This window comes from Gymnoscopelus braueri (assembly GCF_963280865.1).
Source record: "Gymnoscopelus braueri genome assembly, chromosome: 19".
NCBI lineage: Eukaryota > Metazoa > Chordata > Actinopteri > Myctophiformes > Myctophidae > Gymnoscopelus > Gymnoscopelus braueri.
Genome location: NC_137621.1, coordinates 28766182 through 28904862, shown reverse-complemented (window position 1 = coordinate 28904862; position 138681 = coordinate 28766182). Strand labels below are relative to the sequence as shown.

At 43.7% G+C, this 138681-nt stretch overlaps 1 protein-coding gene across 3 annotated transcripts; it reads right to left on the bottom strand.

Moving 5' to 3' along the window:
* Nucleotides 1–41126: 41126 nt before the first annotated feature.
* ppp2r3a (protein phosphatase 2, regulatory subunit B'', alpha) lies at nucleotides 41127–138306 on the bottom strand. 3 transcript variants are annotated; one of them, XM_080415073.1, is made up of 15 exons: nucleotides 138143–138306; nucleotides 116629–116683; nucleotides 85395–89113; nucleotides 84449–84573; nucleotides 57825–58103; nucleotides 55454–55557; nucleotides 55262–55364; nucleotides 54874–54948; nucleotides 48260–48503; nucleotides 47724–47772; nucleotides 47266–47355; nucleotides 46858–47033; nucleotides 44548–44666; nucleotides 43986–44092; nucleotides 41127–43537 (listed from the first exon to the last, which is right to left on the bottom strand). In XM_080415073.1, the coding sequence occupies exons 3-15, from the start codon at nucleotides 88186–88188 to the stop codon at nucleotides 43441–43443; spliced, it is 4362 nt and encodes a 1453-aa protein (XP_080271199.1). In that variant the 5' UTR covers nucleotides 88189–89113; nucleotides 116629–116683; nucleotides 138143–138306; the 3' UTR covers nucleotides 41127–43440. The 3 variants fall into 3 exon arrangements, with proteins under 3 accessions (XP_080271199.1, XP_080271200.1, XP_080271201.1); XM_080415074.1 differs by having other exon boundaries at nucleotides 84458–84573; XM_080415075.1 differs by lacking the exons at nucleotides 84449–84573; nucleotides 85395–89113; nucleotides 116629–116683; nucleotides 138143–138306 and adding an exon at nucleotides 62929–63705.
* Nucleotides 138307–138681: the final 375 nt, after the last annotated feature.

Sequence of the window (138681 nt, the reverse complement as noted above, 5' to 3'; positions counted from 1 at the left end):
CCCAGGGATAAAAATCTAATGGGGGTCCGTGGTCTAATGCATATCAAACTGGGGGTCCTTGAAATTAAACGGTTTGAGAACCACTGTGACAGGGGATACTGTGTGTTCATATTTGAGACAGTTATTTATGCAAATATTCCACATTCACTTTTCACTTCATTAATGTTTTTACAAGCTTGTAGATTGGCTATTTTCAAATAGCTGATGTATATAGGGTATATAGTAGCTTGCTGATTTTGATGCTATAGATATTAACACATTTTTCTGGGGACCCCAGTACAGTTCATCAGTACAGTTATTTAACATGACAGTGTGGTGCTAAAGCTGCAGTCGAAATCCAGCTCTTAGAGAACATGTGATATCCCCTGGTGTGTGTTCATATTATTTTAGATATTAAATGATGTGCAGGCCTATTGGCTTTGGACTGACAGAGACAGGCAGAAAGCTGTTCAATACATGTTCATCCTGTGTGCTGTTGCAGTGGTTCTCAAACCTTTTCATGTCAAGGACTCAAAATGAATATATCTTTGGCCATTTTATGATTTTTTGAAAATAGCCAATCTACAAGCTTGTAGATCGGCTATTTTCAACCAGGTGATGAAAGGTTTAAAGTGGCTAAAATGTGTAACATGGATTATAGGCCAAATGCTACAGCAGAGGAAATGGTGAGAAATCAAATGAGTGATTGACTGTTTTAGACAATATGCATTGCAGATATGTTGATTCTAACCAAATTACTGTATCTGAGATATTTATTTATGTCTAGGCTCCTATGCTCTTGTATAGTGTACATGATAGGGCAGTGGTTCTCAAACAGAGGGTGTACAAATGGAACCAAATGGACCCTCACAGGTCCATTTGGTTCCATTTATACACTCTTAGAGTAAATGTATACAATTTAAAATTATTTTAAAGTATAGATTGCTGTCCCAGAGGTAGAAAATGCTCAAATAGGGGTCCTTGAAATGAAAAGGTTTGAGAACCACTGTGATAGGGGATACTATGCGTTCATATTATTGTCTCTGCCAGGCCGAAAGGCATGGCGAGAGAGTATGTTTTGCACCCTGTCTGACCAGCTAATCTCCAGGACCGTTGGCATGATCGCAGCGAAACTATGCACACACACTCCCTGGATGCCAATTCAGAACCTCTGCCCCAAATCTTTCACATGGGCCTGTTATAGCGCCACCAGGAGACCGCTTTTTGCAAAACCCATTTTTGACAGTACTCCTACAGATTCTGTCCAAACGTCACGTAAATCGGTACACAGTGGCCCTCATTTATCAACGGAGCGTATAAACCGGCTTATATTTTTCCATATATTCGGCCGTACACCAACGTCGAAGTCACATTTATCAAAGAATCCTACACAGCCAATCCTAGCGTACATTGGGTCGGAGCCTTGATAAATGTCACGGCTGAAACCGAGCGCCATTTAAATAACACGCCCTTAAATATTCTCGAAACGCCCTGATTTTACGACATGGAGAACCAGAATACGACCAAATAAAGCATGGGAAGCCAAAAGAGTTTCGCCGGCTCGCCTCGCCTCGCTGCCTGTCAAGTCACACACGCACACGCACACACACGCCTCTCTCTGTCTCACACACACATACACACACACGCCCAACTGTGTCTTTCATGTAATCCGTAACGGTACTATCTTTGTCACGTAGGCTTGTAGCCTACATGAATTACATAATGATACCAATCACATCGCCATGAATGGGGTTTGTATATTAATTTATTTAACCCATACCGAGCAGTGCTCAAGCAGTCATGTAGGATATTCCCCGTGAGACTCGGACGGGCGGCAGTGATCCCGTGCTGCCACGTTAATAAGAGATTCGATCGTCGGGTTGATATCCATAACCCAACCAGGTTGTGTAGCCTACATAACTCTCTATGACATAACTCCATAACATAGGACAAGCTACAGTAAGTTTGTAGACCTCACTGTCCATGAAAAGATGGTCGGGGCTCCAGAAAATGTTCTCGCAGAAGCGTTCGTATATTTTGAAAATAGCAGATCTACAAGCTCACAACGCATCGGGATGGGACCTGTTGTGAGCTTGTAGATCTGCTATTTTCAAATAGCCAATGCAGCCAGATCTGCAAGCTTAACCGAATGACTGTTAAAGCAGTTTGTTTAAATTACTTTATAAAATGTTATATTTTCACAGGGATTATTTGTTAGTGTAGATATACATTTAGGAGTGGATTATGTGTCCAGATGCCTGTCAGACAGTCAGACAATGCTTCTCCGCAGGTCTAGAATGGAATAAACGGGCGCAGCCAACGGCAACAACTGCTATCGACCAGACGTGAGATCTCAGCGTACGGTAGGATGAAGCCATCGTCAGGTTATATTGATAAATGCCGAAAGTTGCGGTGATCTCGCCGTACGCCCATTATTTGGTCTGCGCCACGTTGATAAATGAGGGCCAGTATCTCTATAGTCATTAAACAAAACGGGTCTTTCAGATTTAACTTTTTCACTATCATCAGTGTTTCCTTAATTCATGTTTTTTTGTTTACACATGATTTTTTTCTATTGATATATTGCATTCATGTTCATGGGTATTTTCAGACATTTAACCACCTGTGAGGGGTTGTGAGCTTGTAGATCGTCTATTTTCAAATAGATGATGTATATAGGGTTTATAGTGGCTAGCTGATTTTTATACTATATCAAATCTGAGAATCACTGTGCTATTGTATAGTGTGATTACAGGTCAATCAGTAAACACTAAAGGAAAGCTGTGTTGGTAAAGCCAGGTTAATCATATCTTTTCATACATTTTCATGCAAGTAAGGGCATGGTGTGAACATGGCAAAAAAGCACTGGTAGTAGGTAGGCTACTCCTGGTTTCTGCTGGGAACAGGGTTCGAGTCCCTGCAGCGCTGTGCTTACTGTTTCACCTTTGTCCTGTTGTTGTAAAGTTAGCACTCAATTCATAGATTCATAATACCTGAATGCACTTTTAATTATAGTACATCAAGCAGATAGCCCTGTGATTACATCTTTATAGCACATGGTTGCATTACAGTGCAACCACAATGTGATTAAGTTCTTATTCACTATGCAAAGTTTGTGTACTCCTATGTTATGGTGTATTAGTCAGCACAGTGGATTAATATTTCTATCGATCTGGGATGTTAAGGTTGTGCAAAACTGTGGTCAATGAATTGCCTCTTCAGCTAGATTAAACGGCAGTCACTTATAACTGTTGAGAGCCCTAGAACATTAAGACGTGTTGACATGGATAGCTTTGTGTCTAATAACATCTCTGTGTTAATGAATGGGGTATGAGCATTATGTCATACAGTGTAGATTGTAGATCGGACCATGTCGTACAGTACATGGTCTACAGACCATGTACTGTAGACCATGTCGGTCTACAGTACAACAAACTATTAAGATGTTTGTAATTACAACATGTACTGCTTGGTGTAATGTTTAAAGCAAATAGGCCTTGCACAAGCCCGGGATCGAACCCAGGACCTTTTGACCATGTCATGTGTAAATGACATGCAAATGGTCCAAACAGGGACACACCCTAATGCTAATCTGATCCCTCCCACATTGACTGGAGAAACCTCAGCCAATCGCTGGCCTCACAGAATGCACTACGGTACGGCTCATCCCCCCACCCTAGGAGACACGGGGAGAACATGCAAACTCCACACAGAGTAGGCCCTTTCGCCAACCCCACCTAGGGTATGGGCGCTGATGACGTGGAGGAGAAGACGCGCCCCCAGCGTCCCCGGCGGGAATCGAACCCAGGACCTTCTAGCTGTGAGGCGACAGCACTACCGACTGCGCCAAAGTGCCCCCTTAAAAAAAAAAAAAAAAGTATATTATAGTACCGTTTCCAAGATCTGCAGCACAAAGTTAACCTCACTCCGTCAAATGGAAGAAGCTTGCGACACACATTTTGTTTCACAGCGTACTTGCATCTGAGACTTCGGGCGCAGAATCGATGACAGACGGAGTTTCATTTTTTCAAGCTACTAGGCAGGTGATTGGATGATCCCGCCCCTAGCAGCCGCTGATTGGTTCGTATGCGCAGCGGTTCGGGCAGCTTTACTCTGTGAGCAATCCCAGACCCTCCTTCCTGAAACCAAATGCAATGCAATGCATGAGATTTCCGGAGGGAGGGGGTGTTTACCAGGCTAGCACAAAGTGAGACCCAGAGGTAATTTTCTTATTACTGTACATTAGACTGTTAAGCACTATACATTATGACTTCATGAGACCCAGGTGTGATGGCAGTAGTGATATGACATAAAGGCTTTTGAAACTTAAGATAGTGAAGATGAGGACCATGACAGCAATGTGGAAGAGACCTACCAAATCATTTTTTTTTACAAAGCTACATTGAGAAGAATATCAATCAATCAACGTTATTTGTGTAGACTGGGGGCCCATTAAAAACAACATAAAAACACATGTTAACACATTTGGCATTTCTTAAATAAACAGTTTCAAACAGTTCAATTCATAAATTACCGTTGCTCAGTGATCACAATTTGTGCAATGTCCTGGTACATGTTGCAATGCAAACCTTTGTAAATATGCTATTTATGCTATTCTGTGATGCTTTTGGGGGCTTTAGGGAAAGGTCCAGTATAGCTGTTCAAAAGATTAACTTTACTTTAGTTTCAGGATGTATGCACTTAGTGTTGCCAATTGCCACGCTATGTCATTGCCCATGAAGAATTGTGGACGGGAGTAAAGTTAAATCTGAAATTTCATGATTTGTTCAAAGCACTATAAAATATTCCAAGTTTCTTAAACATTGTTACCAAGAGTTTCTTAAATGAGGGGTGTGTAAAAAATTAACAGGGTTGTGTAAAAAATTAACATTGTGCTGGCTGCATTTTTTATGATGTCACTTTTATAAATGCACCTCTTGATCCTGCACTCATGTCAGTGTTTTAACCACAAGTACCTGGTGTCTGTATTTTGGGGCAAACATTCAGCTAAAAAACCTAATCTACAAGCATGAGCTATTTTCGGCAGAAATAGAAAGGAGAATGTCTAGTTTGACTCCAGAAGACACTAGTCAACTAAGCTAACACATGTTTGCACAACTTGATCCCCTTGATTTGATTTCCTCAAATCCTACATCCATACCATTGCTGTCCGGTAGAAATCTTTTTTTTTTCTTAGTTTAATCTTAGTTTTTTCATAAACTAATGCTCCACATCAGGGGTCTTCAGTGTTTTTTCAGGCCACGGGCCCCTTGGCTGAGAGAGATGAAACAGGGACATAGTATAAAATTGTGTTGCAAACTAAACTTAACTCTTTGACTGCCCTTGACGCGATAACGCGTCAATTGCTACTTTGTCCAGTTGGCCGTCGACGCGTTGGACGCGTTTTGGGGTTTCAGCGGTTTTACAATAGAGGGGACTTTTCCGCATCTGTTGGTGTCCTTGACTTGTCTGGATCACATAGGGTTAACCAGAAATCACGTGACCAAACCAAAACAAAGAAATAGCTCCAAGCAACACAGCTCAGATCGTTGGGAGTAGGTACGAGTTGAGCAGAGACAGAGACGAGAGACAGAGAGAGAGATAGACAGAGAGACAGAGAGCGATAGTGTTAGTGTTTTAGAGTTTGTAGGGAAGGGAGATTTAGTTAGATTTAGTTTATTGGCATTTATAGGGAAGGGAGTTGACTGACAGAGAGAGAGGAGTGAGGGAAAGAGCAGATTTAGTTTATTGTTGTTTTAGAGTTGCTAGGGAAGGGAGATTTAGTTAGATTTAGTTTATTGGCATTTATAGGGAAGGGAGTTGACAGAGAGAGAGGAGTAAGGGAAAGAGCAGATTTAGTTTATTGTATTTGTTTGTGTGTAAAAAAAAAAAAACGTTAGTGTAATTGTATTGTATGTTTGTAGTGAGTTGAGAGAAGGGCGTTGAGAGTGAGGAGTGAGGTGAGTGAGTTTATTTAGTTTGTAGTTTATTTCAGTGTTAGTTTTATACAGCCATGCCAAGAAAGTCTAGGCTCAAACGGCCTCTCCCCGCGGCTGCTACACCGAGCACCGCAGGCTCTTTACGGCACAAACCCTGGAGGAGTCGATGCAGTATTGGGTCCAAAAAAAGGCCCTGCCGCAGACCGATTCCGAGCTTTCTGGTGAAGATGAACCTCGTGTCGAGGCTGGACCGGAGAGTGTCGGAACCGACACACCTCCACCACGTCGCAGTGCCCGAGTCACGACGGATCGGGACTTTCGAGAGCGTCGTGAGGTCGTGGAGTCTCCATTCAAATCTCCATTCAGCTCCACAGTCTCATTCTCAGACGACGTGGATTCCGCGGATGTGTGGGAACCCATGAGAGAGGATCTTCCTGTCCTTGACAGTGGTAAGAAGAACTATTCATTCATACTATTCTTTCATCTGCTTTATATATTGTTCATCGCTCAAACCCAACACGAACGGTGCGCGTCAAAGGCCCGCTGCGCAACTCGCAGCCTAGCCTTCAGATAAAATGACTGTGTGTGTGTATGGCCTGATAAAACATATAAAATGTATAAAAATCCTTTTGTCAAAGGCCCGCTGCGCAACTCGCAGCCTAGCCTTCAGATAAAATGACTGTGTGTGTGTATGGCCTGATAAAACATATAAAATGTATAAAAATCCTTTTGTCAAAGGCCCGCTGCGCAATTTGCAGCCTAGCCTCCAGATAAAATTACTGTGTGTGTGTGTATGGCCTGATAAAACATATAAAATGTATACAAATCATTTGAAAATGGCAGATCTACAAGCTCACAACGCGTTGCTATAAAAATCATTTGAAAATGGCAGATCTACAAGCTCACAATGCATCGCTTGCGACGTTGTGAGCTTGTAGATATGCTATATTTTTTATTACACCTCAAAGTTGGAGCACTCGGTGTGCGATCTGCTTTATTTGTGTTCATCGCCAGCTCAAATTCGTGTTATGGATGTGCATGTCGTACTGTATAAAAATCCTTCGAAAATATAGTACATTGGATGTCTTATGCTAAAGCAAGAACTATAACATAAGACATCCAATATATATATATATATATATATATATATATATATATATATATATATATATAGCATGGCAATATATATATATATATATATGGTGGTAATGATGACATCTAGTGGTTATTATAAATCATAGGGAATATCATGTCATTGAAATACTATTTAGCACGGGTGAAGGAGGCCAGGTGCAAACAGCCCCCCTCCCTGCATGTGCTTGAACTGTCTTAGATCAAAGCCCTGAACTGAAAACAAAGGTCATGTCATGTAAACAGCAATGTTTACATCTTCATGAGGTTCTGTCAACAAGCATGTTCACTTACCTTTGATGTCATTTCACATCAAAGGGTGGTAAAACTTATTGGTAACCTATGTAGGCTACTGTATCTTTTGATGTGTGGCTTATTGTAAGTAGCTCTGGATAAGAGGAGCGTTGATTTGATTTTGTGTAAATCAGACATTTACCAAACTTCCAAAATCTCACTGTTTTCAGACAACGAGGGGTTGCCTGGTGCCAGTGGGGCTGGGGGCGCTACAGGTGGCTGTGCTGATGTGGGCAGCAGTAGTAGTGATGGTAAGAATCATTTTACCTTACCTTACATCATAAAATCATGGACCAGCCTGAAGACATGCTGGGAGTGTAAATAATTATATATATATTTCCTAAACTATTTTCTATTTTACTACTGTGATTTTAGAAGAGGAGGGGGAGGAGGAGTTGGAGAAGGAGGAGTCTACCTTACCACCTGTTGGCAGATCCAAGAGAGGAGGTAAGAAAAAAGTTCTTGTGCTGAATAGTTCAAACTGTGACTGTGACAGACAATAGTATCTTTTTATATATATTTATTGTGGAAGCAAGCTAAAAGGATGCTCCCTGGAGCAGAAATCTCTGTAGCCTTTTATTTTTCTCCTCAATGGTATCAGATATGTGAACCATAGTTGTTATCAAACTAATTATCCATCACTTACAGTACCACACAAATGAAAAAATATGTATTTTATAGTAATTATGTATTCTATAATTTACAGGTCGGCAACGGAGCAGAGGTGGAGCTTGTGGCAGGCCGGGGCGTAGCAGAGGTGCAGGACGTGGTAAAGGACGTGGGTGTGAGCTACTGCCGACTGAGTCACATGTAACTGTGTCAATTTACTGGTGGGATAAATGACACCCTTTAATATATTCACAATTGGTTTTGGCAACAATAAAATATCAGATACACAATAAAGTGCGGGGTGCGTAAATGTTGCTTATGCCAATGGAATAATTGATTAACCTTGCAGACTACGCCACTTAGGTTTGGATTAAAGGAGCCTAAGAACTCCTTGATTAACTCTCTTTCTTTCAACAGGCTTTTTACAGGTTCGAGATAACTAGGTAAGTATTTAACTTTAGGAGAACAACACAACTTAAAACCCAGGAGGAAACTGAAGTCGACACAATGGATAAAAAGGGTGAACATACATTTATTTGAATTATCCCTGTTACAAGAGGCCTCTGTGCCTTTAAAACCAGCATACAAAATAAACAACAATCCTAAAATATAACCCTAACCTCCTATGGCGCCACTAAACTAACTAAAATGCAAAACAATGGGCGAAACAACAATAATAGCAAGAGCGCAAATAAACAGCATAATAGGCAACAGTACTTTTACAAAAGTAAAGTGTGGTGCTATATAAAGTGCGTTCAGTACTATGTGGACTTTAGGCCATTCAAATGCAACACCGGGGGTTCTCTTCGGCCAAATATGCAGAGTGTGCAAAATAGCAAATGTGCAAATTAATAGCAAGATGTGCATCAAATACTTAGGGATAAGTAAAGTGCAGGTGCTATTAAAATACAATAAAAGATGCTATAAATAATTAAGACAAGTGTGTGCAAATACTGGGGGAAAACAGGTGGAGGGAAGCCAAGCCAGGACTCTTCAATTGTTCGTCTGTTTCTTTATCACCGCCTGGAAGTACAGAAACAATAGGCCAGTTCAACTGTTTACAGGTAAGGTACTGTGGGCTGCTGGCGGTGGTGGCTATCACAAATCGAGTGTTGCGTGGATAGAAACTTACTCCGAAGGCAGCTTTCGCTGCCTATTGATGGAGTTGCGCGTCGCAACACTTTAGCCTCTCTTTCGTCCGCTCCTCTCCAGGTCCTGCTTCACTCTTTGTATGGTCTGGTCGTCGCTGCTTTCGTCCTCTCCTTCCCCTCTGCACACACAGTCTTTCTCGGGTCTTTCTATAATGGAGCCGTCTGCCAAATGTTTGCTCGTTGCTTTCGGTGGCTGGCAGCACGCACTCTCCCGTCTCTCACACCCTTTACCTCGGCTACGCTCTGGGACTTTCTGTGTCGCACCGGTCCTTTCACACACACTCTCCTGCTCTCTGTCCTTCTCGCTCCTCTTCCTTTTTGAACTGAGCGGTTTATTCTCATTGCACAGAGACACCGCGCCCTTCTCCGTCGTGGTTGGCTGTCGATGACGTGACCTGCTGTGGGATTGGGCCGTGGGGACCGCGCCCAAGCGTCAGTCAATCTCACAGCTGTTTGCTGTCATTGTCAATTTGGGGCATACCAAGTGGCTCGGGGACCGGGGGGAAAACATGTTCATTCATAAATAATACAGTGCAGTCATCACAATAAAGGTTAAAAGGGTGTTAAGATGATGAAACAGTGCATCAATATAAATAACAAAAAATAATAATAATGTCCCGTTTTCCACCCTGTCACATGGGGGACCCAGTCCAGCTGCAGATGAGTGGAAGGAAACTGGGGACTGGTATCCTAGACACATCCCCTTCACTGCAGACCCTGGACCTTGCGGTGCTGCTGCTGCTCTCCAGTCTGAGAACGCAGTGGACTTCCTGCAGCTTTTCATGTCTGACGAGCTCCTCGAACAGATTGTCCTTCAGACAAATTTGTATGCTGACCAGTGCATAGCAGCCATCAAGGAAATGCAGCCTCATGCTCGGGCTCGGGATTGGCTCCCTGTTGACGTCCCAGTACTAAAAACCTTCCTAGGGCTGCATTTTCTGACTGGCATCATTCGAAAGGCAGAGCTTTCGATGTACTGGTCGACTGAAGACCTCTACTCTACCCCCTACTTCAACAAAACAATGAGTCGCAACAGGTTTCAAATTATCCAGCGTTTCCTTCATTTCACTGACAATGCTACACCTGTACCTGGCAAGGACAGGATGTTCAAAATCCGCCCAGTTTTGGATTATATTCGTCTCCAAATTTCGTGACATGTACCAACCAAACAAAAACATTTGTATAGATGAAGGTACATTGCTGTTTCGTGGGAGGCTAAGTTTCAAGGTGTACAATCCCATGAAACCTGTCAAATATGGCATAAAATCCTACATCCTGTGCGACTCTGAGACAGGATATTGTTTCAACATGAGGCCATACTGCGGTCGTGGAGAAGAACAGATTCCCCTGGTTGACACAGTGGTCGGTCTTCTGGATGGTTTAGCCGGTAATGGCCACAGATTATACATGGACAATTTCTACAACTCGGTAGGCATGTGTGACTTACTGCTAAACCTCCAGACCCATGTCTGCGGCACACTGCGGCGGAACCGAGGCGAACCACCACTCATTCGAGAGCTCACTACTGCTGACCTGAAAGTTGGAGAGATCATTACAAGGCACAACAACAAGGTGATGGTCTTGGGGTGGCGGGACAAGAACATTGTGAGAATGATCTCCACTTTCCATGAAAACGAGACCGAGAACGTCACAGTATGGCAGAAAGGCAAGAAGGATGAGCCGAGTCGGATAGTGGATAAATCGAAGCCCTCTTGTGTTGTCGCATACAACAAGTCCATGAACGGGGTGGATAGATTGGACCAGAGCATTGCGTACTACCCGTTTGTCAGAAAGTCCAATAAGTGGACAAACACATTTGTAACCTATCTCTTTGAAATTTGTATGTACAATGCATTTATCATTTACAGGAACAAGCATCCACAGGGCGAATGCAAATGTCTTCTAGAGTTCATGAAATGTGTGATAAAGTCCTGGACCAGCCCAGCCCAGCCCACCCAGAGAGCTGCTGGGGGTGAGCTAGAAGGGAGAAATGCCCCTCCACCTGTAGTGGCGCCTAGGCCAGAAAGGGCACCCTTCCACGACCCTCAGTCTAGGCTGGAGCCCGACTTGAAAGGCAATGTACTGGCAAAGTTGCCTCCCACCACCGGATGCGCGGGACCACGCAGGCGATGCAGGGTTTGCTCTATACCACCCAATCGGAACGAGACGAGGTGGTACTGTAAAAAATGCAATGTGGCCTTGCACCCGGAGGAGTGCTATAAGAAGTACCACTCAGAGCCACAGTACATGCCAACTGCTACAAGATCAAGGCGACGCGTTGTGAGCTTGTAGATCGGCTAAGTGAATAGCCAAGTGTATAGGGTTACTAAAGTTTTCAAATAATTTGTGGAGTAAAAGTGCAATGTTTGTCTCTGAGATGTAGTGGAGTAGAAGTATTGAAAATTGAAAACGGTGAAGTAAAAAAGTTTTACGTTTCTGTACACAAGATGTAACAATAACCTGTCCTGTACACAAATACAATAAAGTACAACCTTGAACATCGAATAGTATTGTTTTTTATATGTATACTGGAAGCAAGCTAATTATCCCTTTTCTAACTAAATGGTGATGCATAGTTTTTTACCTTTACCTTTGTGGACACTATTTTGTAGACCAAGGAGTATGATTTATTCACAACAGGTGAAGGCTTGCATCTTCCAGGCTAGAGAAGACCCCAGTGCTGTCAGCTGGTCCATAGGGAGCATGCGGTTCAGACCCTAGCGTCCCTTTTATGTGGCAAACAGTCGGTGCAAATAGACGATCTACAAGCTCACAGCACATTGCATTCTGAACTGAAGGGTTATGAGCTTGTAGATAAGATATATGTTCTGCAAATAATTGGCCCCATAATTGTGAATCAGAATTTATGGCATACCACTTTAAAAGGTCAGCTTTAAAGCGGCCAATAAAAAACATGTAATATAATAAGTCTCGTCTCCCTTTTGTAATATAACTTTTTTTTTTAACATTATGGAAATGGCGTTTTCAAACAAGGATTCCATCATGGTAACCTTTCAGGTCAAAACACATCTCATTAACTCAAAATCAGCAAATTAAATAGTGAGGCATTACAGTCAGAATATAATAGAACATTTTAATATTAATGCCCTATAAAACAATATGGTGCAGTATAGAATGGATGTAACGAATCATGTTTTGTTCATGTCATTAGTTATGTCTGTCTTTCACAAACAAATTATTTCTGATGTAAACGACTGCTCAGCAAATACAAATAAAAGCCTTTTAGTTTTAGTTTTAGTCCATGTCAAATTTCAACAAAGTTGAACTCCACCCCTTCGCCCACACATTGTTTCCATATGTACAGTCTCAAGAGTTAAATGAACACTGAGGATTTTATTATGTAATTGGTAGAATATGATTCTCTCGTTCCTGCAATCACACCATGATCATACAGCCATGGAATCATGTCAGTCAGGTGTGGGTGCCTTTGGCCTTGAGGAGAGACAGGGCAGCAGAGTGTACGTATGAAGGGAGGAAGTCTGCATACAGGGAAACGAGTCCAACTTCACAACAAGGTAGCGGCTGCAGTGTGATCGGATCTACAGCTGTTCTCCTTCAGACATCCAGTTGAGATGATCAACAGTGGGTCAGTGATGTCGAATGGTGGTCAGAGCAGAGGTCCCTGTATGCAAAAAGGCAATGTGCATAAAGAAATCACACATAACGAATGCTGCATTCTTTTAGGTACAATGTCTTGCACATAGAAGTACATTTGACTTGGTGAGGTTGGTGTATTCATTGTAATAACCAGACCAGACTAACAATGTTGACACAAGAAGGAACCTACTGCGACCTTTGGCTCATAAGATGGTCAACGCAAGAAGAATAGCTTGATTTGCAAGTATATTTATCCTCAGTGCAAACTTAACTAGCATACAAATGGAACCCAATGGACCAGTTCGGGTCCATGTGTATGGCACGACAGAAATGAGATAACAAGATGTGATATGATAATGATACAATAATACAAAACAACAAAATAAACCTTACAGCACATACCTTTATCTGCTACTGGTGTCTGAACATGGTATCAATGCAGGCTGTCTGGTTGTCAGGACTCCCCTCCGGACAGAAACAGGAGGTTATTAATATTTTAATTAAAAAATGGCAGTTCTACAAGATCACAACACGATGTGACTGGTTGTGAGCTTGTAGATAATCCATTTTCACCATATATAGGCCTTAAAACTATGCAATATAATAATAATCATTTACAGTGTGCGTGTACAGATAAAACAAATACATTGATCTAATGTAAGTGTGTACACATATCATTTTACATCCTAGATCATCCATACACTTTAAATGTGTGTCTAGTAACACCGTTGTGTTTCTTAAGAACACAGAAAGCATGCAGACTCCATATGCAGGTAAACAACAGTATGCAGCTAACATAATTAACGGGGACATGTCTCATATCAAGCTCTGATATGCATAAACAAATGAGAATATAAGCCAGGGGTCTTCAACGTTTTCAGCTTAAGGACCCCCTAGCTGAAAGAGAGATGAAGCAGGGACCCCCACTACAAACTGTATAAATTGTATTTTCATAGATTTCATAGACCAACACCAAACGTCTTTGCCAAAAATAGCCTCATAGATTTGTACCATTCACTAGGAAAACCATCTATCCCGGGGACCTGTCAGAATTCTGGCCAGAGTTAGCATCATCTTTTCTTCTTGTGTTATTGGGGAGATTAGCTTTTTGTTCATTTCTGTGCCAATTGTGGGAAGGTCTAATGATTCCAAAAGATCAGCAATTGTGTGTTTATCTGCCCGATCCGGTTGGGAGTATAATGTTTTAAAATATGTTTCAACTGCTTTCTGTATACGATCCATATTGCCAGTGGTCTTATTTGTAATTGGGTCTCTAATCTTATATATACTGTAGTGTTTTCAGCTTGTTGCTTTTTGAGCCTCCAGGCTAGCAGTCTTGCTGCTTTGGGACCAGCCTCATAATACCTTTGTTTCATAAACCTTAAATGTTTTCCCACTTCTTCACTAAGTATTTTGTCTATTTCTTGTTTAACATTTCTGATTTGGTGAACTATAGATGGTTCCTTGTTTTTAACATGTGTTTGTTCCAACTCCCTCAGTTTTTCCTGTAGGTTTGACAATTTTTGGGCTTTGATCTTTTTTATCCTGGCTGTTTGGGCAATAATCTTTCCCCGGGGAACCGCTTTAGCTGCATCCCATAAAATACCTGGATGTACATCTCCTCTATCATTGTCCTGCAAATATATAGTTAAATCTGACTCCATTGTTTCTTTAAAGGCAGTGTCATTCAAAAGGCAGTGTCATTCTCCAAAGTGTTTTTCTCCTTCTACCATCCAAATGAAAAGTCAAATACACCCCTGAGTGATCAGAGAGATCTCTCTGGCCCACTTTACACTCCCTTACTCTGTGCAGGTCTCCATTATATATAAATATGTAATCCAGTCTAGTGTGTACAGAGTGCCTTGCACTGAAGGTGGTGTATCCTGGGGTCGACCCGTGCACAGCTCGCCATACATCGATCAACCCCAGGTGCCTTATTTATATGTTTTTCTATAGAAGTCCTCTTTCTTTTCTTATTTGTTGAGTCTGAGCTATGAAGAGTAGCATTTATATCACCCGCAAAAATGAGACTACCATATGACTCTGATGCAATCAGATTAAATACTTTCCTGAAGAAGGACATAGTACTACCAGGGGGGGCATAAACATTAGACAGTGTGACCTCTTTTTGGTATATTTCCCCTTTAGTCCAACATATCTACCCTCCTTATCAATTATTTCGGATATGAATTCAAACCGGATCGAGCAACCCCTCCTTTTTTACCATTTTTGTATGAGAAGGTATTCCTAAAGCCCTTTTTTTTTTTTTTTTCGTGTTCTGCACAAGGTATGCGTGTTTTCTGCCAAAAGGCAATATCAATCTTCTCCTTTTTTATTTTTGCTCTCATATTACTCCTCTTAATCGGGCTATTTAACCCATTTACATTTAAAGATAGTAGATTATAATGTTGAAAGTGCATACGTTTTTCGTTTCAAACCCTGTGTGCATAATGTATCCCAAACAAAAAAAGGAGAAAATACCATAAGCCTCACACCTGTAACTTCCCAGATCACAACAACATCCCGCACTTTAAAGAACATACACTGTACCTGTAACATCCCAGATCTAACAAAAAAACTGAAACAAAAATACACGACATAAAAAAAAAGATAACTACAAATTAAGGAATTTCCTAACAGGCGTCATAAAGCCTTCGATAGATGAGGGGGGCTGGCCACAAGGTGGGGCCCCTCGGTAGCAATTCTTTTTAACGTGCGGTGTAACGCCATCGTAAACTTCCCTTGTTGGTATATTTTAACCCCAAAAATGGAACAATTTAACAAAAAAACATTTCGTTTTCATAGAAACCCTATTTTCTAACATAGTCCCCATATGAGTTGGTGTTATTTAAAAAAAGAATCATTAAATCAGAACCAGTTAATTAGGAGGGGGTGTTTCTCCTAAAAACTAAAAAAACGTCAATGTTATTGCTCTTTCTTCTTATATTGTCCCTTCCCTCGTAATTTTCCTATTTCCCCCTATTTTTCCCCTCCCTCCCTCATATCAACTCGGTGTTATCTCTTTTCTTTAAGGAGAATATATTCACTTTTTTCTCGAGAATCTCCGCAGCTGTTCCTTCGCTCAAATCTTCGCTCCTCTCCTCCGCTCCACTCGCTTCCATTCCGGGACGCCATGGTTCTCTCCCTTGTGCCCATCTCCCTCCGCTGCTGGAACTGCCTCTGACTCCACGGGTCTCCCTTCAGCGATTCAGCGTCTCGTTCACTGCTCGGATCTCCCTCCATGTAGCCCCTCTCCTTCATGGCTCGGGTGACTTCCTCCGCACTTTTGTAGATCTTCATCCCATCAAGCCAGTGGACCCTCATCTTTGTGAAAGGGGTATGGAAATGAATTCCTTTTTCTTTTAGGATTTTTTTAGCTGGGAGGTACTCTTTCCTCATGCGGACAACCTCAGGTGGATAGTCATGATCGAAGCCTAGGCGCTTGTCTTCCACTAGAATCTTCGTTTCCCAGGCCTTTTTAAGCACCATCTCTTTCGTCTCGAATTGAAGAAAGTTCATCACAATGGACCGAGGTTTAGCAACGGGTGGTTCGGTTTCTGAGTGAGAGCCCTGCGTCCCCTTTGTATTTGAAGTTGGGTCCCTTCAGGCAAATCAAGCTCTGTTTGAAACAGTTGCTCCATATATTTCACTACTGAAGCCCCTTCGGTCCCCTCCACGAGTCCAAAGACGCGTATGTTGTTGCGTCTTCCCCTCGTCTCAGCGTCCAGATGCCTTGCCTGTAATTGCTCCAAATGTTCCACCAGCACCATCATCGCCTCGTCCGCTCCCACTCGCCAGTCCTCTATCTCCGATAAGCACATTTGGGTTTCGTTTGTACCCGCCTTCAGCGTCGCTAACTCTTCATCGTGTCTTTGCAGCTGGCGGTCCATCTCAATGAGAAAACTTGTGATTTCCTCCTTCATTTCTTTTTCATTTCTTCTTTAAACGACGACAGCTCCTGCCGTATTTCCTGCTTGAAAGATTGTAGTTCTTTAGTTATATTGTCGAGTCCAGCACACAGTATTTCAGCTAAGCCATCATAATCCATTTTCTCCTCCGAATCTTCCCCACCATCTATCTGTCATCGTCAATGTTTGATCGCCATAAACAAATGTATTTTGCCGCACAAATTGAAGAACCATTTCTTTCAGTTTCGGTTTTTCCATTTTTTTCAGTTTTGCCAGTTCCCTCCTGATGTGGTGTGGGAGATCTGACTGCTCCAGATTGTACTGAATAACTGTTAGCTTGCATAATGTCTCCAGACTAGGCCTCAAATCTAACATGAACAGTTTATCAGTGCGAACAGGCGCTACAGTGAAGCTGATCATCTTTGGAGGAACCAAACGATGCTTCGACCCATACGAAACGTATGGGTCGAAGCATCGTTTGGTTCCTCCAAAGATGATCATACGATCTCCCACCATGCAACAAAACATACTATACATTGAAAACGGGCCTTTTCCTTTGGGCTCCACTTTCTTCCAGGAGAAGGTCTCTGGATTGAATTTCCACAGATCCTTCAAGTCCTTGTCATCCTGTTGGCCACCAAATATGTACAGCTCTCCATTGTAGGCAAAGGCTGAATGATCCATGCGTCCTTCTGGAAGAAGCTGTGCAGAAGGAGTCCTCAGCCAGCAGTTGGTCTCTGTGTCAAACACACTAATGTTGTTGTTAAACCATTTGTGTCTGCCCCCAAATACAAACATCTTTGTCCCAATGATGGTGGCAGAGTAACCCGAGGATGCAGTTGCTGGAGTGCCTCTGGTGTTAATTAAAGACCAGACCATTGTGGAGATATCCAACTTGTAGATGACATTAGTGTGTTGAGCCCCCATAAAAGATATGGTGTATCGAACCCGCCTCATTGCATATATGGCCTTCCCCAAGGCACAGGCTGGGTAGTATTGGTTGTTATCTGGAACATTCCCACAAACGCTGGGCTTGAACCATCTGTGGGTGTCGACATCAAATGCATAAAAATATCTGATCCCCAAAATGTAGATGGAATGTTCGATCAGCATAGCTGACACCTCCATGCAGTGTATGGAGGGAACCTCAAGGTGACATTCTCCTTTTCCAGCTGTCACAGGGGGTAAAATCATCCAGCACAGAGACACTGTGTTGAAGACATGCACTTCAGTCTGATCATTCATCCAGTTTCCTTCAAAGCAGTAGACCTCGTGTCCAACTACCACAGCATGTTGGAAGTCATTATTTTCTCTTCCATTCAAATGTACCACCCAGTGAAACATTTCACTCACCAACACAAATCAGTGCTGATAACTAATTTACAAAAGGAAGTTGTAAGAATGCTGGTTGATTTCTTGGTAAATCACGTTTGTACCTAGGACAAGTCATTTTAAAGGACAGTTACATGGTTGTGATGAAGTCATTGCGTGATGACGTCATCAAAATAAGTAAATAATGCATTAGTACACAAACCAGTGATTCTTAAATTAGCAGCTGACATTTTATTCCAATATCACACACACACACAAAATGATGGGCTCCAGTAGTTAAATTACATTGAGAGTAGAGTCACTTTAGAATTCAGCAGGTGGTCACAGAGAACGTTCTCGGCGACAGAGATACTGGGACCATGAAGAGTTAGTGAGGTGAAGGTTGGCATATATTTCTATGGCAGGACATTACAATTACCGTCATTTAGCAGACGCTTTTATCCAAAGCGACTTACAATAAGTGCATTCAACATAGGTAGGCAAAGAAACTACTAATCACCAGAAGTCTTAAGTGCATTCTCTTCTAAAACAAGCGACTAAGAGTATACCTAGCGCTAAGGTAAAAAGTGCAATATATCAGCTACCTACTTTCTTAAAACAGATGAGACAAATAGGAAAATCAAATGAGAAAGAGCTAAATAAAGATCCAATAAAACAAGAGCTCGTACAACTAATTGACAACAAGTAGGCAAGGCTAAGAGGAAGAGTCAGGGTAGTGTTTCCTGAAGAGGTCGGTTTTCAGCCTGCGGCGAAAGATGGGCAGTGACTCTGCTGTCCTGACATCAGTGGGGAGTTCATTCCACCACTGTGGGGCCAGAACAGAGAAAAGCTGTGACCGTGTAGATCGGCCAGAAGGACCACTGAGTGACGAGGCAACCAGTCGCCCCGAGGCGGCAGTCCGAAGTGGTCGGGCAGGGGTGTAAGCCTCAACCATAGCCTGGAGGTAAGAAGGAGCTGTTCCTTTCACTGCCCTATATGAATGATGACAGGGAACCCAGGAAACTAAACAAACACATTAACATATGTGTGTGTGAACTAGTACTCTACTAGTGAGGGCCAAATGTCCCCACAAGTATAGTAGAATTTGAGAAGTAGGCCTAGACATTGTTTGGACAATGGTCCTCACAAGGACTCAAATATTTTATGCCTGATTTATACTTAATTGCACACCAGTGTCACGCACAAAAAATAGGCGATCTACAAGCATACAACGCATCACACAGTGTAGATCACTTGTAGATCTGCTATTTTTGCTGTGTGACACCAACACCAGCGCGCATTTGAACTATAACTCAGACTTCCAGGTTCGGGTTAAAAATGAAAAAGAAAGGTAACTAGGAAAAGTGCTCCTCGGAGCACTGCCAGACCCCTAGTGGTTGAAATCTGATTGGCCGGACTTCGCATGACGTGTGTGCAGAGGAAAAGAGGGACAGACCGACCGACCGACAAAGCCTCCTGTAGGCCGACCTTCGTGCTCCTCAGAAGATGGCCCCTACTTATTTTGGTGACGTCATAGCCTTTCCTCTAGCGCCATGGGCGGATCACCATGAAACCTGCGTGCATTTGTGCTCACAGGAGGAACCCATGCATGGCCTGTGTAACACCACCCTTAGACCAAAATCTCCACACGGACCCAAAACATTTTAAAATCGAAGGAACGGATCGCCATGAAACATCCTGAGTAGGGTTGGGATCCTTTAGGATTTCTACGATTCCGGTTCCTTAACGATTCCCTCTTAACGGTCCGATTCCTTAACGGTTCCCTTTAAAGATTCCGATAGGGGGTTCCAAATGGACCCTAACAGGTCTGTAACTCTGAGAGTGTACAATTGGAACCAAATGGACCAGTAAGGTTCCATTGAACACTCTCAGAGTTATGGTGGTCCTTGAAATTAAACTAGGAAAAGTGCTCCTCGGAGTGGTTGAAATCTGAATGGCCGGACTTTGCATGACGTGTGTGCAGAGGAAAAGAGGGACAGACCGACCGACAAAGCCTCCTGTAGGCCGACCCCCTGGGTCTGGCAAAAATGCCATTTAGAAAATTGCCATCCTAATTTAGATATTCTCCCAAATATAGTAATAAAACGTGTGTGTGTGTGTGTGTGTCCTGGGCATGACGTTAAACTGCCCCGTTGTAACTACCATCGTCAAGTGCAGTGGATGCAATTTGCAATTTCTGTGGACTATGTAGCTTGCACACAAGAAGGCACTTCTCACCAGTGGATTCTACCAACAGCCGACGCTACCTGGTCCCTCCTTCCCGTGAACAGCTACCGAGAAGAGAGGCAATAGACCCGGCGGCCTTCCAGCGGTATGGCCGTCCGCTGTCGAAATAGCAACGGGTGGACCTCCAGGCCCATGAGAACAACTACAGAGAGCGCTTTAACACCAAGCAGGCAATGGCACAGTATATTTTGTATGAGTCACATGACTTGTTGTTGTTTTGATGTTTTGTACAGGATGAGCATGGAATATGCCAGTGAGGTTCCCTGGTAGAAGCTAAATACTTTACTATTGAACACCCTCCCTATCAAAAGAAAGACTTGCTAGTTTTAACATTTCCCTCTTTTTTTCTACTGAACACGTGACATTGCTGAAAATAAATACAGACACAGCGCAAAACGTTATTTACTGGCTACTACCATCTACTAAATGAATTGCTCACAATTACTAGTGTTCACCATGAAGCCCGATTTACACTTCCGTCATACGACGGAGCCAGAAATGGCCAAAGATCGGCTAATTCCGGAGAGGTTACCCTACGAGGCACAAGGGGAATGGTTCCAGCTCGCAGCGGAGGCAGAGTATAAGGACGCGAGGGTCACATTCAGTGATCTGGCCAGCTTCATGTCGAAATACGCCATACGGCTGGCGCTCGCGTCCACCTACGGAAGACCACCAGTAGCCGAACCCCGGGCACCACACCGTGACTCCCCCAGCTTCCATAGGGACACCCGGCCCCTAGGATCAACAGAGGGAATCACAGATCCTATGATAGTCCCCGCGACCGTGGGGGATCCTCCCAGGGCAACTGGCGCTCCACCACGGACAGACGTGGAGCACAACCACCCCGGTCCACGGCGTCCGACTACGTAGCCACCGGTGGCGTCACAGCACCTCGACAACCCAAGGTGTCCACCACCTTCCGTGAGCCCCTTCAACAACGTCCCACCGACCCCACCGATGTGGAACAGAGCTTTCTCAGACCTGATGCGGGCATCGATGCCATGTCTGAGCGGGTGGCCCAGCAAGCTAGCAAGTCGCACGGCTAACCGCCATGATGACCCAGTTCACCGCCATGACGGGGAGCACGGGACCTACCAAGGCTGAAGATAACACCCAGAAAGGCGATGCTCCTCTCAGATCGTGTCTCCAAGTGCCGCCCCCACCAGTCATCAAGCTGCAGAGCCCGAGAGCGAACCCATTGGACTTGCAGCCGAGGGTAAGACGAAGGCGATCACCCCTTGGATCCATGATTCCACCTCTGTAGATGCCGGGACGACTGAGCTCGATCAGGGCCCCGCCGCTGACGTACGCACTCATCGACTACTTACAAGCAGTCGGCAGCCATCAGTCAACGGCAACTGCCCAGCTGATGAGCCCACGGAGCCACTAAAGGATCATACCGAGGAGAGTACCGAACCTGCACTACGCACAGCTATACCAGCTAGCGCAGAGCCGAGCCTGGACCCCACCCCTACCACAGAGCCGCTGCAGTTTGCGCTCCGCTCACAAGAGACGGAACAGCAGCAGCCTATAGCTGAGCCCACGGTCATGCCCATGCCACATAACCTAGGAGACGTCCCTCCCCACTCTAACATCGAAGTGCCAGAGACGCCTGTCCCTCCAGGGGGGAGCAGACGAGAGGACGGAAACGGTCCTCCACTCCCAGACGATGCCGGGAACCTTACTAACGAACCCCTTACAGTTACTGCACCATCTGCTACACAGACGGTTCAGGGGGGAGCAGGCCCACCAGTAGGAGACCCCCCTCCAACAAATGACATCGACCTACAGTCCGTCCTTGGACACGAAGATTCCCTGAAGTTACCACAAGAGGAGTGCATGCAATTAGTCCCCTACACAGGACCAACTGCCTGGCTGTCAAGCCAAGCTGGGCGAGGCCCGTTCCGACATCAACGCCAGACTTTGCAGCAGTGCCTCCTCATCCTCCCTGACGCCAGGGGGGAGAGAGGCCCACGAGCCGAGAGAAGGCCCCCCAAACTACCGCGATCAACGACGCAGAGGGCCCTTATAGATTCCACCGGCGCAGTAGGCATGCCACCCACCGTGGCCTCCTTCGAGGTGGAACGAGGCACGGGACCAGGCGAATGGTGACAGTATCCTGCCACCGGGGGAGTGTTGCCAAGACGACGATGACGATAGGATAATCGTCCCGATTAAGGACGTAACGCCAGTGTGACATCGCCCTAAGATCATACGACACCATGTCCCACCTTTAAGTACAGCGGAACGCGTGAGCGGACGCAGACCAGCTGTAGGATATAACCTGAAGAGTACCTGGAGACTTGAGATAGAGCCATACCTAGGAGAGCTATACTCAGATAGAGTACCTGGAAGAGTTATTCCCAGAGGAGCTATAACTAGAAAGAGTCCGTCCGTCCGTCCGACCGACCGACCGACCGACCGACCGTCCGTCCGTCCGTCCGACCGACCGACCGACCGTCCGTCCGTCCGTCCGTCCGTCCGTCCGTCCGTCCGTCCGTCCGTCCGTCAGTCCGTCCATCCAACCGACCCTATACTTATCTCTCATAATATCTCATAGTCGGCTGAGCCGCTCGTCTCAGCCCCAGCCAGCCATACTGCCAGCCATACTGCCAGCCAGCCATACTGCGACAGTCACAGGAGCCAACAGCACCTAAAGATACAGTCCTTAATACCCCATTGGAGACGTAACAGACCCTCTGTTACAATAATATTATATATTGTTGATGTCCGGCAGGAACCAGCTAACTCCATTTTTCCGCTTTTTAATTTTTTTTCCATAAATCATCGTTTTTGTCTATATATATATATATATATATATATATATATATATATATATATATATATATATATATATTATAATATATATTTTTTATTTACTTATAATATATTTACTCATAATATGAATATGCGTACATTATAACTATGAACCTGATTATCTGCAATGTAGTACAGCCTATTGACACCTAATACATTTACATTTTCTCCCACAGGTTTGCAACTCACGCTCACCTGATGGCCTTTTGGAGGCAGATAGAGCCAGCAACACACAGGATGCTCACCTGTACAAAAGCTCAGCCTGCAGCTAAGACTACTCATTTACAGTCTCAACAACCCATTGATGAGTTTTTTCTGTTCATGAACTATCTGTCGTTGGGTCTGATGCAGAAAGATCTGGCCCATAGATTCAAAATCCACCAGTCAACAGTGAGCCGCATCATCAAAACATGGGTTATCTTTCTTTACACTGTACTTGGAGCTGTAGGTATTTGGATGTCTGAGGAAGCCGTAAAGGCTCACCTGCCAGATGTTTTCCACAACTATTCTGATACACAGGTGGTGTTGGACTGCACTGAACTGCGTTGCCAAACACCAAACTCTCTTCTCCTTCAGAGTGAGGTGTTCTCTAACTACAAATCACATTGCACCTTTAAAGGGTTAATTGGAATTGCCCCTCATGGTGCAATAACCTTCGTGTCAGCTCTTTATGCAGGCTCCATCAGCGATAAAGAGATCCTGAAGCAGAGTGGCATCGTGCCTCTCCTCAAACCAACAATGGCCATCATGGTAGACAAGGGTTTCCTTGTGGAGGACTGTGTTCCCTGTAAGGTGCACATACCTGCCTTCCTGTCCAAGAGAGCACAACTGTCTGCACTAGAGGTTAGGCAGACACTAATCTGAGTTCCCAGAAGTTTTCGCCAGCTCTCGCATACAAACGGGACAGACACAGTCTATTGCAAGACTGAGAATCCATGTAGCACAAAATATTTAATACAGTAATCCCTCTTTCACTCACAGGTAGCATCAATCAACTTTACACAGTAGCCTGCCTCGTTAATTATCAAAATGGGCCCTTAGTCAAAGGCTGGGTAAAAGAGATGTGATCTCAAAACCACAATATAACCATGGAACTGTTTGGCAAGAAGTTCATAAACTTAAAACAAGTGATGACAAGCCAATGTTGTTTGTTCACTATTTGTGCCATGTGTACATTTAAAAACATTGTTTAAAGATAGCTGATAAACACCATTTTAGTATCATTCCTCATGTTGACATGTTTGTGACTCATTATATCATATGAACTTGAATGTACCATTTGTTTTTGTAACTATGAAATGCAATGATAAACACATGTATTGCATAGACTTAAAGCTTCTTAAAATTGGTTATATTCTTTGTCATGTTATAAACATAGCACTGTGCAGTTCATGTTATCCATATAGATCCCACCAGGTCAGTGACCAAATTCCATACAAAAAGCCCAAGCTTAAATGTAATAGCACCAATGAAATGACATGTCAGCAAACCATTATTAAAAAACAAACCCAGAACTTTTACTGAAATTCTGCCATTGGGAGACAACGGAGCGCTATAATTGCACTCAGTGTTTTAAGCTGAAATAAGAAAACAATGTTGGATCGAGAAACTCTTGATTAACTTGAATTTTGTAATGCATATATTTTTCAATTTCTACAGTAGGGTCCACAGGACCCCATTTTATGTGGGAAATTCTTTGGCGACCCCACACTTGATTTACAGTGCAATTTCAAAGTTTAAATAAAGCATATTTAAAAAGAAAGCATGCATTGGTAGCCTTGAATAGTAATTATTAGAAAATACATTTACAAAGCTGTGATTCCTGCTGATTCTGTGACACCATGTAGTTTAAAAGCTACGGAAAAGATTTGCTGTACACATTTTGTAAATTGAAGCATACAGTATATACTGTCTGTAGCCTATCTGTTGCCAGAACCTTAATAAATAAAACTAACAAAAGGAAATGCATTTACAGGCTATGCTTTTCAAATCAAACAAAACAGACTTGATGGGGAGGATACTATTTATTTTCCAGTTGTCAATGTGTGTCCCCGACCAATAGTTTGAGAACCTCTGCTCTAGCCAATATTTCAAGTCAACAGCCAGTTTCATTGGATGGGACATTATGAACCATTTATTAAATAGATAGATAGATAGCTGGTTTTAACCTATGTCATCCCCACATGTGCATTTTCAGTCATTGAAACTGGTATGGGATCTTCATTGTGGATGTGCAATTTATTCAGTCATTTTTATATCCTCCCACCAGTATCTTAAATATCACATAGTATCAATAGAAGAATCAAATGAGAATCCTATGAAAAGCCATGGGGAAAAAATGTATCCTTGATTGTACTTAAGCTGAACTGCATCTGGGCACGCTAATAAAAGCTGGAAAGAAGCAACTGGTGGTAATACTGAAATTGGATTTAGCCCAGAAAGAAGTGAATCCATCAGAGTTAGTCTTATTCTCTATTTACTGGGAGCATCTTTATTTCACTTGTGTCAAATGTCCTGGTTTATGCCAAGAACTTCTTAGAAAACCTTGAGTGCATCACATGTTTGTGTCTCTTCAGTTACTGGTGCATATAGAGGTATTTTGCCAGATAAGTATAAAAGAAAAACAAGTCACACAAACTCTGTTTTAGTTTGTCCAACACAGTCGTGTCTCTGTGAATACGCTGTAAAAACATGTCATCAAGGGCACAGACAACAAAATCACACCATTCCATACCCGTAATCAGCAATTGCCCCTGCACTTGCCAATAATATGCATGGCTCTCTTTCAATTTGTGTGTGCCATGGTCAACTCTGAGGTACTTGCATTCAATATAGCTTTGTGCATTTGGGCATTTAATTTCAACTAACCCAAATGATGGTCTCTCAAATGGGTCATAGACCAGCCCATCAGGTGAGGCCCCAAGCCACGGTGCATCAGGGTGAACCACCAGTCCACATCTCCTTAAGTTAATGTTTTTCTGGGTTGCATAGTCCTTTAATGCACCCGTCTCCGGATCCAAGCCTCTCTTCATGAGTGTGGTTTGACGTGTTCCTCGGATGATCCTCTCAGCCAGGTTTTCTGCTGAACTCTGCCCTCTAACGTGGCTTACCTCTCTAAATGTTGAAGCCGTCACCCTCTCTTTCCTGTGTGACTGAGACAAGGTCACAGACAGAGATCTCAGGTGCAACTGTTCTTGTTTAGTTGGCACAAATGTACAGTCAGTTTGATCTACTGTAGCTGGTATCCCTCTAAAGGTATTTTGGGGGATGGGGGGGCATCCTCATGGTTGATGACACAATCCTCTGATGTAGGAGGTGGCTGCTGATATGAAAGGATGCTACCAGCCTGTACTTTACCAAAGATGGAGTCTACAAGTGGTTTATCTGATGATATGGCCATAGTGCAGATTAGTGGAGTGGAGCCTGGTTTGAAGCCAGCATAGGCAGGAGTAGGGTCAAGGGATGACGGGTCTGGAAGCACACCACTGTAGGCTTTGTATAGAGTAGACCTGGAATAACAAATGAGTGATCAATAGCCATTTTTGTAACACAGTGTAGTGCAGTGTGCCCGTTTACACCAATCCAATCCACTTTATTTATAAAGCACATTTAAAACAACAGCCTTGAACCAGGGTGCTGTACACTAGGACTAGGTAACAAAACAATATGCTAAGAGCAAAACAATACACAATAAACCTCTCAGGATCCCAGATCCAGAGAGGAGGTGTCACCTGCTGTGCTGGGTCTGAACACCATGACCTCTGTTTTACTTTCATTCAAATTTAGAAAGTTTAAGGCCATCCTTTTGCAATGCTTACCTGATTCCACTTGCTGAAGTAGCACCTGGTTTGGGCTTCACGACCACCATGGCATCAACTGGTCCTGGCTTTACTCCCTATTTATTAAGAGGCTATTAATAAACAGGTTATAGCAATTAAACATTATGACAGATCTTTAAATAATACAAACCATTGTTCGAGGCTTATGCCATTTTTGTAAAGTCTCGGTGCATGAAAGCCAAGGACAGGAGGGACAACAGACATGCCACACTCTGAGTGATGGGCTGTCTGGTATAGCAAGGCTACCAAGTGGTTGCACAACCCAGTGCCAGCCACACACGAACAGAAGCTATTAACCAGCACAACTGGATCTGAATCCCGTAAGGTCATCTGAAACACACACACAACGAATCAACTTATAAAGACTATCTCAAGTACATCTGTTGCAAAGCAATACATCTGGAAAAGTTAAAGATGACAGGACAGTTTTGAGGTGGCACAACATAAGCAGTTTAAAAGATAGCTGAGTGAATGAAAGGGCACTGTTTCTCCATTTCATGCCATAACATTTTGTGGGAAACTTTACACATCTTGTTTATTTTACAACCAAGATACTACCTACAGTACATTCCTTTGTTTACAGCAGGGGTCTTCAACCTTTTCAGGCCAAGGACCCCATAGCTGAGACAGAGATGAAGCAGGGACCCCCTCTATATTGTATAAAATGGTGTTTCAGAATTAAACTTTTTTTTTGTTTACTTGATCTGCTCCTCAGAAAAAGGGATGCTAGAGTTCAAGTGGTTAAGGTAAAAAAAAGAAATCATATCACACAAAGATTTGGCGGACCCCCTGTAGTAACTCTGAGGACCCCCCGTTGAAGACCCCTGGTTTACAGTGTTGTGAACAGACCAGAAACCATCACACTCAGCTACCATCTAACTGCATTGCCACTGTTTCAGCTGCAATTTAGTTTTTTTCTTTTCTTAAAGCTGATATTCATGCAGTGATCATGAATATCACTGACTGCATTATGTTTTATTCACTAATCTGATCAACAATACTACGTCAACAAACTCTGGCCAAGCTGAAACATGGTAGAATACAGAACAGTAAAAAAGAACGCGCATGCTTCGAACTGAACTTTGGTTTAACAGCAGTGGAAGAAGTACTCAGATATTTTCCTCAAGTAAAAGTAGCAGTACCACAATATAAAAAATACTCTGTTACAAGTAAAATGCCTGTGTTCAAAAAGTATTGGGATCAAAATATACTTTAAAGTACCAAAAGTAAAAGTACTAAAATGTTGGAAAATAGCAGATTTACAAGCTCACAATGCATCGCGATGCAACCCGTTGTGAGCTTGTAGATTGGCTATTTTCAAATAGCCTATGTATAAAATTAAAAAGTACAGTACTTGAGTAAATGTACTTAATTACTTTCCACCACTGTTTAACGGTAAAAAAAAAAAAAACAGGGACCAGGTGGTACCACTCTGCCCTTGCCGGGTCCAGACACAGGCTGCGGCCGCCCCGGTAAGGGTAAGGGTAGCCAGTAGCGTGGGAGACGTATCCGTGAGTGACCACTCCGAGGTAGGAGTAATAGCACAGAGGCCCTGTCAACACTGCTGCCATGGCGACAGCAAACATCAGCGGTGACATCATAGTGCACAGGATGGAGAAGATGTAAGCCATCTCCCACTGAGGAAGAGAGAAACATAATTATACGCACTTTCACACAAAAAACAACTTGCATAGAGACGCACGCACGCACGCACGCACGCACGCACGCGCGCACGCACACGCACACGCACACGCACACACGGGTTATATAAATTATATTATACACACACACACACACACACACACACACGCACACACGTGAAGTAAGAAGTAATTGTGTCCATGGCATTGGCAGAGAAGCTGAAGAGAAACTGAAAAAGAATATTTGGTGGAGTTGCCAATATCACCCATGTGGGAGCGCCATTGAGGTGCAACAGAAAGCAGGGTAGTGGGAGAGTTACACAAATGAGTTGTACTACACACTGTACAAACACACATGCACATGGATCTGATTCAACAGACCAGTTTTATATAGTGTCTAATGTCTATGATATGGTTAACAGCAGTCAACACCTAGGTTATAACACATTTGTAGACACATAATCAAACACACAACTATCACATACTATACAAATACATACAAAATTGAACTGCCATGTTTACAATGGTTCATTTAGTTGTCTCTCATTTATGAATGGTATGTGCATGTGTGCATGTTTGCGCGTGTGCGTGCGTGTCTATAGTACTGTCAACAGCAAGGTAAAGTCCAAAGACAATGTGGTCATTGGCCAGTGTGGCATCATTGGCTGGGAATCATCACTGGGAATCTCCCAGGTACTTTTCCACAAATTAAACTCTCGACACCGCACCACACTCACCAGAAACTTCCTGTTTTGGTCCTGTTTGCCATGACAATGCTGACGTTAGCCGCAGTGGCCTAGGATGCATGACACAACGACAGTCAGCAGTTTCTGATTCATGGCGCACAGCATTGATTGCCTACGTCAGACATACCAGTCATACTAAATTAGAGTGAATGTAGATACTTACAGCACAAGGAGAATAGGAATTATGCTATAATATCTGAGATGTATATAGCCAAAATACATGTGAGTCTACATATTTTAAAATATAATAGGACTTCGAGTGAATGCTTGTGAATATGCCTCTCCACAAACAGATATATTTCTGTATTAACATTACAAATGCTCCTTGAGTTGAGACAAATATAATGGAACAATTCTGAACATAAATAAACTTTTTATCTGAAAGACTGGGTGAGAGTCAACTGATAAGAGAACCAAACTGTCAGTTCTTAACCACTTAACCCTATAGTAAACTTGACCGGGGATGGTTCCGTACTTGGTCGGCACAGCAACTCTCTTTGCTGAAAATAACCGATCTACAAGCTATCAACTTGTTAAGCTTGTAGTTTTTGATTGATTGATTGATTATTTTATTGGGCAAAAAATGTAAACAGCACAATTACATTTATAATACTTTGTCTAAAATGTCCGTCCAAAAAAGTCCTTGCGGTCTTGTTTCTATTGGGGTCCTTGGTATTCAATTCATAGACATATATAGTAGCAACCAAACAGTTCAAATATCAACACAAAAATACAGAAAAAAATAACACTATATGTACAAACAAAAAAAATGCTGTAACATTATGTACAAAAAATGGGGGGGGGGGGGTCGTCTGTCTAACGGGAAAATGGTACTACCTCCTCTTTTGGCCTCCAGAAAGGTGAGTTTTTATGGCTGTTTTAAATGAGCCCAGCAAACTGCATTATTTGAGGAATGGGGCTAGACTATTCCAAACCTGGGTGGCAGTGCTGTAAAAGGAGAATTTGCCCATGTTTGTTTTATGGGTGGGTGGTACCAGATTGTTGTTAACGCTCCCTCTAGTATTGTGACTGTGGGTGTCACTAACCTTTTGGAGGTATTTAGACAGATATGCGGGTATAGGGGGCATTTCGTGCAAGCATAGTCAAAAGGGGGATGAATCAGGGCCCCTGAGAGAGTCCTGAGGGCAATCTTGTTGACAAAAGAGGAAACTCTGCCCATAAATCTGGTTCTCTGGTTTACTCTTTTGACCACCTTTGTTGCCATACTTTCACCTGTCAGGTATTTGTCAAGAATACCAAATAGGTAATCTCTTCTTTGCTAGAGATGATTGTGTCATCGACTTTGACCTTGAAATCATTTACACATTCATTTCTCTGAGGAAATGTTTTCAGTTTTCCCAAGGTGTAGTGACAGTTTGTTATCGGTAAGCCAGGTACGGATTTTGGAGAGTTCGGAGCTATTGTAAGTGAATGATACCCCCAGAATAGTGGTGCTACTGGTTGGTTTTTCCAACAAAAGTCTCTCCAGGTCAGGGAGTTAGTGGTTGTTGATTGTGTTTCCCATGATTTCGACCACACTTATGTCAATGTCCAGTTATTTTTCCCATCGTTGTTTCACATATATTGTAGAGTCCTTATTTAATGACATAATTCCATTATATAGATTACTTATAAGACCTCTGTTACTTCCTGAGTTATAAGCATCAACAAATACAGTAATTATAGTTGGTGTGATCCCCGGATTAGACCTTTTTTTAATTTTTTTCCCGAAAAAATCCCTTAACTGCAGATATCTAAAAAAAAGTCCTGCCTAGCCAACCCATATGTCTGACTCAAGTTTTCAAAACTGTCAATATCCCCATTTTTAATCATTGTACATATGGAGGTGACACCAAGACGAACCCATTGTCTATATCTGCTGTCCAGTAATGCTGGTATGAAGGCAAGATCATATGCTGGCCAGCTTAAAAGCTTAGCCTCCCTCTGGAGTTGGAACCGTTTAAACACTTCTAACCAGATTTAAATGAAAAATGTACCCATTGGCTCAAGGTCTGAAACATTCCTTTCTCTCCATCATGATCAGTGCAACCTAGTAATGACTGTATTGGTTTATCCATTAAGGATAACTCTATGCTTTTCCATTTCGCAATATAGGACGGGTCACACCAATATAGAAGGGGTCTCAGCTGTGCTGATAAATAATAATTCCTTAAAGAAGGGAGGGACACACATGCTCTCTCTCTCTCTCTCTCTCTCCCCCTGTGGAAATGCCCTTCAAATTGCATCTCCTGTCTTATTGCTTGAGCTAGCGGTTTGATAAAAAAATTGAAGAGGAAGGGGCTTGTTATGTCTCACTGACTGCTCACTGACTGCTGCTCTGTTTGATTGTGCTGCACTTGTTTAGCCTTGCCTGTTGTTGTGAGTGTGGGGATTGTCGGGGATCAATTACTTAAGTCTCACATTGTTGTGATGTTGTTGCTGTATGCTGTTCTCCTGAGAGCTAAGAAAGTAAAGTGAAGTTCTCTGGCAAACTGTGTCATGGCCTGATCATTGACAAACACAACAGGGCTACTCGGACAACCTTGCCTTTGCATCTGAATTCCTGGAAATCCTGACACTATTCAACTTTACTCAGCACATTGACTTCCCCACCCATGCTAAAGGCCACACCCTAGACCTAATCTGCTCCACCGGCACCAACATCAGCCATATATCTAGCACCAACTTCGCCGTCTCCACCTCTGACCATCTGGCCATCTCATTCCACATTGACACTCCCACCCCTCATGAGAAGTTAAAACGCATCATTAATTTCCGCAACCTCAAGGCCACCAACCCCTCTTCTCTCTCTGCATCCCTCTCTGATGCCATAAGGATAAGGATAATTCCTTTTAACAGGACGTTCATGAAAGTCCTTGCGGTCTTGTTTCCAATGAGGGCCTGTGAGCAATTAGGGGTTAAGAGTCTTGCTCAGGGACAGATTTCATTTCATCGACACATATGCTGACCTGGCCTGGAATCGTACCTGGGGCAACCAGGACCTCTGGCTCCCTAGGCGGGCTCACTAACCACTCAGCTATGGCCGCCTCTTCCATCTCTGTCTCCTCCTTCACACAGACTGATTCTCCCACCAAACTGGTTAACATTTTCAACACCTCACTCTCCTCCTGCCTGGACCAGCTCGCACCCACCCAAACCCGATCTGTCACCTTCACACACACTGCCCCCTGGTACACGGATGAACTTCGCCACCTCAAATCCAAAGGCCGACACCTGGAAAGGCTCACTAGGAAGACCGGGCTCACCATACATGCAGAAATGTACAAACAGCACATGCAGCTTTATACTGACACTATCAACTCCACCCGCACCTCACACCTGTCTGGAATCATTCAGTCTGGCAGTGGCAACCCTAGAGTACTTTTCTCCACCATCAATAAACTCCTCAAACCCATGGACACCATCTCCCACACCTTCACTGTTGAAAAATGCAATACCTTCCTAACCTTCCAGCCCCCCAAACTCCTGAAATGCATCTATGAAATCTAACTAAAAAAATCCATGACATTTATATTAATTACATTGAATTATTATATATTAATTATATTATTTATGTATTTATTAACTGTTAATCCATTATGAAGAATTCCGTTTTCCAGATGAGCATAACAACATAAGAGTTATTCTTTAAATGGGCACACTATGTAATTATATTGATTAATAAAAATACATTTTTATATATATGCACTTATAAAAATGACTGGGGAAAAAAAGTGGGTTGGCCCAGGCCTACCTATGCCCACCCGTGGCTACGCCCCTGACACCATCTGAGCTAGCATCAATAGTTGCAGGTATGAAATCCTCAACCTGCTCCCTGGACCCCCTCCCCACCACCCACTTTAAGGACTGCCTCCCCACTCTCTCCCCACTCATCACAAAGACAATAAACTCTTCCCTTTCCTCTGGATTTGTACCGCCTCCCCTAAAGCTTGCCTCCATCACACCTGTTTTGAAAAAACCTGGTCTTGACCCTGACTCCCCCAATAACTACCGTCCCATCTCAAACCTCCCATTTCTGTCAAAAATTCTGGAAAAAGTTGTTGCAAATCAAATCACCACATACCTGGACACACACAACCTGTATGAGACATTTCAATCTGGTTTCCGTACCAGACACAGTACAGAGACTGCCCTCATCAGAGTAACAAATGACCTTCTGCTATCCTCCGACACCGACTCACTCAACATCCTCATTCTCCTCGACCTCAGTGCTGCTTTCGATACCATACATCACTCTACACTCATCTCACGCCTCAAAACCACCATTGGCATTACTGACACCGCCCTCTCCTGGTTCAAAACATACCTCACTGACAGACACCATTTCATATCCATCAACAACTGCCAATCACACACAACTAATTCCGCCGCCCGCCTGCTCACTAGGACCCGATCCAGAGACCACATCACTCCTGTCCTCCGTGACCTTCACTGGCTCCCAGTCAAACATCGAATTGACTTCAAGATACTCATCACTACCTACAAAGCCCTCAACAACCAGGCCCCCAACTACATCTCTGTACTCATCAAACGCTGTGCCCCCTCCCGCTCCCTCAGGTCGGGTGATGCCAACATCCTGGACACCCTCTGGACAAATAAACGAACCTGGGGTGACAGGGCCTTCTCTGCGGCTGCCCCCAAACTGTGGAACTCACTCCCAGCTCACATCAGAGCTGCCCCCACCCTCACCATGTTTAAAACCACACTCAAAACCCACCTTTTCAGAATCACATTCCCTACATAAAACCCCAACCCCTGCCCCTCCTTTTTGTTTTGTTTACTTTTCCTTTATAGTTTTAATCAAACAAAAGTTTTGATTCTACCATCCAAATGAAAAGTCAAATACACCCCTGAGTGATCAGAGAGATCTCTCTGGCCCACTTTACACTTCCTTACTCTGTGCAGGTCTCCATTATATATAAATATGTAATCCAGTCTAGTGTGTACAGAGTGCCTTGCACTGAAGGTGGTGTATCCTGGGGTCGACCCGTGCACAGCTCGCCATACATCGATCAACCCCAGGTGCCTTATTTACTGTATATGTTTTTCTATAGAAGTCCTCTTTCTTTTCTTATTTGTTGATTCTGAGCTATGAAGAGTAGCATTTATATCACCCGCAAAAATGAGACTACCATATGACTCTGACGCAATCAGATTAAATACTTTCCTGAAGAAGTACTACCTAGTAGTACATAGTACTACCAGGGAGGGCATAAACATTAAACAGTGTGACCTCTTTTTGGTCTATTTCCCCTTTAGTAGAACATATCTACCCTCCTTATCAATTATTTCGGATATGAATTCAAACTGGATCGAGCAACCCCTCCTTTTTACCATTTTTGTATGAGAAGGTATTCCTAAAGCCCTTTTTTTTTTGCCAGACCCAGGGGTCGGCCTACAGGAGGCTTTGTCGGTCGGTCGGTCTGTCTGTCCCTCTTTTCCTACCCAGCCATTCAGATTTCAACCACTAGGTGTCTGGCATAACCAGGTCTCTGGTCTTGTTTTTCGTGTTCTGCACAAGGTATGTGTTTCCTGCCAAAAGGCAATATTAATCTTCTCCTTTTTTATTTTTGCTATCATATTACTCCTCTTAATCGGGCTATTTAACCCATTTACATTTAAAGATAGTAGATTATAATGTTGAAAGTGCATACGTTTTTCGTTTCAAACCCTGTGTGCATAATGTATCCCAAACAAAACAAGACCAGGAGACCTGGTTCTGCCAGACCCAGAATAAATTACTAGTACTTTATAAGATCAGAGCACTACGTCACGCCGGACTTCGCATGACGTGTCAGCCTGTGACACTTTTATGCCCATGTATGGAGAAGAAAGGGACAGACAAAGCCTCATGGCTGTCTGTCCCTTTTATGCCCATGTATGGACGAAAGGGGGACAGACGGTCTTTTTTGCCCATGTATGGACGAAAGGGGGCAAAGCCTCATGTAGGCCGACCCTCTGGGTCTGGCAACAAAAAGGAGAAAATACCATAAGCCTCAGACCTGTAACTTCCCAGATCACAACAACATCCCGCACTTTAAAGAACATACACTGTACCTGTAACATCCAAGATCTCACAAAAAAACTGAAACAAAAATACAAGACATTTAAAAAAATAGATAACTACAATATAAGGAATTTCCTAACACAGATGAAGGCGTCATAAAGCCTTCGATAGATCAGGGGGGCTGGCCACAAGGTGGGGATTCAGCGTCTCGTTCCCTGCTCGGATCTCCCTCCATGTAGCCCCTCTCCTTCATGGCTCGGGTGACTTCCTCTGCACTTTTGTAGATCTACATCCCAACAAGCCAGTGGACCCTCATCTTCGTGAAAGGTGTATGGAAATGAATTCCTTTTTCTTTTAGGATTTTACTCTTTCCTCATGCGGACAACCTCAGGTGTATAGTCATGATCGAAGCCTAGGCGCTTTTCTCCCACTAGAATCTTCGTTTCCCAGGCCTTTTTAAGCACCATCTCTTTCGTCTCGAATTGAAGAAAGTTCGTCACAAAGGACCGGGGTGTAGCAAACGGGTGGTTCGGTTTCTGAGTGAGAGCCCTGCGTCCCCTTTGTATTTGAAGTTGGGTCCCTTCAGGCAAAACAAGCTCCGTTTGAAACAGTTGCTCCATATATTTCACTACTGAAGCCCCTTCGGTCCCCTCCACGAGTACAAACACGCGTATGTTGCGTCTTCCCCTCGTCTCAGCGTCCAGTTGCCTTGCCTGTAATTGCTCCAAATGTTCCACCATCACCATCATCGCCTCGTCCGCTCCCACTTGCCAGTCCTCTATCTCCGATAAGCGCATTTGGGTTTCGTCTGTACCCACCTTCAGCGTCGCTAACTCTTCATCGTGTCTTTGCAGCTGGCGGTCCACCTCAATGCGAAAACTTGTGATTTCCTCCTTCATTTCTTTTTTCATTTCTTCTTTAAACGACGACAGCTCCTGCCGTATTTCCTGCTTGAAAGATTGTAGTTCTTTAATTACACAGCACGCAGTGTTTTCTCTTTTTCCGAGTCTTGCACCATACAACGAGTAGAGAATTCACATATTCGAAATAAAGACATTTATTTTGCCGCACAAATCGAAAAACCATTTCTTTCAGTTTCGTTTTTTCCATTTTTTCCATTTTTTTCAGTTCCCACCTGATGTTTTGTGGGAGTTCTGACTGCTCCAGATTGTACTGAATAACTGCTAGCTTGCATAATGTCTTCAGACTTGGCCTCAAATCTATCATGAACAGTTTATCAGTGCGAACAGGCACATAGTACTGACCGTGACCTTCGAAGTAGTATCGTTTGCGTCCTCCAAAGATGATGACACGATCTCCCACCATGCAACAAAACATACTATACATTGAAAACGGGCCTTTTCCTTTGGGTTCCAGCTTCTTCCAGGAGAAGGTCTCTGGATTGAATTTCCACAGATCCTTCAAGTCCTTGTTATCGCATTGGCCACCAAATATGTACAGCTCTCCATTGTAGGCAAAGGCTGAATGATCCCTGCGTCCTTCTGGAAGCCACTGAAAGAGGGCAGGAGTGCTCAGCCAGCAGTTGGTCTCTGTGTCAAACACACTCATTTTGTTGTTAAGCCGTAGGTGTATGCCCCCAAATACAAACATCTTTGTCCCGATGATGGTGGCAGAGAAACCCGAGGAAGAAGTTGGTGGAGTGCCTCTAGTGTTAATTAAAGACCAGACCATTGTAGTGATGTCCAACTTGTAGATGACATTAGGGTATCCATTCATTGCATATATGGCATTCCCCAAGACACAGGCTGAGTTGTGCTTGAACCATGGAACAATCCCACAAACCTTGGGCTTGACCCATCTGTGGGTGTCGACATCAAATGCATAAAGAAATCCAACGCCCAAAATGTAGATGGAATGTTCGATCAGCATAGCTGATCGAACATCAGCATAGAACATCTCGTTCCAGGAGTCAACCTCAAGGTGACGTTCTCCTCTTCCAGCTGTCACAGGGGGTAAAATCATCCAGCACAGAGACACTGTGTTGAAGACATGCACTTCAGTCTTATACTTATGTACTTCAAAGCAGTAGACCTCATGTCCAACTACCACAGCATGTGGGAAGAAATTATTTTCTCTTCCATTCAGATGTACCACCCAGTGAAACATTTCACTCACCAACACGTATCAGTGTTGATAACTAATTTACAAAAGGAAGTTGTAAGAATGCTGGCTGATTTCTTGGTAAATCACATTTGTACCTAGGACAAGTCATTTTAAAGGACAGTTACATGGTCTATATATACAAACCCCCCTGGACAGGAAGTGAGGTCAGACAACACACTCCATATTTGGGCATAGCTCCATTGGGAACATCTCCTATTATGGCTTTATATATTATAGAGACCAACAAACACAAAGCACCGCGCAGCGGATAGGGTTAGTTAGTTAGTACACAAACCAGTGATTCTTAAATTAGCAGCTGATGACATTTTATTCCAATATCACACACACACACAAACTTATGGGCTCCAGTAGTTAAATTACATTAAGAGTAGAGTCACTTTAGAATTCAGCAGGTGGTCACTGGTCACAGAGATACTGGGACCATGAAGAGTTAGTGAGGTGAAGGTTGACATATATTTCTATGGCAGGACATTACATTACCGTCATTTAGCAGACGCTTTTATCCAAAGCGACTTACAATAAGTGCATTCAACATAGGTAGGCAAAGAAACTACTAATCACCAGAAGTCTTAAAGGGATATTTCACTTTAAAAAAAACTTTGTCATTTTATCGTCTACTCAGGCTTTTGTGAGCCCCCCAGACTGTTTTTAAGTTGCTTGATTTAGTATTTAGATATTTGATAATCATTTTATCAGACACGCCCCCTTCCTATACAAACCCATTATAACTTCAAACTCCATTTTTAACCTGTTAGATTAATCAAAAACACCCGTCCTTGGTTCTGCTGACTCACCCTGCCCTCCTAATACGTGAGAGGGCCGTGTTTTTTCGATTACTTTTTTTATTTATTTTTATTGTATTTAATTTTTTTCATTTTCCAAAAATATTAAAAATAAATGAAATAAAAAAAACACGGCCCCTCACGTATTAGGAGGGCAGGGTGAGTCACCAGAACCAAGGACGGGTGTTTTTGATGAATCTAACATGTTAAAAATGGAGGTTGAAGTTATAATGGGTTTGTATAGGAAGGGGGCGTGTCTGATAAAATGAATATCAAATATCTAAATACTAAATCAAGCAACTTAAAAACGGTCTGGGGGGCTCACAAAAGCCTGAGTAGACGATAAAATGACCAAAAGTTTTTTTGAAAGTGAAATATCCCTTTAAGTGCATTCTCTTCTAAAACAAGCGACTAAGAGCATACCTAGCGCTAAGGTAAAAAGTGCAATATATCAGCTACCTACTTTCTTAAAACAGATGAGACAAATAGGAAAATCAAATGAGCAAGAGCTAAAACAAATGAGTGTATCAAATAAACAAGATCCAATAAAACAAGAGCTCGTACAACTAATTGACAACAAGTAGGCAAGGCTAAGAGGAAGAGTCAGGGTAGTGTTTCCTGAAGAGGTCGGTTTTCAGCCTGCGGCGAAAGATGGGCAGTGACTCTGCTGTCCTGACATCAGTGGGGAGTTCATTCCACCACTGTGGGGCCAGAACAGAGAAAAGCTGTGACCGTGTAGATCGGCCAGAAGGACCACTGAGTGACGAGGCAACCAGTCGCCCAGAGGCGGCAGACCGAAGTGGTCGGGCAGGGGTGTAAGCCTCAACCATAGCCTGGAGGTAAGAAGGAGCCGTTCCTTTCACTGCCCTATAGGCTACCACCAGGGTCTTAAACTGGATGCGAGCCGCTACGGGGAGCCAGTGTAGAGAACAGAGGACAGTATGTAATGATGACAGGGAACCCAGGCAACTAAACAAACACATTAACATATGTGTGTGTACTAGTACTCTACTAGTGTGGGCCAAATGTCCCCACAAGTAGAGTAGAATTTGAGAAGTAGACATTGTTTGGACAATGGTCCTCACAAGGACTAAAAAAATATTTTATGCCCGATTTATACTTAATTGCACACCAGTGTCACGCACAAAAAATAGGCAATCTACAAGCATACAACGCATCACACAGTGTAGATCACTTGTAGATCTGCTATTTTTGCTGTGTGACACCAACACCAGCGCGCCATTAACTATAACTCAGACTTCCAGGTTCGGGTTAAAAATGGCCAAAAAGAAAGGTAAAAATGCCATTTAGAAAATTGCCATCCTAATCTATATTCTCCCAAATATAGTAATAAAACGTGTGTGTGTGTGTGTGTGTGTGTGTGTGTGTGTGTGTGTGTGTGTGTGTGTGTGTGTGTGTGTGTGTGTGTGTGTGTCCTGGGCATGACGTTAAACTGCCCCGTTGTAACTACCATCGTCAATGTAGTAGATGCAGTGGATGCAAATTGCAATTTCTGTGGACTATGTAGCTTGCATACAAGAAGGCACTTCTCACCAGTGGATTCTACCAACAGCCGACGCTACCTGACAGCCCCTCCTTCCCGTGAACAGCTACCGGGAAGGCCCATGAGAACAACTACAGAGAGCGCTTTAACACCAAGCAGCAGTGCAAGACTAAGCAGTTTGTTTCCTCTGGTGATCCAGCCAAGGACATTATACCCACGGACTGGTTGTTGGAGGGTTTCAAACAACTTGGGATGCCCAAAGACGAGGCAGAAAGGCTGGCAAAGTATTGTGCCGTCTCTGCGGAGCCGCCGCTACTTGGTGACATGCATGTTGTATCATAAGGACATATCCATACGTTTGTGAATGTAACCTTCACTGCACCTAAAATATTTGTGTCCCTGTATGCTTTCCCTGTGTGTGGACATAAATAAATTGTTAAACTGTGTGTGCGTGCGCTTGTGTGGGTGAGTGGGTCTGGTGCTGGTGACATGTAATCAAGAGATCAAGGACTCCCAATGAGAATTGTCTTCCTGAAAACACTTTTATTTTCAACTCGGTTCAAAGAAAAGCAAAGGGAAAAAAAAGTGGGAAAGAAGAGAAGCAAAAAAACAGATGGTAAGTATAGAGAAAATAAATGAAGAAATAAAAGAACAAAAGAGAGAAAGAAAGAAATTAAGAAATAATTAACGAACGAAAGTAAGTAAGAAAACACCATGCCAATACAATAACACATCTGAACCTACTGAAGTCTACCCTGCAAGGGGGAAGTACATCAAAGTAAAAGTCTATCCCCCATCGCTGTGGAAATGTTTGCCTCCCTAAAGACAAAATGTTTCAAAATAAAAATTCTCTAGTTGTCCAGAGTGCCTCTGGCTGGGGTCGACACCGTCATGGCTTCTCTCCTCTCCCCAGTGCTGAGCCAATCAACCCCAGGGAACATTGCATAGCCAGATAGAAGACGCACCATCTTCTTCAAACGTTCTACTTTAGAAATGTCTGGATGGACTTGTCTCCATCAGAGTGTGTGCGTGTGCATGTGTGTCAACAGCAGCAAATAAGAGATGTCTCTCAAAATCATATGATTGTCAGTTGGCTGGCCTCAGATCAGTCCTCCAGAGGACTGCACTCCGCACTGCTGATGATGTCATCATTGTGTTTAAAATACACATATATGCACACACACACACACACACACTCTTGTGATAATTTAAACCTTTCACCGCCCCCCCCCCCCCCCCCCCCCATAACGCCACACAGTGGCACAGCAATACAAATCATCAAATTACATCAAAACTGAACGTTACATCAACAATGGCTTATTAATTAAATACACAGTCAGCCACATTTACGATGGTTATGGAGCAGAAAGTAGCAACTCATGGAACTCACAGCCTTACACAGTGTCCACCGGTTCTCTCTCCCACATGGTGGAGACGGGTGTGTGTGTGTGTGTGTGTGTGTGTGTGTGTGTGTGTGTGTGTGTGTGTGTGTGTGTGTGCGTGCGCGCCTGTGTAAACACTGCTCCAGAAATAGACTCTTAAGGACTACTCTAGCAAATAAGACACTGACAGCGGAAGCAGTGTGTATGTGCATGTGTGTGTCTATGTGAACAGAAGTGCCAGTGAGTGAGCAATAAACTGAAACTAAAGCCTTGGCGTTACGAGCCAACACCCCCCCCCCCCTTCCCTAATGGAGTTAAACAAACGAACACATCGACCCTGGGAACACTGTCCATGTGGCAACAACAACGTGGTCATAATAACAGCTTAGTTCAGAGAGCTACGCGGCGCACACTCCTAAACAGAATCACTGATTTACAAGCAAACACACACGGCAAGCTATTACAGTAAGAGCTGTGTACACAAACACACACACACACCCCTGTCCCTTTAAATACAGAGAAAATAAGTGTCCAATGGCACAGTATATTTTGTATGAGTCACATGACTTGTTGATGTTTTGTACAGGATGAGCATGGAATATGCCAGTGAGGTTCCCTGGTAGAAGCTAAATACTTTACTATTGAACACCCTCCGTATCAAAATAAAGACTTGCTAGTTGTAACATTTCCCTCTTTTTTTCTACTGAACACGTGACATTGCTGAAAATAAATACAGACACAGCGCGAAACGTTATTTACTGGCTACTACCATCTACTAAATGAATTGCTCACAATTACTAGTGTTCACCATGAAGCCCGATTTACACTTCCGTCATACGACGGAGCCAGAAATGGCCAAAGATCGGCTAATTCCGGGGTGCGACACCATCGTACGATGCAGCATAAATTAGGCATGAAAAGTGTTAGCATAGCGGTGTTGCTGTGTTTAATGGATGGAAACCAGAGCCAGGTTCTGTATGTATGGTATAATTAAAGCTTAATTCATACTCCATCGCACGACTGTGGCGCTTGCCGACAAGAACTAATTCACAAGCCAACACCACCAGTAAGCTGTATGTGAACATCCACGCGTCACATGGAAATGTGTGTGTGGACACAACTCTGCCAGAGAGTTTGATATGTATCAATACTGAGCCTATATACACAGTTCCCCCTCCTCTCACTGTACCGGAGAGAGCAGACCACATCGACATGAATGGACGGAACATTCTGGTTCCCCTGAAACATTCTTCCAAATAATTACATCACAAAGGGATTCCAGAAGGGTGGCACTGATAACATCGTTCTAAGAATAGAACGGCCCGGGCAATTCTCTGAACTGAAACTCCCTCAGGGAAAAGGTTACCCAGCCATTATGTGGATCAGCCTTGTCATGTGACACCCCCCCCCCCCGCTATGAAGGAGTAAGTAACAACTTCCTCAATGAGTAAAGCAGTAACACATGTATGCTGTTCAGCAGTAGATTGCAGGTTTCCAGTGGCAGTTTCTGCCTGTGTCTGTCTATTTCATCCGTCTCTCTTTATTGTTATTACGGGGCAGTGGACTGCAGGTTTCCGATGGCAGTCTGTAGCCTTATTTACACTTTGTTGTACGACCATGTCACTCGAGCGACTCAACAATTAGATTTATGTCTGTCTGTCTGTCTGTCTGTCTGTCTGTCTTTTCATTTGGAGCAGGGGCCACAAGTCTGTCTCTCTCTGTCTATCCACAGTAAACATATAAAAATACAGGACACATGATTGTCTTTAGCATGATTGTCAGTAGAGAACTCACGATGGCAGCTATGCATTTTTTTTTTACAGTTATTCTACAGTATTTATTTTTGTTCTTTCTTTCGCTTTTTGAGTTCTCAATGTGTCAGAGCTTATGCGACCAACTCCCCCCTCCACGCAGTAAAATACATTTAACTCTCAGAGGGTACACATGTAACCAAATGGACCCAGAAGGGACCATTTGGTTACATTTGTAACCTCTCGAGAGTTAAATGAACACTGAGGATTTGACTGTGCACGCCTCACCGCTTTCTGCTTTCAGGTAGGGGTGAGGAGCTGTACGTGTGTATAGATTGGACACATTATTGCACCAGATGCAGTCTTGGTATACAGTCACAAACACACAAACAAACTCTTAACAGTCCAAGTCCGAGGAAGGGGAAACTCAAGTCTTTTTTTTTGTTTCAGTGTTGTCACCAGACAAACGGACGCAAGCACCGTTTTGCTGTAGCTGTCTCTGTATCAACCTTGTTTCTCCTCCCCTCCATATCCAGTCTGATCAATCGAGACTCCTCTGTCCCTCCTTTTCCTGCCCGTGAGTCCAGGAGGGGACCAGGGGTGTCTGAAGATGAGGATCTCATGCCGACAGGTCGGAAATCACCAGTTTTTCAATCTTATTCCCAATGTCTCCGGGGACCTGAAGCTCATCAGACTCATAGTCCTCATCGAAAGACCTGTGGTTGATGGCATGTAAAAGAAAACTAGATTAGCATACAGTAGAGGTGTACTGTGTACTATATTCTGCACTGCTTATACTTTTGTTTTGGTTAAGTTCATTGATTAACTGTTATCCTATAGTTTCAATGTACAGATTATCATTTTGATAGTATATTGTTTAGACTGATGCTAGGTTCTTGGTTTACCTGTGATCGTGGTTTACTGAGGCACTACACTGTCTCTCTGCATTTGATTTACTACAGTATGTGTTTACCTTGCTTATTGTAAGTCTGCTAAAATACCTAAATTGTAAATTCAAAGCTTGCAAATTAGTCTATGCGTGGTATAAGTATACTGTAGCTGTGTTATGTCTTGTTTGCATGTGCGTTAGTACTGTATGTTGTTGTTGTTATGTATGAGCACGCTTGCAGAAATATGTACTGCATGTGTGTGTATGCATTTTACCCCTCATGTAGCTGTTCATTAGCAGTCTCCTCCGCAACCAGTATCTCATACTCCTCTGAGGCGTATTTGTCCCAGTCTGACGGCTCTGGACCCTCACTGTCAATGTCCTAAAACACAACACTCACCATTAACAACCCTAGTTGTTGACCAGGCCCTGGATCCCGCAGGTCCCCTCACATGTCCCCTCCTTTTTTCCCTCTACACCAAATTTCTTAACCAAGAAATGGTAGATCTACAAGCTCGAAACGCAATGCGCTGTGAGTTTGTAGATCGTTATAGGGTTGCTACTAGGGTTATAGGGTTGCTAGGGTTCAAGTGGTTCATATTTACAAGTTGAATACAAACAACAAAAAAAAGCACTTTAGCAGCAGATGTGGATTTCTTTCCAGCATCCCATTGCTAACATGTATTGACAAACACAAGAAGTATCACAAGCTAGTTATCTGCAGGTTATCATGCGTTATTTATTTTACTGCCCTGATATGCAGTGCACACAGTACAGGACCGGTCAATATTGTGTTGGATTGGATGACACTGCAATGAATAGTGTATTAACCCTGACCTTTTGCACAGCAAAGGGGTCTCTCTGCTCATGATCCAGGTATTTCTCCAGGTTGAAGAAGGTGTCGAAGAAGATGTGAGCCATCCGACAGCGCTTTAGATCACTAAGGGTTATCTTACCTGCAGAAATAACAAATGCAAAGTCAAACAGAGGAACAATAGTGCTAGAGAGACAGAAGGCCAGCCAGCCAGACACACTGACACACTGACACACACACACACACACACACACACACACACACACACACACACACACACACACACACACACACACACACACACACACACACACACACGGCGAGGTTGAACCACATTCTTTATCTTCTGGTCCAACATCAGCATAAGCTAAAGGGCCGGTCACACCAGACACTATAATAACTCCAACTATAACGATAATTATGTGAGTGCCCACATTGAATGATAACGCTCTGTAAACAGTCGCACCAAACTTGCGCAGCACTGCGTCAGAGTGCACACACAGAGACAGAGAGCGACAGTGAGAGAGAGATCTCCACCTCTGTGGTGCTGAAACACACATGCAATAGGATATATGGATAATCTGACTGATTATTAATTATAAGGAGGCAAGATAATTAGTTGTAGGCTATACCTGATGAAATGCCAGCTATAAATTAACTAAGTACATTTACTCAAGTATTGTACTTGAATATTGAGGTACTTTTACTTTACTGGAGTATTTTCAATTGTCTATACTTTTACTTCTTTACTTTTACTCCACTACATCTCAGAGGCAAATATTTTACTTTTACTCCACTACAATTATTTGAAAACTTTAGTTACTAGTTACTTTGCAGATATAAATATTATTACATTATAAAACATACATTAACCACTTTAGCCCTATTTCATACCTAGCTGGCTATTTGAAAATAGTCAATCTACAAGCTCATGTTGTGAGCTTGTAGATCTGCTATTTTCATACATTTTAGTACTTTACATTTTGATACCAATACTTTTGTACTTTTACTCAAGTAAATTTTGAATTCCGGACTTTTACTTGTAACAGAGTATACTTCTACATTGCAGTATTGATACTTTTACTTAAGTAAAACATTTGAGTACTTTTTCCACCACTACCTACCGGCTAGCATTAGCTATTCATAATAGTCTCCTCATCTCCATACATAATACAACTCACTGAATGTGATTCCGAACTAATCTGCATGAAATCAATGTATAGAGTGGGGATCAAGCACGCATGATTGTGACGGATTGTGGCAGAAGCTTCCTGGTCTCTCGACAGCCTGATCATTGATGACTAAGGGCTGAAGGGCTTTTGCAGAAGACCACAACCATCTCCTTGGTTTTGGAGATCTTTTGGAGTTAACCCATTGAGACCTGAAGCCGATTCTACATGTCTCCTAAAGCTCAACAGTATTCTGAAAAACGTATGTTTCTATATCAGCGGTGCTCAATCTTTTTCATGTCAAGGACCCCCAAAATGATATGTATTTGGCCGCGGACCCCCATCAAAATATTTTGTTCCAAGGACCCCCAGAAGCAAAGATTTGAGTTAAAAATGTTCGCTTTAAAAATATATATATTCAAAGATTTGCACACATTTTCACAAATTTTCAAAAATAGCAGATCTACAAGCTCGTAGCGCGGCACTCGGTGCCGCGCTATGAGCTTGTATATCTGCTATTTTTAAATAGCCCTAAGTGTAAAATAATGCTTTTTAAAAATGACAGTTCCAGGTCTTAATGGGTTATAATTAGTTGATAATTACACCACACAACTAGTGAGGATAATTCTGCTCAGTAATCGGTTTCATCGTGACAGGAGATCAGACCTGGCTGTTGCTATGGTGGTGTCATCCGTAAATGTGTGCAACGAATACAGGAGTTGACAGAATGTAACCCTGGGGAGAAGCAGTGCTAATGTGAACCGACTTTGATCATTTGTTGTTGATTGACTACTTTGTCATGCTAAAATCAATAAACACACAGGCAAAGTGCGTGAGTAGCACTGGCCTCTAGGTTGCTGTAGGATGAAGTGAATGCAAAAGGGATACAGCAACCTCTATAGACCTATTTTCCCCGTTTCCAAATTGAAACGGTTCAAGCATCACACTGGATCGATAATTTGATACAATTCTCAAACACCTTCATAATAACAATTATGTTATTGTAAAACAGAGGTCAATGCCACAAGTCTATAATCGTTTAGACAGCTGATATTTGTCTTTTTAGGTAATGATAGGTATAGACAGAGAGAGAGAATGAAAGAAAGATAGACAAGAGAGTTGGTCAGCTGGAGAGTGACAGTCAGAGATGAGTTTGAATCTGACCTGGGGCCTCTGGTTTGACCAGGTCGAGCATCTGGCAGAGCAGGTCCTGGAAGGGCAGGGGTTCGATTCCCATGCCCTCCATCCTCTCACACTGCTCTTCATAGAAATACTCCAACTCAAACATGGACAATACCCCGTCTCCATCCACATCCATACAGCGGAACCAGTACTCTATACTGGAGACAGGTACAAGAGGGTCAGACACGTATACTGTATAAAGCACACACACACACACACACACACACACACACACACACACACACACACACACACACACACACACACACACACACACACACACACACACACACACACACACACACACACACACACACACACACACACACACACACACACACACACACACACACACACACACACACACACACACAATTAGCAAAGTTTTACCTGGTGTGATTTTTCTTGTCTTCCTCAGAGATGAGGAACCACACAAACTCAGCATAGCTCATCCTGCCTTCCCTCTGTACAGAGTTACCCCTGGAAACAACACACATGGAATCCTTCGCATTTAACCACTTTTCATTAATTGATGTTTTTATTGACAAAAATGCATATACATGACCATATATTTGTACATATCTGTCAAAAGTATAAAACACAAAAAATCTCGAAAGATTATTTCCACTGTTGTCCTTGACAACCATACTTAGTGAACTAATACTTAGTTGACTGGGGTCAGCTCTGTACTTGGAGATCAGCTATTTTCAGCAAATATTCCCCCAGAATAGGGACGCTAGGGTTCAAGTGGTTAAGTGTCAATCAGAGTGTGTGTGTGTGTGTGTGTGTGTGTGTGTGTGTGTGTGTGTGTGTGTGTGTGTGTGTGTGTGTGTGTGTGTTGTGTTTACCGTGTGACGGCCCCTGAGAACATTCTCTCGATAATTCTGTTTGAGGATGCTGTCACAGATGGGAATGAGAAGAATGTGACTTTAAACCCACACACAATACAATCACATGCATTTTTAGGCAACTGAATACACAAAGGCACGGTGATTGTGACCAGATGTTGGTGTTATCTGCACTGTGATTTGAATGTTTGCAAGAGTGACAAATCATTTAATGCTAGCACAAACATGGCATATACCGTATGAAGCAATTGACTGCTGGGTCTTTATGGTCTCTTTGCTTTCATTACAAGTGGCAAATCACTAATCACTATGCGCGTGTATTTTTATACTCCAATTGGGCAACACTTTTATTTACATAAATCCCTCGCAATCCCAAAGCTGCATGTCGAAGTGTCACTTCGACATGTTTTTTTCCCCAGTTTAAAACACTTTGTTGCTAAGATATAAATCAGGCTTTTATGTGTAGCTCAACATACATTTCACTAGAGTCAATTAGATTGATTAGTTCGATTAACTGGTGCAGCCCTACATCTTACCATGGTCATTGTATCTGGCCAGATCCTTGGGGTCTATGTAGAGGTCGTGGTCAGTGTCCAGCTCCCAGAACTTGCAGTAGATGACGTAGAAGTGCTCGTAGGAGAAGTAGTCAGTGATCTGGTTGATGTCATCCTCCTCCTCCAGCAGGGCCAGCGTCTGCAGGAAGTTGCTTCTCCGCAGCTCCATCATGGTGATGCGTCCCGTCCAGGAGCGGTTCACCACGTAGAATATCCGCTGGATCACCTAGGATGACAAAGCAAAAAAACAAACAATTCATATATCGTTGCTGTCGGGCAGAAGAAACCTTGTGTCTTCCATATTTCCAAAACTTCCAAAACTTTTTAATGGTTTTGCTTCGTAATACTTTGCTATAAAACAGTAAACAGTAGCGAAACTAGTAGATAATTTCAAAACATTTAGAAAATATCTTCAATTATGTATTTTGAAAACTTAATGTAAATAATGTAAAAATGTATTCTTCTCCTGTGGGTGTGCCTCGCACAAAAAAAAACAAATGTGGATCCACGGGCAACACATATCAATTTATTTGGGGTCCTTGACATGAAAACTGTCCTACAGTAGTGGTGAGGTCAGTTGGCACCGGCTGAATGAAGTGTCTAAATATGGGTGTGTGGAAGGCTGCTGCCTCTACAGCAGCAGGCTGTAGGGGGCGGTAGTGTGTGTCCATGATGTAATCACATGCTAAAGCACCAGAACCCCAGCTCTGCACCTCTCCTCTCCTCTCCCTACAGAGCAGAGCCTCATCTCATGTTGAAGCCAGCCCAGAGTGCACACACATTCACAAACACATGCACAGCTGCTGAAGTTACTAGAAGTGCAGCACGGTTGCTTTGTTGACCAATTACAAGTGGCAAATTGGGGGCACAGTCGGTAGCGCTGTCGCCTCACAGCTAGAAGGTCCTGGGTTCGATTCCCGCTGGGGACGCTGTGGGCACTGCGAGCGTGTCTTCTCCTCCGTGTCATCAGCGCCCATACCTTTGGTGGGGTTGACGAAAGGGCCTACTCTGTGTGGAGTTTGCATGTTCTCCCCGTGTCCCCTAGTAGTTAACACTCGCATGACTGCGGTTTGACCATCCCCTATGCTGCCTAAATTCAGGTCCAAAAGACCGTTTTTTTCCTGCTATTCTATTGGCCACTGTCTCCCTTCTGCGCTCCAGAGGAGCTGACACCTTGTCCCCCGCCTGCAGGACACAGTGGGGGGTTCCATTGTCTTTTAAAAGGCTATTAACATTTCAATTCCACTCTGCTCAGTGAGCTCACATTATATGTTGTTGCAGGCAGGCAGAAACATTATAAAATAGGCTAACTTGTAATGCTAACTGCAGATCCTGTATGTAAAATCTTTATGGAAAAAAAGCTTATAAAACAGTGCGATCTGTGGCGTCAAATTGAACTCTTGAGTGAAACATGGATAGCCTATATAAACCACTGAAGCCTCGGTCTACACATGACGTTCCAGAAAGACCTCTTTTTATTTTCTCAAGATCATTTTTTCTTCTTTCTTTTTTAAAATAGCAGATCTACAAGCTCACAACGCGACGCGTTGTGAGCTTGTAGATCGGCTATTTTCAAATAGCCGTAGCCTAGTTGCTTCTTTTGAGTTTTCATAGATTTGGTTGCTTATTTCTCTCGCAGAATCTGGCAACACTGGTTACACCGTCTTGCCCGTTTACATGGAGACGCGAGGCGCAGCGTTTTCAAAGAATTCCACTCTGGAAGGAGGTTTCACTATATTGCTTTTTCAACCCCTGATAACACCGTTGCCGTCTAAACGGACGGCACATCTGATACTTATTTTGCAGTTTTCTGTAGAGACCGTTGTCGTGTAAAAGGGGCCTAAGTTCTGCCCCACTATAGACATTTTTAAATCAAATCTAAAGACCCACCTCTTCTCCCTAGCTTTTCTGCTTGAGGATGCCCCATGGTTTATGTCCATTTTGTCTTTCCACTACATGCATTTTAATTAAAAAAAACTTGCTACAGTATTTAATGTCTTTAAATACTATAATTATTTGTAATAGATGTTTTGTTTTGTTTTTATCTGTTTACTGTGACGTATTCTAACTTGTTTTTAATGCTATGCGGCCCTCACACCTACGCCAATCTGACTGATATGCCCATATATGGAGATCTCTGTATCTGTCAGTCCTTGTCCCTTTATGCCCATATATGGAGATCTCTGATGTCATCAGTATATGCCCATATATGGGCATGCTGATATGCCCATATATGGAGATATCTGCATCTGTCAGTCCTTGTCCCTTTTATGCCCATATATGGAGAGTCCCTGATGTCATCAGTATATGCCCATATATGGGCATTCCCCCTTTTGTGCCCATACATGGAGCTGACTTAATTATTTGCTGATGCCATGAAGACACATTGAGATTAGACAACACACTCCATATTTGGGCGTAGCTGCATTGGGAACTCCTTATATGGTTATGGCTGAGTCATGGTGACATCAGAGGTCCGCCAGCCCGCCGGCCGGTTCTACCTTAAGGAAATTGTAATATAGGATATGACTACTGTATCATGTCATTCTTGATTGGTAAGCACTTAACTGCTGCTTTTTAAAACGGGCTATATAAATAAAGATGACTTAACTTGACTTGACTACAGTTCCATACAATTATCTAATCAGCAAATAGTGCCAGTGATTGTTCTAACATTATCAGTACATCTCAGTATCCGGTTGTCTTCCTTAATGAAATGTTTTTTACAAAGTTGGCATTCGTAGTGGTGTACCACTCTGTCTCAACCCCTGTGGTGATGGAGGCAATACAAGTAATTATAACTAACAAAGCTAGTATCAGCTGTCATACAGGGTTAGGTACATCCACAGTCAGAGCTGGCACAATCATGTGCTGCTCAGCAGAACCTCACCAATCATGACCCAGTGACAGTTTTATCGTCACAATAGAGGTTTCCAGACAATTAATACCACCACAGGCTTCAAATTCCACTCAGCAGTTCAGCGAGTATGGAGCAGCACACTGAAGCCAAGACGACAACTGATGCTGTGTGTGTGACTCATAAAGGCCTGCTCAGCAAAATCCCAAATTACAGTACAAGACAAAGTGTAGTCTAAATCTTAAACTTGATTTACAGACTGACTCGTTGAGCACCGAAAATAGACGAGCGCGGTGCGGTGTGAGCTTGTAGATCGACCAAAATGTGTAAGTTGTCCAAAAATATAAATGTACTAACTTAACAGCAAAATGAAACAATCACAATAATTCATAGCATAACTCTGTTGGAAAGCCCATCACCCTTCTTTCAGCTCTGTGACTGAATTAATTGAAAACATGTTTACAATTTTATCAGACATTTCTAATCAACTGCAATAAGTATTCATAAAACCTCTAACAGTAGTATGGACAGCTCAGTCATCATAGCTACTGTAAACACAAAACAACAATAATAATCAATTCTCATTAAGATTATATTATGTTTCCAATTAAAGGTAGGGTAAGTGATATGTTTTGGTTAAAACAAAAACTATTTTGTTTAAAAGGTTAAAGCATTACATTCTGATAATACTCATTGCTATAGAGTGTTTGTTCAGTAACAGGGGCCTCCCCGTCTCTCCAGCTCTTTAATAAACAGAAAATACATTTTCCGGTAGGTGTCAAAATCTTAGCCAATCAGGAAAAAGTACCAATTTTTAAGCTTCATTTGTATAGTGTTCCACTTCCAATTTTGCCTGCTCATTTCTTAGTGTCATCACTTCCAATTTCACTTGTTTAATCTATATCCTGATTGAGTTCTCTATCCTGATTGGATAAAATTGGAAATGAAACTGAAACAAAATGCATTTTCTGTTTTATAAAGAGGTGGAGAGACAAGGAGACTCCTTTTACTGAACAAACACTCTATAGCAATGAGTACTATCAGAATATAGAGCTATTTAACACTTATTTTAACCAAAGAAAATCACTTACCCTACCTTTAACTATATTGAATTGAATGCTTCAAAAAATAAAATAAAGAACAAACAAACAAAGCTCTAATGCCCCAGGTGAAGGAGTTTAAGTATCTCGGGGTCTTGTTCACGAGTGAGGGGAGGACGGAGCAGGAGATCAGCCGGAGAATCGGAGCAGCAGGAGCGGTATTGCAGTCGCTGTACCGCACTGTGGTGACGAAAAGAGAGCTGAGCCAGAAGGCAAAGCTCTCGGTCTTCCGAGCAATCTTCGTTCCTACTCTCACCTATGGTCATGAAGTGTGGGTCATGACCGAAAGAATAAGGTCGCGGGTACAAGCGGCCGAAATGAGTTTTCTCAGACGGGTGGCTGGCATCTCCCTTAGAGATAGGGTGAGAAGTTCGGTCACCCGGGAGAGACTCGGAGTAGAGTCGCTGCTCCTTCGCTTGGAAAGGAGCCAGCTTAGGTGGTTCGGGCATCTAGTACGGATGCCTCCCGAGCGTCTCCCTAGGGAGGTCCTCGCTGCACGTCCCACTGGGAGGAGACCCCGGGGCAGACCAAGGACCAGATGGGCGGATTACATCTCCACACTGGCCTGGGAACGCCTCGGGATCCCCCAGGAGGAAGTTGCTAATGTTGCTCAGGAGAGGAAGGTCTGGAGCTCTCTGCTGGAACTGTTGCCCCCGCGACCCGACTCCGGATAAGCGGTTGAAGATGGATGGATGGAAACAAAGCTCTAATCATTTTTTTGTATAAATCTATTTAATTAGATCACACCGACGAAGACACAGTTCATTAACCACTTAAACCCCATCTTTCCACCTAATTGAAGCCCGGTCCGTCTGCGTACGGACTACTAGATCAGAGCAAGCGTGCCGGCATGAGTGCAAAAGTCGGGGGACATTAGCTGGGGGGAGGGGTGTTTCAACGGTGACTAAAATACTGTTCTACCACGAGATGTCAACTGTAGCAGCCTACTATAAGAGACATTCACCTCGATGAATAAGTAACTTCATCCATGATCACACATGCCACTTTGATTCCTCGGAGGTATAGTTTAATCACACTTTGTGATTCTTCTTTCACACCTACAGCCAGCATATAAACAATTGTATTAGCTTGTCTGACACCTAGTTGATGAGGTGAGAGAGCAACTGCACGTAGCCACAGAACGGTCATTGCGGCGAGAGGCAAGCATGCAGCCCATACACAACGACGCAGCGCAACACAATGGGAACGGTGGAGTGCTAGACCACGCCAGTCGGGAAAAATAAATAAATAAATAGACCAGTCGATCACATTGGGGGGACATCTAGGCCGGTGCCTATGGATCAAGCAGTTGTCCAATTCTCTCCCAACTTGCTACAAAAATCGCTCATGGCGCTGCCTAGGTACTATGTACAGTTTATATGAAACTATTATTATGCAATAATATTCCAGCAGCACCGGAAGTCGTCTGATGGAGAACAAATCTACAAGCTAACAACGCGTCGCGTCGCGCCACGACACGTTGTTGCCTTGAAGATCTGTTATTTTTCTGCTGCCAGTGGCACCTCCCCCTTTTAGTTACTGCGGAGCACAGAGCCCTGACTGGACAGTGGACACGCAGAGTAGTTCTCCTAAATAATTCCACATCGGTCTAAGGAAGTTATATGGAACTGCTTAGGACTCGGTCACCCTGTTCCAACGACAAACAAACAGTCAACCCACCACCTCACTCGCGCTGCGTCTCGCGAATCAGGATTTCAGTCAAGAAACCATTCAATTTAGGATCACACTCGCGATGTAACAATACTGAGCAGCCAGACAACCCGAGTGTGTGTGTGTGTGTGTGTGTGTGTGTGTGTGAGAGACGTGTGTTATATTTCATTGATAAGATACAAATCTTAGGCCTACAAAGGCCTACAAATCATCCCGATATATTATAACTCTTTATAACTTTTCCTCTGCTGTGTGTGTGTGTGTGTGTGTGTGTGTGTGTGTGTGTGTGTGTGTGTGTGTGTGTGTGTTGCCAGACCCCTGTTCGCCTCGACTTACTTAATGTCTCTGTCAACACAAGGAATACCAAAACGCTCGCCCCCAAAACACAATCGCCCCTGGTATTCACCTGGTATTCCTAAACATAACCTCAGTAAACTATGGCTAACCCTAAACTTATTTCTAACCTTATCCTCAGTAAAACAAATACAGGTCCGCTGGTCAGCGAAAGAAATGGGGGCGAGTACTCCGGTTACCAACACAAGCCGTCACCCTGGCCGGCTGATCTTTTAACAGCCGCCCCCGAGACATCATTTATACTGCCATTTCACCGTTGCTGGCTTGGGTAACCGGAACAGTAACCGGAACAGTGACCTGAGGGCGATTCTAATGCCTTCTAAATCAGTAGTTCTCATCACTTTAAAGATTTTTCAAAAATGAAAAAAGATGTACAAGCTCGCAGCGCGGCATGAAGTCACGCGCTGTGAGCTTGTATATCTGCCATTTTTGAATAGCCAACGCAAAAACCCTAAAATGACACAGACGCTTTCCCGGTTTTAATGGGTTTGACAGGAGTCCCCTTTTCTCCCTCTACTCCCTCAACAGATCACAAAAAAAGGAAAGAATAAGTTAGCGCCAACCCACCATTTTCTAAAGAGGCAACTCAAGACTTCACCTTGCATGTCACCTACCGTCGTGATGTAGCGGGAATGGAATTCAGGTGCATCTTTCAGAAATGTCAGTCCTGGGTGGGTATCCACTATGTCCTACACACACAAAAATACATAGAAATAAATTATGTCACAATCAACCTGGCATCCCTAATGTTTCAGCAACAAAAGGAATACATTTTTTTTCTTCCAAAAAAAAAAAAAGCAAAAATGGCAGATCTGCAAGCTAACAGCTGCTTTGTGTCGCAACACATTGTGAACTTCTAGACCGGCTCTTTTTTGCTATTTGTCATATCACGAAAGTATAGTTTAACAGCCTTGTAGGAAAAAAATCTAAATAATAATTTATAATTTTGTAAAACTATTGACAATGTAATTTGAAAGACATTGATGTTGATATTCTGCTTACCTGTAGTAGAGGAATTAAGTCCTCCTGTTCCAAATAGTTACAGCCAGGCTTTGCTAGCAAGGAAATAAACTTGGAAGAATCGTCATGGCAACTGTGCAACAACCTGAGAGGAGAAGATAGAGATAGCAGAGTAACATCCTTACTAGATGACAGATGAAGTGATCAAATAAGAGTCAGAGGAGAAGATCTTACTTCCTCCAGGTTGCGATGAAGGAGTGAACAGAGACAAAGCCTGTCCTCTCTCCGCCTGCTCCGTTGAACATGGGGGCCTTCCAGTAGAGTGGACATCCACATGCCTGAGCAGAAATGGACACCAGTGTTACCTTACATTACAATGCAGACTTCCGCTTTACCAAATTACTTAATTTCCCCTTGAATCAGCGTTCATAAGAGCACGGTCGCACATCTGTGTCATAAGCATTTCAGCCAACGCAAGCAGAGGCTTCAGACATGTCAATTTCCCACGTTGTATTGTGGGTTGTGTGGGCAGTGTCAGCATGAATGCTGGTTTTATGGCGTGTAGTACATTTGACTTACATTGGAGTGGTTGGCTCAGTGAAAGAAAACTACAAAGTGAAAAAATGGCTGCCAAGTGAGGCCAACCACAGCAGTTCTTTCCTATTGGTTGATGCCCGGTCAGAGTTCATCAATGTTGAACTCCAAGCTTCAAACGTGTTGGACTTCACACGCTTCAATACCGTCAACGCAATGCAACTGGATGCTCCACCGCCACGTGTATGAAGCGCATATGTGAGCGTGCCCTAATCAGGCCTGGAATTTCGTCATTTTAGGGGCAAGGCCACTTGGCTTTTGGTGTTGTAATTTTTTGGAGGGAAGGCCATAAAAAAAAAAAAATATGACACGAGACCGCGTGTCAAACGGAGCCGCCATGTTTGAGTTCTGACCGTTTATGTTAACATGGGAAATGCGAGGATGAAAAACTACATAGGTTTTACAGGGCTTTTTGTGTACGACTTAGAATGGAGGCCGACGGGAAACAAAAAACGGGATCGCACTTCCGGTCGACTTCCAGTGGTGTTACACTGAAAATCGTCCCCCTAGAAAATTGAAAAAAAAAAAAATCGAAAAAAAGGAAAAAACACCCGGACCATAGGACTACGGTTTCGGCGCTTAACAGTTGGATTTAACGGACCGTAGGACTACGTTCTTGGCGGTGGATGTGTTAATAATTACAGCTTGTAGATTGGCTATTTTCACGATTTTAAATTGTTTTTAAATCATTTAAAAAAAGATTTCCACCCGACAGCGATATTATATAGCCAATATATGGTTCTGTATCAGTATATGAGTCAGTTTTAGCAGATTTCATTCTAATTGGCTACTATGCCTGCATATGAATTTCATGGGCCTGGATAGGTCACCCTGGCCTGGCGGAGATATGCCCTGTTGCGCACACTCCGCACAGCATTACAACAGGTGAAAGCAATTCACTTAAATGATAGCTGTGCTGCGCAGCAAAAAACTGACTAAAACTGTCACATTCTAGCTGCTGAAATAAACTTCCCATTTAGATCATTGTTGACAAACGAACAGAACATGGATGTGGTTTGCAAAAGGATTATTTATTTCTTGTCCATCAGAGCGGTGAGGTCACTGTTTTGTATGATATTGATAGCTTAAACTTTTAATTTGTTTGCAGTTATTCTATTGCTTGCTTTATATTAAGACTCATAATTTGGGGATTAAGCTGTATTTTATCAGATGTATTCATCTATATTTTGCTGTTGAAAAAAACATCGGGCACATCGGTCTGTTGACTACGGAATCCTCTCTCTCTCTCTCTCAGGCTAGAAATGAAACCTACCATTGATTAGTTCAACAGGCTGTCTCCTGTTTGGCCCGGTGATGCTTTTGTGTCGTATTACACTGTGTTGCGGGATTCCGACGGTTCATACGAGGCTCAAAATCAAACCTACCTACCACTGGTCATGTTGTAGGTGCGCAACTCAACCAAAGGGACCGGTGTCTGAAAAAAATACGTATTGACAGGAAAATCGCGCAGAGGAAAAACTGTGAAATCAGCCGCTGGGCGCAGCTAGGGCACCACGGCCACTGTGGCCATGAAGGCATGTCATTTTTCGAGGGGCACACGGACAATGAGAGGGGCAACAACGGCCATGGCCGTCGTGGCCGCCGTGAAATTCCTGCCCTGGCCCTAATGCTTCAAACACTCTAAGACATAGAGATGACATGTGGCAACATCAAACCCAGTTTAAAATGTGGGAAAGGTTCCAAGTTTGAGTCACTTCTAAAACTCACCTGGTGTTCTAAACCTGTAACGGACAACTGAACAGGAGATATACTTGTATAGTACCACGACACACAGGAGCTTAGTCCTAGCCTAATACATGTTTTCCAGTGAAGATATCCGCTGTTTTTGTTGACTAGATGTTCAGGCGCTATGCAGGCTTCACATCTAGTATCGCTGATCAGGGCACTACATTACAACACAAGATGTTACGTTTGTGGCATACATTTGTTGGCCAATTAAATGTGAGTGTTGCGTTTGTGACGCCCGCCGACCAATAAGGTAGGGACTGACCTTGGCAATCTTTCCCATCTCATATATGTCGGCCTTCTCCTCCTCAAACTCAGTGTAGGCCGCCTCGATGGCGGCGATGGCTGCATCATGGTTGGGGGCTGGGCCCGTGGTCGGTAGCCCGCAGGGGTGATAGAACCGGGGAATGTTGATGGAGGGTGGAGGAGGGATGACTATTACAGGGGGCGGAGGAGGGGTGGGTGAGCGGGGCGTGGGAGTGGCGGGGGGAGGGACAGGGGCCGGTGGAGGTGTGCCTGGCTTTTTCTCCGGTTTGGCTTGGACCTGAACAGAGAAAGAGAAAGCAAGACAGAGACAGAGAAGGGGGGAGGTTTGTGTAAGTCATTTATTCTCAACCATTTTCATTTCAAGGACCCCCAGTTTGACATGCCCTTAAAGGGAAAATCCACCCCTTTTCAATATTTAACTATGTCATTAATATAGCATAAAGGAGTTGTGTGGAAATAAGAAAAAAGTTCCCCCCTTTCTGTGTTGCCTTGAACTGGAGGATTGATTGTGGGTTTAACATTGCAAATTACACTGTGATGACTCATCATGGTGTAATTTGCAATGTTCCACACAACTCCTTTATGCTATATTAATGACATAGTTAAATATTGAAAAGGGGTGGATTTCCCCTTTAAGCAATTTTTATTTCTTTCTGGGACCCCAATCTATACACAAATCCTCAGTGTTTATTTAACTCAGAGGGCCCTATTATGCTTATTTCCAGGTCTTATGCGGTAATTAAGTCATAACGCAATACCTATTTTGCAAGTCGCGCTGAACGCGAACACTTAAGGCTTAAGAATCGGCAGTATAGTTAACGTGTGGGGGAGTGTTCATATGTTAATTGAGGGCGCTATGCGGTATCTGCTATATTGCCCCTGGACTTAACCAGACTCACCGCATAGCGCCAATACGTGGTCAGACCAGGTCTTAAAGGGATATTTCACTTTTCTTTTTAAATGGGGTAATTTTATCGTCTACTCAGACTTTTGGGAGCACCCCAGACATGTTTTAAGTTGCTTGATTCAGTATTTAGATATTTGATATTCATTTTATCAGACACGCTCGCTTCCTATACAAACCCATTGTAACTTCAAACTCCATTTTAACCATGTTAGATTCATCGGAAACACCGGTCCTTGGTTCTGGTGACTGACGTTGTCCTTCTAATACGTGAGGAGGCCGTGTTTTTTCAATTACTTTTTTTCATTTATTTTGTATATATTTTTGGGAAAATGAAAATATTTAAATACAATTAAAATAATTAATTAAATAAAATAAAAAAATTATCGAATACCACTTAACGCACAGACAATAGCAGAAAAATGGCATTGGCCACGGCTCCACGTCTTAAGTTAAGACATATAAGACCTGGCGGTAATTAAGACACGCATAATAGGGCCCTGAGAGAGTACAAATTGAACTAAATGGACCCGTAAGGGTACACTTGGTTACACCTGTTCATTCTCAGAGTTATAAGTAATTAAGGATCCATTTGGACGTGGTCTGCTAACGCGTCGTTGAGAAACAGTGGTGTCAGTGAATAGGTGAATAGATGGTAAAGAGACCAGAACTCCACATACTTGTTTAGCTCCCAGGACAAGTGTACGGGAAGTGGTGGAAATACAGTATTTTCATTGAGACATGAAGATGCAATGAGAGGCGTTCCAACATTGCCATGTCATCTAGAAGGTCCACGTCTAATCAATGCCCAAGACAACAACATATGAAGAGTTTCAACATTGCCACTTGTGAAAGGGACAACTTGTTAAGAAAAAAATGGCTGACTTAGAATTCGTTCAAAAATATATGTATCTATCTATACAAAAGGGGCTTGTGATCCGACTTCCGTTTCCTTAGCGTGTCTTTGTCTGCTACGTTCTAGCCATGTTCTGACACACCACCTCTCCAATTTCCACCACATTTCGCCCTAAAGATCTATCATGCCCGGAGTCTTTGGATAGTGTACTTTCCATTGGTCAATATACATTTGTATCAGGTTTGTATGGAGTAGTATGGAGCTGTCCTACAATATGTGTGCGCGTGTGTGTGTGTGTGTGTGTGTGTGTGTGTGCGTGCGTGCGTGCGTGCGTGCGTGCGTGCGTGTGTGCAGTGTTGGGAAAGTTCACTTTCTACATGAACTATTTCAAAGTTCAGTTCACAAATATCAGTTCAGTTCATAATTCAAAATTTTGAACTAAAGTTCATGGTTCCAAAAATGAACTAGTTTATAGTTTTTTATTTTTCAATACGTTGCTGCGAGCTATTATTTGTCAAAATTATTGCCACAGCCCATATAGAACCACAGACAAGCAATTATTTGTCAGATTTTGTTATGATGTTCAGCATAGAAGTGTATATCTGTCTGTCAATTAATGTCACTATGAATTGAGTACTAAGGACCCCAATTGAGTACAAAGGACCCCAATGGAAACAAGCCAATGGCTTTCTTGTTTTTCTTATTCCTATTAGCTGACCTTGTATTGAACTCTACTGGATAACTGGAACGCAATCGTTCACTCACCCTCGGAAAGTTGACTTATTAAGATACATGAGACGATTATGAATGGATTGCAAACAATTGCCAATCTATGCTCAACACGTCGGAACGCGACGCGTTGTGACTGCGAGCTAGATTGACAATTTTGGGTTTATGTTCCCCCCAGAATACGGATGCTGCGGTTCAAGTGGTTTATAATCAGAGTCAGATTAGCCTTATATTTTATTGCATGCGTCAAGCTTCAGCACAAGCACCATTAAGATCGGAGATCTGTTTCCCTCTCTCCATCTCCTGCTCTGTCTGAATACCAAAACGCTCGCCCCAAAACAAATCCGGGGGTATTCACCTGGTATTCCTAAACGTAACCTCAGTAAAACTATGCTAACCCTAACCTTATTCCTGAACGTAACCTCCCCCCCCCCCCCCCCCCCCCATCCACTTCCTGTTTAGTGTTTTTGGGAAAACAACTGTATCTTGAGTTCTCTTTTTTCCCCCTGCATTTTGACGAGACATGCTATATTCAACAGCCTGTAAACAAGGGAAGGGGGGGGTCGCGTGAGGTTTCTTTTTCCTCTCACGGCAGCACAGTGAAACCCTCCGTGCTTAGCAACGGTCCTGGGATTGATCATACTGGATATAAATATTCTGTGACCAGTTGAAAAGAAAGAAAAAAAACACCGGCAGTGGGCAAACGCAGCCAGAAATAAGTCTGGCGGTGAATGAGTTAATAATCATAATAAAATATTAATAATCGTAAGAACCAACATGAAAAATGTATTGTGATACGATCGTGGAGCGTGATTTTGCCTCAAACAAATCGTGATATGATATTTTGGCCATATGATCAGTTTTATCAGCATGGCCATATATGGGCAATTGGGCATATATTGATGACATCAGTGATCTCCACATATGGGAATAAAAGGGACAAGGACTGACAGACACACATATCATCTCCATATATGGGCATATCAGTCACATCGGAGGTGGCACTTAGGTGTCGAACACTAGAGGTGAGGGCCGCATAGCCCCATTGTCTGTCACCAGTGCTGCATTAAAACCTAATCAGAATCTAACACCAGAATCCAACTGTATCCATAATTAACAAAAAAAAACTAACAAAAAACAGCCACGTAAAACGTGGACATGGTAGTATTGTACTCTGACTGCATAGGACCACCAGTATGAATCATATTCATACTACTGTTAAGTCTAAAAAATATATGATCATCAGAGGAAAAAACATCAGAATTAGACTGGTGGGAACATAAGAAGATTGAACTCCATCCTCATATGAGTGTGTTTGGTAACTGGAGCACTGTGCTGGAACCCAAATAGGACTGCCCTCCAGATTCCAGAGAAATGAATTCTGGGTAATGCACAGGTGATGAGAAATGGTATAGTTTATCTAAGGCTAAAGAGAACTGGGTTAACATTCCAGGTCTAAAAATGTTTGCATTTAATGTTGTAAACTATATTACTAAATCTAATTTGAATGACATTTCCTTCTTCTAATGGCTGGACAGAGACCAAGGGAAATGGAAAGCATATTTGGACCAGATTAAACCCTGCACACTGTTTTGTGGTATGTGGCATTATGTACTAAAATCTGCTCAAATGTTTGGAAATCAAATTACATTGGCTTCTGGAACATTCTTTGGTCTGAATCACATCCCAACAGACAGACAATTGGACAGAGAAACAAATCCATACAGATCAACGCAGATAGGCAGACTGACACAGACATACTGTAGATGCAGACTATCTGCCAGTCTGAACTTTTTGACCATTGCAGTCATAATCAGTGCAAGTCAGTCAGTTAGCAGTGGTCAGTCTCTTACATCAGAACACACACACACGTTTCACAAGATTTGTTTGGCAAATCTAGTCTAGTGCAGTATGTGTCAAATCTGATGCTTTCTAAACCTGAGTGGAATGTTTCACTTCTCAAGCGATCTGATGAGCAAATACAGATTTTACACAGTATGTAATTTTGTTCATTTCTTTTGTAAATAATAACAGGTAACATCACTTAACTTATTTAACCTGTTTAGACTATGAAATCCCCGGTGCCAGTGGATTTGGTGTGTGCGTGTATGTGTATGTGTGTGTGTGTGTGTGTGTGTGTGTGCGCGCTCCAGTCCATGCTGTGTATTGAGCAGGACAGCTGTATCCCTCACCCCCCTCGCTCTTCTTCACAGCGTTCATTCTATCACTCTATTCCTGAACCCCCTGCCCTATTAATACCCTGCTGGTATCTGCCTCAGAATAGTGTGTCTTCCATGGTATGCCATTCTGTGTGTACGAGACCAACACTATGCATGCATAGGACTAGCAGTGTGTGCTTCATGTATGAGGCATACGTGTGTGTGTGTGTGTGTGTGTGTGTGTGTGTGTGTGTGTGTGTGTGTGTGTGTGTGTGTGTGTGTGTGTGTGTGTGTGTGTGTGTGTGTGTGTGTGTGTGCACACGCGCGTCTGTGTTATGTGCGTGTATTTTATGTTGGACATATTGAGACATATTCTTACAGTGTCTCAACTTGGCAACCCTGCTTGCCAACCCAATCCAATCCATCTATCCTTCTCAGACCTGCACCGACTGACCTGTTGCTCCTTGAAGATCTTGATTCTCTTCTTGAAACGGGACGGGAGGACAAAGTCACACCCCCTCGCCAGAAAGGCCAGCTCCCCCCTCACGTCAGGGTCCCAGCGCAACGACGTGTCCTTGATCATCATGGTGGGGGCTGGGACCCGCAGCCCCCCACCAGACACAGCCACCGGTGCGACTACTGCCACCACGGCTGCCGACCGGACGGCTGGCCCGGTCCACCGACCGGTCCAGCAAGGCTAGCAGCTGAGGCGTATAAAAAATAAACACGACCGACTAGTGAATAAGTCCGCCGCCGAGCACAGATATCCAGAGGGGGAGCGAGTGAGCAGGGACGGAAAGAGACACCAGCTGAGGAGGTCACAGGTGCCCTCTGAGACGTTTTCACACACAAATCACTTCTTGTAACTCTTAGATCAAGATTAAAGTTCAGATTCACACATGGGATTCACTCAAGATTCAAGCTCAGAATACCATGCAGATTCACTCACGCACTCAGCATATCACACACACTTTTACGCACGCTCCCCCAAGGTGGGGTCCTGTGTAGCCAGTAATCCAACAGTGTTATATGTGTAAAAATATATTCCATAGGGATTTCCTTCACAGTGCACAGGCCGGGAGGTGGGACAGACTGCAGCACCAGGAGCCAGCATGCAGCCGATCGTAGCCCAGTAGAGTGCCTCTCTGTGAGGCCGGAACGTTCTGAACTCTCCCTTGTTGCCTGCTATGGAGGTACAAATCTAGCGTAGCCTCAGTGGTGCCTGTCGCTCCAAGCTCGGCACTGACAGACTGTACTGAGAAACATGAGCCATGCCGGGGTCTGGCAACACACACACACACACACACACACACACACACACACACACACACACACACACACACACACACACACACACACACACACACACACACACACACACACACACACACACACACACACACACACACACACACACACACACACACACACACACACACCGGCTGCCCTTAGGGTAGGGAGGGGGTGGGTGTTTTTTGCCCATGTTGCATACATTTATCTACAGTATGCGTTATGTATACAGCAAAATCCCCAGTGCTCATTTAACCGAGAAAGTTTAGAAATGTAACCAAATGGACTGTTACGGGACTAATGTGCATACATGAATGATATCAAATATGCAAATACCACTGTATTCCTTTACAATAGATTTAATGATAAAAAATGTAAACTATACTAGGAAGATGAGTAACTAGAAAAAGTGCTCCTCGGAGCAGGTCAGGTAGGTTATTGTGGCCTCCTGGTTGGTGCTATAATGTGAAAAGGGTGCGTTGTCTTCTTAGGCCTTTCACGGCAATCGGACGCTCATGATTTGAGGCATTTTGCTCCAAAAAAGTGTTTTGCAAAAATCAGCCTGCTGGTGGCGCTATAAGCCAATATGAAAAGGGTGGCATTTGTTCCTCAGCCTAGTGGGAATGTGCGTACAACAGTTCACGGAAATCGCAAGCTGTGTTCATGATTTGAGGCATTTTGTTCAAAACGGACCAATGCTGCAAAATTTGGAAGCCAATGTTAGCCAATTAGGATGGAATATCGGACAGATCCGTCTTGATCACATGACTATAGAGATACTGTGTACCGATTTGGGTGATTTTTGGACAGTAGAGTAATAGTAGTAGAGTAATATAAAAAAATATGTTTTACAAAAGTCGTCCTCCTGGTGGCGCTATAAAAAGCAGATGTGAAAAATGCAGGGCAGAGGCTTGTCCTTGGCCTCTAGAGAGTGTGCGTGCAAAGTTTCACTCGGATCGGTGCAGTTGTGCGTGAAAACGTAAATCGGCCTGTTATAGTGCCACCATGAGACTGATTTGAAAACTTTCAAGTGGCATTTTGTCCTCGGCCTAGTGGGAATGTGCGTGCAAAATTTCACGGGCACACTGGGTTCATGATTTGAGGCATTTTGTTCAAAACGGACTAATCCTGAAAACTTTGGAAGCCAATCTTAGCCAATCTGTCAGCTGGTCGCGGACAGAGGGACACACAGACGGACAGACAGGGTGCAAAACATATTAGTCTCAGCCGTGCCGAAAGTCTCGGGCATGCCTTCGGCCTGGCGGAGACAATAACTACATCATTTACAAGCAAGTGCGTGCATATAAAATGAATGTCAACAGTGACTGTGGTGTTTGGTATACAGTATATGGTGCTTTTGCCTTGCGTGTGCCAACACAATATCCTGCACCTGCCACTTCCCATTGGAGGCCCCTCAACACCTACACAGGGTCCACTCCTCTGCAATTCAGAGGGAGTTGAGGGGATCCCTCAGGGCTCACTTGGGTGCCCCACTTAAATCTGAACACATAATGGCTGAATTATTCTTAGTCGTACGATAGTGTAACCTGACACCGTCAAATGGAAGAAGCTTGCGACACACATTTGTTTCACAGCCTACTTCCCATCTGAGACTCCGGTCGCAGAATCGATGACAGACGGTTTTTCTTTTTTTCAAGCTAATAGGCAGGTGATTGGATGATCCCGCCCCTAGCAGCCGCTGATTGGTTCGAACACGCAGTGTTCGGGCAGCTTTACTCCCTGCGCAATCCCAGACCTCCTTCCTGAAATCAAATGCAAATGAGATTTCCGGAGGGAGGGGGGTTTACCAGGCTAACGATAGTGTCCCATGGCAAAAGTAGCTGATCTACATGCTCACAACGTGTTGCGATGCGTCACACTGTAAGCTTATCAATTGCCTATTTCCGTCGCCTATTTCCGTTGCTAGAAGCATTAGAGAAGATGGGAGGCATTGATTGGACCTCCAAGATTACAGTAGATAGCATACACCAGTTCTACTCCATCATAATCTGTTGCCTCAGCAAACACACATAGCGTTTCTGGAGAAGGGGAGCAGAAAGGGAGAGCCTTGCCCTCTAGTGGTACTATGCAGGAATCTAACACACTCTCCAAACCCCCTGAGAATGGGAGCCCTGTTAGGTTGACGGATATATTTAACTGTAAATACTGTCGGATGGAAACCTCCTATCTGTGACATGTCATCTTTCAAGGAATCATGAATGTCGAGTTTGCACTTGTTTTAAGTTCACTATGATGATTTGTTGAGTGGATTTCTTGGCATATAGAGAGCTCTACAACCAGTATTATGAAAACTTCTAAAAACAGCCCGCATCCAGGCATTCTTTCTCTGAATCCCATTCATCTTTTAATATTCCTGGAGTCATGTCTCTGCTTTCATGTTGTCTATATGAGGCCTTTCTGTTCTTGTATCGTGTGTCAGTATGACCCGTGCAACATCGAGACTGGTTCGTATTTTTCTCCAAAGTTACATTCCTACCTGGTTGTTGCACTGGGTAAATACAGCAATTTTGCTCGCTATGAACTGGCATGCTGGATTTACCTAAACCCTATATACGGTACTTAGTTGACTGGAGTGCCCCAGGCCCAGGGGTGTATACTAAACACTTTTTTTCCTAAACACTAAATATCTTCACCAAAAATGGTTGATTTAGAAGCTCACAACATGCTGCGTTGGGGACGCGTTGTGAGCTTGTAGATCGGCTATTTTGTCCAAAAGATCGCCCCAGTCTAGAAACGCTAGGGTTCATGTGGTTAATATTTAGCATTTACTGGTATTCTGACAGGTGGCAAAGGATCAGTATGGTGACTGATGAGGTATGACAGTGAGATCAGACCCACTGGACACGCAAAAAAAATCTGTGTGTGCGCGCGTGTGGAGGGAGGTGGCGGATGACTTTAGTACAAAACAAGTGAGTCACCTTGTGTTTTAAGGGAAGCTCTCATCTGCCTTATGTTCACTCAGCTGAATTCTTTGGAACAACCGGACTGTGTACTAAAGCCAAGGTCACATTCCTCTCCAAAACGCACATGACGCACGCACACACGCACGCACACACACACAAACGCATAATGCCTACTTTCAAGCACTCCAGTCTATCAACAACTGGCGAAGATCTAAAGTTTCTCAGCCTTGTGTATGTCACCCTAACTCCACCTTTCCATGTCTTTTGTCTTTCTACCTTTCTTTTCCCCGTTTTTGTCCACCGGTGTGCCCCCTCCCTCCCTCTTTCTGTCTCTCTATGCTCCTCAGTATTGCTAATTAAGGGCCAATTTGACCACGTCATATGGCCATGCACAGCAATTGATTTTTGGCGATGGTCACAGTCGTGCCACTAAGTGACTAACTAAATTAGGATCTCCTTTTGTTGCTCTCTCTCTCTCTAAACTGATATAATACTTCCTCTACACCCCTTACAGTATCAACTCTTGCCATGCACTAGTTCTATCATAATTCTGTGTGTAAAGAGGAGTATATGTACGCACATGTGTGTATCCAAGTGTGTGTGTGTGTGTGTGTGTGTGTGTGTGTGTGTGTGTGTGTGTGTGTGTGTGTGTGTGTGTGTGTGTGTGTGTGTGTGTGTGTGTGTGTGTGTGTGTGTGTGTGTGTGTGTGTGTGTGTGTAAGGAGAGCCAGAACAGATGCCATTGGGCAGCTGTGTGCCCTTTTCCTGTCTGACTGACAGGCGGTGTGACCGGACCCCCTCTGAACATCTTCCCTGGGTCCTAGAGAGAGCCATGCTAGCTCTTATCGTTGTAAAGGGCTTAATATACTTCACACCGAAAATTGCTAATCTACAATCTTACAACATGTCACAACAGTCACGGTGCAATGTGTTGGGAGCTTGTAGATCAGCCCTTTTTGGTGCATTTTCATGCCAAGGACTCCAAATTTGTGGCCAAAATGTATTTGGCCACGGAGCCCCACTTGAAAAGATTGTTTGCCAGGGACCCCCATACAAGATTTGATAAAATGTTTCAAATAATATTCCAAATTGTTAATAGTTTTTAAACTGCATTTTGAGAATAGCAGATGTATGCAGATACGACACGCCATGAGCTTGTAAATAGCCAATGTATATAGGGTTAAAGTTGTTAAACTGATTTTGACATTACATATTTTTCTGGGGATCCCCGAGGGTCCTTGAGGGGCTTCCAGGGGGTCCCCAGGACCCATTGCTGGAACAGATGAGTCAGTAGCCTCTGTGGAACTGATCAGAGAGGTGCATGATGGGAAGTGTAGGCTTGAGGCGGGGAGGACCAGCTGTCCACCACCTAACTGTGCCTCGGCCCTGTTCCGACTTCTACATACACCCCACAATTACACTCATTAACTAACCCAGTGCTAATCAACATGTGTGCCGGGCAGTGGTGGAAAAAGTACTCACATTTTCTACTTAAGTAAAAGTATCAATACTGCAATGTAGAAATACTCTGTTACAAGTAAAAGGCCTGTTTTCAAAATGTTACTTGAGTAAAAGTACGAAAGTATTGGCGTCAAAATATACTTAACGTACCAAAAGTAAAAGTACTAAAATGTTGGAAAATAGCAGATCTACAAGCTCACAACGCGTCGCGATGTGAGCTTGTAGATCGGCTATTTTCAAATAGCCTATGTATAAAATAGGGCTAAAGTGGTTAACACATTGGGTGCCAGAGGCTTATTAAAATATTATACGTTGAGTGCCTGCATTTCTTCCATCCACTTGTGTTATACGTTTCGTGCTGTAGAAGCCCCGACGCGGAAGTGCATGTAAACAAAGCGTGCGTGCGAGACGGCGGAGGGTCCCGACTAACGCCTGGAACAATAATATTTCCAACGCGATCCTCCATTGCAGAGTGATCGCCGATCGAAAACGGCTCGTTTCCACCACGTTAAAAAGAAATGGAGATATTAAGCTTTTAGTCAAGGAGATAACATTGAAAACGCCGACCGGAAGGATTTTTGACATCGAGCCACATCCAGCCTCTTCTTCTCAGAAACTCCTTGGGTGATGTCAAAGTTTCGTTTTAGCGCCCCACGTGGGCCACTCGTATAAAAATAGAATTGGGTCAAAAACGGTCCGGACCGTTTTCGGCACTTCTCGTTTGGATCCTCAAAAACGGTCCGGACCGTTTATGGCACTCGATGTGTTAATATATGTTTTATAATATCATCATTTATATCTGAAAAGTAACTAAAGTTTTCAAATTATTGTAGTATTTGCCTCCGAGATGTAGTGGAGTAGAAGTAAAAGTACTGAAAATACTACAATAAAGTTAAAATTCCTCAAAAGTGTACTTAAGTACAGTTACTTTACACCATTGGTGCCGGGCACCACTGGTGGGCCGCGAGGGTATTGCGAGTGGGCCCCAAATAATTGGCAAAACACTTAAGATTTTAATGATTGATAATTGTGTGCGTGCACCTCCCCTCCTCCCAATCTGTGATCTTCCTTGATGGATCCAGTTAACAGGGGCTAGTTCTGTCAGTCTTCAGAGAAGTTGAATAGTGTGAACATAAGCACTTACTAAACACTGGCACAGATTTACAAGCACACACACATCCCTTTTCCCCTGCTGCCTAATGTGTAAAAATTACCCATGTAAATATAGTCTCCAATTCAATGTTTATTTCTGTGTCAGGCACTGGGCAGACTTCTCACACACACAGAAGAGCTGGGAGGGATACTTTAAAGATCACACACACACACACACACACACACACACACACACACACACACACACACACACACACACACACACACACACACACACACACACACACACACACACACACACACACACACACACACACACACACACACACACAGCTGGGAGGGATACTTTAAAGATGTAATCCATTACAGATTTCTGGTTACCTAAATTTGTAATCCATCTACATCCAAAGTTGTGTTGTTTTATTAGTTAGCTACTATGTAGTATAGTGTAATTATTGTACATCCTTATTCTTTGTAATCAAATTACTACAATACTGTTAAATGTAACCAGTTACTCTCCAAACATTCACTTACTCTTACACTGCACACACACGCACACACACACACACACACTTGAGAATAAGCATGCCAAATGCCATCTCCATGGCGATAACCCTTTCCCTGGATTGAGTGTGCCGGGCGGAATGCTCCCAGGGTACCGTGCCAACAGCAGGAAACGCATTTCACATCGCTGCTCCTATTCCCAGACTTGCTTCCTCTCACAAAAGACACACACGCACACGCAAACGCACACACACACACACACACACACACACACGCACACACAAAGGCTATCCTGGGAACCCCCTCTGAATTGCAGCGAGAAAAAGTAACCTCAGCTGAAGTGCTGGTGTTTTGTAACAACAGATGAAGTGAATCAGTGCCGACCACGGCCTAGCCCACATTCACATCCCACAACAACATTACAGGGGCACGCAGAGACTGTCTCAGCTACTGCAGCGTAGAGTGTGGGCACTGGGCGGCACGGAAGGAGGCCAGGTGGGTAGAGGGGATAGTCCAGTAACTGAAAAGTCCCTGGTTCAAGCCATACAAAGGTCATGTGTTGAAGAGTTCCAGAGTAAGACACTCATTACATTCCTGATCCCTCACTTTAACCACATGAACCCTAGCGTCCCTATTCCGAGCAAGCCACAACAGGCGAGCATTCTGCAAAAATAGACGATCTACAAGCTCACGACTTGGCGTGTTGCAACACGTTGTGAACTTGTAGATGGGCTATTCTCGGCAAAGAGATTTGATGTAGAGGGAAAAAAGCGGGGGGCCAAGTAGACTCGTGCAGGACTGCAGTCAACAAAGTATACAGGGTTTAGGTGGTTAAGTTACTACTGTACGTCAGAGACTGCCCTGTAAAACGAGGTCACAAGTTCGATCCCCTACAACCTGGTCACTCATTGGAAGTCATCCGGGAATGGTTTGGGCTGAATGCCTCTGCATGTAAATCTAAAAGGAACTGTGGTCTTGTAACTCACAAGATTGCAATCCAGGGAACATGGATATCTGGGGACCCCCAGGGGTCCTTGAGGGCGCTATGTGTTGTTACAGTGTCAAAATCACTTTAACCATAGTAAGCCTACAGTACATACTACATTGTCTATGTATAGTATGTACTAATTATGTGAAAAATTAGGAATATTTTTGAAATATTTTAACGACACAAATCTTGTATGGGAATGTCTCTGGCATAAAATAATTTCAGATGGGGGTCCGCGGCCAAATATATTTGGGGGTCCTTGCCATGAAAAGGAGAACCACTGGTGTAGGAGACGTCATCACAAAAACAGCTTGTTGCCAGGAAAGGTTTGAATAGCTCTTTGACCCTGTGAGACTCACTGCGTGGCCTGTTGCTGGGAGCCCTGCCCGTCTGCATCAGCCAAATACTCGCCCAATGTATCACCACCCCTCAGCGGACATGGGAACCAGGGCGCTTGTCTTGTCAACAACTTCTGTTTAATAACAACAACCGTCCAGTGTTCATAAGGTTAATTTAGGACCCTATTTATACACACCCAAGCAAGCAAGCATGCATGAGTGTGGATGCACACGCACAGTTATTGGGCTTAAGTTTAGCAGTACCTTCCTATGGCTATGTTAAGATGTTATGTTAAGTCAACAGTTAAGTCTGCAGTATGGGACTCTCAGCAGCCGACACGAGAGTAGATCACTTCCTGGTTGGTTTCTTTTTCTCCAAATTTCTCCTGCCTATTGAAGGCCATACCTCTATACCTGGCTGACATCGCCCCCCCCCCCCACTCCCCCCCCCCACTCCAAGAGTGTTTTGGCTTTAACCCTATTGGACCTGGAACGCATCTGTCATTTTTTTATTTGAGCTAAAAAGCATTATTTCACACTTTGGCTATATTAAAAAAAATAGCAGATCTACAAGCTCATAGCGCGGCACGAGCTTGTAGATCTGCTATTTTTTTTTACAGCAAACATTTGTAACTCAAGTCTTTGCTTCTGGGGGTCCCTGGAAAAAACATATTTTGAAATGAGGGGCCGCAGCCAAATACATAGATTTTGGGGGTCCTTGACATGAAAAGGTTTGAGAACCACTGAAATAGCAACATATGTTTTTTTCAAAAAAATGATTTAGAAGACATTTTGTAGAATCGGCCTCAGGCCTTAATGGGCTAAGTTGCTCATTATTAAAGGGATATTTCACTTTCAAAAAAACTTTGGGTCATTTTATCGTCTACACAGGCTTTTGTGAGCCCCCCAGACCGTTTTTAAGTTGCTTGATTCAGTATTTAGATATTTGATATTCATTTAATCAGACACGCCCCCTTCCTATACAAACCCATTATAACTTCAAATGTTAGATTCATCAAAAACACCTGTCCTTGGTTCTGGTGACTCACCCTGCCCTCCTAATACGCGAGGGGGCCGTGTTTTTTCGATAACCTTTTTCATTTATTAAAAAAAAAAAAAAAGGAAAATGAAAAAAATTAAATACAATAAAAAAATGTAATAAAATAAATGAAAAAAGTAATCGAAAAAACACGGCCCCCTCGCGTATTAGGAGGGCAGGGTGAGTCACCAGAACCAAGGACGGGTGTTTTTGATAAATCTAACATGGTAAAAATAGAGTTTGAAGTTATAATGGGTTTGTATAGGAAGGGGGCGTGTCTGATAACATTTATATCAAATATCTAAATACTGAATCAAGCAACTTAAAAACTGGCTGGGGGGCTCACAAAAGCCTGAGTAGACGATAAAATGACCCAAAGTTTTTTTTAAAGTGAAATATCCCTTTAACTACAGTCCAACGTCCAAATAACCCATGTTATTAGAAGGGAGTGTGCAAAATTCTTCACCGATTCCCAAAAGGTAAGAGGCACTACAATTCCACCTTTCCACTTGAATGCACAAGGCAGCAAAGTATCCAGTCCACACATACTCTACACAAGGTAACACATAAGAGCTTGTGTGTTGGAACTATGTTACAAATCAAGTGTTTCGACACAGAACCACCAGGTACAAATATCCCAACTTATTATTCGAGCTCTTTATTTGAGCTCATATTTTCTGAATTGCCTGCTTCAATTTCAGATCTCAACCTGCAGATGGAGCTACAGATCCTCATCACAACAGAACGGCCTACAGTTGGAGTTGTGACTGTCTGTCTGTCTCTCTGTCTAGATACTGAATGTCTGCATTGCAGCCGAGGAAACGCTAGAGGGTAGCATCATCGTAGTAAAGTGTCAGAGTACTTTGTGTTGAAGGTCTCCCCATGGGTGAGCTTGCTTGTCTCGTCTCATCTTGGTCTGGGGGGCCAATCTACAAAACAATTTCCAATGATGGCATGTAGCAGGTGCCCTTATCCAGAGCAACTTACACACGGTGTTGCCAGATTCTGTGAGAGAAACAAGCAACCAGGTCTAGAAAAAACAGCCCAAAAGAAGCCCAAAAGAAGCCCAAAAGAAGCCCAAAAGAAGCGACTATGGGCCACATGTGCACTTTAACATATACATCAGCCATTTGAAAATAGCCGATCTACAAGCTCACAACGCGTCGCGATGCGACGCGTTGTGAGCTTGTAGATCGGCTATTTTCAAATAAAACCTTGCGGGGGAAATTATAATAAGCAGATCTGGCAACCCTGCTTACAAAGTGCAAGAGTAAGCAGCATGAACCCGGCGGTTCAAGCAGCGGAGTAAGCAGCATGAACCCTAGTCAACCACAACAAGGTAAGCAGTCAAATAAACAGAGTGCCATGAAAGCAAGTGTCACAAATTAACTAGAAGTCTCACTCAAGACACTAAAGCCCGATTTAATACTTGGTCGCACCGAAATAAGCCGATCCATGACCTCACCAACGCGTTGCGCGACACCAGCGCACAACTACAGTATAAATCAGGCTTAGCTCTCCTGGCAGTAAGATCGTCTTCACTCACTAGCAAGTCCAAGGGGACAAAGAACGTCTTAGCGCTGAATCACTATGGGATAAACCACCCAAAAAGCCTGGCCAGCTCGGGTGGGGCTGGGGGAGAAGAGCTGGGAGTTGGATGGCATCTAGGTGGAGTAGAAGGTGGGGGGGATGGGGGTGGTTCCTGCACGACACCCAAGCTTCTCCTGAGTCATGGGTGTTCCAGAACACTGGCAAACTTGTACAGTCCAGGCGGGGACAACGTGGGCTATCACGCACATGGAGACGCGCATGTGACACAAAAAAGGCAGTGGCCCAACCCACAAACAAATACACGCGCACAACCACGCATGCATGCATACACACACATGTCGTTGATGTTGGGTAAAACATTGTATCTCCATATTTTCTTTGTTAATCAACCCATTAAGACCTGAAGAAGCATCTGTGTCATTTTTAGATTTGAGCTAAAAAAAGCATTATTTTACACTTTGGCTATTCAAAAATAGCAGATATACAAGCTCATAGCGCGGCACCGAGTGCCGCGCTATGAGCTTGTAGATCTGCTATTTTTGAGAAATCTTGAAAATGTGTGCAAATCTTTGAATATGTATTTTTTCAAGCAAACATTTGTAACTCAAATCTTTGATTCTGGGGGTCCCTGGAACAAAATATTTTGAGATGGGGTCCTTGACCAAATATATATACATTTTGGGGCCCTTGACATGAAAAAGTTTGAGAACCACTGATATAGAAACATACGTTTTTTCAGAAAACCGTTAGGATTTAGAGGACATTTTTTGCCGAATCGGAACCTCAGGCCTCAATGGGTTAATGCCCTACTTCATCATACTAACTACAGTGCCACACGAAAGATAGCAAAAAAAATAGCCGATGTACCTCACAAGAGCTTATGACTATATAATATTACAGTACATTTGATCCAGTGGAAGACAGGTTCTTTTTTTTGACCATTTCCTGAAAAGTGACACTTTTGGACATACAAGGTTTCCTCTCGACAGCGACGATACACACGGTGACACACACACACGGTGCTCAAGTATTTAATCTAAAAACCATTCGCTGGACATTCGCCGTCCCCCCCTGATCTCCCCAGGTGCCACGGTGCTCTGCAGGAGACAAGCTATTGGCAGTGGTGGAAAAAGTACTCAAATGTTTTACTTAAGTAAAAGTATCAATACTGCGATATAGAAATACTCTGTTACAAGTAAAAGTCCGGTATTCAAAATGTACTTGAGTAAAAGTACAAAAGTATTGGTATCAAAATGTACTTAAAGTACCAAAAGTAAAAGTACTAAAATGTTTGAAAATACATCTACAAGCTCACAACTCGTCTTGTAGATCGGCTATTTTCAAATAGCCTAGGTATAAAATAGGGCTAAAGTGATTAATGTATGTTTTATAACGTAACAATTTATATCTACAAAGTAACAAGTAACTAAAGTTTTCAAATAATTGTAGTGGAGTAAAAGTACAATATTTGCCTCTGAGATGTAGTGGAGTAGAAGTAAAAGTACTAGAAATTGGAAATACTCAAGTAAAGTACAAATACCTCAACATTGTACTTAAGTACAGTACTTGAGTAAATGTACTTAGTTACTTTCCACCACTGGCTATTGGTATTATAGGGGCTGGAAGAGATCCCACCTACATCTGTAAACATGTTTTGGTGGTTTCCACGGTGACGCAAAAGGAGGCCCCGTGGACTGGTCTACGCAGAAATGAGGAGACTTGTGCAATGGGCGTATAATTCATGTGTATAACTCATATGTGTGTGTGTGTCTGTCTGTGTGTTTACTTGTATTACTATGCTAGCGAAGACCAAATGTCCATACAGGTATAGTAGAATTTGAGAAATAAGACATTGTGAGGGCAATGTTCCTGGTCTTCATAAGAGAAATGGTTGTTTCATGGTTTAAAACGAGTTTCAAAGTTAGGCTTACAATTAGGAAAAGATTGAGGTTGGGATTTAGGCCTTTAGAGGTTAGGTTTAGGGCTTAGGGATAGAGTTTATGCCTGATTTATGCTTAGTTATGTGCTGGTGCCGCACACTGAAAATATACACTCTACAAGCTCACAATGCATGGCAGAACAACGCTGATATTTTGGGCTTTAGGGCTAGAGTACAAAAAAAATGGCAATAAACTAAAAAAAATGGCATTCATAAACTCGCCGTCCTAAAATGTTGATACCCTCACAAGCAGTGGTTGAGAGTAACTAAGTACATTTACTTAAGTACTGTACTTAAGTACAATTTTGAGGTATTTGTACTTTACTTTTTTCCAACACTTGTACTTCTACTTCACTACATCTCAGAGGCAAATATTGTACTTTTACTCCACTACAATTATTTGAAAACTTTAGTTACTAGTTACTTTTCAAATATAAATTATGATATTATGAAACATACATTAACCACTTTATCCCCATTTTATACATGAGCTATTTGAAAATAGCCGATCTACAAGCTCACAACGCGTCGCGATGCGACGCGTTGTGAGCTTGTAGATCTGCTATTTTCAAACATTTTAGTACTTTTACTTTTGGTACTTTAAGTACATTTTGATGCCAATACTTTTGTACTTTTACTCAAGTAAATTTTGAATTCCGGACTTTTACTTGTAACAGAGTATTTCTATATTGCAGTATTGGTACTTTTACTTCAGTAAAGAATTTGAGTACTTTTTCCACCACTGCTCACAAGTATAGTTATACAAACGAGAGAGAGAGAGAGAGACTAACGATGCACTGGGAAACCTCTGCTGGACAACATCCCAGCCTGCACTGGGAGTGGTGTATCATGATGTCACTCCCTTAAAAGCTGTACACGTACATACCTGCGTGAATGTGTGTTCACATGTGTATGTCTATTCTCTCTGGCAAATTACTCTGAGGTCGATGAGATGCGTGTGCGTGTGCGCGTGCGCAATTCTATTGTGTGGGCTAACCTTGAATCAGCTATATTGGAAAATCTTCCCTCATACATAGTCCTGATTGGGACTCCATTGTTATGTGTGTGTGTGTGTGTGTGTGTGTGTGTGTGTGTGTGTGTGTGTGTGTGTGTGTGTGTGTGTGTGTGTGTGTGTGTGTGTGTGTGTGTGTGTGTGTGTGTGTGTGTGTGCGCTCGCGCACATACGCATACACACGTGGGGAGCAGAGGCGCCCTGCTTGGCTGTGGTTCCTGCTGCGACCTCATTTCCTGTGGAAGCAGCCAGAGAATGAAGTCATTCCACACCGGCCCAGAGTCAACAAGTCTACAAAGTCCAGCCGAGAACACTAAGACTCTTATTTTGACTTCCTCACACCGTCCATTACTCTTCTGTAATAAGTCCCCATGAATTCCTCTTCTCCTCTCCGAGTCAACAACATAGAGACACCCTCCTGTCTTCCCCCGCTGTGTCACACAGTCCCTCATTAATCCTTCCAGTCCAAAAGACTTCATGTCCCCTACGGTGAAGAAGATAAAGTAGCACTTTTCCAGGTGTTGGGCCAAGACGGTTGTTCAACCCATTAAGAACGCGGAAAGCATATCTCATTTTCGATTTTAACCACTTTACTCATTATTTTAAACTTTGGCTGTTCAAAAATAGCAGATATACAAGCTCATAGCGCGGCACCAAGTGCCGCGCTATGAGCTTGTATATCTGCTATTTTTGAAGAATCATGAGGATTTGTGCAAATCTTTGAATATTTATTTTTTAAAGTGGAACTAAACATTTTGAGATGGTGGTCCGCGGCCAAATACACAATAATTTTGGGGGTCCTTGACATGAGAAAGTTTGAGAATGACTGATATTATAGCAACATAGGTTTGTTCAAAAAACTGTTAGGATTTAGAAGACCCCAGAAGCAAAGATTTGAGTTAGAAATGTTGGCTTTAAAAAAGAAATATATATTATATTCAAAGATTTGCACATATTTTCACGATAAAAAAAAAAATAGCAGATATACAAGCTCACAGCGTGGCACCGAGTGGCATAGCCGAGTGCTATGAGCTTGTAGATCTGCTATTTTCTTAATAGCCAAAGAAATAAAAAGGGCCATAGCTGAATGGGTAGAGAGGACCACCTGGGAAACAGAAGGTCGCGTGTTTGATTCCCAGGCCCGGTTATGTGTAGAGGTGTCTATGAGCAAGACACTTAACCCCTAACTGCTCCCCCCTCGAGCGCTCAATATGAAGCAGCATTCTGCTTCTACGGGCCGACAGCGTGGAATAAACCCCCATTACACCTAAGACAGGCAGCCTCTGTGGATAGCTTTAAAGCACAGCTCAAGACCTATTTCTTCACTCTTGCTTTTAGTTGATCTTTTGGTTGATTTTTAAATCTCTGTGTTGTTATTCATGTCCTCACTGTTTTGCCTGATTCATTGCCTTTTGCTATTATTTTAATGTTGTTTTATGCTTTTGCTTTTCTTTATTTGCTTTATTGTTAAACTAGTTGTACTTTTTCTGTAATTGTATTCTTGCTCTGTAAAGCACTTTGAGCTCCATTTCATGTCATAAAAGGTGCTATACCAATAAAGTTTATTATTATTAATAATATGACCACCTAAGCAGCCATCAACTAGGTGAAGCTGAAACTGAATTTCCCTAGTGGAGGGATTTATTTTGCTTTATTTTAGATAGTAAACTAAAGTGTACAGAGCCATCCTGAGGATGGACTACTTAAACCTTATATGCTTCATTGACCAGCATCCCAGCATTTTTGGGCGGTGAAACCGCCCCTATATGTGAGGTTTGGATATTTGCACACCCCCGGCTAGGGAAACATGACACATGTGCATAGCCCTATAAATAGACCATATTTATGATCTATGGTCTACCGGTGGTTAAAAAAAAACATAAATTGTTTTTTTTTAAGTGATGGAAGAAGTGGAAGAAGTGGAAGAAGTGATGGAAGAAACCATAACTTAAAAAAAACCATACATTTGTTTTTTTCAATTTATGGTTTCTTCCATCACTTCTTCCATCACTTCTTCTATCACTGTGATGACCACTGTGACCACACCGCCCACTTCACACTGGGTGTGATTTTTTCCTTCTACATGAAATAGCCGATCTACAAGCTCTGTTTTTCCGATTACTTTTTTCATTTATTTTATTTAAATGTTTTTATTGTATTTTATTTTTTTCATTTTCCAAAAAATATATAAAAAATAAATGAAAAAAGTAATTGAAAAAACACGGCCCCCTCACGCATTAGGAGGGCAGGGTGAGTCACCAGAACCAAGGACGGGTGTTTTTGATGAACTACAGTAACATGGTTAAAATGGAGTTTGAAGTTACAATGGGTTTGTATAAAATGAATATCACGCGTCTGATAAAATGAATATCAAATATCTAAATTAATCTAATTAATCAAGCAACTTAAAAACTGTCTGGGGGGTTCACAAAGGCCTGAGTAGATGATAAAATGACCAAAAGTTTTTTTGAAAGTCAAATATCCCTTTAAGTACTAAATGTACTTAGTTACTTTACACCACTGCTTGTAGCACAGAGGAGGGACAGCGAGTGCATTTTCCGGAAGCTACCGGTGGCAGCTGCCGCGGCGGAGCAGTGGGCTGCCGGCGGGAGAGCGGCGGGATGCCGGCGGCGGAGCGGCAGGTGCCGGGAGGCGGGGCAGCAGCGGCGGAGCGGCCTAAACCTAACCCTAACCCCTAACCTCAGTAAAACTATACCTAACCCCAAAACCTAACCTCAGTAAAACTATGCCTAAACCTAACCCTAACCTCAGTAAAACTATGCCTAAACCTAACCCTAACCTCAGTAAAACTATACCTAAACCTAACCCTAACCCTAACCTCAGTAAAACTATGCCTAAACCTAACCCTAACCCTAACCTCAGTAAAACTATGCCTAAACCTAACCCTAACCTCAGTAAAACTATACCTAAACCTAACCATAACCCCAGCCGCCGGCAGCTGCCACCGTCAGTCACTGCCGGCAGTTCCGCGGCAGCTTCCGCGGCCCGAAAATGCACTCGCTCCTTCTGGCACAGAGTGTGTTCACCTATTTTTGTTGAATGTTAAGCTTATTGTTGATATTACATGCCCACACAATAGGGAAGCTAGAGCGTATGTGGTTCAAGGTTATCCGTGCGGAGAAAACAAGACGTTCGTCCTTATATGCATGTCTTCTACAAAAAATGTGAAATACTGTCAACTGTGAATTTGTGTTTACTTACAATATTAAAAAGCCATGACTAGGATTTAGATTTTGTATCAACACAAAACATGGCTTATAGGAAGAAGGAAAAAAAGACTTGTCTTTACAATACTAACATATGTACAAAGTTGTTACAAACATTCAAACCCGTTATTGGGTTGAATTAAGCCATCAGGATGGCAGTGCTAGCCACAGAGAGGCGTGTGTGCGCGACTACATCTGCAAATCATGTCACCGTTCGCAGTTGTGACACCCCCTCCCTCCACTGATACACAAACACACATACAGTACAGTACACACGGGTCAAATATAGACAGAAATATGCGCTCACATATCTCTCCTTACATTTCCCAAAAAAGTGAGAGAGAGCGCCAGAGAGAGAGAGAGAGAGAGAGAGAGAGAGAGAGTGTGAGGGAGTGAGGGAGAAAGGAAGAGACCAGATAAATGTTAAGACGGGAGGATGTCAGAGAAAAACACATCCGTCATTGATCTAAAGGCCACAAACACCATTGATTGAAGCTTCTTCTGGATGCAGATATTCTTGGCTGTGCTCTCTGGTACTGATGGGGTCGCTCGTCTCGGAGTTTGACTGGTTTGGCCTGGCCTTTGATTTATAATCAGCTGGCTTCCTCTGTCTCCATGGAGATTAATGGGTGCACTCTGACAGGTGCAGAAAGCCCTGTATTACTCTGTCAGCAGCAGGCGCGCGCGCACGCACGCACGCACGCTACTCAAATGTGTAAAAATCACACACAAAAACCACACAAGCATTCACATATTGTTTAGTATAGACCAGATTCTGCAGACCAAGGCCAAAGCATCTCAGACAGCCTAAAAGCACTTGTGGAACACACATGCATGCAAGCACATAGCACACACCTCTAATGTGTGTATACAATTATGTATGAAAATGCAGGGACGCGTGTCGTGTGTGTGTGTGTGTGTGTGTGTGTGTGTGTGTGTGTGTGTGTGTGTGTGTGTGTGTGTGTGTGTGTGTGTGTGTGTGTGTGTGTGTGCGAGAGAGGAAACTTGTCTTGTTTACAATTTGATTGGCAGTTTAATGTGCTATTGAGGCGGGGGGTGGGGTTGGCGCTAGGGAATATTAGCATAATTCCCAGAGTGCCAGAGCTGGTGTTGGGTGTCAGAGAGCTATTCCCAAACTCAGATGTGACCCACAGTAGCACTGGGTCAGCTTCCAGCCAACATGCACGCGCACGTCCGCACGTACATACACACACACACACACACACACACACACACAGGCATTTATAAGACATGCTCCCACACACATGAACACTACACATGCATGCTCGCCTCGCACACACATGCACTGGCATTTATAACACACACACACACACACACACACACACACACACACACACACTTATGAACACTGCACATGCATGCTCACAGTACCACACACACAGATACATACACCCACACACACACACACACACACACACATACACACAGGTCCATTTACACTGTGGCGACAGTGAGTCTGTTAGCGAGATTCCGTAGTATGGAGGCGCGGGGGGGCGCGGGGGTTAGGTTTAGGTTCCCCCTCACACCTAGCTCTGACCAGGGAGGGGCGTGGCGGTTGGTGGCACCCTATGTGCCAACAGTACCAACAAACCCTACCCCCCCCCCCCCCCCCCCGCTCTGCCCGCCACATGGCAACAACACACAAGCGGAGCTCCCAAAATAACACGGACGCCCAATCACAGACCAGCGACCTAGGGGGCCACTTAGAGTGCCACAGAGACCGACTCCTTGATCGAGAAGGAGGGAGGGAGAGAGGGAGACAGGGAGAGAGGGAGACAGGGAGAGTGACAGAGATAAAGACAAGGGGGGGGGAAGAGAGAGAGAGAGAGAGAGAGAGAGAGAGGGGGGCAAAGGTGAAAGTGAAAGAGGGAGAGGGACAGGACAACAGAGAGCGAGCAAGCGAGAGCGAGAGAGGAGAAGAATGGCAGAAGAGGGACAGGAGAAAGCTAGAGGTAGATGGAGAGAGCGAGAGAGCAAGAGAGCAAGAGAAGAGCGAGAGATGGAGGAGGAATGAGCTGTGTTAGGGTGCTGGCTGTTCCGTTCTGAATGTGGTCGGTACCATGGTAACCTCATAAATAGGTGCCCTGCATATCAGCAGGGCGTAAGGTTACACAGCCCAGTAAATAAACATACACAGAGTTCTCATACACTAGCACACATGATCATGAACACAAACATTCATACCACACACACAGTGGTGGAAAGTAATTGAGTACATTTACTTAAGTACTGTACTTAAGTACAACTTTGAGGTATTTGTACTTTACTTGAGTATTTCCAATTTCCAATACTTTTACTTCTACTCCACTACATCTCAGAGGCAAATATTGTACTTTTACTCCACTACAATTCTTTGAAAACTTAAGTTACTAGTTACTTTTCAGATATAAATTATGATATAATGAAACATACATTAACCACTTTAAACCTATTTAAAATCTCGGCTATTTGAAAATAGCAGATCTACAAGCTCACAACGCGTCGCGATGCGACGCGTTGTGAGCTTGTAGATCGGCTATTTTTAAATATTTAGTACTTTTACTTTTGGTACTTTAACTCATTGAGTGCCAGAATTTTTTTTTTAAACGTTTTGTTTATTCGTTTTTGTTCTTTTACATACTCATAGGTAGTACAATTGAGTGCCAGAATTGCCAGAATTATTTCTATATTTATTACGTTGTCCCAGTGCTAGAGTTTTTTTCAAAGTAAAAAAAAAGTGCTTAGGAAGCGAGATACAGCCTTTTTCAGTTATACGTTAAACAAGGAGTGGATGGAGCTGCAAATCTTCAGATGATGATATCTTGAGTTCTGAACAAGTTTAAAAAAATAAAAATAAAATAAATAAAAAACGCCATGGCGGTAAAAACACGTGGAACACGTTAATGGCACTCAATGAGTTAAGTACATTTTGATGCCAATACTTTTGTACTTTTACTCAAGTAAATTTGTAATTCCGGACATTTACTTGTAATAGAGTACTTCTACAGTGCAATATTGATACTTTTACTTAAGTGAAACATTTGAGTACTTTTTCCACCACTGCACACACACACACACACAGAGGGAGTTGAAGGATGGAGGATGGAAGAAAAAAGCAAATAAGCAAGAGAAGCAGAGAGAGAAAGTTGAGCACAAGGGCAGAGAGAAATGATTACAATCTCCATTTAATTGTGTTTTTCTTTTTGAGTGTGTGTGTGTATGTGTGTACGTGCGTGCGTGCGTGTGTGTGTACGTGCGTGCGTGTGTATGTATCTCGTATCATTAGTTAAAGCCATAATGCGCTGTTGAGCACCCACATTAGAGACAAGTGTCTGGGTTGCCCTCTTGACTTCATTCACTGCAGTGCTGGTGCCACGTGTGCACGGTACGCGTGCACACCCTCCTGTGGACTCCCACACAGAAGCACGCACGCCCACACGCATGCACACACACACACACACACACACACACATACACACACTCCAATTCCCTCGTCCTCTCTCTCTTTAGCACAACCTAAGTCTAAATATTCCCTCAGGAGTAAAGGAGAGCCAAACACACACATACACACACACACACACACATACACACACACACACACACACACACACACACAAATGCCCCGTATGCAGATACACAGACACACAAGCAAAACACTAAACGCGGGCGTTACCAGGAAAAGTCAACAGAGCCACCCCTAACACAATGAATTGCCTGCTAATCTTATATCGTAATACAGAGATTGTATCAGCGTGTTTATCACAGTTAATTACTACAATTCATCACGGACCATCAAATACAATTACAACCTCGTCGACACTCGCCTGGTAAACCATCCCGGTCGAGTGAATTCACGTCATCATGTGTGTTCGGCAGACCTGAAGACAAATGATAATGTGAATTCACACGACCGGGATTGGTTTACCAGGCTACATCGACAACACAGTGATGTGTCCTCGCCCTGCGATTATCTGTCAAACCATGAAACTGGTCCGTGTCTGCTGGTAAAAAAAATATATACATAGATTCTGTCTACTGGAAAGGGTCAGTCAGTTTGTTTTAGCCTTTTTTTTTTCTCCTGTCTGACTAACTTGCTTGGCACTATGTCAGTCTGGCTGTGCCTCCGTTTGTCCGACGGGCAAACAGTATGAGGTGTACACAGCTGTCACTCCTGTCACATTCAGGCTTCTCATCAGGATATGAGCTGGTCAGGATTATTGTTGTCCGCTGCGACATGCGTGAACTCCCGACAGAATTTGTGACGATCCCACATCATTTGTGGATATCGTCTCTGGCGGGTGGAAAAAACCTCACACGTCCAAAGAAAACGTTACTTTTCAGGATTCAAATCCAAAAATAGCAAAAAGCAGCAGATCTACAAGCTCGTAACGCGGCGCGTTGTGGATCTGCTACTTTTGATCCTTTCGTGTGACACTGTAGTGTGATCAAGTAGGGCGTTCATTTACAGGGAAAAAAAAACACAAAAAGTTAGAATAAGGTTTCTGCCCCGACAGCAACGATATGTCAAGTGCATGTAAACACATATCATTCAACCTGATCTAGTTGGGACAGGTCTGTCCGTCACTCACCCTGATCACCTCAGGAGTTTGCTGGATGAGGAGGGTGGAACCGCCGTCTCCCGCGGCAACGTGGTGGTTGTCGTCAGCAGCATCTCTGGCGTGGACTGTGGCCAGCATGGACGAGGGCCCTAGGGCTGTCAGGAACATGACATTTTGGTTACCTATCATACAAATAATTGCGATTAACAATTTTATTGTGTTTTTTGGGCGGTGAAACCGCCCCTATAAGTGAGATTTGGAAAAATTTACAAATATCCTGCGCTGTGAAACCGCCCCTAAAAGTGAGGTTTGGAAATTTGTACAATTATCCTGCACCATGATTGGCCAATCACAATCTATTCAGGACTGTGATTGGCCAGTGTCACATGACACATGTGCATAGCCCTATATAAGAAACCATAACTTGAAAAAAAAAAACATAAATTGTTTTTTTTCAAGTTATGGTTTCGTCCATCATAAAGAGTGTTTCAATAAATGTATTTATCTTTTGTACATGATTGGTTGACTCCATTCAGTATTGTGATTAGTTAGCAAGACACCGCCCACTTCACACAGGGTGTGATTTTTTTTTTGCATTGAATATTGGAACGTATGAATCAAAATGGCATTTCTGTTTGCCTTTTAGGCTTTCCAAAGCAAAAATTGCACAGGGCAGATATGAAAATAACTTAAATATACAAAAGGAACGACTGACTGAATGAACGGTACCAATAATAATCACAATAAATAACGTACTAGGGCCAAAACAGGCCGTGCATTTAATAACTTTATACTTTCAGGAAAAATAAATAGCCTAAATAGCAGATCTATAAGGTCACACCGTGCCGCGAGGCATCGCTTTGAGAGCTTGTAGATCGACTGTTTTTAGCTATTTTTCAACAGATGAATGGAAATAATTGCGATTGTCTCAAATAATTGCGATCAGGCGATTATGTAATAACTGTGACAGATCTACCTGGGGCCTCGGAGGTCGCCAGAGTTGTTGGAGCAACTGGATGGATGGAGGCAGGCAGACTGGCAGAGGCAGATGGTACAGGGGCAGACACTGCAGGCGCTGATTTTACAGGGGCAGAGACTGCAGGGGAAGACACTGCAGGGGCTGATGTTACAGAGGCAGATATTGTAGTTGCTTCGGCTGTAGAGGCGTCTTCAACTCTGGGCGTAGCCTCTGTTTCAATCTCAAGTATGGGTTTAGGTGCAGGGGCAGGTTTGGGGACAGCAGCAGGTGTTGGCTGAAGTTTAGCTTCAGGTGTGACAACGGGACAATCAGCTTCTGACGGAGTACGCGTGAACACAGGCACAGGTGACAGTGTGGGCGATTTTGTTGGTTTTGTTTGTACAGTAGGAGTTGCTGGTGCATCTGGAGCTGGGGTTGTCTGCAGGAACGGCACGGTGGGAACTGCAGTGTCGTGTGGACTCTGTGGGGCAGCGGCGGTGGCCAGCGTATCCTGCAGGAGCCTCATCACCTCCCTCTCCTTCCCGCTGCTCCTCTCGGAGCTCCCCGTGCTCCCCGCCCCGGAGTCCACCAGCTCCTGGGCGAAACTCTCGATGCTCTCGAGGATCCTGAGCAGCAGAGCCCCGTCTTCCTCCTCTCCTGCCCCAGGCTCCACGCCCTCCCCCTGGGCAGTTGCGGACATGGGCCCAAGGGGGGCCCTGGAGGCGGGGCCATTCATAGTGACGTGGCTGGCAGGTTTCTGGAACTGGGTTTTGGGAGACGGCTGGGGCTGCCTGGAGGTGCCAATGCCCAGGGCCCCCTCTCTCTTCCTTGTCTTGGCAGGGAGAGGGGGCTCAGAGTCCCTGCTGTGGCTCATGCTCTGGGACAGGTTCTCTAAGTCCATCAGCAGCTTGTCAATGTCGTCATCCTTGTGCGGGGCAGCTTTGGAGGACAAGACAGTGACTGGGGCGGAGGGGGCCCATGAGGGGCTGTAGCCCACATTGGACGGCAGGGTACCTGAAGGGGTCTGGCGTGTGTGCAGTTGAGACTGCTGTGTGTATTGGTTCCTGTTAACAGGGTATGTGGTGGTGTGGCGGTCTGCCACGCCTCTGGCAGAGGTGTGCTCTGGACCCTTACCGATGTCCGCTTCCTCCTCAATGTACAGAGCCTCCATAGGGGAGGGTGGGGGAGTGCGTGCATACGGCGGGGTCGGGGAAGTGCGAAGGGGTGAGGCGGAGTGCGTTGGAGATGCTGACATGGTGGACGTAGAGTATGTGAGCAAGGGAGGAGTGGAGTGCTGCACGCTGGAGAGAGTGTGTGTGTGCTGAATCCCGTTCGTGAGCGGGGCTGCCCTCAACGGAGAACTCTGGACTGGTTTAATATGGCTGGACTCTATTTTCATAGAAGAAGAAGAAGAAGAAAGAGAGGAAGATAAGGAAGGAGTAGGAGCTGAAGAAGGGGTCTTGGGGATGGGAGGGGACTGTACCACATCCTCATAGCGTGGCGGCTGTTCGTTGCCAAATATCGGAGAGTAGGGCCCCTGCTGTATGGAGTGGAGGCTGCTGACCAGCTCTGCCAGTTCATTGTGCCCGCTGCCAGGCGCACCCTGGCCACCCTGCCCACTGCCTCCAAGTCCCCCAATTCCCTCCAGCTCCAGTGGGAGTCTCTTAAGATAGGAGCTGAGTCTGGACATGACAGCCCGGTACACTGTCTCAGGGCTGGCGCCTCCATCCTCCGGCCCTCCGCCACCCCCGGGAGACTTGCGTCGAATACACTGCTTGATGATGTCTGTGCATTTCTTTAGGTCCTCCGAGCACTTCAGCAGGATGTCCAGGCAGGCGCGGATGTCCTCTCCACCCGCTCCCACAATGCCGCCCTCCGCCCGTGTCTTCTCCAGCAGACGGGCGATCAGGTTCTCCTCTCCGAGGGTGCTGAGGTACAGCGAGGCCACCGTGTTCAGGCCCTGGTCCAACGACCCACTGCCGATGCTTGACAGGCTGCCCGTCGACCCGCCTCCAATTTTGGTGATGGACCCTTGCTGTATGGAGTGGAGGCTGCTGACCAGCTCTGCCAGTTCTGCCGCGTTGCTTTTTGCTTTCGTCTCCTCAGATCCCGGCCCTTTGGCGAGGTTGAAAGGCGGCAGATTCTCATCGTTAGAGATGGCCGTGCCGTTAGCCGTGCCGTTGGCAGTGATGCTGGAGCTGAAATGGCCATAGATTATGTCCAAGTCTGTAGAACGCCGGCTGAACGAGTCGGGCCGGACTTTGCGACCCTTCCTGAAGGCCACATGGCTGGAGGAAGAGAGGCGGAGCTTGTCAAAAGAGAACTCTTTGAGCTTGCCGCTGGCCAGGTTGATGGCCTCTCCGGTGATGTCCTTCAGACTACTGGAGGCACTCAGGTTCCCATTGGACCCCCCACCACTCGGGCCCTTCTTCCCCCGCCATGGGGGGCTGTCCTCCCCTACAGAAACATTCCCACTGCTGCCTGCCCTTTCCAGAGAAACGCCTCCGTTAGAGCTAGTATCCACGGAAAGACCACTTTTACCATGACTGGGGATCTGGTGAATGGCAGCACAGTTGACCACAACGTTACGGGAGTGTGCATGATCGCGACTCGGGTCAGCGAGTGGCAGGTCCGGGGCGACAAGAATCTCGGAGCACGTGCCCCGGTGTGCCACGGTGCAGTCCAGCCCATGGGAGAGCACCCCACATGGCCCAGAGCAGTAGTGCACGGCGTGCGCGTGGGCACGGCGGTCCACGACGACACTGTTGTAGCAGCTGATGCTGCTCACCACCACGCGATACGCTGCTGCCATGACTGACCGATGTCCCCACGCTAGGACGCCAAGCCGGTCATAGGACTAAGTTACCAAAAACAAGTCCAAGAAGATAAATTCCAACACAATATACTGAACTTGGGTATTTTGTCTTACCACTGCCTCTGTTGGGGAAAACAGTTTATAGCCGAACATCCGACTTCCAACATCCAATTTATTTCCAGGTTACATAAATGGCAAAAGTAAAAATCCAAATTGCCTATTGTCCTATACCAAAGATATCCATTTAACAGAACTCTCGTAGGTTCCATTCCCTGGCTGAGGGATCAGTTGAGAGAGAGAGCTTCTCTTGAAGTCCGTGGGCCTCCTGGCAACAGCTGCGGTGACCCTCCTCTCTCTGCAGGGGCACCCCTCTCTCTCTCTCTACTTCCTTCTTAGCAGCAGCTCGTTAGCTGCTAATGACAGCCGTGGAGAGGACGGAGGGGGTGGGAAGGTGGCTGGGGTTTGGATGACAGCAGAGGGAAGGGGAGGCGTGGCTATCATCCATCCCGCCACAGCGGCAGCAGTAGAAGAGGAAGAAGCCCCAAGGGCCTAATTTTAGCCCAGCGAGGCCTCAACATCTCCCCAGCTTGAGCTCGCCCTGCTGGGCATCAAGACGTCGGAAGAATCCCCCCTCCTCTTTCTCCTCCTCTCCTGCTGTCTGTCTGTCCCTCTCCCTCCTTCACTTCTTATGTCCTGGATGAACAAGATCTTTCGCTGACTCGGACACAGCTGCCAGTTAGCAGAGGGCTCAGACACAGATGGCTTATTGGCTTGCTCTGTGCGTGTTTTGGCGCGTGCACGTCTCTCTCTCTCGTTTCTTTCACTGGCTCTCGCTTCTCCTCGTTCCCTCTCTCTCTCCTTCCATCCCGCGCTGTCAGCGGTGTCTCAGGGGGAGTGTTTGGTTCTGACAGGAGGACGCCACCTGTGAGTCAGCAGAGGAAGACGGGAAAGGAGGGAGAGAGTGAGCGGTAGAAGAGGGAGGGGGTGGAGGAGGTTCAGAACGAGGGAAAGGAGAAAACAGAGAGAAAGAAAGGTAAATCATTTAGACAGTTTTCATGTGGTGGACTTCTGTTTTTAAACATCTCTGTGTGTGCGTGTGCGAGGTGAGCACGTGCATGTGTGGTTTGTGCACCTCCGGCTATCACCCAGATGACAGGAGATATGAGAGCTTACACACTTTATCATCAAAGACCAACAAGACCACAATTTACTTCCTGCCAGATCATCCCCACACACACACACATCAAAAGGAGGAGAGGAGGACAGAGATAGAGGGGTAGAAGGTGAAATGAGCAGAGACGAAAGAGAGACTTTAGTCTCGGGAGAGCTGTAAAGGCTTTTCAGTGACTGCTACTTAGTAAACGACAGACAGGTGTGTCGGAAAGAGAAAACACCTGTTGCTTTCACGTCTCCCTGCCTGTTTACTTGCATGTCTGCCAAAGTAAAGTTTCCGTCCCGACAGTGTTTGTGTCCTATTCTATTGTCTTCTATTTCCCCATCTTGAGACTCCCACAATGTATTAAGTAAACATGGGCCATTATGTGTGAAGCTCATGTCTAGTGTGCTGACATCACGAGGCTAGGACGTTGTCAACATGCACGCCACCCTAAGGAAGACCTATAAAAACACAGAGATAGAAAGTTCACAAGACAACGCACAGACATGCACAAACAAATGCAGATAAAAGCATACTCTGCCAGATGTAATAAAATAGGTTTTATGTCCCAGAATGGGAGCTCAGATGAAAGCTGGCTTGTTAATTTACGCTAACAATTCACGAGGCTCATAAACCGTCAACATGTTCTTCACTTACTAGACAGACTGTAGACAGACAAGAGACATGCAATTCGAGGCACATTCACGAACAAAACAAAATGTGGATGAAAACAGACACACTGCCAGACTGTTCCGTTTTCCTGAACGGGAGCCCAGAGGAACCTGGCGTGTGAAATTCGTGGTACCAATGTGTTGCAGTCATCCCAGATCCCAGTTTTGCTTGCACACTCGCATATATAACGAACACATTTGAAGCATCATTTAAAGGCATATACTGTATAATAAGCCCATTTAAAATAACCTTGTTATCCAGACTCCAAGTCTATGGAATGGGCACAGTTGGGCTGACATACCTAAATACAAAGACCATTTGAAGACTATTTCAGAATGCACACACATTCACATTTCCGTAAGAAGCTTCAGCTTGTTATTTGAATGTATTGCAAAGGATAATAATAATGAGAGCACTTTGGTCTCCTGAAACCTCACCTCCTGGGGGTGGGGTGGTGGCGGCAGGAGGGGGGTAACAGTACAGTGCCACATACCAGGGACTAACAATCCCTGACTCGAAGGTAAACACGCAAGGCAGTAAATCTGCAAACAAGCACGACTGGTAAAAGGATTTATAGGCCGTGTATGGAGCGGCAGGCATTAAGAGCTCAGAAGCCAACAAGCCTCTCACTTCTATCTGTCTCGCTTTTATAGGTCTCTCTCTTTCTGCTTTGTTTTTCTCTCATGCCAACTGTCTCACTCTCGTTCTGTCTCTCCATCTCAATTTCTCTCTTTTTCGTCCCTGCTCATTCTTCAAGCCCTCCTCCCCCAGTTCTCTCTAGTCTCACTGTCTCTCTCCGTATGCCTGCCTTTGTCTTTTACAGTACTATTCTTTGCTCTCATGCTATCATCGCTCTCATAGAGTTTCCGGACGGCCCCGGCAACTCTCTCTCTCAGGGTTGGGATCCTTTTTAAAGATTTTAACGATTCCAATTGAACTTTAACGAAGTCCAAATACCAGCTCTGACAGTGTTATAAAACGGTTCCAAATATAATGGAACCGATTCCGGTTCCCCTAGTTCCGGATACCAACCCTACATCTTCTTCACCCTGTCTCTTGACTCACGTTTGATCTTTTTCTCTCCATATGCTGCCCCATTCTCTCTCTATCAGTCACTCTCTTTATGCATTTTCTCTCTTTCTCTGTGTGAGGCAGTTTCCTAGGAGTCTCAATGAAGGGGGGGGGGGGGCATTCCTCAGGGCTGTGTCCTAGCCTACCACATGCCCGGCACACACTCATACATATGAACCATACTGCAACTACAAAAAGAACGCCTATATGCAGACAAAGAAACAGAGGCACACATGCAGGAAAACAGACACGTTACCTCACACACATGCCTCAAATCTTATAGCTTACTGTACCTCAATCAGAAACACATCATCAAGGGACCTACTTCGCGCACGCACACGCACACGCACACGCACACACACAGTTCTGTATACCTGTGGAGTGCACGTCTGTAAAATGCCAGCCTTGGGGACAGAGGAACTGCACACACACACACACACACACACACACCCCACCCCCCCGTACGGGCAAGATCACCACGATTTTCTGCATTTATCAATCTATCGTGACTTTGACTTCCGTACCGCTCAGATCTCACGTCAGGTGTGAGGGCGTGTAGACTTTGGCTACACCCGTTTGTTCCATTGTAGACATGCGGAGCAGCATTGTCTGACAGGCATCTGGACACTGTATATCCACTCAAAATGGGTATCTAACACACTAATAAATAATCCCTGTGAAAATATAACATTTTATAAAGGCATACATGGACACACACACCTATTTTCTTTTCATGGACAGTGTGAGTGTGATATAGGAATAAAATGTCATCAGCTGTTAACTCTTTCAATGCCATGCTTATTTATGGAATTTGGGTTCTGAGTGCCACAACCAAAATTAATTGTAAAAAAAAAAGTGCTTAGGAGCCGAGATACAGCCTTTTTCAGTAAAAAGTTAAACAAGAAGTGAATGGAGCAGCAAATCTTCAAATCATCATATCTTGGGTTCATTTTTCAAAAAAAAAAAAAAAAAAAAAAGAAAAAGTAATTTTTTTTTTTTTTTCATGACGTATTTGACGTAGTGTGGCACACGGGGCGTCAGGCCTCATGACGTATTTGACGTATTGTGGCACTGAAAGAGTTAGAATCACTGGTTTGTGTACTAATGCATTACTTATTTTGATGTCATCACGCAATGACATCATCACAACCATGTAACTGTCCTTTAAAATGACTTGTCCTGGGTACAAACGTGATTTACCAAGAAATCAACCAGCATTCTTACAACTTCCTTTTGTAAATTAGTTATCAGCACTGATTTGTGTTGGTGAGTGAAATGTTTCACTGGGTGGTACATTTGAATGGAAGAGAAAATAATGACTTCCAACATGCTGTGGTAGTTGGGCACGAGGTCTACTGCTTTGAAGGAAACTGGATGAATGATCAGACTGAAGTGCATGTCTTCAACACAGTGTCTCTGTGCTGGATGATTTTACCCCCTGTGACAGCTGGAAAAGGAGAATGTCACCTTGAGGTTCCCTCCATACACTGCATGGAGGTGTCAGCTATGCTGATCGAACATTCCATCTACATTTTGGGGATCAGATATTTTTATGCATTTGATGTCGACACCCACAGATGGTTCAAGCCCAGCGTTTGTGGGAATGTTCCAGATAACAACCAATACTACCCAGTCTGTGCCTTGGGGAAGGCCATATATGCAATGAGGCGGGTTCGATACACCATATCTTTTATGGGGGCTCAACACACTAATGTCATCTACAAGTTGGATATCTCCACAATGGTCTGGTCTTTAATTAACACCAGAGGCACTCCAGCAACTGCATCCTCGGGTTACTCTGCCACCATCATTGGGACAAAGATGTTTGTATTTGGGGGCAGACACAAATGGTTTAACAACAACATTAGTGTGTTTGACACAGAGACCAACTGCTGGCTGAGGACTCCTTCTGCACAGCTTCTTCCAGAAGGACGCATGGATCATTCAGCCTTTGCCTACAATGGAGAGCTGTACATATTTGGTGGCCAACAGGATGACAAGGACTTGAAGGATCTGTGGAAATTCAATCCAGAGACCTTCTCCTGGAAGAAGGTGGAGCCCAAAGGAAAAGGCCCGTTTTCAATGTATAGTATGTTTTGTTGCATGGTGGGAGATCGTATGATCATCTTTGGAGGAACCAAACGATGCTTCGACCCATACGAAACCACTGTAAGCACTGTAGCGCCTGTTCGCACTGATAAACTGTTCATGTTAGATTTGAGGCCTAGTCTGGAGACATTATGCAAGCTAACAGTTATTCAGTACAATCTGGAGCAGTCAGATCTACCACACCACATCAGGAGGGAACTGGCAAAACTGAAAAAAATGGAAAAACCGAAACTGAAAGAAATGGTTCTTCAATTTGTGCGGCAAAATACATTTGTTTATGACGATCAAACATTGACGATGACAGATAGATGGTGGGGAAGACAATATAACTAAAGAACTACAATCTTTCAAGCAGGAAATACGGCAGGAGCTGTCGTCGTTTAAAGAAGAAATGAAAAAGAAATGAAGGAGGAAATCACAAGTTTTCTCATTGAGATGGACCGCCAGCTGCAAAGACACGATGAAGAGTTAGCGACGCTGAAGGCGGGTACAAACGAAACCCAAATGCGCTTATCGGAGATAGAGGACTGGCGAGTGGGAGCGGACGAGGCAATGATGTCTGAGGCTTATGGTATTTTCTTTTTACTTACATTTTTTTGTTTGGGATACATTATGAACACAGGGTTTGAAACGAAAAACGTATGCACTTTCAACATTATAATCTACTATCTTTAAATGTAAATGGGTTAAATAGCCCGATTAAGAGGAGTAATATGATAGCAAAAATAAAAAAGGAGAAGATTAATATTGCCTTTTCTTTTCATGGACAGTGAGGTCTCCAGACTTGTATACAGTAGCGTGTCCTATGGAGTTATGTGCAACCTGGGTTAGGGGGTTAGACACCCGACGCTTCAAACCTGTGCCCAGCGCAGGTAATCTTCACGCTGTGGATTTATTTGGGCCACCAGGAGATCAGAGATATAACTATCCAGCACACACCACCCTTCATCCATTAAGGTTTATGCATTCATTCATCAATCACTCCATACACGTTTAGATTATGACTGCCTTGCCAGGCTCTCTCTCATTAACGTGGCGGCACGGCAGCCTGTGACTCACGGGGGAATATACATGATTGCTTTATTTTAGTGTAACTCGAACGCGCACTGTGCACGTCGGTAATGGGTTACGTTAATATACAAACGTATTCCATGCATGACGATGTGATTGGTGTCATTCATGTAGGCTACTAGTCTACTTGACAAAGATTGTACCGTCATGGAATACATGAAAGACTGCGGTTTCCACAGTGAGCCAAATGTAGGTGTGTGTGTGTGTGTGTGTGTGTGTGTGGGTGTGTGTAGTCGGACACAGACATGAAAGGGAGCGGGGCGGGCGGGGGAAACTCTTTCTTATTGGCTTTTCATATGTTGTTTGGTCTTATTCCGGTTGTTCACGTCGTACAATCGGGGCGTTTCGACAACATTTAAGGGCGTGCCATTTAAATGACGGTCGGTTTCAGCCGTCACATTTATCAAAGGACAGACGATATGTACGCTGGGATTGGCTGTATACTGTAGGCTCGCTTGATAAATGTCACTTGGACGTTGGCGTAAGGTCATTCCTGGGCTGAAAAATAAGTTGGTTTGTACACTCCATTGATAAACGAGGGCCATTGTCTACACCACACTGTATGTATGCACTCCTGTACACCGCACACACACACACGCACACACACAAATATGAACACACGCCCCTACACACTCTTCCAGTGTTCTGTAAACACTCTTTGTATCTGTGCGTCTCAGTAAATCACTGCTTCCCAAAATGACACCAAGCATGTAAACAATCTCCACTTATGTTTGTATAATGCAGAACAACCTCCATCCACAGACACACACAGACGTGCACGCGCACAGAGTAGGTTTACACCCCATGTTCTTTAGACTTGCCCCAGTTCAGTGGCAGTCGAGTTATGCAGCGTTCTTTCTCCACAGGGTGCCAGGGTTTGAGACCTGAGCCTGGATGGAGATCAGCTTTCTGCCCTGGGTCATACAGCTCTGACTTTACCACTTAAGCCCTCTATAAAAATGGACCCGAGTTGCAACTGTACTTGGCCCGCTCTTTTTTTCACTCCAGAATAGGGATGCTGGGGTTCAAGTTGGTTGAAAGCGCCAATGCACTTTTTATCTAACTGGCTAAATAGACTTGAAGGTGGAATGAAACAATTTAACCCCAAATAAAAACACAAGATTTTGTTTAGAATTCCTATTCCTATTCATGATGCGGTTGTTTTGTGAATTTGTGTTGAGAAGATTTCATTGAATTAAAATGTTTACATAATTACAATCTGTAAATCTTTACATTTCTGGGGGAACTGCAAGTGCCTTGCTTAGGCACACTTCAACGCGTGGACTGGGCGAGGCTAGGGGTCGAACCGGCGACCTTCCGATTCCCAGACAGACTCTCTCTAGTCTCTACCCACTAAGCTATATGGCCGCTCAAACTTTACTTTGTGGGGATTGGGGACTTTATTAGCCTTCCTCTTTATCCATCACTTCCTCCACTTTGTCCCCGTCTCGGTATATTTATCTCCCTTTAAAAACACCCTATCTGTACCCCTCAACTCTCCATCTATCTCCATTCTCCCTCTCGTTTCCCTGCTTTGTTCCCTGTGTTTCTACCACTGATGTTAAATAAAGGGATTTGAAAAGCCTTCGGAAGATAGAGAAGAAAGAGACGTGTATTTCTTTGGTAATAACCTCTTTCTCCCTGACCGACTCTCTCTTTCGTTTTCTGTGTCCCCTGCATTCTCCTCTTCAGTCTAAAAAAAGTCTCTCCTTCACCCCGACCTGCACCAGGAAGCACTAAATCACCGGAGGCCACTTCTGTCGCAACCTCCCAGTAAGCCTCCACAACTATGCGTGTTCATGTGTGTGTGTGTGTGTGTGTGTGCCTCTGTGAACGTCTCAGACAGGAGCCTTAAACAATTCCCCAGGAGACAAGACAGGTCTGTACAGGTCTGTATGGACACGGACACACACACACGAAACTACGTGTACGTGGTATTAACATCACATCGACATCGACAGAGATATTCTTCTGGCTTTGTCATTCAAATAGAGAAAGAAAGAAAGAGAGAGAGAAAGATAATGACAGTGGAGAGAAACAGCGGAAAAGAACCAAAGAGACTTCAGCCAAGAGAGAAAGAGAGCGAAAGGAAAAAAAAACACAGGCCCTCAGGATGTTGACTCCTGCCCTAACAGAGAACAACGGTAGCTGGAGAAAGGAGGGATTACTGAGAGACTCCACACACACACACACCCCCCCCCCCCCCCCACCCCCCCCCCCCCCCCCCAACTCAGAGTTAAATGAACACTTGTTTGGTCCATTTGGTTCCATTTGGACACTCTCAAAGTTAAACAACCACAGACACAAAGCTAACATACCAAAATAACTCCCATGCAGCGCTAAATGTTTTCTGTGCACTTCAGAAATAACAGTTGAGTTCATTTGCACGGTAGCTGCATAACTATTAGGCTGCTCGTTCAGTGCTAACGCAGTCAGTATATCAAATATTAACACCCCCACACCTCCTCTGCCCATCACTGTCATCCTTCCTCCCACGCTCCTGTGCTTCCCAAATGTCCAACTGACTGACTGTGGTTCTGACCCACTTCTCTCTCTAATCTTCACACGAATTATTCATTCTGTCTGCTAAGCTGCTAGGCGGCTACAGAGATGAGTGACAGAGATGAGTGATGATCCAACACCGAGTGTGTACAAAAATACAAATGGAACCAAAATGGACCCGTAAGCGTCTCATTTGTGCACTCGCAGACATGGAATAAAGCAAAATAAAATCTCATGACTGAAAAAGTCATGATAAACCTGTAATTGCTGCTGTTCTACACACAGCAACCAGAAATCACAGTTGAGGCTTTAACCGTTGCTTTAATGACATTTCTGAGACCATTCATGTTCAAAGATGCATCTAAAAATGTATTCTATTGCTAGTTTGACCACTCTTTAAATAACTAATAACCAGAAATAGCCGAGCTTGTAGATCTGCAATATTCGGTGCACAGCATGCTTTCCAGTGATGTAAAGTAACTAAGTACATTTGCTGAAGTACTGTACTTTAGTACAATTGAGGTATTTTTACTTTACTGGAGTATTTCCAAATCCACTACATCTCAAGAGGCAAATATTGTACTTTTACGCCACTACAACTTTAGTTACTAGTTACTTTGAAGATTTTGACTATTATTACAAAACATGCATCAACCACTTCAACCCCTACATACAGTACTTTTCGACCATTTGAAAATAGCCGAGAGAGAGAGAGAGAGAGCGCGAGAGCGAGAGCGAGAGAGAGGGAGAGAGAGAGACAGAGACACAAAGGATGACGCCACACTGATGCTAGAGGAAAGTGTGGCCATCAATCATGAGTGTTGGCAACATTTAAAGACAGACAGCGAGACAGACAGACAGACTCTCTGCCTATCAAAACCTGGCCTCATTCCCAGAGTCCTCATCTTCAGATTTTTACGTACAGCTGCAGAACATCTGCCCGATGTGTGGAGATAGTTTCCATACTTGTAGGAAGAGTTAAAAATGTGCCTAAGTTGCAAAATAACAGGGTGAATAACGATGCCTGGTGATTTTGCAATGAAATGAAAAACTATCTGTCTGGGCATTGGCCCAAATGACCATGGAAAATATAGCATATTTCAAGTTCAATAATCATAATAATATCTCAGAGTCAGACTCATATAGCGCTTTTCTTAGTACTCAAAGTCCATTTACTGTACATGGGGTAAGAAGAGAATTAAATGCATTAGGTCAAAAAACTATAAAATAAGTGGTCTAAAAGTAGAAAGAGTAATTCCAAGTTTAATCTTATTGTTATCCCTCAATTTATGTATTGTTTATACAACCCAGAGCTTTAAGGAATCATAGGTTTCATTATGATCCCCACACGATGCACTGCATTTTGCTGCATGTCACCTCCTCTCTCTCGGTCTCTCTCACACACACACACAATTTTCCAGTCACTCTCTGATGTACAAATTCAACAGGGAAAAAAATGATAAAAATGGTCTTGAAAAACAGTTGCAAGTGTGACATTTTAAGTAGAGCCATAGAATACTGCCAGAGATACACAGGGATAATACAGTAGATCTATCACACAGAGAATTGAGAGACCGGCTTCGAATGCTATCAATGAATTGAATGGGAGATTATCACGTTTTATCAGACCATTGAATGGGCGAGTAGGCGACGAGTAGGCGATATACGGACCTACCCGCGATTTGTCAGACCATTCAATGGCCGTAATCAGGAGCTACTGACCTACTTGGAGGCGGAGCAGTCCCCACAACAAGATTTACGATTCTGTGCCTATCGGTACATAACTCCAACGGCGCTGAGTAGGCTCAGGCGAATGTCACACTGTTCAGGACGGCAACTCGGTCGCTTTAGCTCCCTCGGTGGTCCTTCACAGGGTTCCACTTCGCCTGAGACTGCGCGCCTCCGTCATGGTCCGAAACCAAAACCAAAACCAAAACTGAATTATTTAAGTCATCTCCGTTGGTAGGTCAGTATGTCTTGATAACACCCAATGAATGGTCTGATAAATCGCGGGTAGGTCAGTATGTCGCCTACTTCGCCCATTCAATGGTCTAATAAAAGGTGATAATGTCCCATTCAATGCATTGATAGAATCCGAAGCAGGTGATTGAGAAGGAGGTCCTGCTTATAAGAACTGCATACACTGAGACGTATGCCTGTGGACCATGAAAGCCAACCACAGTCCTACGCAGCAGAGAGACGATAAAAGAGCTCCCGCAAACCAGTGATCTGCAGCGATCAAGTCTAGGTATAGGTGCTACAGACAACAAATGTCTATAAGCAGACAGAAAGAAAGGACAAACGCACACTCCCTCAGAAGGATAGGCTACAGGGAGGTAATGTACACACGTACGTACACACACACACACACACACACACACACAAAGACACCCAGGCCTCATATTGTACAAATTAAAATCTGCTTATTTGTATCCTGCCTCCAGTTGGATATGTGGTGAAGAGCACAACTGTTTTGTGAAGAGGACTTTGATTAAGTTTGAACTTATTTCATTCGACGCCCCTGCCAACAGTCGCAATGAATAAGCCAGGCACAGACTGAAACCGCAGAGGCGAGATGGAGAGTGAGAGAAGGATAGAGAGAGGAGAAAGACGAATGCCTGATTTTGTGAGCTTGTAGATCTACCTATTTCGACAAGCGACACCGTGCCTGAAGTTTACATCAACCCTAATAGATGGATAGAGGTGGAAACAGAGAAATGTGTGTAGTTGCCTCAAAAGTAATTACCAGCTGGTTGGTGAGGCAAAGCCCCTGACCATGTCCCTACAGACATTTCCTCCTACACACAAGCACACTAAAGCCCGATTTATATTTGGTTGCACATCTTGTCTCGCACCGAAAATAGACGATCTGCAAGCCCACACGGCACTGGTAGATTGGCTATTTCCGGCTATAAACATATAGATAGGGCTCTTGATAGCATGAAATGACCTCAATTCTGCAGAGAAAAAGACTGAAAAACAGAAAGAGAGAATGTGCATGTGTGTGTGTTTGTATGAGTGAGAGAGAGAGACATGCAGAGAGAGTTCTTCTGTATATATTGCCCAAACGCAAAGACTGGTTATGCATAGGTGTACAGCTGGGTGTGTGCATGCGTACGTATGTCTGGCAGAGAGAGCTGGGGGTTCTCTCCATGTGTCTGCCAAACGAATCATCTGGACGAGACCCAGGCAGCCGGGACGGCCTGAGAGCACAAATCACCGCGAGCGCACGCGCACGCACACGCACACGCACACACACGCACACACACAGCTGTTTGTGATGAAACAAAGCCTGTTGAGTTGCAGCAGAATAATGGCCCTTAGTCTATATTAACTCTTTGACTGCGGACGACGCGATAACGCGTCAAGTGCTACTTTGTCCAGTTGGCCGTCGACGCGCTCGACGCGCTGGACGCGCGTTCATTGTTTAATCTCTGATTGCGCTATGCTGCTTAATATTCAATGTTATTCTCGAGTTCCACTTACTTCACGGACATCTGCATCCGGTTTCATGGCCTGGATTCCGTTTCCGGTTTTTGATTTTTTCCCCCAGTCATTTTCGTCCAAAATAGGTAAATAAACGGTTTTTCACACGGTATAACGGACAAACGGACAGCTTCTCTTCTATAATCTATGGTCTGGGTGACGATCAGTCATCGCCGTCGTGCATCACAACGTAATTTTCGCTGATCAAAACAATCTGGGTGACGTCACATCCGTTTTCATGTTTTTCCTTGTCTAATCTATGAAGAAGGGTGAGAGAGACCCAACGACATGATCACGCTGTCATGTGCTGCTCTCTGCTGGCGGATTTGTGCTGGGTCTTTATATTATGTGTCCTTAAATTATTTTCATGAGAAAAATTCAAAATAAAAAAATAAAAAAACACGAAAATTGCTGGCACTGGGGGGGTACTTTATGAAAATACTCTGGCAGTCAAAGAGTTAAGTCAGCAGTCAGACGTGGACTTAAACATTGTTAGGCCTAACCTGGCAGGTTTGGGCTGCTATAATTAAATAATGTCTGGCTTTAGGCTACATAGAATAATTTCTTTCCACTATCCAACTTCTGACAGCTCTGAAGTGACAAGAATGAGGGGGCGACATGTCATACAGAACTTGCACTAGATTGGAACCCATTATGTTAGATGGGCCACAGCATTAAGCAGCACATTCCATGGAGCCACCAGCACGGCATGTGACCTCCAGAAATTGCGGTCTCATCCTTGTCCCTGTCTATCTCTTTTCTCCGCATCTACTCCTTTCAGGGCTGGACCATGTTAACTAAATCAGTGATTCTCAACCCGTGGACCGGACCCCACTGGTGGGCTGTGAGTGAGGATATTGCAAGTGTGTCCACAAAGAATTGGTAAAACACAAAGATTTTATTGATAATATAACATTATATAAAATAATTAAGTAAGTAAGTAGGTCGGAGAGGCTTATTGTCGGTATCAGCCGAGAACACGGCCGATACAATGTGCTAGACCCCTGGGAGATGGATTGGACCCCTGGGAGATGGATTGGACCCCTGGGAGATGGATTGCTGAGGCCACACCTACAGTACCATCAGCACCCAGCACTTACCGCACAACTTGCCGCACCCAAGCCGTGCTACTCAAAAAGGTGAGAGAGGGCGGTGCCCGGGATCAAACCCATGACCTTGTGGTCCAAAGGCTCCTCTCACGGCTGCCGTGTTAAGTGGTCAGATGGGTGGGCCACGAACACTTTTGAGATTTTAAAGTGTGCCCTGAGCCAGAAAGGGTTGGGAACCACTGGACTAAATCACCTCCACCCACTGCACAGCTCTCTGTAGGCCCCTCTGTGCATCTCTGTGCAAAGCAGCTCATAAGGGGCAAAATAACAGCCCAGGAAACCACAGGACACACAGGACTTGTACAGGTTGTCTGGAATCCAAACATTTCTGTTTTAAACAACCATTTCTCTGAGGATCAGGAACATTTTCCTCAAATTCGAGGACAATTCTACTGCACTTGTGGGGACATTTGGCCCTCACAAGAATAGTAATGCGCGCGCGCACACACACACACACACACACACACACACACACACACACACACACACACACACACACACACACACACACACACACACACACACACACACACACACACACACACACACACACACACACACACACACACACACACACACACACACACACACACACCCTCCCTTAGGGACCTTGTTGGGGGCTGAGAGGAGGATGTTTTTAAGTGATTCTGAAGAGGAAAAGGATGACGCACATCTTTTCTTATCCTTGAAGCTTCCTGGTAAAAACAGCTCAGCCTTTATTTACAGGAACTACACACACACACACACGCACAGAGAGACACAAAATCTTTATCACACATGTTCACCCACACAATGTCCATCGTGTGGACACACAAACATACTTAATGTAGTACATATTGTACAGGCATTAGGGCTGGGTGATACGACTTCAAATCACAAGTAAGACGCGCGAACGCGGGAAGCGAACCTATATGTGAGGTTTGGATATTTGCACACCAAATCCTGCGCTGTGATTGGCCACCAGTGTACCCCCCTAACCCTGCACCGTGATTGGCCAATCACAGTCTATTCAGGACTGTGATTGGCTAGGGAAACATGACAATTGTGCATAGCCCTATAAATAGGACTATGCACTTAAAAAAACCACATTTATGTTTTTTTTTAAGTTAGGGGTGTTGGTCCACAATATTACTTTTCTTTAAGTGAACTTCCATCACTGTGATGACCACTGTGACCACACCGCCCACTTCACACTGGGTGTGATTTTTGGGCGGTGAAACCGCCCCTATATGTGAGGTTTGGAAATTGCACCCCCCAAACCCTGCGCTGTGATTGGCCACCAGTGTACCCCCCTAACCCTGCACCGTGATTGGCGGTCACAGTCTATTCAGGACTGTGATTGGCTAGGGAAACATGACAATTGTGCATAGCCCTATAAATAGGACTATGCACTTAAAAAAACACATTTATGGGTTTTTTTTAAGTTAGGGGTGTACAATGGTTGGTCCACAATATAACTTTTCTTTAAGTGAACTTCCATCACTGTGATGACCACTGTGACCAAACCGCCCACTTCACACTGGGTGTGATTTTTGGGCGGTGAAACCGCCCCTATAAGTGAGGTTTGGATATTTGTACAACAAATCCTGCGCTGTGATTGGCCAAAAATGTACCCCGCCTAACCCTGCACCGTGATTGGCCAATCACAGTCTATTCAGGACTGTGATTGGCCAGTGTCACATGACACATGTGCATAGCCCTATATAAGAAACCATAACTTTAAAAAAAACCATAAATTTGTTTTTTTTAAGTTATGGTTTCTTCCATCATAAAGAGTGTTTCAATAAATGTATTTATTTTTTGTACATGATTGGTTGACTCCATTCAGTATTGTGATTAGCTAGCAAGACACCGCCCACTTCACACAGGGTGTGATTTTTTTTGTCTTTTTTAAATTGTTATGTTGTGTATTTACGGACTTGTAATCCGTGTTATTTCACCGTGATGGGGAGAGCGTAGAGAGAAAGTCACGTGACTGCCTCCATGTATGGAATTGTAACATAGACATGTTTTCTTCTATTCAGTAGTACTGTTAAAAATCCAGGGAGGTGCCAAGGTGTTTCTTTTCTTCTAACCTTATCAAGAGTACAAGCCCTTTTAACACATTGCATGCCAGTCGCGTAGATCTACGCGAACCTATTTAAAGCCGCAGCGTGCCAGTCGCGTAGATCTACGCGAACCGCCGATTCCCATGTTAAGTGCCCCAGGTGCACTTTCCGAATTTTTTTGATCCATTTCCGTTTCCGGTTTCCGGTCGGAAACGGAATTATTCGGGTTCCGGTTTTTTCGATCGTATCCGCTTCCTGTCTGGGATCCTGTTTAAAACTCGATTTTCTCTGGTTGTTGTTTTTCTCCTCGCTGATCACTGTTTACCGTTGATCGACTGTAGCTTCAAGATGGCGGCACGGATTTGGAAACTGTTTTCGCTGACCGTTTCTCACGGATCCGCTGTGTGTTTAGAACCAAATGAACGCGCACTTTTAACTTATTTAGCGAGGTCTGTGGCGACATGAAAAAAACTAAAAAACAACAATAAAACGCTGGCACTGGTGAGTACATTATGAGATTAAACTCTGGCATGGAATGTGTTAAGACTGGTCAGCATTTGATTAAAAACAACATCATAGTGGATTGTTTGAGCTTGACCTAGTGATATGTTGCATCTTGTTTTCCAAAGTTTTGCCAAAACAACACGTATAATGAATCCCCCAAAAGAATTTATGTTTTTCCTTCTCCATTTTCTCTCTGAAAATACCATACCTACATGATTTGTTATTTATTCAATATTGAAGCCAATTCCTTCCATGCTGGCCCATACTTCTCTAGATCTATCACATTCAAACGAGAAATGTTGAAGACGCTTTACAAACCTGTTTACATTCTCGTGAATGAACAATGAAACCAGTGTTGTGACTGGTCGAAAAAGATTGTTTCCGGGGGAAGTACGTACGTACGACGGAAGTCCCGCCCCTATAGACACTCTCTGCTTTAGGTCGTGACCAGGCTCTTCTCTTCGCAGATGAGTGAGGCTGGAAACGAGCCTAGCACGCTACAGGCTCCAAACTTGGTGGCTGGTCCCAAAGACAAAGCCAATTTCATCAAAAGTGACAGTGATCATTGCTCTTATCAGCGCAACATAGGACTAGGTTTTCAGGCCGGCCTGAAAATCGAGTAAAGGCAAAAAGCCCAAAAAATATCTTTAAAAAAAAAGAAAAATGTGAAAATAGCAGATCCAAAAGTTCACAACGCGTGGTATCTGGAAATCGGCTAGTTTCACTACTTTTGTATGCTACCATTGTACAAAGTATAATAAAGGTTTAAGAGGTTAATCAGACTAATCGATTTAGATATTAGAAATCAATTTGTTGATGAATAAGAAATATATTGTATGAAAAAGAAAAAACAACTTGAGCAAGATTAAGTTATTATCGATGAATTGCCCAGCCCTAGCACATATAGAGGCATACAAATAGACAAATTAATGCGCTTGTGCGCATTAATTGCAGAGGTCACATAGACAAGCTGTAAATAGACAATAACACTGTAGGCCACACACCAGATCAACATGATGAGAGCTGGCATCTGCTTAAAAACATCCAAACCTGCAACACACACACACAGTCACACACACAGCTCTGCCTGAAGGATGTTGTGACCTGGTCTATCCATTGCTGCCAATTCAAAAAGCAATTTTTTTTGTATGATGTCATACTTTCGGATGTGTTCTGTTTGTGTATGTGGAAGGAGGTATCCACACACACACACATGCATACACACGCACACATGTTGAAGGAACCACTTATACGCAGCCACCCACGCATGCACACAAAATAAATGAAACGTAATGTGCCAAGACAGCTGACCTGGATTCAGTAAGTCAGAGTGTGTAGGGGGGGGATCTATTGTATTTTCAGTCTAACCCTGAATCACAGACAAGACAACCTGCTAACTACACCCAGCATTCCTTCTAGGGAACTTACAAAAAACTCCCCCTGCAAGCACACAATCATACAGCACAGGCATCTACTGCCGAGCTTCTCAACTAGTCGTTTCCCAAATAATTGGGAAACAAAATAATATAGGCTACCAGTACAAATTTAAGAAAACACCACTAGTTTAGGGCCTACAACCACATTATTGTTGACTGACAGTACAGTCCAGTAGAGACACAATAAAAACACAATAAACATTAACTAATGGACCTAATGAACTAGATTCTGTGGAGAAATCAGTCATTGGGAGTCAAAAGGTCAGAACACTCAGACATTCCCAGGATAACGTAGTGCTTTTGCAACTACAGACAATAAGAACACTAACAACCACTTACTGTACCACAACACACACACACAATAAAAACTATGTTCTTTGACATTTACAGCGCCTTCAACGGCCACACCGGTTAGCTGTGAAGCTCTCTGTGATGCAGGTGAAACATGGCATGGTGGCCTGGACCACCGACCAATGCGACCATCTCAGAGTTTGTCACGCCAGAGCAAGCTTGCCTAGGGCTGTTAGAATTTCAGTTTCATTTGTATTCACTCCTGTCCGTCTGTCTGTCATCTTGTGTGTCCGTCCCATGTGTCTGCGAGCAGATCATCTCCGGCACCACTGGACCGATCGGCGTGAAACCTTCCACGCACGCACACTCCCAGTAGGCCAAGGAAGAACCTTTTTCCAGTTTTCAAATTGCCCTCATAAAGACGCAACAGGCCGCTTCATATTTTGGCCTACATAGGACTGTGTTTATAATGTGTACACTTCTCCATTCTTTAGGCAGTAGGACTGTGTTTATAATGTGTACACTTCTCCATTCTTTAGGCAGTAGGACTGTGTTTATAATGAAAGAAACAGTAGAACTCTCCAGATTTGAACAGAAATCCTTATAAGAACATGTTTAGACTGGAGAGCTGAGGCCAGTCTAACTAGTCTGAGGGGTCTGTGTGTGTGTGTGTGTGTGTGTGTGTGTGTGTGTGTGTGTGTGTGTACGTGCGTGCGACTGCTGTCCCTGTCTGTCAGAGGGTCATATGAGGAGCAGATTAGGATTTCTAACCGCAAAGCCCTGTCGCCACAGCCTATCGTCACGGCGACTGAGTGCGGAGAGTCATCGTGTTCCGAACGCCACTGACACACACACACACACACACACACACACACACGCAAACACACATGCACGCACACACATGCAAGCAGCCAAGCACACACACATGCACGCATGCAGACACACGCACAATCTAGGAGTCTAAGGTGACTGACGCCTAACTCCAGTCCCTTCGCCACAACCACACACAGCAGCCATTTTGTGCCACGCGGAACGGGTGAATTCCATTTTACTTTTGAAATCGCTTGTTGGATTTAGGGCTGCAAATATTATTTTCTTGTGATTATTCTAATTCTAAGAATTTTTTTAACAGATGTAATGATACCAAAAACTCACAAAATGCCATTACATCCCTATTGTTTTATATATATCAACACAACTAAGTGAAAAGTCTTACCGATTTTTTATAATTGACTAAAATAGCCTAACTACAAGCTCACATCACTTAGCAAAGTGACACGGGAAGATCTGCTATTTTGCAATTCTTAAAAAAAAAAAAAGGATAAAAATGCATATATACTGTATTTATATTTGTTTAAACCTCAAAATCGGATCCATTCGGGTTCACTCGAACTCGCCACCTGATTGGTCAACTTTCGCTGTCAATCACAGAACGATGAGCGACGACGCTGATAGGCAAGTCCATTTGGTGGACGGGCAAGAAACGCCCAGATAAGCCTTCAGGCCAGACCCAATTCCTGAAATCAAATGCAAATGAGATTTCCGGAAGGGGGGGGGGGGGTTTTACCTGGCTAGAATTCAACTAGACAACCACCCAAAAGAGCAGATATAATCAAGCCCCAAGGCGGTCACTAATTAAAACACATTAGTGTTCCTGTCGTCTGCGTGACCAGGACAGGAAATAACATATTTGATGACTTGTATTTTGTTCTGAAATTCACCAAGCTCCTTCACTATTTTACTACAGCTAATGCAATCACGGGAATAGAAAGTACACAGCAAAATCCTAAGTGTTCATTTATTTATATTTAACTTAGAGTGCACAAATGTAACCAACTGGAGATGGGGCTAGTCTTAAGTCTTACGCTATTATTAACAAAGTATAACACAGGGTTAAGTGACTAATCAGAATAATCGATTTACTCATTAAAAAAATATTCAAGTTTTTCTGTGTCAAATCATATTTTAAGAAAATCTTGCTTCTCAATTATTCATTTATAAGACAGTTAGTAAATACATATCGGTTTCCATATTATATTTTAGGTTAATTGCCCAGCCCTAGCGGACGTACAAACAACACAACACTGCATGGTCTCCTGGCACCTCTTCCATCACCCTCTTCATCTCCTGCTTCCCACCCAGTTGTCACCAGTAAACTGGCAGCTCAACTGAAGTGAAAATGAGTAAGAGTAAAAATAACTACAGCAAGAAAAAAAACTGTCTGTGAAGCTCTAATACATGTTAAATTACTTATGGAATACATTACGGCTTGGTCTGAAAGCAAGCCTCATAACCATGCTCATAAAATTCTTGCCTTATTTGCCCAGTCACACAACCACAAGTATATTATACTCTTGTAGTGGCACACACACACACACACACACACACACACACACACACACACACACACACACACACACACACACACACACACACACACACACACACACACACACACACACACACACACACACACACACACACACACACACACACACACACACACACACACACACTTCTATTCTCAGAGTGGTGTTCATGTGACTCCAGCCATTACTCGCCATCCAATGTCTGACTGTCTCCATCCCGCCTGTGTGTGTGTGTGTCAGTCCCGAGTGTGTCATGCACACACACTTATCCTTGGAGACAGAAGGTCAACCTTGGCTTTGATCTTTATCGTTATCGGTCAGTCCCTTCATCCAAACACTCTCCCTCTCCTTCATGCTCTATCCTCATCTTCACCCCCCCCCCCCACTGAAAAATCCACTGTGTGTTCAATGATTCATGATTAAACACTCCCTTTTCTGCCAAGTAGGCATGTATGTACAGTAGATACTTTACTGATCCCCGGAGGAAAATAGTAACACACCGTATACAAGACGGGACAACACCACTCCAGTCCCTGAAGTAATTAGACATGTGACTAACACATTAAAAGGAAACTACATTTAAAGTTCACACAAATGTCAAAAAGAATTACACCCCAACTTACAGTATAGGAAGCCAATGCTCCTACAACAAGTTACAATCACATCTCACATTACTCTACCTCCCCTTCCATCCCCTTTCCTCTGTTTGTTTCCTTTTTCTTCATCTATAGATCTCAATCTCCATCATTCTCCTTTCCTCGTTCCAACACCTGAATTCCAAAATAGTCACCGTGTGTCATGTATCCCTCCTTACGACAATCGTCCTTCTCCTTTCATCCTACCTTAAAAACATAACTTCAATCTAAGGCCCATTGTTCTGACGTTAGGAGATCAATATGTTAGTAGATAACATAGTGTGAGGAAAACATACCCTATAGCGACTTTGAGTACTTAGAAAAGCACAATATAAATCTGAGATAATATTATTATTATCCATCCACCATACTCCCCTCTCATCTGATAGCTTGAAAGGTAATTACCTCTGTAACAGAGCACAGTCTTGAGAGATTAATTTAACATTGGTGCCACCAAAAAACTCAATTTCTCTCCTCTGCTGCTCTGGATTGTGTTGGGTTGTTTTGCCTGAGATTCCACATTTCACGTTTCAGTGAGGCATCAGAGTTCAGTCCTGCCATTAAACCAGTGAGCAGAGCGTGCAGCGACCACATACGGGCCGTGTGGTGAGGCGGCGAGGGCTTAGCGGGCCAGCAGGCTGCGGCCCTGCAGCTACAGCCTCATGCTTTAGGTCTAGACTCCACTAATGAGAACCAGTCGGCGCGCACACCACAGTCAATGCATGGGAACATCACACACACACACACACACACACACACACACACACACACAAAAGCACGCTTGCAGGCATGTGGGCAGAGGCGCATACATACACTAGCGAGCGCACACACGGTTTTCACATAAATTCCCAGCACAGCTTAGAGCACTGCACTGTGATTGGGTAATTGCTGTGGGCGGAGGCATGCTACATTACAGCCCACATCTGGACAGTAGTGGAGCGGCATAGCTCTACATATTAGAGGAATCGTTCAATTTTGCGATAAAAGCGCCAAATTTGGCAGATATGTTGATTGATATATTGGGAACAAATCTGGATATTGGGGCATCAAAAATTCACACCCTGGTGGGCGTGGCAGCCATTTTAAAAATGGCCACCAGCCAGCGGTTGATCAAATCTTCCTAGTTTTTGTCCTAGTACGCTGAAATGTTGCTCAAGTATGTGAGTATGAAGGGTGTGCGGGTGTGTTCATGCTAATTGCCTAAAAGGGGGCGTTACAATGGGAGTGGCCTAGATAACAGCAATATTTTGGGAGAATTGTTCAAATGGTGATAGAAAAACTAGGAAGCTGAAGGATCAGAGGATGAAATAGAGACAGAGGAAAGAAAAATGAAAGAATCCCCCACCTCCGGAAAACCACATCTACAGTACCACTGCTGGCTTAATATCAAAACTTGCCAGAGCTTTTCTCTCATGTGCCTCCATACTGTGTCAAAGAAAAAACAAACAAACACAAAGCAATAGGCAAAAAAAAAGAAAACAAACGACAGGTTAAAAGAACACACTAGTATAAACTACTGGAAAGGTTAAGGGGAGACAGGAAGCAAAAGAATGAAGAAACAAAACGTCTGAATAGTCAAAACTCACAGTGATATGACGGAAAACAAAATGAAATAGTACAGGATAGGAAAGACCAGAAGAGAACAGAACGGAACAGAATGCAATCAAATAGCACACAACCCCCACCAGGCATAATGTAAAACACACATGAACTACATCATGAGTCATCGTCATCAAACAAATCAAATGGACTATGGCACAGGAAGCCAAATGAAAGAGTGAGAGAGGGAGAGAGTTTTGTCACTTTCCAAACATAGCTGCAGGGTATATAGTATGATCTACGTGAGCCCACATCTGTTTGTAATATGGCAGCCGGCTGCAGAGATTTACGGCTTGGTTGACTGGCGTAAGGCTTATTACACTTCAATAGTGTCAACCCAGGACTTACTAGAGAGGGGGGGGGGGGGGCGGGGTGGTACACACATCTCTGCTGTCATCACAAAAGCGTGCGCGCACTAACACACACACGCGCCTATAGACACGCGGTACACTGCACGCACACACACACACACACACACACACACATACACATACTCACAAGCAGGGCTGCAACAGTTAATCAAACTAATTGATTTAACTAATTGTAAAAAATATTTATTTAATCGAATAATCAATTTTCAAAAAACTGTAGCGATAATAGCAGATTATCGTAGAAAACAGCTATTTTCTCTATTTTTGCGCCGCAACTGTTGTACAATGAAGTGTAAAACGTGGCTTAAGTGGTTAATCGGACTAATCGATTTAGTTGATTATTTAAAAAAAAAAACACTACTACAATTGTTTTGGATTCATTTATATGCTGTATCTTTTTTATAGTTTCTCAATTAATGAAAATAGTAATTGATAGAATGATCGCTAATAAGACAATCGATAGGTGCAGCCCTACTCAGAAGCACGTCACAAGGCACAGGTACACACACACAGCGCACGGATACAAAAGTGTAGCTTGACGGGATGCGACCCAAGCCTGCAAAGAATAAAAGGACATGATCTCATGTCAGATTATCCTGCATGGAAGGACCATATACCCTGGAGCCACACACACACACACACACACACACACACACACACACACACACACACACACACACACACACACACACACACACACACACACACACACACACACACACACACACACACACACACACACACACACACACACACACACACACACACACACACACACACACACACACACACACACACACACACACACACACAGCTGTCACCTGGGGGCAGAGGAGCATAACAAGAGCTCTGGTAGCTGGCAAGCGTGGCAAAGAAAACCCGTTATACATGACTCACACAAACACACATGCACGGCACGCATGTGCGAGAACACACACGCACACGCACACACACACACACACACACACACACACACAATGACTTTCAGAGTGAGGGGGGAAAGTTCCATGACAGATTCTGCTTGTTACTGTGGCTGCATGTTAAAAATATGGAGTGTTCATTTAACTCCGTTAAGTGTAAAAATGGACCCTCACAGGTCAGTTTTTACACTTTCAGAGTTAAACGAACAATCCGGCTACCAAAGCTAGAGTATCATACCCTAATGCTGACAAATGATGACACAGGGTCGGTCCTCCTAACCTGTAAGCCATATGAAATATGGACAGCTGCTGAGTGTAGTGGTCAACTGTGTGGTTAAAGGTAGTAGCCTAGTTAGAAACCTCGGCAGGCTTCGCTTCGTCATAGCTAGGAGGATAGGTACTGTAGATATCATTGACTGTAGGGTTCTGTATAGTAGTAACACTGTGTTTTGTTACTTGTGAATAGTCAGCAATACTCAAAAGATTTTTGTGTCGATTGAGTAGAGTTGGGCGATATCAGCAAAATCAAATATAATAATATTTTGACCAAATGCCTCAATATTGATATTTTGACAATTTTGTGGGGATGGCTATTGGCGCTTTCATACAAGATTTGATCATATTATTTTCATAAATAATCATCAGTAATGCCTATATAATAACTTATTTGGTAAAGGCAAATAATACAACAGCTAGAACAGTCAGTTAACCATAACCCCACAAATTCAAACACTTTACTGTATATATTCCATTCATTAAAATGTTCACTCTCCTTTGGCATATACAAACGTTTACTATGCCGATCTTATCTGTAATGTCTTATCAAGTGAGATATAAGATGTGTGTGTGACCGTTTTCCTGAGAATGCAGTTTTGAGTCTCACTTTCCTACAAAGGCATACATGCATGATATGAACTACTTCAGAACAGAAGAGTTAGATGAGTTGAGTCTCACTGACTCAGTGGCTTTATATAAAATCAGAGGTAATATCTTCTGGATGTCGTCATCTTGTGACTGTGTGTCAGTATAGTAGATGGTGGAGCTGGCTGTGGACTGGAAGGCAAGTCAGAGGAGGGAACACTAAAGCCTCGTTGGCCCTGCCTTATCTGGAGTTTTGCTTGGAGCTTGCACACAATCGCACAGACACACACATGCACAGACACGTTTGTAATACTATACTTGTGAGGACATTATTATTTTAGGACGGCGATTTTTGTTGTTGTTGCCATTTCTAACCCTAAAGGCGTAAATAGCCCATCTAGATCTACTATTTTTGGTGTGTGACATCGGCGCGGAAGCTCAATCTAGCATAAATCCAAACCTAATCCCAAAACGAACCTCTAAAAGTTTAATCCTAACCTGAATCTTTCCCTAATTGCAGCAGGTCTAACTAAATTAAACTAAATTCATTTTTAACTATAACACCACCATGTCTCTTGTTAGAACCAGGAACATTTTGTCTATTTCGCAACTTGTATTATACTTGCGAGGCCCTTACAAGTATAGTAATACGCACGCACACACGCACGCACGCAGCTTTCCAGCCTGACTCAAGCCAAATCCTTGTCTGTCTCCAGGCACTCATGTGTTTGGTATGATGGTATGCAGTATGCTGCTGGGATGTGTCATTTGCTCGTTTCTCAAATCTGAAGTGCATGCAAGTGTATACGTATACAGTGTGATATATATACACTGTATGCTTCCTTATAACATGAGCAGGCTGAAACGACCATAATTTGGTTGTGTGTGTGTGTGTGTGTGTGTATGTACAGTACTGTACATGTACATGTACAGTAAGTGTGCTTCCATGTAAAAGGCATCTTCTAGCACTATAAAATGTGTGTGTGTGTGTGTGTGTGTGTGTGTGTGTGTGTGTGTGTGTGTGTGTGTGTGTGTGTGTGTGTGTGTGTGTGTGTGTGTGTGTGTGTGTGTGTGTGTGTGTTTGTTTCCATATAACCTGAGCAGGCAGTGAACGTAATGATTCCACATTTTCCAGGCAGTGTTACTAGGCTCCAGGCAGACACACAGTCATCCAGTCTCGTCTGTGCCAAGTCTCCATGTCTCACACCTTTGGCTCACCACCTACACACACACTTGGCTGCGTGCATGCAAACACGTACATATATGTACCATATGCATATCGCCGCTGTCGGGCGGAAACTGTGAATGTTCAAAAGCTGTAATGGAGATGGAAAAAGGGTGTTCTAATGGACGGTGGACGCCAGAAAAATACCATTCACTGACGTCAGACACAACCAAAAGTTCCCAACAACGCCGATTTGCGCATGACCCTAGGGGGCGGGGTCCCGTCAGGCACTATGTCGAGGTGTCCATTTTATGCCAATATATGGAGTTCTTGGTTAGCCACGCCCAACTATGGAGTCCAGGCCAAACTATCAGTTCTATGGCGTCATATTGTACTCCACATTTGCGGATGTTATGTACAACGACTTCCCGCTCTGGACGCTGAGTTTTAAGTAGATCGGTCGAGCGGTCTCCATATATGCCCATATATGGGCATAACTGAGTTCCCCATTTTAGGGCGACGGGAGTTATTTTTCAAAGAATTTAAAAACATGTAAAGGGCGAAAATAGGTAATCTATACAGTATACTTTCGCTACTTTAGCGCAACACTGTCGTAAAATAGGCCAATTATTTAAGAAAGAATATAAAAGGTTGAAAAACAGCAACGATATGCAACTATAAAGCATTTACCAACACATGCACTGTACACAACAGTCAGTCATTCTTTTAGCAATGCAAACACGTGTACACACAAGTGCAAACACATACACACACACACACACACACCTAAAGTAAGGCTGTGCCAAAGACCACTCAAGAGACACAAGTTGATCTAGTAAACCAACCAAGTGGAACATGCATGACTGACACAATAATGCAAAGGACAAATGAAAGAGCTTTGCTGGAAAAGGTCATGTGTGCTCAGTAAACCTTGCCGAGATAAACACAGGTTAAAATGAGTTCAAACTCTGTTAAAAGCTAGAACAGCCATCAATTTAAATGGCCTATGCACACAGGAAGACCATGTCTTCTATGTTCCCAGCAGTGTTGCCAGATTGTGCGAGAGAAATAAGCAACCTGGTCCATGAAAACAAGCCCAAAAGAAGCTACTATAGGCCACATGAGCACTTTAAACCTATATACATAGGATATTTGAAAACAGACCATTTATAAGCTCACAACGTGTCGCATCGCATGAGCTTGTTGTAGATCTTCTATTTTCAAAAACAAACTTGAGGAAAAAAGTGACAAATTTGAAATATTCTTTAAACATTTTAACAACACAAATCTGGTCCCTGGCACACAATGTTTTTCAAATGATACGTGGATATTGGACAATTACATATTAATTTGGGGGTCAATGTTTGATTACCACTGGTTTAAACAAAATTAGGAAACAAGCGCAAATAAGCAACTACACTTTAACAAGCCCAAAAAACCCGCAACTACAAACATTTACAAGCGTGAAGCGACAGAAAAACAAGCCCAAAGTCACTTATAATAAGCAGAAATGGCAACACTGCAGAAATGGCAACACTTCCCAGCATAATGCAAGAACGTAGGTGGTTGAGTATTTTAAGACTGACAGCACTGTTGTTCTTCCCAGCTTATACTTGTCAAATTAGATAAAAGCCATCTGTAAAATCAGTTTTCTGTGGTAGTGCACATAATCTGTATTTTACAATTAATCCACAATACCATCATGATTGAGTCTTATTTAATCTAATGTCCTACATGTATTTTGAGTGGTTCTATGCTAGTTTTCGGTGCATTTCAAGAAGTAGTCTTTTGTCCAAAATGTAATATCCAGATAACACACACAGAAGACACTCAGTTGAGTGCGCACGCACGCACGCACGCACGCACGCACGCACGCACGCACGCACGCACGCACGCACGCACGCACGCACGCACGCACGCACGCACGCACGCACGCACGCACGCACGCACGCACGCACGCACGCACGCACGCACGCACGCACGCACGCACGCACTCGGGTACAGAACGCTGCAATGTGAAGCCATCCGTACCAACAGAAGGAAGTGGACTGCTAATCATATATCATTTATGTATCTTTAAAATGACACATTATTTTACCTGGGTTGTACTTTCTCATAGTTCTACTTGAATGTTGACAAGAAATAATAATCCTGCTAGTGTTTGAGTAGCGCGAGCCATGACAAAACTAACAAAAAACAAACAAAAAACACATGTGTAGCGAGGGCTGCCGCTAGGATAAAGATACCAAGGATTAGTCTGTGACGTCACTGCTAAGATACCAAGTATGCGTCAGTGATGTCACTGTCTAGCGATAATTTCAGACAACGTTACGTTTCGATGTTTCAAAGACCATCAGCGCACACTGCTTTGGTTGTGTATTGTTGTTCTGTTAATATTATAACTTAAGACAACGTCAGGAACACAGTCAAACTTTATTATTCACTCTAAACTCTTACTGTGACTCTTCTTCTGTGACATGATATTCTCTATCTCCCAAAGGCCCATAGTCCACAGCGCCCCTTGAGGCCACTAAGTACCATTACAGTTGAATTGAAGTGGGCTCGGGTGCAGAAGAATCATGGCCAATGTGAATGCTGGCCAGCGGGGAGAGGGCAATCGTACTCTGGAATGGTTCGAATCAATCTGACCCAGTCTGAATCCGCCCTAAAACTCTGGGAGAAAAACTGGCTCCCATCCTGTCTCTGTCTCTGCTCTACTTCAGTCTGCATCCAACTATCAGCTTCCCACACAGACTGGTGAAAAGTCAAGCTGCTAATTATAATGACCGATTGAATCATCACTGATGCCATAGCATCAGGTTAAGACTATGGTAATGCTATTGTTCCATGTGGAGACTCCCCTCCTCTCCTCTCCTCTCCGACATGCAGCAGTGTGTTTGGAATTAATCTTCCGGAATTCAAATTAATGAAAATAATATAAATATTATATTGTGACAGAGAGAGAGAATGTGAGTCTTTCATGTTCTTAAATCTCACTTTTAAAACCGTACTAAAGCTACATCCTCAGTCCTCACAGACCATAACATCAGCAACACACCCACCTTGCAATGGCAGGACAGGAAAACAACACCAACAGCAGCTTCAGCTCAAAACAGCCTGGGAGGGAAAGAGACAGACAGACAAATCGAGAGACAGAAACAGAGAGAGGGAGAGAGAGAGTAAGCAAGTAAAGTAAGTAAGTAATTTCATTTATATAGCACTTCTCACAGAGAACTCACAAAATGCTTTATATACAATAGGAATAAATACACACAGCATGAAGCATTCATATAATTACAAATCAAAAGAAAAACTAACTGTACAATTAATCTCAGAAACAAAACAGCAGACAGAGATGTTAAACACTAAAACGTTTTAAAATCTTTTCTTTTCGCCACAATCACACAATCACAATGTCCTGTTTTCCATCTTTCTAAATAGGGGCCGTTGGCATCATTTCCTTCATGACAGAGAGGCCAAGTTTGGAGACAGACCAAGATGGATACAGTGGGCTTTTGAGTCCATGCTTGTGCCGCATGATTTATGAGCAGAGAGTGAAAGGGCACTGTGTGTGTGTGTGTGTGTGTGTGTGTGTGTGTGTGTGTGTGTGTGTGTGTGTGTGTGTGTGTGTGTGTGTGTGTGTGTGTGTGTGGCGTTCATAGGAGAAGGGCATCCAGAGAGCAGTGCCTGAGGTGTAAGCCTATATATAAGCCCCAAGGCGTCGGGTAGAATGGCCCACATTCCCCTGATTCAGCCAGCCTGTGGGTACTTAAGACACCAAACTCCACCGTCTCTCTCTCTTTCTTTCTCTCCCTTGCTGTCTATACTTAATCTTTCTCTGACACAAACTCTTTAGTCTACATGTCACAAACGGACTCAAACACATGTGTATGATCTCCCCCTCTCTCCTTCGCTCTCCTCCTTTGCAGTTCTCCTCCCACAAGCCTGAGGGTGAATCGTCACCTATCTGTTATCTGTACAGAGACAAAGCATCAGGGAGGCTGTCACTTGATTCCCATATGCTTTGGGAATGATACCGTAACTTAAAACAGTTAGCATAGAGTCTGTATCCTCTGACAGATTCGGACCTTGTAGGCCGGCAGCAGCTGGATGGAGCAGTGGTCAGAGCTTCCAAGCCGTGGGCGGTGGAGAGCTTTGTATCCATCTTTGAGGGGTGTGTAGCAGTGGTCAAGAGTATTGTCACCGGCCTGGGCTGGCCTAGCAGTCCGGGCACCTAGGCTCCTAATGCAGCCTGACTAGGGATGCAAATGATCGATTCATTCATTCATTGATAGTTGATAACCTTATCAATCGATTAATTTATTTGATAAGCGGCGTTTTTTAGGAAAATCCGTGTCCGAAACCGAAAAAGAGTGCAGAAACATAATTGCCTTGATGTATATAGCATTATCGATCGTCAACGAGCATCAGCTGGACACAGACACACACACACCTCCCCTCTGCAGTGCTCTATGGAGTCAGTCTCATTTCTCTCCAAAAGCTGGAATATGATGGAATATGAAAGATTCTGCGAGACAAATCAGGAACCAGGTCTATGAAAACAAAGAAAGCAAACTGGTATACATAACTGTGTGTCATGTTAAATTAGCAGCTGACGACATTTTATTCCAATATCAGTCTGAAACAATCTTCACATTATTTGGCAACGTTTAACAGTAACTGTTTTTTTTTTTTCAATTATATTTTCACCTACCGGTATATATTTAGAGAGGAGTTGAAAAGTACTAAACCATGTAAAAACATTAAAACTATAGGTGTAGTGCCGTGACAGTGACTGCACTGGCTGACATTGTACAGTACTTGTACAATCTACAACAGTACATTGTACATACATGTAGGTGGAGGTTCTACTGTATGAGAGTCAAACAACTAAACCTGGCATTCTCTACCCATTGGGTCATGCAGAACCACTTTCAGTAAGTGAGGTCACTTTGAAGCCTAAAACACCGGAGCCAGTCAGGACAGGTCCAGACGAACACTTTCATCTCTCTCCCCTCTTATTTGTCATGCCAACCCAAAACAGAATAGCAAATGTTAATCTACACAATGCATTGAGAGCTTGTAGATCAGCAATTTTTTTAAATCGACAAAGTATATAATTGGGCTAAAGTGGTTAAACTGTCATTTTGCTGGTGGCCCCCTGGAACACCCTAAACGACCCCCTCTTTGAGAACCACTGGATTAGAAGGTATGACAGAGAGATGATGGAAAAGATCTTCTGTTCTGATATCCCAGCCGATCCATATCACTGAACTTAAAGACGGGGTGCCGTGATTCCCCCCCCCCCCCCCCCAAAAAAAACATGATCATCAGGTATTATGATTATACTAGGAAGATTTTTTTCAAAAAAAAGTGTACTGAAAGTGTTAAAATTATGTTTTTATGTGGACACGCCCACCAGTTGTTAAGTATACCTGGTTTTCAACTTAGCACCTCCCACCTGAACCAGTCCCTCCGCCTCCTCCTACAAGACCACCCACCTGTCCTAGTCCCTCCTCATCAAAGGACTGCCCATGGCCCTTCCCAGTTGTTTATAAAATGCTCTAGAGCAGTGGTTGTCAAACTGGGGTCTGGGGACCCCCAGGGGTCCTTGAGGGGGTTCCAGAGGGTTCACAGCCAAATTAGTTTAGCATCAAAATCTGTGTAACCAGTTGAAACCTATACATTGGCTATTAGAAAATAGCAGATCTACAAGCTCACAGCGTGTCACATTGCGACGCGTTGCGAGCTTGTAGATGTACTATTTTCAAATAGCCAATGCATATACAGTACGTAGGTTTAAACTGGTTACACGGATTTAGCTATTTTCAAAACATTATATATTTTTTTATTACTTTTTAATTTGGGGGTACTTGACATGAAAAGGTTTGAGAACTGATCTATAAGCTCTGACAACTTGGTTCTCTCTCTCTCTCTCTCTCTCTCTCTCTCTCTCTCTCTCTCTCTCTCTCTCTCTCTCTCTCTCTCTCCTCTCTCTCTCTCTCTCTCTCTCTCTCTCTCCTCTCTCTCTCTCTCTCTCTCTCTCTCTCTCTCTCTCTCTCTCTCTCTCTCTCTCTCTCTCTCTCTCTCTCTCTCTCTCTCTCTCTCTCTCTCTCTCTCTCTCTCTCTCTCTCTAATGAAGCACTGTCAACCTCATAGACACATGAAAAACTGAAAAAGCACAAAACCATGGCACCACCTCTTTAAGAAGGAGTATGTGTCTGAGTGTTCACACGTGCTTGTAGGCAAAAAAGAATTAGCTTGAGTGCATTTTTCTATTTGTGCATGTGTGTGAGCTTGCATGTTGAATACTTTGGCCCCAGTACTGTGGGAGTGCGTTTATCAACAACAACTACACCCCCCCCCCCCCCCAGCCATTCCCCAGGGGTCCCCGGACATTTAAAGTCACTCTGGTTCCCATGCACGCCTGTGTCACTGCCTGGGCTGTGCCCGTTCCCATTGTGAACTCCAAACAATGTTGCTACAAATAAACCAGAAACTCACAGCGTAATCACAGAGCTACTATGGCAAAATTACAGCGTAATTACACTCACAGCCCACATCAACAGAGTCAACATACAGTTGATCCCGTCTCTCTGGATTTCAAAGATTAAAAGCGTAAGAGTGGCGGCCTTTAATCCTACCGTAATCAGAAAGTTATCGGTGTCAGAGAAAGAGAGGGCAAAGGAATTACAGTTTTTCATGTCTGGTCAAAGGTTTCTTGGGCACAAACATAAACACAAGAGTAAACGTCAGCATACCACGTAAGGTGAAATTATAGTTCCATTGCACAAGATCATGGGAACATGAGATCGTCTAGTCTAGTGGACTTCAGATGAACGTGATTCAACTTCGGATTCCACTTCAAATACAACACGACCTAGGTGGCTCGGCCAGTTAGTGGACATATCATTATGCCAGAGGACCCGAGTTTGAATCAACAGTAGCATACATTAATAAATGTGACATCCCAAAATTATGAGAGTCTTAATATCCAGCAAGCGATAAAAGTGAATTACTGGAAACAAATTCAAATAAGAGAGAAGCTGTAACCTTACTGGTCTGACAGACCAGAAATAATAATCCTTTTGCAAAAAACATCCATGTTCTGTAACTTTTTTAAACAATGATCCAAATGGGAAGTTTTCAGCTGTGCGCAACAGGCCAGATCCCCGCCAGGCCAGGTTGTCTACCCCGGCCTGTGAAATTTATACGCAGTGGAATGGAATGGAATGGAATCTGCTCAAACTGACTGATATACTGATACAGAACCATATATAGACATGTAACGTCGCTGTCGGGTGGTGGAAACCTTGTATGTCCAAAACCGTTCCTGTAAATAAAAAAAAGGATAGGATAGTGAAAATAGACGATCTACAAGCACACAACGCATCGTATCTCAACGCGTTGGGAGCTTGCAGATCTGCTATTTTTCCTCTTATAGTGCGACACTTTTGAGTCTTGTATGATGAAGTTGGGCAGTGGTTCTCAAACTTTTTAATTTCAAGGACCCCCAGTTTAATAAGCATTAGGCCACGGACCCCCATTTGATACCATTTGCTATCTTTGGGACCCCAATCTATACTATGAAATCCTAACTCTGAGAGAGTACAAATGGAACCAAATGGACCCGTAAGGGTCCATTTGGTTCAATTTGTACACTCCCAGAGTCATGTAACTCCTCAAGGACCCCTGGGGGTCTCCGGACCCCAGTTTGAGGCGTCCGGGTACATCGCTAATCGGTGGTCTAGGACTCGGTATCGGAACCAAAAATCTGGCATCGGTCGGGCTCTACCAAAAACGTAACCACTTGAACCCCAGTAGCCAGCCGATCTACAAGCTCACAACGAGCACGTCACATTTTTTGTGAAAAGATTTGGTGTAGAGTGAAAAAGGAGGGGGCCTAATATAGACAAAAGTCCTTTTAGGAGATTTTATTATCTGGCATGGGCTGCCTGTGCTGGATAATAAAATCTCCTAAAAGGACCTTAAGTGAGTGCTGGTGATCTTTTGGTTTACTTTAATTATTTTTGAACCGCCCACCCTGTAAAAGACTGTTGTTTGTGACGAGTGCTCACTTTTTTTCTGCAGTTACATAGGCCTAGCACAGAGGTTTTATAGGGTTTAAGTATTAAAAATAATAATAACTTGAAAAAGTGCTCCTCAGAGCCAGGTCAGGTAGGGCCAGCAATGTTTGGAATTAGCCAATCAGGATGGAATATGACAAATTGGACAGATCTGTCTTGATCACTATCACAGAATATAGAGATAATGTGTACTGATTTGCGTGATGTTTGGACAAAATTTTTAGGAGTAATATAAAAAAGAATTTGTGCAAAAATCGTCCTCCTGGTGGCGCTATAATAGGGCAATGTTAAAAGGGTGGCATTTGTTCAATGTAGTGCGAATGTGCGTGCAAAGTTTCACCGCAAGTTCAACGGGCCACTCCTGCAAACTTTAGATGTCAATCTTAGCCAAAACAAATGATGATAAATAAATAAGATCAGATTAGCAGAGGCATCCAACATCCAAAAGTAGAGTGAATCATATTGTCCAAATACAAAGCTACACTGGCGTCTTGGCGAGGAAATGCCAACACATGAAAGTTACATCATAGTTGATAATGTATGCATGTAAAACTAAAAACATATTTAGTTACACCAACATTGTTTTTGTGAGGTAGTTTTGTACTTATTGGTGAAGGATTTGTCCCCCCAGCTAATCTCTTACACAAACATTATGTTGCAGTTTGTAGATTTGAAACATTTATAAAGATCGCCATGTCCGTCATGTCCTCACTCCCACACAGCACTAGCTGAAAAATCTACAAGCTGCCGGTGGCAGATTAACATGGGAGAGGATTGAAAGCGGAGACGCTCCTCATGGGCTCAGCTTGTAAACTTGATAGCTGTGCAGTGATTTACATTTTAACCCATTAAGACCTAGAACGCATCTGTGTCACTTAACGATTTGGCTATTGAAAAATAGCAGATATACAAGCTCATAGCGCGGCACCGAGTGCCGCGCTATGAGCTTGTAGATCTGCTATTTTTGAAAAATCTTGAAAACATTTTTTATTATTATTTTTTTTTTTAAACTGTTTGGATTTAGAAAACTTTTTTGAGAATCGCCTCAGGTCTTAATGGGTTAAAAATATTGAAATAATGCTTGAATAGCAACCTGCTGAACAAGTATTCTGAATATTCATGCATTTTGGGCAACCCTAAAAACATATTTTCAAAGACAGAGCTCTTGGCCCATTTTTTTGTGGCATCTCTCTTGAAGTATTGCTGCTGCTCACAGAAAAAAAAAACTGAGGCTTTAGGTTGTGCGATATGGAGGTGAGTGACACTGGCGCTACTGGATCCAAGCTCCAGGTGATGTGGGCCACAGGTGCAGCCTTGGAGCAGCGGCAGGCGAGCAGGGGCTTTGATACGCCTCAGTTCAAACACATAGCAGTATAGACAACTCACTGATGAAAGACTGCTACTGATATCAAACTACCACATGTCAGCCTCCCGGGCATGAGGGCACCCACATACACAGTGACCAGTATGAATAGACACAGACACACACACACACACACACACACACACACACACACACACACACGCATATGTTATAGGCCTGTGCGTGTGTGTGTGAATGAATGTGACAAATGTGTGTGTGTTTTTCCACGCACACACACACACACACACACACACACAACCACACAGTCATTTACCAGACATTCAACTCTCTTCAACTTTGATGTCTCTGTTGTCAACCCTGGGGGGGTTGTCTGATGAGAGGACAGAAGGATATACAGAGAGAGAGAGAGAGAGCAAGAAAGAGAGAGAGAAAGTGATGAAAGAACGATACAGAGAGGGATATGGAGAATGGGAAAAAAGACAAAGAGGGTGCGAGAGAGAGAGACCTCTTTAAAAGTATAATGTTGCTGTAAAAGCAATTAAAAGTGTGTGAAGTCTTACCCGTGTCCTCTCTTATCCAGGTCCTCATTAAATCTACTGTAATGCTGGAGTGTAAATGAGAGGGGAGGCTACACAGTAAAAGCTGCAGTTATTATATAAATACTCTAGAAGATTTTAAAGAAAGATTTTACAGTGCAGAGGGCCCAGAGAGACAAGCTACCTGTATATTACGATTATGACATGGACAAACAGGGAGAAAGAACGAGAGAACAGAGGGAGACAGATAGGGAGGGGGGAAAGAGAGAGAGAGAGAAGGAAAGAAAAGAGATGGAGAATAAGAGGGGAGTTGAAAACAGACAGTAGAAACAGAACAGGGTGGAAGAGTGAAATTTGATGGTAGCTAAAACTGACGCAAAAAGAGTGATCGATGGAGAAAGAGAGGTTCAGACAGAGGGAAAGAGATGGAGGAAGTGAATGAAAGAAGTCGACACGACTCTCGTCTACCGAGCAACTGGACCCCCCCGCCTCTCTCTACGCATCTCCCTCCCTCTCTCTCCCTCTCTCTCTCTCTTTGTCTCATGCTGCTATCTCTGCTATATCTATCTCACGCTGCGATTCCAGCTGCGCTTGTAACCACGGAAACCGCAAAGTCGGAACTCGAACCGTGTGTGGTTATAGGATAATACGGTACCGATGTGCGTGACTGACAAACATACGTGCACACATCGTTGACATGTGAACACACACGCACAGAGACAACGAGCGGTCCACCTCATTAGCGGGGGACTCCCGACTGCTCCTCGATCAAAAGCTGGCTGAGGACTCCCAACGACGACGCCCTTGACAGGACATCTGGATCTCCACATTTCTTTCAGCGAGTCCAGCTCAACATCTCATGTCGTGCAAAGAAACCAGAGCCCATGAGATGGTGTAGAATGTCTCCCAGGGTTTGTACGTTTTAGGGGAGGTTTTTGGCTGACAACACTACACTACACACAGTGGATGTGCTGGATGCAGCTCAAAGTGAACTTTACTCAGGTATCTAGTTTGTCGTCAGACCTTCCTAGCCCGTGTTATTAAAGAAAAACGGGCCAAAACTCACTGGCCAAAACTCTATCGAAAGTGGCCGTTTTCAAGATGTTTTGGCCATTATCTCTGGAACGGAAGGTCCAATCTGCTCAGTTCAAAGCTTGTTGGATGCGTGACTTTGAGGACATTAAGCACGCAATGACACCCTTTCGGGTTATTTGGGTTTTTAGGGGAGGCGAGATCTTAGTTGGGCAGGCGACCGCCTGCCCTGCCTCTACAGTGGCTACGCCTCTGCTTCAAGTGTAAAAGTGCACCATTATCGGTGCATTTTAACACTCAATTAAATGAACACACAGGATTTTTCTGTGTACTGTAGCTATTCTTTTTTAACAGAAAGACTCTGCTTCATGATCACAATCATCATTAGCTGAATATGTTCACGTCTGAGAACGGTCTATCACAGCCAAGTCATCTCCAAAGAGGCAGCAGAAGGTTAAGCTGCCTTAATTAAGGGCAACAACGCAGTTCAAAGTGACTTGACCTTGCCCAGGGTTCCCTGGCTGGTTCAGGGATTCTAACATACAGCCTGCCAGGCAATGAGGTTCCTAGGTTTTCAATGTCATGAGGACCGGGACCCACGAGTGGTCTTTTATATGGGTCCCAGGGAATTTCTATTGGTCTACAATAAAAATGTGTACCCTGGATGCATCGATAATGCGTCCTTTTGGAATAATATGCGTCAGAGTCGCGGGACACATAGCCAACAACATGACTGGCCAGGTCATAAACCAGCCACTCTGACCTTTAAACTACCACTGACCAGCATTTGGCTTTTTCCCCACAGGAATTCAAATGCATTCAGAATGGAGTACAGCAGAACACTACAGTAAAGCTTGATATATATATGTCATCGTACGGTGGTGTCGCACACCGAAAATAGCCGATCTACAAGCTCACAACGCGTCGCACCGCGGCGTGTTGTGAGGTCGTAGATCGGCTATTTTCGGCATGAGACACCATTGTACACAACAGAGAATTAATCAGGCTTAACAGTTCAGCAGTCCACCTCTTGATGATGCCACAGGCTTAGGATTTAGCCATTTAGCGGGGGCACGCTGGTAGCTGACCGGATAGAGTTTAAAGACCGCAGACCACCCACCACATAATCGCCATGTCCCCGGTTCGATTCCGGCTGGAGACCTTTGCATGTCTCTCCCTCGCTCAATTTCCAGTCTCTATACACAGGCCAAGAACTGCCTAAAAGCAATCTTCAAGATTAGCCTAGTGCTCCAACCTTTAAGCTACCGCTGACCAACATTTGGCTTCATACCCGGAATTCATACACATTCAGACTGGAGTACAGAACACTAGTAATGCTTGATTCATATTCCATCATATGATGGAAAATAAATCAATCTATGAAACCAAAACCAAAGAATCTTACTCTTACGTACTTAATAATAATAATAACTCAACAATATATACTGTAAGATGTAACAGGAATCTTGAGTCTAGTGGTCTCTGATTCGCGCTCATCTTTCCCTCTATTAATATGCCATGAAAAGATCTTTCAACTTTACACTACGGAGCTACTGTGTGTGACAATGACAGTTCACATGTTAATTAATGCTCTAATTACAGAGACGAGACGAGAGCACTCGAGCCCAGAGTGCTGCGAGGGATGGATGGTTTGGAAACTCAGAGGCCATTTGGTTACGAAGGCTTTGGGTGGAATGCTCTTTGGTTTGGGGCCAGTTCAGTTGCAATGAACTCCAGTGTGTTATAGCGCAGTTAAACACACACACACACACACACAGAGCCTGGTGGTCAGACTGGCAGGCAGGAGGGAAGTTGGAGTACAGTGGGATCTGACCATTTCACCATACGCTCCCTTCCAGCGACACACACACACACGCACACCACAGCTATGTCCAACCGCAACTTCTGTATGCGTGTGTGTGCTTGAATGTGTGTACGGATTTTGTGTGTGTGTGGGGGGGGGGGGGTAGGGTGTTAGCCGTACAGTATAAACACTGTGTGGACTCCCTTGACTTGTGTTTACTGACTGAGATAAAGACTGTCATTCTTATGTCACCACCAACTAACCTCTCTTTATATCCAACCAGAAAGAGAGAGAGAGAGAGAGGGAGGGGACATACAGACAGAAAAGAGGGAGAGGAATAAAGAACAAGACAGAGGGAGAAGTTAAAAGAAAGAGGGGAAAGAAACGGAGAAAGATGAAAGACGGAGCAAGCGAGAGATGGGAAGGAACAGAGAGAGAGAGGGAGGGGAGAGAAAGACTTAGCTTTGGCAAAGTAAGGACGGCTTTTCATATCAAATAAAGCTTTAAATAAAGCTTGAATTGGAAAATAGACAGAGAGGGTGTGAGGGTGGGAGACAAGAGGAAAAAGAGAACGATGAATAGAAATGATGGAAACGTCAAAAGAGAGAGAAAAAAGGGCGAGAGCATGGGGTTTAAGTCAGGTCATTTTTTTCCCCTGAGTAGTGCCCCCTCATACATCCCCTCCTCATATGTTCAAGTACTTAAAAGCTGTACGCTGTACAAGCCCCTAGCCTGTTCATTGTGCCCTGAGATGCTGGCCAGCATATCAGCGGCCAGGAAATGACATGGAACAAGCCTCTCTCTCGCTCTCTCTAATTTTCCTCTCATTACGGACTAAATGAAACGATACTAGCACTAGTAGGGCTAGTCTACTACTTATTATAGTACTTAGTAATAGGTCCATTTGGTTATATTTGTACACTCTCCGAGTTTAAATGGATAAACAGTAGGGGTGTGCCGATTTAGAGACACTACCAAACGATACGATACGATATTTGGCTCACAACTTCGATACGATTTCGATACGATACGCACTTTTTTTATTATGAAAAATATATGGGGGAGAAAAAATGCAAATGCAAACAAATAATTCTGTTTTTGCATTATTCAGATATGCGAACTTGTAGCTTTTCAGCTACAATAGCCGTTTTGAATCCAAATAGGGCAATAGTGTGACACCTGACCCGAAAAAAAAGAAACATGTTGTCACCCTTTTCACCTCGGGGCTGTTTGCATGCCTGATTATTATTATTGTAAAAAAATATATATATATATATTTATTTATTTTAACTATTTTTATTTTTTTTCAAAACGATACATATCGTCACGAAAACGTATCGCGATATATCGCAGGACGATATATCGGCACACCCCTAATAAACAGCAATACAGACCTTTTTTTTGTGAGATAGAAGAGTTATTTTAACCAATCTGTATGTCAGAGCATGTCAACCATTTAAACTCTACATATTTCGTTGACCGGAGTACCCAGGGGTTTATACTAGGCCCCTTCATTATTTCCACACCAAATCTCTGACGATCTACAGAGCGTTAAGGACACTAGGGTTCATGTGCTTAATACAACATAACTAGTACATCTGCAGTGGTTGGAGGTGGTCACCCTGCTCTTACAGTATATTGGGTAGGAAGGAACTCTAGTGGTTGACAGGTAATGCCCTAAAGCTCAAAGCACAATATCGCCCCTGTGCAAGCCGGCGTTAAATCTTAGCTCACTGGTAGAAATGTTGTCTCCTGTGGGGGAGACAAAAGTCCTTACTGGGGGTTTGAATCCCAGTAAGCACATTTACAGCTTTTTTTTTTTAGATATATAAACTTTATAACTTGTGACTTTGAGAGTATAGAAATTGAACTTTATGGGGCCATTTGGTTCCATTTGTACACTCTCAGTTAAATTAACAGTACAGATTGGGGTACCAGAGATCAAAATCATATCAAATGGAGGTCCGTGGCCTATTGCATGGGGGTCCTTGAAATTACAGTATACAGTATGTATAAATGCTCACCATCAGCCTCACTGTCTTGGTTTTCAACATTTGTTATACTTGGTGTTGCAACATGTATTAGGCAGACATGCATTACTCTGCCTCTCTCTCTCTCTCTCTCTTCCCAGTCTCTCCTCCTCCTTCCGTCTGTGGCTTGGAGATGCATGGTCTACCCACACTGACCAGCGCAGGCAGGCGTAATTTTAGCCGGCATGTCTGTTAAATAGCTCACATCCCCGTGTGCTACGCTGTGAAAATCCTAACTGTTCATTTAACTCAGAGAATGGGGCCATTTTTACACTCGCAGATTTTAAATCAACACGACTTTACAATGTAGCCCCGGGCGTGGGCGTCTTCTTGGCTCAGGCGGGGCCGAGGTGTACATACCGCATAGTACCTCTGACGAAACGGACAGGGACACTCGCCACGCTCCTTCCGACTATACTCAGTCAAATCAGCAGTGGTGGAAAAAGTACTAAAGATTTTTACTCAAGTAAAAGTATCAATACTGCACTGTAGAAGCACTCTGTCACAAGTAAAAGTCTGGAATTCAGAATTTACTTGAGTAAAAGTACAAAAGTATTGGTATCAAATTGTACTTAAAGCACCAAAAGTAGAAAGTACCCATTATAATTGCAGTGGAGTAAAAGTACAATATTTGTCTCTAAGATGTAGTGGGGTAGAAGTAAAAGTACTGAAAATTGGAAATACTCAAGTAAAGTAAAAATTCCACAAAAGTGTATTTAAGTACAGTACTTAGTTACTTTACACCACTGAAAATCAATATATAGTCAGTAATTTAACTCAGAGAGTGTACAGATGTACCCAAATGGACCCTTACAGATCCATTCGGTTACATCTGCACACTTAAAAGTGTAAAATTAACACTCAGGATGTTATAGTGTACTTGACATATAATGAAGCAAAAGCACAGAAATACAATGAAATGTCTTTTTTTAGTTTTGTTTGGGTACAAAAAAATAACCTCCCCGAATGGCACACAGCCTGGTCCCACTTCCACTGTGACTGAGGAGAACAGAGGAGGGCAATAAAACATTTTTAGCTTTGGACCGGAGTTGGGCCATTCACCCCTTGAAGCCAGGCCAGAGAGAACCACCACCACTACTACTGCACAATGGAACTGTTCTCTCTCTCTCTCTCCGTCTCTCCCTCTCTTTCCTCCCTCCCTCTCTTTTCTTTTTCGCTCCTTTCCTGTTTCTCTTTCCTCCGTTCTCGCTCCTTCCATCTTTTTCTGCCCCCATTTACTGGAGGGTCTTCAGTCACTGGAGGAATGCCTGGCGTGCGTGTGCGTGTGTGTGTGTACGTGTGCACATATTGTATACGTGTGTGAGTGTGGTGCCAGTACAAAGAGAGTCAGTGTGGACAGCAGAAGACAATCAACCACTCAATGGATAGCTATTAACTCATCACACATAAATGCATGCGCGCGCGCACACACACACACACACACACACATATACACATACACACAAACACATTCCAGAGTCCACGGATGAGAACTGTGACATTCAGAGCCAACCGACCAATCAGCACTCTGTGCCACTGTCACAATAGACCCAGTCAATGAGCAGCAGAGGCTCATGGGAGATCTGTGAATCAAAGTGTCCCGAGTTTTCATCCCTGTCTCACTAATCCTCCCTCTCTCTCGCTCTCTCTCTCCCTCCCTGCTTTCACGCCTCTCTTTCCATTCTACCTTCTAACCCAGTCTCACTCTTTCCCAGGGTGGATCTCAACAGCTAAAAGGTGGTTGGGTGAGTCTCTCACGCCCACATATGAGTCACAAATTATGCTGGCGTGTTAGCTGGGATCCCAGCAGTGGTGGTTTTGTTACTATGACCACTCCATGTGTCACTGTCCCCAAAGGTTGCATTTTAAGACAGTGACACAGACTCTTACTTCATACTCGGGTATGAAGTAAGAGCAAAATGACCGGTGTGTGATTATGGTCAATTGTTGCTAACATCTTCCGCCCCGTTGTGTTGCATCACAGTGTTTTAGTTACTGTACTGCTAGTTTAGCCTCATTGTTGTCAGAGGATCGGAGATCTCCATCTACCGACTCGCCTGGTGATGCATCGGTTAGCCGTAGAGTCAATGTAGTTGCTGGAATGGCCGCTAACGCTAAAGTAACAAACCTACGCCTACTGCTCTGAAGGACAAAATCATTATTTGCATCGACTCTGCAATGCAGGGGGGTTTAATTTTTTCACGCGGTTTTAGCAACTACGTTGAATTTAAATGTCACCAGACGTATTGGTAGGTAGGCAGAGATCTCCGATATTTTGGCGATGCGAGACTGCTGGCAACTAGATATTTAGTTGGCAGTTCAAACACCTTACAAACACATGCACTACAATAGTCCTTGGAGCAAGTTGGTACACATGCATGAGGGTTATATGCTCTTGCTCTGGGCATAGTATGGCAGCTCTGTGTACAAACATGTAAAAACATTTCAACGGCTGGATGATCTCTCCCAAAGCTAGCTAGGTCTATGATGAAACACACCCTGCTTTTCTTGCTGGTTTCCAAACAAAGAGAAAAGACACAGGCTGCCTGAAGTGATCTCTCTTTGTCTTACTCCCACAAAGTCTGTTCGACTAGCATGATTGACAGAAAAGCCAGCAGAGGGGATGGTGCAGCCTCCTCTCTCTCTCTCTCTCTCTGCTCGCTATCACACTCACACTTTCCCTGTCACGTCTTCATTTTTAGCAGTCGGCAGCATTGCATGCAATGTGAGATGGCCACCCACACTGCCACACACACACACACACACATACACACACACACGCATATGCTGCTGGGAAACATGAATGACTGCGACACTGAAAGTACCATAAAGCTGCAAAATACAATAGCGCCTTGTATAACTGGGATGAGTAACTCTGTGTGTGTATGTGTGTGTGTGTGTGTGTGTGTGTGTATTTCATTATGGGTGCATGTCTGCCTGCATGTGTGTGTGTGCGTGTGTGTGTGTGTGTGTGTCCAACAAATGGTGCATGGCATGTTTGCTTGCTCGTGCGTGTGTGAGTTGCATAACTATAGGCAGGGGATCACATGTGGATGCGAAAGGCGATGTACAGCAAATCCCCCCCATTAATCAATTATGAATGTATTAATGCGAGAAGTCCTGCAGCTCCCAGTAGCCAGCTCCATGCAGGCTCCTTTACAGACACATACACACCCTGACAGTACACACACAGCGACAAGTCACGCACACCAGTGCTAGACTGGCAGACACAACACACACACACACACACACACACACACACACACACACACACACACAGAAACTACAAGCAGAAACAGACAGACAGAAATCACCAGACCAAATATATTTTATATTTTACTTATTGTCTTAACTTATTTAAATGATTATTACTATTTTTGTGTATTTTCTATTACCCTTTCCCTTCTCTTTTACAGCATATTGTGTTCTTTTTTACCATTCTTTGTCTACCATTCTTTAATCAATCTTCAAAGCTTTAAATCTGAATAAAATGTTATTTTAACCCGTCTGTATGGTAGAGAATGTGAATACAATAGAACTAACACATCTGCAGTGGTTGGAGTTGGGTCACCTACTCTTCCTTTGAGAAATGTAGACCCTGGTGTCATGTGGGACACCTACTCGTTGACAAGTAGCCCTGCCCGAAGCTCATGGGCCAAATCTCTCCCCTGGCCGGGGAGAATTCTCTCTTACTAGATATTAGGTCTCCCACACGGGGGACCAGGGTTCAAATCCTGGGTGTTACAGTTGCAATTAAAGTGATATGCAAATAAAAGCATAGGCAAGTACACACTAAAATAACTGAGGTTAGGGACATGAGGTGACCCATAATAACACCATTATTACACCATCACCAAATAGAGCTTCATTTGAATACTTTAAATGGTTTCTCCTACATTCTTCTGTCACACACACACAAGAATATAGCTAAAATATATTCAGATGACATTGTTGGTTCGGTATTAGGATCACACACACACACACACACACACACACACACACACACACACACACACACACACACACACACACACACACAACACACAACACACACACACACACACACACACACACACACACACACACACACACACACACACACACACACACACACACACACACACACACACACACACACACCCTGTAGTAGGGTGTGTGCACTCTTTAGTTCTGACATCAATCTACATCTTGCTTAGCCTCCAAACCACGCCTGCTATAAGGTCTTGACATTTCATTGATTACTCGCCACTATAGTCCATTTATATAATGTCGCGACTCTCTTTCGGACGGAGTGTGCAGGGGTAGCCCAATTTACACAAAATGCCACAAATCATGAACACAGCATCCGATACCGTGACACTTTGCACGCACATTCCCACTAGGCCAAGGAAGAAATGCCACCCTAAATGTTTCATATCGGCCTCATGGGCGGCTGTGGCTCAGGAGGTAGAGCAGGTCGTCCAATGATCCGTGGGTCGGCGGTTCGAATCCCGGCTCCTCCTGACCACATGTCGAAGTGTCCCTGGGCAAGACACTGAACCCTACATTGCCTCCAATGATTCGGTCGGCGCCCGCTTGCCACCATTGGTGTGTGAATGTGGGAAAAGTGGGGACGCTGGCGTCGACTGTTCGCCGCTCCACCTCCCAATGTCCCCCACCTGTATGAATGAATGAACCATTGTAAAGCGCTTTGAGCACTTGGAAAAGCGCTATAAAAATGCAATTCATTATTATTATTATTATTATTATGGTGGCGCTACAACATGCCAATACACCTTTTGGCCTATTACTCTTGAACCGTATAGGTCATACAATCAGATTTTTCAAATCGCCGTCATGGTGGTGCTATAACAGGTCGCAACACAACCCTGGGTAGGCAACCGGCTTGGCAGGGATCTGCTCTCTGTGGAGCACACTTTTCTAGTTATTACATGATTATTTCAAAGAAATAGATATCCCACTAATACATCAACAGGAGGAACAGCACGCACTGTTCTTCCTCACCTACAAGAGAAAATGGGTCAAACCCAAATTAAACATGTCTCTGTCTGTCTCTCTCTCTCTCTCTCTCTTCTCTCTCTCTCCTCTCTCTCTCTCTCTCTCTCTCTCTCTCTCTCTCTCTCTCTCTCCTCTCTCTCTCTCTCTCTCTCTCTCTCTCTCTCTCTCTCTCTCTCTCTCTCTCTCTCTCTCTCTCTCTCTCTCTCTCTCTCTCTCTCTCTCCTCTTCTCCTCTCTCTCTCTCTCTCTCTCTCTCTCTCTCTCTCTCTCTCTCTCCTCTCTCTCTCTCTCTCTCTCTCTCTCTCCCTCCCCCCCTGATATAATATTGTGCCCTCAGTCAAAGTCTGGAACAACAAGCATCTGTGAAAAGACACACATCTGTGAGCGACTATGAAAAACCAGCACTCTCAAAATATATTTCCAAAACACACAAACACACAGTCGATCACCCACCCACTCATCCACCCACCCACCTACAGACCATCCATTGTAAGTGAGAAGCAACAGAGAAAAATGAGAATTCAGTCTCTCTTTATCTAGAGCAGTGGTTTTCAACCAGTGGTCCGGGGACCACCAGTGGTCCTTGAGGGAGTACCAGGGGGGTACCGAGTGCACAGAGTGCCGCGGGGGCACAGAGTGCCGCGCTATGAGCTTGTAGATCTGCTATTTTTTTGAAAAACCTTGAAAAAGTGTGCATATCTTTGAATATTTCTATTTTTTTAAGCGAAAATTAACTGATATCTTTGCTTCTGGGGGTCCTGGCACAAAGCATTTTCAAATGGGGGTCCGCGGCCAAATGTATATCAATTTAGGGGTCCTTGCATGAAAAAAGGTTGAAAACCACTGATCTAGAAGTTAGAGATTGAAACTCCCTCCTCCACAGTGTGGATATGATAGAGGTGGAGACGGTGGACAGGAAAATGAGTCAATGTCAAGAGGAAGTTGCCAGAGAAAGAATAAGAACATGGATGTGATTTATGAAACTGTTCTCATATAATCACATAGGGCTGGGCGACATGACTTCAAATCAATATATGTTTTTTCAAACGTTTGCATCGATTACAATGAATGGATGATTATCTACAAACTCACAAAGTGCTGCGATGCCATGGATTGTGAGCTTGTAGATCTGCTATTTTCATTTTTGTACACCACCATTGTATTGTACAACAAATTACTGTATAATACAGGGCTAAAGTGGTCTAGACTTTTTTCGTGTTTAACACTGTTCACAAATCTCAACAACGATGCTTCTCGATTAACTTACATGAGCAAGATTAAGTCGGTATAGAGGTTCTGTATATATGTTTCGATATGATTGATTGATTTTTCTATTAGGCAAAAGAATGTAAAACAACACAGTTACATTTATAATACTTTTGTCTAAAAGGTCCAACCAAAAAAGTCCTTGCGGACTTGTTTCCGTTGGGGTCCATGGTATTAATTTCATAGACATAAATAGTAGCAACCAAACAGTTCAAATATCAACATAAAAATACAGAGAAAAAATACCACTATGTACAAAAAAAAGCATGAAAAAAAAATATATATACAAAAAAAAGGAGAGGGGGGTCGTCTGTCTACCGGGAAACTGGTACTACCTCCTCTAATGGCCTCCAGAAAGATGAGTTTTCAGGGCTGTTTTAAATGAGCCCAGCGAACTGCATTTTTTGAGGGATGTGGTTAGACTATTCCATACCTTGGTGGCCGTGCTGTAGAAGGAGAATTTGCCCATATTTGTTTTATGGGTGGGTGGTACCAGATTGTTGTTCACGCTCCCTCTAGTTTCGTGACTGTGGGTGTCACTAACTTTTTGGAGGTATTTAGACAGATATGCGGGTATAAGGGGCTATTCGGGCAAATCTGCATTTAAATTTTTGAAGACCAGTCCCATTTTTTGTTGTTTAACCCTGTCTTCCACCCTGAGCCAGCCTAGGCTGGCAAGGTGAGTGGGAGAGAGGTGGGTCATGGGCCCCAGTCCGAGAAGTAGTCGAATCCGTTTGTTTTAGAAGGTTTGAAGCTTAGTCTTCAGTGACACGTGAGGTGTTGGAGTACCAAGAGGAGCAAGCATAGTCAAAAAGGGGCTGAATTAGGGCCCCTGAAAGGGTCCTGAGGGTTGACAAAAGAGGAAACTCTGCCCATAAATCTGGTTCTCTGGTTTACTCTTTTGACCACCTTTGTTGCCATGCTTTCACCTGTCAGGTATTTGTCAAGAATACATCCCAAATAGGTAATCTCTTCTTTGCTAGAGATGATTGTGTCATCGACTTTGACCTGGAAGTCATTTACTTTCATCTTACTGAGGGAATGTTTGGTCCCAAAGAGAATGGATTCAGTTTTCCCAAGGTGTAGTGACAGTTTGCTATCGGTAAGCCAGGTACGGATTTTGGAGAGTTCAGAGCTGAGAGCTTCCTCAACTTGCAACTTGTCCTCACCCGAGATCAGGAGTGCCGAGTCATCAGCGAACAGGAACAGTTTGCAATTACAGGCAGTATTCATGTCGTTAATGTATAGTAGGAACAGTAACAGCCCTAGAATGCTGCCTTGAGGAACCCCGCAGCTCACCGGGAGGGATGAGGACATGGTTCCGTTGATGTCAACCACTTGCTCTCTACCCTCCAAGTAAGATCTCATCCAATTTAGTGATGTGCAATCAAAACCAATCGCCCTCAGCTTATCAAGTAGAATTGAGTGGTTTACAGATATATTTTCGGTTAATTGCACAGCCCTATAATCACGTAACAGAATCATAACGAAACACAAAGACGAATTAAACAGCTAATAACTTGGACAATGGTACACAATACCGCTGTCTCTCTCTCTCACACACACACACACACACACACACACACACACACACACACACACACACACACACACACACACACACACACACATTCCCCACAGCTCAGCCAGAGTGGTCTTTGTGGCTGTCCAAGCGTCACTGTGTCCAGCCAGGCTCGAGTTACGGCTTTGCAGGATCTCTCTCTCTCCACTCTCTCTCTCTCTCTCACACACACACACACACACACACAGCAAACATTTTACAACCAGAGAGCATTCGGAACTCATCAGGAAACTACAGGGGCATCTTAAGTATACAATGCACTCACAATATTATAGGTTCAGTACCAGCGCACTGCCTTCGTTCAAAGTCATATCCTCTCTCTGCCACCTTTTATGTCACTCTCCACTTTACAAATGGATACAGGGAAGAGGGTGACCTAGTTCAGATGTCAGCTAGTTTGTCCCATAGCCAAAAGGTCCTAGGTTCAATCCCCCACCATGACCTCAAATGTCTGTCCTGCTTAAGTGTCCTTGAGCAAAGCATTGACCCAACAGCTTCAGGGGTGGTGTTCTGACACTAACCATACACACTGACCTCACTGTGGGGCAGGTGAGTTTTCTCCTCTGGAATGAATAGACGATAACTCATTTAGCCTATTAATAAATACATTGAAACGAGATGAGCTAGAATTGTATTTGAGTTTGTTCAGGCTGGAATCAGGAGTTTGACACAGAGCCTTTTCTGAGCATCTCAGAGCAGTGTGTCAGTAAGCAACAGTGTTGCAACATCGTCCTACAGATTCACAGATCAACATCTAATATATTGTAGTATAATACATACAAATACACCTAATGATAATAGAATATAAAGTAGCTGAGTGGAATAGAACGGAATGGAATGATGGAATAGTAGAGATTAAACCGAAGGGACTAGAATAGATCATGGAACAGAGCTCAATCTTACTTTCAAGATAGAAAATCCCAATGTCAATACCTAAAAGCAAGAAATATATAGAGATCCTGGAAAACAAAAGACATTTAAACTATAATGGATCATGTATCAAATAAGCGTTCGGATACTATGCAACGCTAGCCTGGTATGTATTTTATTAAATAAAAGTAATGAGTGTAATTTGGGCCATTTTGAGGGCCTCACCCAGTGTGTGTGTGTGTGTGTGTGTGTGTGTGTGTGTGTGTGTGTGTGTCAGGTCTATTCTAGGAGAATTCCAGAGGGGAGACCCTGTGACTGACCCCCGCCTCACAGGATCTGACAGGATATCGCCACACACGCACGCACACACGCACGACAGGCCAAGCAATGCACAGATAAACTCACAATACCAGTGGGGATCCGACACACACACACACACACACACACACACACACACACACACACACACACACACACACACACACACACACACACACACACACACACACACACACACACACACACACAATTGTTTACATAGGCTAGATAAGTACTCAACGGATAGTTTAGCCAATGGGTGGATGATATGAAATGACCCTAGATTTTAAAATGACAGCAGCTTTCTCTGACATTGTGGTGTTAATGTTATGTGCAGAGTCCACTCCAGCCCAGCCCAGCCCATTCCTGGCCAAGCCCTCAGATTGGCCGCTCAATGATCCGCTACAATCAGTGCGTCCAATCTTCAAACAAACTTCCCTTTAAACCACCGCAGGAGGCGAATCCCCTCCAGTGCAAATTCAGATCCGGGGCAGATCAGAAGTCTATACGTGTTAACTGTCAAGATAACAACAACAGTAACGCGGTTCTAACAAACACGAACTTGTTTATCAAACATACCCCGAGGGTTAATTATAACGGGGCTTAATGTGTGTGTGTGTGTGTGTAAAACTCAACATAGTCCTCCTCGGGGGTACTAAAGCTGAGAGACGGTAAACAAACGCAGAGGGCAAAGTTTCCAACAGCGAAAATCCAAGGCACTCATCATTACCTTTTTTTCCTCAGCGGTTTCCCCAAAGTCAGTCACGACGTGCACTCCCTGCAGACATCAGCGGAGAAATAGCCGCTTTTCGGTACCGCGCGGATTATAGAGCAACCTATGAGCTTCTCCTCTCGGCGGTGAACGTTCGCTGTATAAAGACGCACCGACTCCGGTGCAGTCTTGGCTGTGTGTGTGTGTGTGTGTGTGTGTGTGTGGAGGTGGGGTAGTTCAGTTGAGTGTCGGGGTTGACAGCCCGTGAAGGCTGCTCCACCGAAATTGGTGACCTGTCAATTTATGGGACTCCAGAGGTCGCTGTTTTTCAATGTTGACCAAAAACAACGACACGACCGTAAATTGATTAAAACACGCACCGAAATCCCTGTCATGTGACCTGCTGACCATAATAAACCCACCTTTGTGCACACAGCAAAGCCTTAATGTCTGGGGTCAACAGACTTGGCTCGTTGACGTCGACATCGAATTGAAATTGTGAAACAGCGACGCTCTGGAGTCATGGAATTTGATGGGTCACCAATTTCGACGTAACA

Bases quoted from the DNA above. Each gene is read 5' to 3' on its own strand.
- ppp2r3a (XM_080415073.1), bottom strand. From the start codon at position 88,188: ATGGCAGCAGCGTATCGCGTGGTGGTGAGCAGCATCAGCTGCTACAAC. The intron at 84,574-85,394 runs GTAGATCTGTCA...TGTTCCTGACAG, and splicing joins GGCGACCTCCGAGGCCCCAG to CCCTAGGGCCCTCGTCCATG. The intron at 47,773-48,259 runs GTAAGATGTAGG...CATCTGTGACAG, and splicing joins GGCCAGATACAATGACCATG to CATCCTCAAACAGAATTATC.